General features: G+C 50.9%; 5 protein-coding genes, 1 long non-coding RNA gene and 2 pseudogenes across 6 annotated transcripts; 2 read left to right on the top strand and 6 right to left on the bottom strand.

Moving 5' to 3' along the window:
- Positions 1-60,232: 60,232 nt before the first annotated feature.
- LOC126944715 (heterogeneous nuclear ribonucleoproteins C1/C2-like) lies at positions 60,233-61,244 on the top strand (annotated as a pseudogene).
- A 6,430-nt stretch (positions 61,245-67,674) lies between these two features.
- LOC126944814 (uncharacterized) lies at positions 67,675-138,698 on the top strand. Its single transcript, XR_007722198.1, has 4 exons — positions 67,675-67,703; positions 133,999-134,423; positions 137,355-137,551; positions 138,042-138,698. It is a non-coding gene; the product is annotated as an uncharacterized LOC126944814 (long non-coding RNA).
- On the bottom strand, positions 72,669-74,476 carry SOCS1 (suppressor of cytokine signaling 1). The gene is made up of 2 exons (XM_050774551.1): positions 74,356-74,476; positions 72,669-73,805 (listed from the first exon to the last, which is right to left on the bottom strand). The coding sequence occupies exon 2, from the start codon at positions 73,753-73,755 to the stop codon at positions 73,114-73,116; it is 642 nt and encodes a 213-aa protein (XP_050630508.1). The 5' UTR covers positions 73,756-73,805; positions 74,356-74,476; the 3' UTR covers positions 72,669-73,113.
- TNP2 (transition protein 2) lies at positions 85,502-87,027 on the bottom strand. Its single transcript, XM_050774619.1, has 2 exons — positions 86,546-87,027; positions 85,502-85,675 (listed from the first exon to the last, which is right to left on the bottom strand). Exons 1-2 carry the CDS (start codon positions 86,952-86,954, stop codon positions 85,659-85,661), a joined length of 426 nt encoding a protein of 141 aa, XP_050630576.1. The 5' UTR covers positions 86,955-87,027; the 3' UTR covers positions 85,502-85,658.
- PRM3 (protamine 3) lies at positions 90,896-91,957 on the bottom strand. Its single transcript, XM_050774637.1, has one exon. The coding sequence runs from the start codon at positions 91,302-91,304 to the stop codon at positions 90,981-90,983; it is 324 nt and encodes a 107-aa protein (XP_050630594.1). The 5' UTR covers positions 91,305-91,957; the 3' UTR covers positions 90,896-90,980.
- On the bottom strand, positions 91,829-91,952 carry LOC126945138 (uncharacterized; annotated as a pseudogene).
- Positions 93,376-94,236, bottom strand: PRM2 (protamine 2). Its single transcript, XM_050774638.1, has 2 exons — positions 93,835-94,236; positions 93,376-93,675 (listed from the first exon to the last, which is right to left on the bottom strand). Exons 1-2 carry the CDS (start codon positions 94,106-94,108, stop codon positions 93,638-93,640), a joined length of 312 nt encoding a protein of 103 aa, XP_050630595.1. The 5' UTR covers positions 94,109-94,236; the 3' UTR covers positions 93,376-93,637.
- On the bottom strand, positions 98,897-99,400 carry PRM1 (protamine 1). The gene is made up of 2 exons (XM_050774642.1): positions 99,183-99,400; positions 98,897-99,091 (listed from the first exon to the last, which is right to left on the bottom strand). The coding sequence occupies exons 1-2, from the start codon at positions 99,292-99,294 to the stop codon at positions 99,048-99,050; spliced, it is 156 nt and encodes a 51-aa protein (XP_050630599.1). The 5' UTR covers positions 99,295-99,400; the 3' UTR covers positions 98,897-99,047.
- Positions 138,699-139,477: the final 779 nt, after the last annotated feature.

The raw sequence follows: 139,477 nt of genomic DNA, 5'->3' as shown, positions 1-139,477 counted from the left end.
ATCCTCATCCCATGAGTGAATCACTCCAGTCCCTGCCTCTCCCCACAGCACCTTCTTCCCCGTGTCTGTGTGAAATCCCCCTCTCCTTTCTCTTGTAAGGACAGCAGTCACTGGATTTGGGGCCCGCCCTCATCAACGGTGATCTTAACTCAAGATCCTTCATTTCCTCTGCAAAAACCCTATTTCCAAATAATGTCACATTCACAGGGACCAGGTTCAGGACGTGGACATCTTTTTAGAGGGGCTCAGCATTCGACCCATTACCCTTGCCAGAAATTAAAGATATAAAAACAAATGCAGTACAAGCAAATCCATATCACTAAATTTTTAACCAGGTTCTAGCACCTGCCACAGGCTCTGGGCCCAGCCTTGCCTGCTCCCTGTTAATAGGAGAGGCCCGTTGGCACCTAACCAAGATTTTCTCAGTGATAGGATCAGAAGAGCTAACAGGCCAGGCGCAGTGGCTCACGCCTGTAACCCCAGCACTTTGGGAGGCTGAGGTGGGCAGATCACTTGAGGTTAGGACTTCGAGACCAGCCTGGCCACATGGTGAAACCCCATCTCTACTAAAAATACAAACATTAACCAGGCCTGTGGTCCCAGCTACTCAGGAGGCTGAGGCAGGAGAATCGCTTGAACCCAGGAGGTGGAGGTTGCAGTGAGCTGAGATCGCACCATTGCACACCAGCCTGGGCAACAGAGTGAGACCCTGTCCCAAAAATAAAAAATAAAAAAAATAAAAAATAAAAAAAAAAAACAGAAGAAAAGAACCAGCTCACTCTGGGACTAGGGTATTTATGTCTGAGTCCTTGTACCCCTAAATGTCATCCCAGATCAGAGATGCCACTATGACGCACACAAATCACAGGTCACAGTGTGTTGTGAACTGTGGAACGGTTAATTTATTAATTTTTTCGTAGAGACAAAGTCCCTTGTGCAGGCTGATCTCAAAGTCCTGGGCTCAAGCAATCCTCTCGCCTCAGCCTCCCAAAGCACTAAGACGAGAGATGTGAGCCACAGCGCCCAGCCTTACAATTCTTATTTCAGTTCTCCCTCTCCAATAGACTCACCCACAGGCAAAGACTGTGTCTTATTTTCACCTGTTCTCTGGGAGCTGGGTGCAGGCTCTGGCCCATGAGCTCTCTGTGTATGTATGTTGGATGGATGCATGGATGGATGGATGGATGGAGTCATTCTTGGATACAGTTCCAGATTCTTAAAGCCTGAATTCCATTCAGTTCTTCATGCCCATGACCCTAACCTTCAGCCTCTCCCTGTGTGTGCTCACTCTGGTGTCTTCCAGGTCTTACCAGGACTAGCCAAAGATCAGGAGAATTTGCCAGGGCCAGGTTACCAACGGAAGGAGTGTTTGAGTGCTTTCCTCTGCCGTCATCAGAAATTCTGTGTCCCCCAACCCTCCACAGGTATCTGAGCTGAGACCGAGCTGCTGCTGGTATCTCAGTGACCAGCGAGACCTCAGGCAGGGTGGAGTAGGTGGCAGTGCAGGCTTTGCAGCAGCTGACGAGGTTCAAGTCCCTGCACCAACGCTCCCCATCCCTGTGGCCTTGAGTATGTGGTGAAACTGCACGAGACTCAGTTTACTCATCTGTAAAATGGGAACCTTTCTGGCGGGGTCCTTGCTTGTGTAGATGAAATGGAGGCAGGTAAATCAAGCACCAGGACCCAGCCTGGCGCATGCAATTTCAGCCAGGGAGTCTCACCAACAGCCCAGCCAGAAAAACAGAGGGGCTTCAAGAAATACCTGTAACCCAGGACCCCTCAGGTACATGGAGCCGGCCCCTGTTGGGTACAGCTGAGCCCTGGAATTTTTTTAAGTCCCCAGCTGATCCTCAGGGGCAACTGTGATGGTTCAGTTTATGTGTCGGTCTGACTGGGCTAAGGGGTGCCCAGATAGTGGGCATGACATGATTTCCAAGTGTGACTGGGAGAGTGTTTCTGCAAGAGAGTAGAATTTGAGTCAGGGTGTGGTGGCTCACGCCTGTAATTCCAGCACTTTGGGAGGCTGAGGTGGGTGGATCACTTGAGGTCAGGAGTTCAAGACCAGCCTGGCCAACAACATGGTGAAACCCTGTCTCTACCGAAAATACAAAAATTAGCTGGGCATGGTGGCGGGCACCTGAAGTCCCAGCTAACTCAGGAGGCTGAGGCACGAAAATCATTTGAACCCAGGAGGCAGAGGTCTGCAGTGAGCTGAGATTGGCCACTACACTCCAGCCTGGGTGACAGAGTGAGACCCTATCACAAAAAAAAAAAAGAAAAGAAAAGAAGGCCAGGCATAGTGACTCACGCCTGTAATCCCAGCACTTTGGGAGGCCGAGGTAGGCAGATCACGAGGTCAGGAGATCGAGACCATCATGACTAACATGGCGAAACCCCGTCTCTACTAAAAATACAAAAAATTAGCCGATCATGGTGGCGGGCGCCTGTAGTCCCAGCTACTCAGGAGGTCGAGGCAGGAGAATGGTGTGAACCCGGGAGGTGGAGCTTGCAGTGAGCCAAGATCGTGCCACTGCACTCCAGCCTGCGCAACAGAGCCAGACTCAGTCTCAAAAAAAAAAGGGAGAGAGTAGCATTTGAATGAGTAGACTGAGTGAAACAGATCGCCCTCACCACTGTGGGTGGCCACCATTCAATCCATTGAGGGCCCGAATAAAACAAGGAGGAAAAAGGGCAAATTTGCTTTCTGCTTGATCCAGGACATCCATCTCTTCCTGCCCTTGGACATCAGTGGCCCTGGCTCTCAGGCCTTCCAGCTTGGACTGGAACAACACTGGCTTTCCTGGGCTTCCCAGCTTGCAGACAGCAGACTCTAGGACTCCTCGGCTTCCAGAATTGCATGAGCCAATTCCCATAATACAGATGGTCCCCAACTGTTAAGGGTTCAACTGATGATTTTTCAACTTTGTGACAGGTTTATCGAGGTACTAAAATTGTTTTCAACTTAGGATGGGTTTACTGAGATGTAGTCTCATTGTAAATTGAGGGGCATCTGTAAATCTCATTTTTAATTTCATTTTATTTTAGAAACAGGGTCTCACTCTGTCACCCAGGGTGGAGTGCAGTGTTGCCATCAAAGCTCACTGCAGCCTCGAACTCCCAGGCTCAAGCGATCCTACAGCTTCAGCCTCCCGAGCAGCTGGGACTACAGGCGTGTGCCAGCACACCTGAATTTATTATTATTTTTTTGTCTCACTATGTTGCCCAGGCTGATCTTGAACTCCCGGCCTCAAGTGATCGTCCTGCCTCAGGCCCCCAAAGTGCTGGGATTACAGGCATGAACCACCGTGCCCAGCCTATAAATCTGTATACCTATAGCTACCTACCTATCTACCTATGTGTATCTCCTGTTGGTTCTGTTTCTCTGAAGAATCCTGACTGATACAGCACCCAAAATAAGAAGCCAGCCTGGGCCACCTCTGCAGCCCACCCTGGCCACACCCCACCACTTGCAGCACACAAGCCCTCTGCCCTGTCCTGGACGACCCCTCAACTCATTCCCCTCCCAGGACCTTGGCACCTGCCTTTCCTCCCTCCAGCCCCCTCCCCCACGCCTGCACCTGCACCCATCCTCTGTCCTTATCCTCTGTCCACAGAATCAGTGTTACTTCCAGGGGCTATTCTGATGTCAGACCCCTGCTTTCCTCCATCAGCAGCTGCCACCCATTTCTTTCCTGGCGTTTGTCATACCTCAAAGGATTTTTGTTGCTTTGCCATGAGCAAAATCTCATGGTTTTCGTTTGAGGAACCACTGAGAGCAGAGGCCTGAAAGGAGGACACGGTGCAGCTGGTTTATTTGGGTAGTAGCCCCAGGAAGCTGGAGTGGGAGCTGGGAAAGAAGGGCAGGAGGCCAGTAGACAGGGCACAGCTGGCCTGGTCACCACCAGACACTGCTGGAGGAGCTTGGTACTCAGCCTCTCTGGAGCCCCTCTGCACAGCTGCGTAGATGAGCCTCGGGACTGGTCCTGGGAGGGGCAGGAGGTCAGGCATTTATCCCCCAGCTCTCATACCCTGTTGGCTGAGGACTGTCCCATGCCATGAAGGTCCTGCTTCCTCCCAGCTGTCTCGCCTGGAGCCAAGACAGCTCCTGAGTGAGCTCCTCCTTTGGACAGAAAATTAGAGACTCAACAGGCGCATAAACTGGAAGACTAATGGGGGCCTGAGGACCTGGAGTGGCTGCAGGGAGGTGCTACCAGACCCCAACACAGTAGCCAGACCCCCAAACCAGAGGTTACAAATGGGCAGCCCTAGGCACAGTGCAGCCCCCCACTGTGTTGTGTTTGGCCATCAAAGGCTTTTTAAAGAAACATTGAGCTGAGATTTTAAATGTTGGGAATCTGGTACAAATACCTGGATTCCTGGTTTCTCTTTAAAAATCAGATCTGAGGATCTTGGACCCGTGTCCCCCTGGATAGAAGTACTGACCAGTTTTTGGGCAGGTGTGGGCTCCCCACCCTGTCAGCTCCGCCAGCACCTGGGCCTATGGGCAGACTGGTGATCGGTGGCTGCTGCAGTATTTTCTCCTTACCCTGGCCCCTTCACCTCCAGTAGCCCTTCCCAATCCCTGGGTCAGGTGCAGGTAGCTCAATATTTGATTAGCCCAGCCCCTCTGGGTAAACTGAGGCCACCCTCCTGAGTGCTCCCCACTGCTACCCACATGCCCCCTCCCCAAGGAGGCAGCTAAAATATTCAAGTTGCTGCCCTATGGGCTGAGACCCAGGGCCTCTTCTCTCTCTCTCATTCCACCTCCACCCGTGTGCCTGCCTGGGCTGCATCCTGGGGACACAGACGTGACCTGAACACAGCCATTGCCCTCACAAAGGACAGGATCTAACAACAGGCAGACCATGACTTCCCAGCTATGGCATCTGTACACAGGGCACAGAAACTAACTTCTTAGGCCTCCATTTCCTCATCTGGAAAATGGGTCACTCCCTGGGTTCCCTCTCCCCATTTGCACCCCCCAGGGGAGAGTAGGAACCACCCTGCTTGTTCATTCAATCCTCATGTTTATTCTGTGGCTTCACTCTGCAGCACTAGCTCCTGGGCCAGGCTGGGCATGGCATAGATGGAAGATGGTAAAGAAGCCAGATAGACAGGAATGCAGTGTGACGGTGCCATACCCAGAGGGCCTGCCTGGGCAGCCGCCAGAGGCCTTCAAAGCTGCACTGGAGAGCTTGGCCGAGGGGCCGAGGGCAGTGGCACGCACTGAAGTGTTTTAGGCAAAGAAATGGCATGGCTGGATGTGGCTGGCAAGAAGATGACCAGAGCTACAGGTGAGGAGCGGTCAAGAGGAGCCCATGGCAGTGGGGATGGGTCACAGCTGAAGTGGGTGACCTGCAACATGTTCAGCAGATAAAATTGACAGGTTTGGTTGGATTGGCCACAAGGGAGAGGGGAGGTAAAGGACAGCTCTTGGTCTGTGGCCAGGCTGGCAGCTCAGTAAGTGTCCAAATGAACTATCCATGTGCCCGGTGTGTACCTGAGCTGCTGTCACCTCTTCCTTTGCCGGATTTCATTTTTCTCTTTTGCTATGTTGCTGCCACTGATTGCCAAAAGGACTGCACAGCTCTGCTGGCAATTTGGCAAAGTCTAGAAAAACAGTATTTCCCATAATCTCACCACTAAAGGACAACCCTTGTGGACACCCTGGCAGATTTCTTTCTGGTCTTTTTTCTGTGCATTTTAGAATTGAAATAACGCAGTGGGTGTCATTTCATGTCGTGCTTTTGACCCAGCATGATATGATATGGCTCATCATTTCTCCATGATCCTGAAAACCCCCCTTTTTTTTTTTTGAGATGGAATCTCACTCTGTTGCCTAGGCTGGAGTGTATTGGTGCCATCTAGGCTCACTACAACCTCCGCCTCCTGGGTTCAAGCGATTTTCCTGCCTCAGCGTCCGGAGTAGCTGGGATTACAGGCGCGCGCCTGCATGCCCGGCTAATTTTTGTATTTTTAGTAGAGATGGGGTTTCCACATGTTTCCCAGACTGGTCTCAAACTCCTGGGCTCAAGCAGTTCGCCCACCCCAGCCTCCCAAAGTGCTGAGATTACAGGTAAAAGCCACTGAGCCTGGCCATGGAAACTCCATTTCTGAAGTATGTAATAAGTTCTGCTGCAGATAATGTATCCCTGTGGCTAGCTATGCACCCTCTTGGTCTGTCCACATTTTATTACCTCCCTAGAAGAAGTCCTGAGCATGGGAATTACCAGATCATAGAAAGGTAAACCATATTAAGACTCTGGCCACAAATTGACAGATTGCTTTCCAAAAATATTGGACCACTGACACTCTCACCAGCGATGTACACAAGTGCCCATCTCACCACAGTCTCCCCACCGCCAAATGTTGTGCATGTTAAATCTTTCCCGATTTACAGCCCAGCTCAGAGTTCACCTCCTCTGAGAAGCCTCCTCAGATTTCCCCTCTCAATCCTCGACATTCTCACAGCCAGCGGCCCCGCTCCCTCCACTTGTACCTAGTCCATCCCAGCTAGAAGTCTGATGTTCCAGGGCTGGAGTCTCCTCTGACCCAGGTGAGGCCTCCACCGGCTTCCCAGCCCCAATCAGTCTGCATATTTTGAGTCTCTTGTAGATACTGAGAAGCCTTCTAGTATCATGTTGTTTTACAGAACAGCAACTGAGACCCAGACCAGGGAGGCTGAGTGATCCTGGGTCACACAGCTCTGAGGCACTGTTGCTGCAACTAAAATAGCAACAAAAACTCCCACTTAATGGGCACTTCCTCCAGGCCAGGCTTAGCTAAGAGGTTTCTACGCCTAATCTCAGTTCATCCTCCCAGTAACCTTGCCATGCTGGTACTATTATTATCCCCATTTTACAGATGATGAATCCTTGAACCAGGGCCACCTGGCTCACAAGCGACAGAGCCTGGGACTTGGGTCTAAAATCCCAAGTCGGCAGTGCCTCGAGCAGGAGTCCCCAAGCCTGGTCCAATGCCCTGGGCCTGGCATCCTTTGCGTCTCAGAGAGCAGAGACAGGCAGCCAAAGACAGAAGGAGCCCCACCCCACACCGTGACCAGGGCCAGAGCAGGCCTGTGCCAGCTCCAGGTGGCACAGCAGGGCACCCGCCCCCCCCCACCTTTGGTTGCCCTGCAGATTCGCAGGAACTGCTTGGAGCACACCCAATCTCAGTGTCTTCTCTCGAACCCGCTTATCTCCCACACTTTATTGACTTGGGGCTTTTCCTGCCAATCTGCCCGAGCGGGAACAGCCCTTTCAGGGTAACCGCTGCCAAAATCCATGGGCGCAGCGCACCATCTGCCTGGGCCTTGATGGCATCTGTCACAAGAGGTGGGAACTGGAAAGCCCCATCCTCAGGACCCTCCCCAGGAGGCTTCAGCAGGTGGAGAGGGAAGGCTTGGCTTCCCCCAGGACTTGAATATTTATCCAGCAAAACTTATCTGGGCACAGTGGCTCACGCCTATAATCCCAGCACTTTTGAGAGACTGAGGTGGGAGAATCGCTTGAGCCTAGGAGTTTGAGACCAGCCTGACCAACATGGCAAAAACCCATCTCTACTAAAAATACAAAAATTAGTTGGGTGTGGTGGCATGCACCTGTAGTCCCAGCTATTCAGGTGGCCGAGGCATGAGAATCACCTGAACGCAGGAGGCAGAGGTTGCAGTAAGCTGAGATCATGTCACGGCACTCTAGTTTGAGTAATAGAGTGAACCTTTGTCTGAAAAAAAAGAAAACCTTGACTGAGCACCTACTGTGTACCAGACACTGTGACACTGTGCAGGTCACTAGGGAAGCAGCAACGAATGACTCAGACAAGGGAGGGAAGGACCTCCCAGCAGGGGACATAGGAAACAAAGAAAATTAAAAATAAGTAAATTCTATAAAAATACAGCCAAGGAAGGGGGATCAGCAGGCCAGTAAGTGGAAGAAAGGAGCTACCATTTTAAACCAGGATGTCAGGGAAGGGTGTTCTGAGAAAGGACTTTGAGCAGAGATTGAAGGAGGTGAGTGAGGGAACCTCATGGATGTCTGGGGTGACAGCACCCCAGGCAGAGGGAAAGGCCAGTGCAAAGACCCTGGAGCACCCTGGAGGAGCTGCAAGTGCTGGCATGGCTGGAGAGGAGCTAAGGAGAGTAAGGATAGAGGTGTCAGAGCAATGATAGGGAAGACCTGGGAGGCCACTGAGGATATGCTGGCCTCTCCTTTGAGAAGGATGGGGAGCCTTGGAGGACTGGGAGGAGAGTCCTCCCTAGGTCATGGCACGACCTGGGTTTTAACAGGACCACTCAGACCTCTGCTTGGAGAATACCCTGGGGTAGGGCGAGGGTGGAGGCCAGGAGGTCAGTGAGAAGGTGGCTGCCAAAAGTCCAGCTTACCAGTCTCACAGGGGAGTTCTCCAAGACACATGTACACACACACATGCACACATACACATGTGTGCAATGCACATGTGTACCCATATAAACACACATGTACAGAGAGACCCTGAGACTAGATGAGCATGGTTTTAACTCCTGACTCTACAGCCAACTTTCTGTGTGACCAAGAGCAAGTGACCTGACATCTCTGAACTTCAGTTTCTCCTCCTGCAAGATGGAAGTTCAGACACCTTCTTCCCAGAGTGCCTGTGTGCAAAGTCTGCACATAAGCTTCACCAAGAAGGGTCGTGAGTGGCTGGCCCCCAGCAGGCACTCATACAGTGACCCTTTTCTCCTTGACATGCCACAGGATTGGTGAATAAACCAGTTGCCCTTGTCTCTGGCTTCAGGGAGTGGCTACTGGGAGGTGCCTTGCAGACCCATGAGCCTCTGGGCAGGATTGTCCCAGGCTGGGCAGGGGGCTGCAGAAGCTACCACTGCCTTTAGGGAGCTGCAGTATCTGGACAGGCAGCCCCATGAGCAGCCGCATTGCAGGGTCCAGCCACCCACCTAGGATGCTCCAGGCTCAGTGACTACTCACAGAGCCTTCTCTCGTGCTTTTCAGCTGTGAGAAGGTGATTGTGAGAAACACTTTCTGAAAGCCAAGCCTACCCTTTGTTATTCCACAAGCATAAATCACCATCATCATTTTGTCTTCCCTGGCATCATCTTTATCATCTTTTTTTTTTTTTTTTTTTTTTTTTTTTTTTTTTTTTTTGAGATGGAGTCTGACTCTGTTGGCTAGGCTGGAGTGTAGTGGCATGATTTCGGCTCACTGCAACCTCCACCTCCCAGGTTCAAGTGATTCTCCTGCCTCAGCCTCCTGAGTAGCTGGGATTACAGGCAAGTGCCACCATGACTGGCTAATTTTTTGTATTTTTAGTAGAGATAGGGGTTCATCATGTTGGTCAGGCTGGTCTCAAACTCTTGACCTCAGGTGATCCACCTGCCTCAGTCTCTCAAAGTGCTGGGATTACAGGTGTGAACCATGGTGCCTGGTCCATCTGTATCATAACTTTTCTTTCTCCTCTTCCTCTCTTCCCCTTCCTCTTCATCTTCTTCCTCTTCTTCTTTCTCTTCATCATCTTCATCATCAATCATTATCATCATGATCATCTTTTTCTCCTCCTCATCCTCCTCCTCTTCCTCCTCCTCTTTTCCTTCTTTGCCTCCCTCTTCCTCCTCCTCCTCCTTCTTTTTCTTCTTCTTCTTCCTCCCCTCCTCCTCTTCTTCCTCCTCTTCCTCCTCTTCTCCTCCTCCTCCTCCTCCTTCCTTCTTCCTTCTTCTTCCTCCTCTTCTTTTTGGAGATGCGATCTCACTCTCTCACCAAGACTGGAGTGCAGTGGTGCAATCTCAGCTCACTGTAACCACTGCCTTCCAGGCTCAAGGGATTCTCCCACCTCAGCCTCCCAAGTAGCTGGGACCAGAGGTGCACACCATCACATCTGGCTAGCTTTTGTATTTTTTTTGTACAGACAGGGTCTCACCACGTTATCCAGGCAGGTCTCAAACTCCTGGCCTCAAGCAGTCCTCCCACCTTGGCCTCCCAAAGTGCTGGGATTAGAGGTATGAGTCACCACACTGGCCTTGTTTTATTTTCATTGCATTTATTTAGTTACCTGCTATTTGTGGCAAGCTGGACTGGTGTTCTGCTTGTAGAGTATTCTAGGATGTACTTTTAAGTTGAAATTACCTTTTAAAAGTGTTGCGTTTTAAATAAATTGTTAAATAATGATGCTCAGCCATGGTTAAACCACAGAAGTGATACTTTAAAGACTTGAATTAGAAAAAGGATGGCCTACAAGTTTGACCTGAGCCCATTAGTCTGGCAGTCTAATCACTGGACTGTTGATTTACTTTTCAACTATCTTAGCCTCCAAGAGGCTCTTCATTACCTTGACATTTGCTATTTTGTGCTTCAGAGCCTTTTCAGGTGATTTCTTGGGCCTGGTCAACTCATGCATCCTTCAAAGCCCTGCTCAAGCCTCAGCTCCCCGGGGAAGCAGGTCCAGGCTTCTGTGGGTTGTTGAGAGCCCCTCAGCTCTGCCCCCTGTAGCCCTTTGTTTGTGATTTTTGGGGGCAGTCACCCTCAGTGCCTGTCCAGCAGCCACATGCATGTCTCTGCCCACAGAGCCCCGTTCTATACACCAGGCACTGCGCCCAGCACCAGGGGAGAAATCCTTACTATCCTCTTTTCCTTCCAGTGATTGGTCCAGGGGGTTAGCATGTGACCTTCTTTTACCCAGTGAGATATAAGGAGTAGGGGAATTTTGGATGGAGAGGGGAGAGCTTCCTGAAAAGATTTTCCTCCCTGACAAAGTAAAGATCCTGGAAGAGAAAGATCTTTTCCCCCCTTCAGGATCTATTCTCCTAAGGAGGTGATGTATGGGGCTGAGGCAGCCATGTTAGAACCATGAGGCACAGAAGCCACAGCAAGAATATGGGCTGTCTTGTGCCAAAGCAAGCTCAAGGGGGCAGGTGGAGGGCAGAGGCTTAGAGGGTCAGGAGCCTGGGAGTCAGGCTGGGAGACGGTGATGGGTCGGCAGACCCCAGGCCAAGGGAGGGACAGGACCTGAAGCCTCAAACACAGAGGGCACAACCCATGGCCCCTCCTCCCCCTCACACCATCTCCTCCCTTCTGCCTCCTCTCCTTCCTGTTCTAGCTCATGTTTTTCACTCCCATATCCATTCATGCACTCATACTTTCTTTTTCTTTTTATTCTTTCCTTCCCCCCGCCCTCCCAGACAGAGTTTTGCTCTGTCACCCAGGCTGGAGTGCAGTGGCATGATCTCGGCTCACTGTAGCTTCCACTTCCTGAGTTTAAGCAATTCTCCTGCCTCAGCCTACTGAGTAGCTGGGATTACAAGTGTATACCACCATGCCCGGCAAATTTTTGTATTTTTTAGTAGAGATAGGTTTCACCATGTTTCTCAGGCTGGTCTCAAGCTCCTGACCTCAAGTGATCCACTCGCCTCAGCCTCCCAAAGTGTTCGGATTACAGATGTGAGCCACCATGCCCAGCCCACTTATACTTTCAATAAGCATTCATTATGTACTTACTGTGTTCAAGCCCCTTGGAAGGAGCAAGAGGATTAGCAGTGATGACAACAATCCATGTGGATTCAGCAGCTTGGCGGTTTTATTTTTATTTTTATTTTGAGACAGGATCCCACTCTGTCGCCCAGACTGGAGTGCTGGGGCGCGATCATGGCTCTCTGCAGCCTTGACCTCCTGGGCTCAAATGTTCCTCCCACCATAGCCTCCCGGGTAGCTAGGACTACAGGCATGCACTACCACACCTGGCTAATATTTTTTTTTTTAATTTATTTATTTATTTTTTTATTTTTTTTTGAGTAGAGAAGAGGTCTCGCTATGTTGCCCAGGCTGGTCTCAAACCCCTGAGCTCAAGCAGTCCTCCCACCTCCATCTCCCAAAGTGCTGGGCCTATAGGTGTGGGCCACCACACATGGCCAACTTGGTGGTTTTAAAATACGTCCGCAAATTCTTTGACACTCCTGCCTTCAAAAGATAGAACTTAACTGTCCTTCCTCTATGTGTAGACTGCACCCACTTCTAATGAACAGATGTAGAAGCAATGATGTGTAACACCCAAGATTAGGATATAAAAGGCATTGCAGCCTCCTCTTTGCTCTCTCTCAGGTCATTTTCCCTGGGGGAAGTCAGCTGTCATGTCATGAGGACACTCAAACAGCCCTGGAGGAAGTCCCATGTGACAAGGAACTGAGGCCTCCAGCCAACAGCCAGGTGAGTGAACCATCTCAGAAGCAGAGCTTCCAGCCCCAGCCAAACCTTCAGATGATGCAGCCCCTGCCCATATCCTAACTGCAGCCTCATGGGAGAGGCTGAGCCAGAACCGGCTGGAGAAACCACTCACTGACTTCTGACCCTCAGAAGCAGTGCAAAATCATGAATGTTTATTATTTTAAGCTCTTAAATTTTGGGGGTCATTTGTTATGTGGCAGTAGATAAGCAACACAAGTAAGAGGCACTGCTTTACTAAATGCCTTATGTGTATTAATGTACTGAATTCTCCCAACAATGTTTTATGCCTTCCCAGATGAAGACAATGAGGCACAGAGAGGTTTGTTAACTTGCCCAAGGTCACACAGCTGGTAAGTGGGACAATCCTGGAGGAACATTGAGTCCAGAAAGGAGAACAGACTTGCAGATCTTTTTTTTTTTTTTTTTTTTTTGAGATGGAGTCTCTCTCTGTCACCCAGGCTGGAGTGCAGTGGCATGATCTTGGCTCACTGCAGCCTCTGCCTCCTGGGTTCAAGAGATTCTCCTACCTTAGCCTCCCGAGTAGCTGGGAATAGAGTGCCCGCCACCAAGCCCTGCTAATTTTCGTATTTTTAGTAAGGACGGAGTTTCATCATGTTGGCCAGGCTGGTCTCAAACTCCTGACCGCAGTTGATCTACCCATCTCAGCTTCCCAAATTGCTAGTATTACAGGCTTGAGCCACCGCACTTGGCCAAAGATCATTTTAATACCAGGTAGGGAGTATTGGGAGGTGCCCATTCTGGGGAGGTAAAGAAAGGAAGATAGCAGCCCTGGCTGGACCCTGGGTGTGTGGGCTGTGAAAGCCCACAGAGGATAGGAGTGGGCAGGGGCAGCGGAAATCAGAGGAGCCTGTGAGCTGCTTCTTGGTGGGACTGGGGGCGACCCGTGAACACACAGGCTGAGAGTGGGCCTGAGACTGTGCCCACCCAGTACCCACGGCCTGTGAGAGGCCTGTAGAAAAGACCAGAAGTCCCCCTGAACCCAGGTCCTGGGAATCCCAGAACCAGACGCCTGGGCGTCTGTGTGTCTTGGTTAGGGCAGCCTAGGTTGTGCTGCAGTGTCAAACCTCAACTCAAGTGGCTCAGCACAGCTGGGGTGTGGTTCTGGACCCACCACGTGTCCCACATGGGGTGGCAGGGATCGTGCCCATTATAGTCACTCAGGTTCCCAGGCCGATGGAGGCCTCACACATACTTACAATGCTGCCGCCTCAACATGAGGCCTCAGGGCTTCCCACAGTGGAGGGAGCCTGGAGGGAGCCACCAGCTCTGAAATGACAGCCCAGGAAGACACAGGTTGCTTCTGCTCACATTTCACTCCACAAAGCAAGGCCCAGGACCCCACTGATCTGCAAGGGGTTACACGCCCAGGAGGAGAGAACTGAACGCCTTGGAGGATCTAGCAATGTCTTTTACACTCCAGAAGGCCCCAGACCCGAGAACCATGCTGCCCAGAATGAATGCCACAGTGCGACCAGCCACAGCCAGACAGATTCCACTCCAGGACACCCAAGGTCAGGCACAGCCCCAGAGCCAACCAGAGGCTCAGAAGGCCCCTCCCCCATTAGGACGCCACCCCTCGGGAAAAGGATGGGGTGGGAAGAAAACAAAAACAGGAGCCCTGAATCGAAAGAGTGAACCCAGAAAGAGACTACATGAAAGCATAAGAGACCTTCAAGTGACAAGGGCAGGGTTCCGGCCATTAGCAGGAGTGGGCGTCGGGAGAGAAGAGAAACAATGACGCTGCCCTGCACAGCCCCACGCCGGTGGGCCCTGCTCCATGCATTTCCCACCCATCAGCTCTTTCTGCCCTCTGACCCTAGGAGCAGGCTTTGTTGTTCCCCCACTTCACAAAGGAAGAAGCCAAGACCCAGGCAAGTTAGCATAAGAATATGCCAGACAGGCAGATCACTTGAGCCCAGGAGTTTGAGACCAACCTGGGCAAAAACCCCATCTCTACAAAAAGTACAAAAATTCACCAGGCAGGGTGGCATGTGCCTGTATTCTCAGCTACTGAGCAGGCTGAGGTAGGAGGATTGCTTAAGCCCAGGAATTAGAGGCTGCAGTGAGCTGTGATCGCACTGCTGCACTCCAGCTTGGGCAACAGAGCAAGACCCTGTCTTTTTTTAAAAAAGAAAAGAAGGGAGGAAGGAAGGGAAGGAAAGGAAGGAAGGGAAGGAAGGGAGGAAGGGAGGAAGGGAAGGAGGGAAGGAAAAAGGAAAAGGGAGGGAAGGGAAGGGGAGGGGAAAAAGGAGAGGAGAGGGACCAAGTGCTTTTCCTACAGTTTCTGTCTCTCCCACTGTGCCCCATGAAGTGGGTGCTATCATTGGCTCAGTTGTACAGGTGGTGAAACCGAGGGCCAGAGAGAGAAAGCAAACTGCCCGAGATCCCAGAGATGCTCAGTACTGAGTCCCTCTGACCTCAGAGCTCAGGCTCTCAATCGCTGACCCTCCATCCTCACTGCCCAAACCTGGATGCCTGCACAGCCTGGGCATACAGAGGAGCTCCACAACAGGGTCCCATGTGGGCTTAGGGAGTGCTGACACCAAGCATGGAGCCCTTTGTCTGGCCTGGGGACAGACTGTGACTAGCAGGACCTTGCCCACTTCTGTGAAGGAAACCTCCAGGGAGCTCATTCCTAGAAGGAAGAGTCACACCCAGTATTGACTTGCCAGGCACAGGTGCCAGTGGCTGGGTGTGTCCCACCACGTGTCTGCTTCTGGGGAAGGGAAGGAGTGGTTAGGCAGACTCAGGCAGTGGCTCCTGTGTGTCCCAACCCTCTCGGCTGCAGCAGGCAGCTTGGGGACTGGCACCCAGGGGGGTGGACTGAGCAGGAGGTCTGGATTCTGAGGTCTCCTTTCCCCATCCTGCATCAGACAGGGCTCCTCTGCCCCTCCTCGACATCACCACCTTCTCCATGCCTCAGTTTCCTCATCCACACCTCGGATACAGTAATACTTCCTTCCTGGTATTATGCAAATTAAACAATGAAGTCATGTGTGGGGCCTCTAGGGCTCCAAGGAGCCGGGGTTTGATCCTGAGGGCAGTGGGAAGCCCTGGTGAGGTTTCCAGGGAGCTAGCTAATACAGGATCAATGGAACTGATTTTAAAATATCTATTGATAAATATTTATCAATAGATATTAAAAACAAATGTTTTTAAAAAGCTCAAAAGAGGCGAGGCACAGTGGCTCACACCTGTAATCCCAGCACTTTGGGAGGCTGAGGCTGGTGGATCACCTGAGGTCAGGAGTTCAAAACCAGCATGGCCAACATGGCAAAAACCCATCTCTACTAAAAATACAAAAAATTAGCCAGGCACAGTGGTGCGCATCTGTAATCCCAGCTACTCAGGAGGCTGAAGCATGAGAATCCCTTGAGCCTAGGAGGTGGAGATTGCAGTAAGCCGAGATCGCGCCACTTCACTCCAGCCTGGGTGACAGAGTGAGACTCTGCCTCAAAAATAAAATAAGTAAAAAACAACTCAAAGAAAAGCAAATTTAGGGGTCAATAATAAAAATGGAACTCAAGGTGGAAGGGTGGGGTGGGGAAGGGGAAAGGGACTCAGATTGGACTTGATCCAATCATGACTTTTGTGGGAGCAGGAACAGAAACCCCAGTATGAAGGCAGGACAATGAAGGGTTTCCCCCATCGCATGGGAGGGTACATCACCCTGTGCCTAGCCTAGGAATAGGCCAAGACTGGATAGCGGGAAGTCTAAGAAATTGAAAGTCTAAGCCTGACCTCTGACCTTTTTCTGAGCTGGAGCTACTGGAAGCTGACTCGGGGTGGGCCTCTCCTGCCCTCCCTCCCCTCCCCAGGGCCAAGCCCCCTATCTGTGGTGCTGGGAGGCAGGCCCTGAGCATTACAGGGAGTGTGGGGGTGGGGCAGGGCAGGGGAGACTGAGGTCTGGATTGATTCTGCTCTGAGTTGCTAGAATCTCATGCCAGGAATTCAGTGTGAATACAGGTCCCCAGCTGGTGAAATCCCTGGAGTGTTACTCAAACTCAACGCATCCCTTTTGGGAAACGTCCATCCTGAGGCATGTGGGAGCCCGAACGTGCACAGGCATACACGGCAAATCTCCCTGCTGAAGATGAGCTCACAATAAAGCTTAGAAACCACCAGAAAAATCCACCACGTGGGAGAATCCACAGACAGAGCATCAGGCACAGCAGGTCCATCTGGGTGGTCTGTGCTGGAGTGGCTTATAGATCTGATGTCGATACGAAATCGCAGCTCTGCAGCTGCAAAACCCCCTCGCCGTTTATACCCCCAAATCCTCAGTCACCACCGCTTCTCACAAATGCCTCATGGGAGCATGGGTTTTGTTTTGAAGGATGCAGGGAAGAGCTGACATTTCTGCTGGGGTCCGCGGGACTGAGGAGCAGAGACAGCCCATGTGTAGAGGTGGGACTATCGGAAAACCGGTCCAGTTCTGTGCATTTGGGAGCCTGGAGCTGGAGAGGCTGTGAGGACGTAAGTCCATGGAAATTTTCTGAGATCTGTAGGGGGAAGCTTGGCTTTGCACAGCAGATGGAACTCAGATTTGGGGGCTCTTACGTAGCCTAAATAGACACTCGGCTCTCCCAGGGCATGTGCTGGACCCAGGTGGTGAGCTGAGGTCCCTGCCCTCGTGGGTCAGTCTGGGGTGAGGCTGGCCTGAATAACTTTTACCCGGCCATGTGGCTACAGGAACACAGAAGGGGAGGCACAGCTTTGGGGGACGGTGACTTTTTTTTCTAGAGACAGCAGCGGGCCTGGATTTGAATCCGAACTCCAGCAAAGGGCGTTGCTGAGTTTTCCCATGCCTCAGTTTTCCTCTCCATATAATAGGGGTAATAGCTCTTCCTCCTGGGCACTGAGAGGACTGAATGAGAAAATGCGCTTTGGCCGGCCGCAGTGGCTCAAGCCTGTAATCCCAGCACTTTGGGAGGCCGAGACAGGCGGATCACGAGGTCAGGAGATCGAGACCATCCTGGCTAACACGGTGAAACCCCGTCTCTACTAAAAAAAAACTACAAAAAACTGGCCGGGCAAGGTGGCGGGCGCCTGTAGTCCCAGCTACTCGGGAGGCTGAGGCAGGAGAATGGCGTAAACCTGGGAGGCGGAGCTTGCAGTGAGCCAAGATCCGGCCACTGCAGTCCAGCCTGGGCGACAGAGCGAGACTCCGTCTCAAAAAAAAAAAAAAAAAAAGAAAACGCACTTGACAGGGCAGCTGGCCCTGAGGACAGGCTGGGCGAATGGTCGTGGAGTTTATTACTAATGAATGAAGGGCCGGACCTACAGATTAGTCACACAAGTGAGCCACGAATGATCGATCTGATACGATGAATGGACAAATGAGAGAAATGAATCAATGAATGAAATGCTCAGGGCCTGCCTCCCAGCACCACAGAGAGGGGACCTGGCCCTGGGGAGGGGAGGGAGGACAGGAGAGGCCCACCCCCTGAGTCAGCTTCCAGTAACTCCAGCTCAGAAAAAGGTTAGAGGTCAGGTGACGACACATGGCGCACACCTGTGACGCCCCCCTTAATCACACCCCCACATCGTGCCAAGGGGCTCGAAGGATTCCCCTGAGTCATCTTCCTGCAGGCCTGCCTGCAGCTCCAGCAGCTCCCAGTTCCTCCCCCTGGCTGTGCAGAGGGTGATTAAGGGCTTTTCGGGGGAAATGACAGTTAAAAGACTCAGCAAGGAGTGTCCAGCCTGAAGAGTCAGGGGCTGTGGGCAGGACTCGGGGAGGGCTCCCTGGCACCTTCCTGGCCTCAGAAGAAGCCTTGCCCGAGTGGCAGGACTTGGTGATCCTTGAAGTGGGAGAGGGATAGCCCCATCCACCACAATAAATAATAGGAATGACAATGAAGAGTTTGTTGGGCCAAATTCCGTGCCCAGGGCTGCTCATTCGTTTCTTCATTTAGTCCTCAGCTCCCTACCGGAGGCAGCCATCTGCTGAAACCATAGGAAATTGCTGATTGCCTGTCTCATCTTGACCTGCAAAAATGGCAATCTCGTGTCATTCGATCTAATAGTCCCATTATTCCTATTTTGCAGAAAACCACGGCTCAGAGAGGCTGAGCAGCCTGGAAAGGAGAGCCAGGGATGCTGCCATCCAAGCCTGGGAGAGCCTTGGGGTGTCCAGGCTTGGGGCCGAGGGAGGCTCCTGGTCTGGCAACAGAGGTGCCCAGGGGACGCTAGAGCAAAGCTAGGCTGCATCTGCCCCCCTGGGGAAGGGAGGTGGGGCCAACACTGGGGACGCAGGGCTCCCTCCTGGCGATCCCCAGGCCAGGGGAATTTGGTGCTGGGGATTTTGAGCAGTTGGAGGCTGAGTAGGGGCTTTCTTGCCTTCTGGCTAGGGCCCCAGGGGAGTAGGGGGGTTGGGGCTGCATCCATCTGTCCATCCATCCAGGGAGTCTCTCTCTCCAGTGGTGGCTGTCACTGGGGCCGTCTGCAGAGCTTCTCTGGGGCATTAATTTAACATGCAAGGGGGAACCGGGGCAGAGAGCAGTGCTGAACCCAGAGGAAGGGGGTGGGTGATGGTGGCATTTTGGGCAGACTTCAGTATGGTTTTTTCCCAGACAATATCTTTCTAGAACGTCTTTCTAGACTCCTGGGACACCGGTGTAATTGGCCTGTGAGGTCAACCAGCCCCAGACGGTTCTGGGAATTTGAAGACCTGCCCCCTGCAAGGGACTCAGATGCTTTCTGCGGAAGCGGGCAGGGAGGGGAAGAGGCACCAAGGTCTCACTGAACCCTCGTAGTCACTCTGAACATTCATGCCATTTGGCATGAGCCCTTCACTCTCCGGACTACGAAATCAACACCTGGCCCAAATAGCAACAACAAACAGCAACAATACCCTTTGCCCCATCCACGTGGCACCTCCTGTCGTCTACAGGACTCTGCTTAATTAAGCACCACACACACAAGATCTCAAGGGAGTCTCATGACTAGGCATCTGCAGGGGCTCCTCTGTTTCTCATCTTTCAGGAAACCAAGAAAAAATAGAGAGGTTGAGTAACTTGCCCAGAGTCACATGGCTCTAAGAAGTACAGTCACCTACTCCAGAGGCCGAGATAGGAGGATCAGTTGAGCCCAGGAGTTCGAGGTCAGCCTGGGCAACATAGTGAGATTCCCATCTCTTTAAATACAAAAAAGTGCAGTCAGAAACAAAACCAAAGGACTCTGGACCCTTGTACTCTTGGCTGCACACATCTTACCCTCCTGAAGAAACGTTTGCTGAGATTACAGACTTGATTAAATTCATGACGGTCCATCTATGCCATGGGGCATCCCATCCCCCACCCCCTGCCCCCAGCCATTAAAATGGTGATGTGGAGGCCAGGCGTGGTGGCTCACACCTGTAATCCCGGCGCTTTGGGAGGCCAAGGCGGGCAGATCATCTGAGGTCAGAAGTTGGAGACCAGCATGGCCAACATGGGGAAACCCCATGTCTACTAAACACACAAAAATTAGCTGGGCGTGGTGGCGCACGCCTGTAATCCCAGCTACTCAGGAGGCTGAGGCTGGAGCATCACTTGAACCCGGGAGGCAGAGGTTGCAGTGAGCTGAGATCTTGCCACCACTGCACTCCAGCCCGGGCGACAGAACGAGACTCTGCCTCAAAATAAATAAAATGAAATGGTGATTTGGAGTATTGCTTCCCTGGGAAAATGCTGATGGCATGTGTATCCTTAGCAGAAAAAGCAAGTTGTAAGAGTTTGGAAGCCGTAACCCCATTTTTGTTCATTCAGAAATTATTTGCATAGAAAAATGACCAGAAAACAGTTATAAATTACAGTGTTGGCGACGATGATGCTGAGGAGGAAGAGCAGGGGCCCATGGAGAAGGACAGGGTTCGTACCACCAGGTATGTATCACCACTGCCCTGCTTTTCCTGTGATGCCAGGAAAGGGGGCATCCCCAATGCTAGGGGTCTGAAGACCTGGAGTGAGGGAGAGAATGACTGTGCCCATGACTGGAGGCTCAAGACTCTGAGAGGTGGAGTCAGGGGTCTGTAGGGGAGCAGTGGGTGATCCCTCAAGCACGTGGCTTGTCCTTTCCACACCTGCAGAGAAACATTGGTCGCCCTGCCTTTGCCCAGGCTGGCTAATCTCCTGGGATGCGACATTTCACCTTGGGGGCCAAACCTGTCCATCCTCGACACTAGCTTAGACATCCCCTCCTCCGGGAAGCCTCCTCAGATGTCCCTGGCCAGGCATGTGCCTTCCTCAGCCCTTCTCTGGATCCCTAGTCTAGGACTGAGTGCTTCCTGCCTCCTCACTGCCTCTGACTTCTCTGGGGGGGCTGGTATTTAACACAGCCACGGGGGCTCATTTCCATAACCCCAGCCTCTGCCACAGGAGCTGCTATAGGGTTGAGCTTTACATCCTCTCGGTGGGCTCACGGCCCCCTCATCACGGCACCTTCCGTTTTAGTGGGTCCCTTTCATGCGGTGTCTCACTGACTCTTCACCGTAGCCCTAAGGGATGGGCATCGCTATTCATTCCCATTCTACAGATGCAGAAACTGAGCTTCAGGGAAGCCGAGGAGCTCACCCTGGGTCATACGGCCAGCAAGTGGTACAGCCAAGATCCGAACCCAGGTCAGGCAGTGTCCACAGGGTATCTTGGACAGGGCTGACCTTCTACCACGTTGCCTCTTCATGTAATGTTAAAATCTGGCTTCTCTTTCAATAGCTGCCCCAAAGCGGCCGGAGCATTGCGACTAAGGCAGACGTGAGCGCTAGGATCACAGCCACCAGCACTGCTACAGCACCTTCCCTTTTAGTGCCTCCTTGCCTCTTGTCAACACTGAGAGGTAGTCACAAGTATCCCCATGGCAGATGTGGGAGGACTGAGGCCCAGGAGGTCCAGGGCTCCAGGAGCACCTGGCTCTGATGAGGCTAAACCCAGGCTTGCCCCTTCTCTGCACCCCAAACTCCTGGTTTCTGGACCCAGCTCAGCACGTGGAGCCTTGGGTCACACCCAGCACCCAGTGAACAGCATCTGAGAAACACTTCCTGCTAAAAGCCCAGCTTTCTGGAAGGCAGCCGGGGGAAACTGGGAGAGGATGGAGCGGGGCCAGGTAGCAGATAGGCGCTCTCCTTGCAGGAGGAAGTTCTACACATCACTTCTGGGAACCAGGATAGCTTGGCAGTAACACGGCGCACTTTGACCCTGGTGGAGTACCCAGCTGTCACACTGACAGCCCCCCTTCCTCCCCAGGGGATGCAGCTGAGCTGCTTGGAGCCTTCATGTTGGACATCCAAGTGGGCCTGGGAACAGCCTTGGAGCTCCCAGACCACCTGTCTGGCCACCACAGGATGGAGTGCCCAGATGGAGCTTCTGCCAGCTGTCCAGGAGGCACCCAGGCTGGGACATCCAAGCTGAGCCCTGGGCTGGCCTGGCCTGGCCCAGCCCGCACTGATGAGGCAATGTAAGTCCTGTTTCCTGTTACTGTGGCTATGCAAATGGGGGGAAATCAGGGCCTCTCCTGGGGTAGGCTTCCCGGAATGATGGCATCAATTGTCCCAAGAAACCTGGCCCCAGTGGGGCTGTCACGGGAAGGCAGTTGTCAACGGCTAAGATCCCTTTCCTGGTGCATCTCTCCTAAGCATGCTGGGCCACACACTGCTGGGAAAAGCCTCTTCAGCCCAGACCTAGGTCACCACTGCGTGTCCACTCCTGGATCCACTGCCTGTGAGAGCTGGGCCATGGCTTCCACTTCTTGTCACTGCATCCCCAGCTCCTGGTACATAGTGGGAGTGGGGCGGACAGGAGCAGGAAGTGGGTGGCCTCACTGGCTCTCAGCCCCTGGCCTGGAGATCACTACACCCTTCTATTTACACATAAGGAAACTGAGGACACCCGACTGGGCCAGGGACTTGCCCATATCTCTCTGCCTTGCCCAGACATGCCCCAGCAGCAGTGGCGAACTTCTGCTTGCCACCAGAAGCCAGCTGAGTCTTCCAAGTCGAGTCGCTCTCCTGGTCCCCACGGTCCTGCCACACCCCTGGCTGGTCCCCAGGTCAGGCTCTCCAAGGGGTCATTCTCAGCTCACATCTGACCATGCCACTCCCCTGCCCTGGCACCCAGCTCTCACTCAAAGCCAGGCCCCATAAGCCAGCAGAGATTGGGTACCTTCCACCCTGAGTGGTCTCATCTCTTGACAGCTCTGCCTCACACACTACTCCTGGTGATGCCAGAACTCCTTGGAACTCCCCCTTGCACCTCTGTGGCTTTGCAAAGCTGTTGCCTCTGCCTGGGATGATGTCTCCAACACCTTTCTTTCTTTCTTTCTTTCTTTTCTTTCCTTCCTTCCTTCCTTTCTTTCCTTTCTTTCCCTCCCTCCCTCCTTCTTTTCTTTTCTTTTCCTTCTCTTCTCTTCTCTTCTCTTTTCTTTTTTTTTCTTTTTTTTCTCCATCTGTCTCCCAGGCTGGAGTGCAGTGGCACGATCTCGACTCACTGCAAGTTCTGCCTCCCCAGTTCACGCCATTCTCCTGCCTCTGCCTCCCAAGTAGCTGGGCAGGCCTACAGGTGCCCACCACCACGCCCAGCTAATTTTTTATATTTTTAGTAGAGACAGGGTTTCCCCATGTTAGCCAGGATGGATGGTCTTGATCTGCTGACCTCGTGATCTGCCCGCCTTGGCCTCCCAAAGTGCTGGGATTACAGGCGTGAGCCACCGCACCCAGCCTCCAACACCTTTTTTTCTCTCTCTTCTTTTTTTTTTTTTTTTTTTTTTTTCCTGAGACCAAGTCTCACTCTGTCACCCAGGCTGGAGTGCAGTGGCATGATCTCAGTTCACTGCAGCCTCTGCCTCCCAGGTTCAAGCAATTCTTGTGCTTCAGCTTCCCAAGTAGCTGGGACTACAGGCATGTGACACCATGCCCAACTAATTTTTGTATTTTTAGTAGAGATGGGGTCTCGCCATGTTGGCCAGGTTGGTCTCGAACACCTGACCTCATGATCTGCCCGCCTTGGCCTCCCAGAGTGCTAGGATTACAGATGTGAGCCACTATACCTGGCCTAACACCTTTGTTTCTATAACTCCTATTTATTCTCCAACACTCAGCAGTGCCACCTCCAGGAAGCCTTCCCAGATGCCCCCAGCTGGATCAGGTGCCTCCTCTAGGCTCCCTGCATGTGCCCTTCACAGCATGTATCACACTGGGCTGTCCTCATCATTTCAGTGCCTGTCTCCTCCACTGGATGGGAGGCTTATCAGGGAAGCTTGCAAAGAGAAGGGGGAAGAGATGTGGAAATGCCCATGGGTGCAAGACAAGCACAGGAAGTTGAACCTGTGGACTTGGGGTGCAGCAGAGGGCTGTGTCAAGGACTGAGTCATCAGATATTTGACTGTGCCTCTCTTGAGATGGGGAATGCTGAGGTTTGGGGAGGTACAGAGCCTTAGTCTATGAGCCCCCACTCTCTGAAATCCCACCCCCAGTTAGGAAACTCCTCCCACATAGGACATTGGGCAAGCAGAGCCCACCTTCCATGGGAGGAGCACAAATAGTCCACACCCACTTTTCCTGCCTCCCTTGCAGCTAGGGCATGGCATGTGACTGGACTCTGCCAATCAGAGGCACCTGCTCTGGAGTTTGAGTTAGAGGCTTGTCCTGTCCAGGACTCTTTCTGGAGGGAGCCTGGTCCACATAGAGTTCCTGGTGGCTGTGAAGAAGGAGGACTTCACCAGGTTGGCTCTGTGGTAGGAAGAGGGGTGATGTCTTGCCTCCCCTTTTCCATGGGATCCTCCTGCCTTCCTGGGAGTTTTTATAACCCAATATCTGTTTAATACGTTTTCTTCTGCTTAAGTGAGCCACAGTTGGATTCTGTTGCTTGTCACTAAGAATCCTGGAGACCCCTCTTGGGGACAACCACTGGGACCAACCTTGAAGGAAGAGCTGGTGTTGATGGGAAGGACAGCAAGTGCATTCGGGGTGTGGGAAACAGCTGACCAGGGTCAAGGTCAGGCTTGAGGGACATGAGAGGGAGTGATGGGGATGATGGCTCATCTGGGTCAGAGTGTGGAGTTTGGTGGGGAGGTGTTGGCAGGGGGCAGATCCAAGGCAGCTGATCCTGAATGCCAGGCTGAGAGCAAGCTTGGATACCAGCTTGGCGGCAGTGGGACCCAGTGACATACTCTAAGTGGAGGCGGGACGTGGTCAGATTTGGGTTCTAGAAAGCTCAGTCTGCTGCTAGGGGGAAAAGCTAGACCAGATGGGGCAAGACTGGGAGAGCAGGAGACTAGGCAAGAGACTACTGTAATGGTCCCAGCAGACAGTCCTGGAGGCCAGAAAGAAGATCAAGGCAGCAGCAATGAGCAAGGGCAGAGCTGGGATTTAGTGTGACTGGCCCTGGGGAGCCATTGAAGGCTTGGGTGACCTGCCATGATCATAAGAAAGTGGGGTTGAGCCAAGCATGGTGGTTCATGCCTGTAATCCCGGTACTTCGGGAGGCTGAGGTGGAGGGATCACTTGAGCCCAGGAGTTTGAGACCAGCCTGGGCAACATAATGAGACCCAGTTTCTACAAAAGCTAAAATATTAGCTGGGTGTGGTGGTGTACACACTGGTAGTCCCAGCTACTCAGGAGGCTGAGGCAGTGAATCCCGTGAGCCCAGGAGTTCGAGGCTACAGTGAGCCAAGGCTGTGCTGCTGTGCTCTAGCCTGGGCAACAGAGTGAGATCCTGTCTCAAAAAAAAAAAAAAAAAAAAAAAAAAGAGTAAATGGGGTTGGAATTTTGTGACTGCTTGGACATGCCACTTACCTCACACTCGGACAGCCCTGATTTGTTCTCAGGGTTTCCATGCCAGGGCTGACTTTCTGGCGCCTCCCAGCTAAGCTGACACAGACTTGCATATGTGATTCAGAAATGGAAAACAGGGCTGGGCTCAGTGGCTCACGCCTGCAATCTCAACAATTTGGGAGGTCAAGGCAGGGAGATCACCTGAGGTCAGGAGTTCGAGACCAGCCTGGCCAACATGGTGAAACCCCATCTCTACTAAAAATAGAGTAATTAGCTGGTCTTGGTGGTGGGTGCCTATAATCCCAGCCACTCAGGGTGAGGCAAGAATATTGCTCAAGCCTGGGAGACATAGGTTGCAGTGAGCCAAGGTCACTGCTGCATTCCAGCCTGGGCAACAGAGCAAGACTCATCTCAAAAAAAAAAAAAAAAAAAAATAGAAAGCAGGTCTGTGAACTCCATACCACTGCCAAGCATGCCCCTCGGGCCATGGGTTCCAAAGGAGAGGCACAGCCAGGGCCACCTCTGTCCAGACAGAAAGAAGGGCTCAGATGGGACAGCTGGGGTCTGGAGAAAAAGTCAACAGCTGCCATCTGGAGGACTGGGAAAATGGGGGGAGGAGACATAAGGCACCTGGCCACCTCCTGCCAGCCCAGGAGTTTCCTGGGCAAGGAGCTTGGCCACAGGGAGTGGTGGATGGATGCTGCTTTAGGGGCTCACCCCTGCACCCCAAACAGCACCGGCCTCATCCCTCAGAGTCCCCTGGGCCTCATCCCTCGGGCACAGAAGAATATCCTGAAGCCATCCTGTGGAGTCATTTTAGGGATGAAAACTTGGGACACAGAGTTGCATAGGGTACTTGATTTTCTTCTTCCTCCAAATCACACAATTTAAAAGTCGAGTGGGGGACCCAGGGCTCCAATGGGCTCTGTCTGTGTCTGCTTCCTGGCCTCACCGTGTCTCATCTCCTCCTCCATAAATGGGGAACACAAGCCTGGTGCAGTGGCTCACGCCTGTAATCCCAAAACTTTGGGAGGCCGAGGTGGGTGGATAACTTGAGGTCAGGAGTTCAAGACCAGCCTGGCCAATATGGTGAAACCCCATCTCTACTAAAAATACAAAACTTAGCTGGGTGTAGTGGTGGGCACCTGTAATCCCAGCTACTCAGGAGGCTGAGGCAGGAGTATCACTTGAACCCAGGAGGCAGAGGTTGCAGCGAGCTGAGATCACGCCACTGCACTCCAGCCTGGGCAACAGAGGGAGACTCCATTTCAAAAAAAAAAAAAATGGAGAACACGCACGTCCTTCAGCAGAGAGCCTGGAAGATGATAAGCAGCTCCTTGGGACACCCCCTGCATATTCCTTCCTCCCCTACTGCCAACAACAGCCTGTCTGGGAACCCGCCATCCTCCAGGAAGACAGTTTAGCAACAGAGGAGGCCATTTTGCTTTGAGAATCAGAACCAAACCCTGCAAGGCCAGGACAGGGAAAGTCCCAGGCAAGTCACGACTCTGGCCAGGGCTTGCTGAAGACAGGAGGACAGGGGGCTGGTGATGGGGGCAGGCGGCCTCTGAATGGCTTCAAGAGCAAGAAGAGATGGGGGCATCATGGCTGCACTGGGGATGACACCCTCCCCCTCTAGCTGGGTGGCCTTGGGCAGGGCCTTTCCCTCTCCAAGCTTCTGAGTCCTCAGCCTGCAATGGCGGACTCCAGCCCCCCTCACACCACCTTGCAGGTGAGTGAGCAGACCTGGCACCAGCACCTGGTGTGCAGCGTGGGAGATGTTTTAGGGATTCCACCCCTTCTCAGAGCTTTTCTATTAAAAAAAAAAAAAAAAAAAAAACTTTTAAACTTTTTATAGACATGGGGGTCTCACTATGTTCCCCAGGCTGTTCTTGAACTCCTGGCTTCAAGTGATCTTCCCACCACAGCCTCCCAAAGTGTTAGGATTACAGGCGGGAGCCAATGTGTACAGCCCCTTCTTGGATTGTGCAGTGCTTCCTGGGTCCTTTTCCTCTTTCATCTCCCTTCCCCAGAACTTATGTGGGGCTGATCTGACCTCACGGACAGGGCGGGAGCACGGGTGCCCTTCCTACCCTCCCCAGGGGGCTCTAGGACCCTCCAGGACAGTCTTTGTCCAGGTACCCTGAGGGCTCCTAGAAGCAGCAGTGAGATGCACTCTGGAGTAGATGGCTCCGTTTCTGAACCTCCAGGCTTCCAGTCCACTGAGATGCAGCCACAGCCATTCCTGGCTCCACACCTGGCCCTTCAGCAAAGCCTCCTCACCACATCCTGGGCCTGTTCATCCCCTCCTCCCTAAGGCCACCGCCCAGGTCCACACCATCTCATCTCCCGCCTGGACCATCCGTGGCAGAAACCTCCCACCTGGTCTCCTGGCCCCTCCTCAATGATCCCAACTCTGCCCACACCAGAGGTGATCTCCTGATCTCCTCTGGCGTGAATCACACTGCTATGCCCCCCAACCCACCTGGCTTGCTGTCAGTGCAGGGTCCAGGCCCCTCACCCCCCCTTTACCCCCACCTCCCAACCCCTCCCCAGTGTTCCAGCCCCACTAGCCTTCCTTTGCATCTCCTGTGTTTCTGCCCTGCTTCTGCCCCAGGACCTTCGCACATGCTGTCACTCAGCCCTGCAAGAACCATCTGCTGGAGCCGAGCAGAGGCTGCCTCCTTAGGATGGGACCCGTACCCTTTACTCCTCTATCGCTGTGCCACACCAATCCATCATCACGCTTATATGTCATCTTCTCAGAGGTGAGGCGCATTTCTCAACTGCTGTCTCCATCAAACAGGTATCTGGGGAGGCCTGTGGGTTTGCAGTGGCCACCCTGGGTTCATTCATTCATGGCACCTCCCTGTGCCTGGGGGCAGCTGGGGGAGCCCACCGGAGGGTAGGGGGTTGGAGTGGCTAGACTGGCATTTAGAAAATCAGCTCGATCTAGAAAATTGGCTCAGATAGGCATTTAGAAAGTCCCTCTGCTGCTGGGTGGGCAGTAGTTAGTGGAGCTGCAGGGAGTTTAGTTAGGAGGCTCCTGGGTGTCCTGGTGACAGATAAGGGAGGCTGTGGGAAGGGAAAGAAGCAAATGTTTTCCAGAAATAGAGGTCAAATGGAGAGCATTCAGCTGCTGTCGCACGCGCTGCCCGTGCCCCTCCCAGATTCCTCCCCAGCCCCCTTCTCTTTACCCCTCCCCCCGGGGAACTTTCTCTGCCCGCAGTAGGTACCTACATTTCCTAGTCAGGCGCCATCTGTCGCTGCTGGAATCAGCTTTGCCTGCAACCCCTGGAGAAGCAGAAGCTCCCAGGAATTCATGCACTGCCCAGAGGGCGGAAGTGGGGGGCTCCCTTAACCAATCACATGTGGTGGGCATAAAATTCCAGTTCCCTTTCCCCTGATCAGGACCCCTAAGGGGTGACCCAGCACCATATCAAGGTCACCAAACCCCTGTGTAGGGTCAGCTTCTAGGGAACCCGCACTAAGGACAATGACTTCAGATTTGGGGGCTGAGAGAAGAAGAAAAGAGCACAAGGTTTTGGCTTGTGTAAGGGCGGCCAGTGCTGAGACGGGACGCGTCGGACAGGGATCCCTGACTCAGATCGAGGGAGGCTTCAGGGTGCAGCGTCCTTGAGGACAAGGGTTTCGTGTTGCCAAAAATTACCAGGGCAGTGACCAAGCTGAGCACAGATGCTGTTCACTGTCCAGAAGAAAGGCCCCCAATATCTCAGTCCCGCCCCCATCCCTGCCGTGGGGCGGAGCCGGACAACATTTTCCTGGCCTGGGCAGCTAAGGCTGAGACATCTGCACAGGGCTGAAAGGGCCAGATCAGGCCCTTCCTGGCAAGCGCCTCCCAGGGGACAATGTCAGTCCCAGAAAGCGTGAGTCATGAGCAGAGGACCCCCCACATCCCTGGCCAGGCCAGGAGGTGCCTCCCCAGGGACTGCCCCAGAGAGGCACCGTCTCCAGTCATCCTTAGAGTCAGGCAGGCTTGCTAACCTGTCCTCTCATCTCTGTCTTGCTCCCAGACAACCCGTAAACCTCTCGGGGCCCAGAGGCCACGCCTCACTCGACAGCTCGGGAAAGCCAGGCACAGGGGGAGAAGCAACTTGCCGAGGTCATGCAGTGACATGGAGCCACAGCCTGGCTTCCTGACACCCCTTCTGCCCTACCAGGCTGATGCCCAGGTTTGCCATGTGGGAATTCCCCAGGCCCACCCTGCCACCATGCCCTGGCACCCTATAATCTGGAGGCATGTGGGTGCCTGTCACCCAAGCACCCTTTCTGGCACGGCAGGACGAGAGAGCCAAGCACCCAAGGCAGCGCCCGACCTCAGGGACCCCCAGCTCCTCCTGCACCCCTTGACCCTCCCACTCCTCCAGGTGCTGCCTCATGGTTGGTGGGTCCCTGTCCTGCCCTGTCCTAGCATGGGTCCTTCGTGGAGAGCTGGAACACAGGGCTGTGTGGCACCCAGCACACACCCGGGGCCCTGGGAGAGGGTGTGCCTCTTCCTTCTGGAGTGTGAGCTGCCTCCTGCTCTGCACTCGCCTATCGGGCCAGGCGGTGGGGGAAGGGGCGCAGGTGTGGATTTCCCTGCAGTCAGGGCTGCCCTCCCACCATCTTGCACGGGGAGAGATGAGGGGTAGGGGTGCTAGGTACACAGGTGGAGTCTCCCTTTCTCTCTTTGGTGCCTTCATAACCCCTTGCCCAGCTTCTACCCTGGGAAGCTGCTCCACTTCATAACCCCTTGCCCACCTTCTATCCTGGGAAGCTTTGCTCCCTCGTGGGCCACCTACTCCAGCCCACCTCCTCAGGTGGCGACAGTGGGCTCAGTGTGTTCCTCCCTTCTCCTTGCCCAAGACAGGATCTTTGGCCCTTATTAATAAAACCAGCCAAATCTGGCTGGTGCAGTGGCTCACACCTGTAACCCCAGCACTTTGGGAGGTCAAGGCAGGAGGATCACTTGAGGCTGGGAGTTTGAGAGCAGCCTGGGCAACATGGCGAGACTCTGTCTCTACAAAAAAATTAAAAATTAGCCAATCATGGTGGCATGCTTCCAGCTACTTGGGAGGGTGAGGCAGGAGAGGATTGCTTGCTTGAGCCCAAGAGTTTGAGGGAGCAGTGAGCTATGATTGTGCCACTGCACTCCAGATGAGGGAGACCCTATCTCACAAAAAAAATAAAAATAAAAAAGTAAAATAATAACAGTCAAATCTATTAAGTGTTTACCTCATGTTTGGCCTATAGCTGAACACGTGGCCCATATGACTATGCCCACGATCCCTGTTTTTCAGGTAGGAAATGGAAGCTCAGAGAGGTTAAGTGGCCCACCCCCAGCACACAGCTAGTACGTGGTGGGGCTTCTATGTACCTCTCAGCCCCGGGCCTACCTCATTCTTCATAAACCCATGAAGGTTGCAGGTCTATTCAACATATACACACGAGAAGCTTCTGGCAGCTTGAGAAATATTTGTGACATGAATAATCACAGCTGTTACTTACTAGGGGCTGCCTAAAAACAGCACTTTGGGCCAGGTGCAGTGGTTCACAGGTGTAATCCCAGCACTTTGGGAGGCCAAGGTGGGCAGATCACGAGGTCAGGAGATCGAGACCATCCTGGCTAACACGGTGAAACCCCGTCTCTACTAAAAAATACAAAAAAAAAATTAGCCGGACGTGGTGGCAGGCGCCTGTAGTTCCAGCTACGCAGGAGACTGAAGCAGGAGAACCACTTGAACCCGGGAGGCGGAGCTTGCGGCGAGCCAAAATTGCACCACTGCACTCCGGCCTGGGCAACAGAGTGAGACTCCTTCTCAAAAAAACAAAACAAACAAACAAAAAAATAACAGCACTTTGTTTTTATTTATTGATTTGACATTTAGTTCATTGTTTTTAAAGATGGCTCAAAATGCAAAAGAGATAAGAGGGTCTCTTTCCCCGCTGACTGCTCTCGTCCCCCTGCCACCCCAGTTCCCTTTCTGATGCCAGTTTCTTCTATTTCTTTCCAGAAATACCTTTTATTTTTGAGATGGAGTCTTGCTCTTTCGCTAGGCTGGAGTGCAGTGGCATGATCTCGGCTCACTGCAACGTCCACCTCCTGGGTTCAAGTGATTCTCCTACCTCAGCCTCCCGAGTAGCTGGGACTACAGGCACGTGCCACCACGCCCAGCTGATTTTTGTATTTTTAGTAGAGATGGGGATTCACCATGTTGGCCAGGATGGTCTCGAACTCCTGATCTTGTGATCTGCCCTCCTCAGCTTCCCAAAGTCCTGGGATTACAGGCATGAGCCCCCACGCCCAGCCTTTTTTTTTTAATTTGAGACGGAGTTTTGTTCTTGTCGCCCAGGCTGGAATGTAGTGGCGCGCTCTTGGCTCACTGCAACCTCGAGCTCAAGTGATTGTCCTGCCTTAGCCTCCCAAGTAGCTGGGATTAGAAGTGGCTACCACCATGCCCAGCTAATTTTGTATTTTCAGTAGAGATGGAGTTTCCCCATGTTGAACAGGCTGGTCCCAATCTGCTGACCTCAGGTGATCTGCCTACCTTGGCCTCACAGAGTCCTGGGATTACAGGTATGAGCCACCAGACCCGGCCTCCTTCCAGAAATACTTAATACATTTACTCAAATGTTAGACTACCATACTGATATGATTTGGATCTGTGTCCCCACCCAAATCTCATGTTGAATTGTAACCCCCGATGTTGGAGGTGGGGCCTGGTGGTAGGTGATTGTATCACGGGAGTGGATTTCTCATGAGTGGTTTAGCACCATCCCTGTTAGTACTATCCCTATGATAGCGAGTGAGTTATCATGAGATCTGGTCATTTACAAGTGTATAGCACCTCCTTCATCTCTCTCTTGCTCCTGCTCCAACCATGTGACATGCCTGCCCCCTCTTTGCTTTCTGCCATAATTGGAAGTTTCCTGAGACCTCTCCAGAAGCTGAGTAGAGGCCAGCACCATGCTCCCTGTATAGCCTGCAGAACTGTGAGCCAACTAAACCTCTTTTCTTTATAAATTACTCAGTCTCTGGTATTTCTTTAGAGCAATGTAAGAATGGACGAATCCATGTACATACTGTATTCATTATCTATTGCTGTCGCTGCATAGCAAGTTAGCCCAAAATTTGGCAGCCTGAAATATGAATAAACCTTTTTTATCTCACAGTTTCTGAGGGGCAGGAATTTGGGAGCAACTCAGATAGGTGATTCTGGCTCAGTGTCACATGAGGCTGTGGTCAAGCAGTTGGCCAGGGCTGCTGTCATCTGAAAGCTCAACTGGGGCTGGAGATTCTACTTTCTGGATGGCTCATTATGTGGCTTTTGGCAGGAGGTCTCAGCTCCTCACCACATAGATGTCTCGATAGGGCTACTTGAGTGTCCTCACAACATGGCAGCTGGTTTCTGTCAGGGCAAGTGGTCCAAGATGGAACAGAGTGGAAGCTGCAATATCATTTATGACCTAGCCTTGGAAGACATGTTTCCACTGTATCCTCCTAAGTACGCAGGTCAGCCTTAGTTAATGTGAGAGAGGACCACATTAGGTCCCGGGAGGTGAGAATTATTGTGTGTCATCTGGAGGCTGCCTAGCACACACAATGTCCTGCACCTTGCTTTTTTCACTGCACAGTAGTATTCAGAATGGTTCTGTAACAATATACATGGAATAACCTTGTTTGTTTGTTTGTTTGTTTATTTATTTATTTATTTATGAGACAGGGTCTCACTCTGTCACCCAGGCTGGAGTACAGTGGTACGATCACAACTCACTGCAGCCTCAACCTCCCAGGCTCAAGCGATCCTCCCACCTCAGCCTCCCAAGTAGCTGGGACTACAGGTGCATACCACCATGCCTGGGTAATTATTTTTAAAAAATGTTTTGTGGAGATGGGGCCCCACTACATTGCCCAGGCTGGTCTCGAACTCCTGAGCCCAAGTGCTCCTTCTGTCTCAGCCTCCCAAAAAATATTAGGATTCCAGGCGTAAGCCACTGCACCCAGCCTTTTTTTTTTTTTTAACTGCATAGTATTCCACTGTGTGGAAACATCATGATGTATTTACCCAGCCCACTATTGATGGACCTTTGGGTTATTCCTGATCATTTGCTGTTACCATGAGGGCTGCAGTGACCATCTGATTTGCAGAGGCATTATTTCCCATATCTGATGGGGTGATACTCAGGGGTGGACTGGCTTAGTCAAAAGGGGTGGTACTTTGAAAACACAGCTGTGAAGTCTTTGCCACTTCTTGGATTAAGAAGTGGGGTCTAGGCCAGACGCCATGGATTATGCCTATAATCCCAATACTTTGGGAGGTCGAGGCAGGTGAGTTGCTTGAGCTTAGGAGTTTGAGACTAGCCTGGACCACATGGTGAAACCCCATTTCTACCAAAAATACAAAAATTAGCTGGTTGTGGTGGCACATACCTGTAGTCCTAGCTACTCGGGAGGCTGAGGTGGGAGGATCACTTAAACCCAGGAGGCAGAAGTTGCAGTGAGCTAAGATCATGTCACTGCACTCCAACCTGGGTGACAGAGCCAGACTCTGTCTCAAAAAAAGAAAAAAAAAGAACGAAAGAAAGAAAGAAAAAGAAAAAAGAATTGGAGCCTATATCTCCTCCCCTTTTTTGATGAATTCAACCAAGAGAGTATTACAGAAGTGATGCTGTGTGATGTCTGAGACTTGGTCATAAAAGGTCATACAGTTTCATCTTGTTTGCTGGAAGATTGTTCTTGGAGCCCTTACCTGCAACTTAAGATGTCTAACTCCTTGAGGCTGCCATGCTGGAAGGAAGCCCAAGACACTTGAAGAGACCACATGTCAGCACATCAGTCACTGTTCCCAGTGATGGTGACACCCAACCTTCAAGTCATGCCAACAAAGACACCAGGCATGTGAGTGAAGTAGTCTCCAGACCTTTTGAGTGACCCCCTCCCCAGCTGAGGCCTTAGTCTTCATGGAACAGAAATAAACCATAAAAAACTAGAATAAAGGATATGAACATTTGTTTTAATGTATAGCAAGCATTTATACACTTTAGCTCATTTAATTCTCCCAAGAATCTCTCAGGGCAAGTATTATCAACCCCATTTTACAGAGAAGAAGAGCAGAGCTCAGAGAGGTTCAGCAATTCGCCCAAGGCATCACAGCAGGTGACTGAAAGACCTGGATGCTAACTTCGGTCTTTCTGGCTCCAGACCCACCCTCCTACATGGGTTGCTTGCTGAAAGAGGGAAACAACTCATTGTGTCAAACTTTCAGGCTCAGCCATAAGAAATTTATATACCCAAAGAATACACTGAATTAGATCAGAAGTTCCATGCCTGGGTCCTCTGGGAGCTATTTTTGGCAAAAACTGCTGGAAAATTGTGCATCCATTCTTCCTGCCAATGTTGTGTAGTCAGGGAGGAATGTGTAAACTCTCCACTGTTGGCGAGAATTCTGTTCATTGAGAATCTCAACTGGCCAGATGGTCTTACAGTTAACTATCCTGCTGGTTAACAAACAAATGAAGCTATTATTCCCTTTAGTAAGAGGAGACCTTTCTTTTACATTTAAATTAATTTTTGCTTTCTGATCCAACTGAGGAACAAGTTAGGAGGAAAGCTTTCTAAACACGAAATTCTGCCAGAGCACTTGCCGCCAAATGAGTTTCTCCCTACTGGTGATGAGTGGTATTGCAACTCAGCTCTATTAGACAAAAGAGAGGTGACACATGTACATGGGGCAATCTCTGGAGCTGGAAACAATTTCAAGGGAAGGCTTAACTAAGAGACAATGTCACAGAATGATTACACTTGAGTCTCGGGAGTCACAAGATCTGAGTTCAAATCCCTGCCTTGTTGCATGTCCATTAGGGTCCACTCAGGAAAATAGAAACCACATCAGGTATTTCAAACAGAGGGAAATGGATACATGAATGATGAGACTATCAGAGATGAGCATTAGCAGGAAGCCAGTACCTCCCGGAATGGAAGAGGGAAAACCAGAGGACCCTGTATTACCAGAGCCCAGGAGCTGAGGCCATCTGAAATGCAGGAATGGCAACTGAACTGTTCCAAAAGCTAGACTTTCCCAAGGACGCTGGAGCCACAAAGAAGTCCCTGCTGCTGCAAAGATGCCACTTGAAGCAGAGAGAGGGAGAAACGCCATGCTTCATCCCTTCCTCTCACCCTCCAGCCTCCTGCCAGGCTTCCTCTTTGTTTAATTCAGTAGGGGGCCAGTTGGCAAGGAGGCCTGGGATATGTTGGTTCTCACTATACGGAGTTGAGCAAGAGGACAGATATGAAAGCAAAGAGGCAAATGCAGCCTATCTCTCTAAATGCAACATTGAGCAAGAGTCTTAGGCCAAGTGACTTCCTGCTCTGGGCCTCAACTTCCTCCTCTGCAAAGTGGGGATAACATCCTATCTCATGGACCCATTATGATGACAGTCAAGAGATAATCCAGAAAAGGCTGCCGGTACCCAGGCTGGCACAGGGTAACAAGCACTGCAGACTTGGTGGGGCTGTTGGTGGAACATCCCTAGCCCTCCAAAAGTCACCAGTGCTGCCCACTGGGGGATATTTTCCATAGGTACTTTCTTAGATTTTAGTACAGGAGGGAGCAGGAATGGGGGAATTAGCTTTGAGGTAACGTCCCCTTGCCTGAGTCTTGCTCTGTCACCCTGGCTGGAGTACAGTGACGCGATCTCAGCTCACTGCAACCTCCGCCTCCAAGGTTCAAGCGATTCTCCTGCCTCAGCCTGCTGAATAGCTGGGATAACAGGGCTGCGCCACCATGCCTGGCTAATTTTTGTGTTTTTAGTAGAGATGGGGTTTCACCATGTTGGCCAGGCTGGTCTCAAACTCCTGACCTCAAGTGACCCTCCTAACTCAACCTCCCAAAGTGCTGGGATTACAGGAGTGAGCCACCGCACCCAGCTTGCCACTGCCTTTTGTATAGAGGTGTTCCAGGCTAGTTTGCGTTTTCTAAAGGCTGAGTGTAAGGGAATGTGGGGTGTATGTTCATGGTAGGTGTGTGATAACACATGAATGTATGCGTGCAGGATATGTGTGTGAGTGTGGAAGCGTGTGTGTGAGAATGCATGGCATATGTATATTGTATAAGTGTGTGTGGTGTATGAGATGTATGGTGTGTGTTTTTGCAAGGGTGTGATGTGTTTGGGCGTAGCGTGTGTGTGAATGCATTTGTGAGTGTGCGTGTGCTTGAATGTGTATGGATATGGTGAGTGTGAGAGGGGCTGCAGAGCAAGAGTCGGGTTCTCCATCTATGCTTCTCATATAGTGCTCCAGAAGGTCCTTTTGAGAAATCCCCAAACCACAGCCTGCTGGGCCCTGTGTCAGGGCAGAGTTGGGCCCGGCGGGGCCACATGAGCTGAGGTTCTTCAACTGGAGACTAAGCTCTTTCTCTTTCTTTTTTTTTTTTTTTTTTTTTTGAGATGGAGTCTCGCTCTGTCGCCCAGGCTGGAGTGCAGTGGTGCAATCTCGGCTCACTGCAAGCTCCGCCTCCCGGGTTCACGCCATTCTCCTGCCTCAGCCTCCTGAGTAGCTGGGACTACAGGCGCCCGCCACCACGCCCAGCTAAATTTTTTTGTATTTTTGGTAGAGACAGGATTTCACCATGTTAGCCAGAATGGTCTTGACCTCCTGACCTCGTGATCCGCCCGCCTCGGCCTTCCAAAGTGCTGGGATTACAGGCGTGAGCCACCGCGCCCGGCCGACTAAGCTCTTTCTATTGGGCATGTAACCTTGGCAGCCCATGTGACCTCTTCTTCTGTACTTCAGTTTCTGTTTGGTTTTTTGTTTTATTTTGTTTTGAGACAGGATCTCACTCTGGAGATCAGGCTGGAGTACAGTGGCACAATCATAGCTCACTGCGGCCTCGACCTCCTGGGCTCAAGCCATCCTTTTGCCTTGGCCTCCTGAGTAGCTGGGACTAAGGGTGCACACCAACTAATTTTTAAAATTATTTTTAGCAGAGATGGAGTCTCACTATGTTGCCCAGGCTGGACCTCAGCCTGGGTGGTGGGTCTGTGGACATACAACTTTGTCAAAACTCACCAAGCGGGACACTCAGATGTGTGCATGTAAGTGATTGTGTTTTCCCTTGATAAACACTTTTTTATGACACAGAGCCTCCCTCTGTCACCCAGACTGGAATGCAGTGGCACCATCATAGCCCACTGCAGCCTCAAACTCCTGTGCTCAAACGATCCTTCAACCTCAACCTCCCCGGTAGCTGGGACTACAGGCATGTACCACCATACCCGGTTAATTTTTGTATTTTTAGTAGAGACGGGGTCTTGCTATATTACCCAGGCTGGTCTCAAACTCCTAGACTCAAGTGATCCTCCTGTCTTGGCCTCCCAAAGTGCTGGGATTACAGGCGTGAGCCATTGCACCCAGCCGATAAACACTTTTTGAAATCCCCTTTAAAAAAAAAAAAAAAAAAAGTGATCAACGGATTGTAGGAATCATGGTAATAAAAGACTGATTCATGCTACATAAAGTGGATGAACTTGAAAATATTATGTTGAGTGAAAGAAACCAGACACAAAAGGCCACCTACTGTATGATACGGTATGATTCCATTTATATTAAATGTCCAGAATAGGCAAATCCACAGGGGAAGAAAGTGGATTAGCATTTACCAGGGGCTGGGACAAGGGGGATGGGGGGTGACTGCTATGAATATGGGGTTATATTTTAGGGTGGTGAAAACATTCTAGAACTAGACTGATGGTTATATAACACTGTGAATGTACTAAATGCTACCTAACTGTACTTTAAATTGGTGATTTTTATGTGATGTGTATTTTACCATCTTTTTTTTTTTCTTTCCTTCTCTTTTGGAGACAGAGTCTCGCTCTGTCACGCAGACTGAAGTGCAGTGGCGCGTTCTTAGCTCACTGCAACCTCTGCCTCCCAGGTTCAAGCTATTCTCATGCCTCAGCCTCCCGAGTAGCTGGAATTACAGGTGTGCGCCACCACACCCAGTTAATTTTTGTATTTTTAGTAGAGATGGGGCTTCACCATGTTGACTAGGCTGGTCTCAAACTTCTGACCTGAAGCAATTCTCCCACTTCAGCCTTGCAAAATGTTAGTATTACAGGCATGAGCCGCTGCGCCTAGCTGCCATTTGTTTTAAAGTAATTAATGGAGCTGGGTGCGGCGGCTCACGCCTGTAATCCCAGCACTTTAGGAGGCCAAAGCGGGCGGATCACCTGAGGTCAGGAGTTCGAGACCAGCCTGGCCAACATGGTGAAACCCCATCTCTACTAAAAATACAAAAATTAACCAGGCGCGGTGACATGCACCTGTAATTTCAGCTACTCAGGAGGCTGAGGCAGGAGAATCGTTTGAACCGTGGAGGCGGAGGTTGCAGTGAGCCAAGATGGCACCACTGCACTCTAGCCTGGGCAACAGGTGAGAGTCCATCTCAAAAAAATAAAAAACAGGCCAGGCGCGGTGGCTCAAGCCTGTAATCCCAGCACTTTGGGAGGCCGAGACGGGCGGATCACAAGGTCAGGAGATCGAGACCATCCTGGCTAACACGGCGAAACCCCGTCTCTACTAAAAACACAAAAAATTAGCCGGGCGAGGTGGCGGCGCCTGTGGTCCCAGCTACTCGGGAGGCTGAGGCAGGAGAATGGCGGGAACCCGGGAGGCGGAGCTTGCAGTGAGCTGAGATCTGGCCACTGCACTCCAGCCTGGGCGACAGAGCGAGACTCCGTCTCAAAAAAAAAAAATAAAATAAAAATAAAAATAAAAATAAAAAACAAACAAATAAAGTAATTAATGGTAAAACAAAACAAAAAAAAGCGTTGAACTTTGCTCTGAGTCTTCACAGTATGCCTGCATGTGCTGCCCTGTTTTCTCTGTTTTGAAGGTGGAGAAGCTGAGGCCCAGAGAGGTGAGTGGCATGTCCGAAGCAGCCCAGCGCAGGGTGCGAGGCAGGCAGGGCTGGGCTCCCCGGCCTCCCCTGCGAACCATCTGCCTGCCGGTTGCAGGAGGCGTTCCTGGAAAGCAAGCGTGCTGAGTTCCTCGTAGAGATCAGAAGAGCAACACGATCTCCAGGCCAGGGCAGAGGTCCCCGCCCTGGATGCTGGTGACACTTCCCCTGGGCGGGAGGGGCTGGGAGCACTCAGATCTCAGCCCTGAACAGCCTGTCCTCTCGCCTTGAGGTTCTTGGTAGGCTGGGAACAGCCTGTCCTGCTGAGCTTCCTGTCGCCTCTCTAGCTGCCCGCAGGCTGCACAGCTGCCACCGCCGGCCCTGGCCCGGGAGAGGCGGGTCTCTGGAGCTCTTAGCAGGCCGTGGTGGTGGGGGTGTCTTGGGGCCAGCCTGAGCTGAAAGACCATCACAGCTCGCAAGCCACCTCCCCGCTCTGTTGCCTGCTCTCCTTGAAGACACTTTTTTTTCAATGAACCAAAGCAGTGCATGGCAATGTGATAAGAGAATCAAATACAGAGCAACAGAATCAATGCCCCACACCGGGAAATTGCCGACTTTCTGTTCCCTCCCTCACCCTTTCCTTCCCTCCCCTCCTCCTTCCACCACTCCCTCCATACCACAAACATTTATTGAGCACCGGCTGTGTGCCAGCCACTGTTCTAGGCCCTGAAGACACAGAAGTGAACAAAAAAAGAGTCCCTGTCACATCCTGGAGGGACCTTCCCCGTGTGTATGTGTGTGTGTGGGTGGATGTGTGTGTGTGGGTGGATGTGTGTGTGTCTATACAGTGTATCCAGACAGCGGATAATAAAAGCTGTTTATCAGGCACTTTCTCTGAGCTGTTCCATGTGCTTCACTTATACTCATTCATCTAATTCTCAGGACACCCCCGTGAAGTCAGTGATAATAGTCACAGAGGCCCAGAGAAGTGAAGTGACTTGCCCAAGGTCACACAGCCAGCAAGAGGCCGAGCCCGGATTGAACCCCAGCCACCTGGCTCTGGAGCCTGCAGCATCACCACAGCAGGGAACCACCACCAGAGACAGACATCAACAGCCACTAGGAGATGTTAACCAACAGGCTTGTCTTCACGGCATGGCCCCCACTTCACCGGCTGCACTGTTTGACGAGTTTTGCGGGTCCCAGATCTTATAAGCTCGTGGTAATTGATCCAAGTGATGCGGAGGTCGGCCTAAAGTTAGAAGTAGACCCCTCTCTGCCCCAAGACAGCTCTTCACCCCAATTCCATTCCCATAGTGTGGGCATCCACCCAGGCTGCCAAGCCAAGCCAAGCGGGGGCTGCCCGGGTTAGCAGGGACCTGGCCATGGGCCTCCTCAGCCCCTGGGGCCGCCTCCCTGAGGAATGGGTGCCCCACCCCTCCGTGGGCCGCCTGGTTTCTCTTTCTGGCAGCGTCTGTAGTCCCCTGGCTCTGTCACCCGCAGCTATTCTAGGCCTCTGGTTCCTTTCACTTTCTGCTCTGCGTCTTCCTGCGTTGGTGGTTCCCTGCCGTCCACTGCTCCCCCAGACTGAGACCTCCTCATTGCCCGCCCTGGGTTTCTGTCTGCTCCTCTCCGTGGTGGCTGGCCCTGGCTCTGCCCCAAAGCCATGGAGAAGGCCGAATGCAGGCTATAGAAAGGTCTAGGATCAGATCCCCCAATCCCTCCATGGCCACGTGACCAGGCCCGCCTCTTCCCTCTGAGCCTCACGTCCTCATCTGAAGAGGGAATGCTGCTTGTGCCCACCTTGCAGGGATGTGGGGAGGAGGTGGTGCCCGTGGAGGCTCCAGGAGTCTCATCCTGACTCGAGACTTGGCACATGGTGGGGGCACAGGTCCCCTCTCCCGCCATGGGATTGCCACATCCAGGCTTTCGTGGGTTGAGATGCTGAGGAAAGGAAAGAAGAAAACCTGCTGGGGGAGCGGCCAACATGGCCCTCAGAGGCTGGGTGACCTTGGGCAGGTCACTTCCCCTCTCTGGGTCTCAGTTTCCGTATCTGTGAATGAGGCAGCTGGACTAAAGAATAGAGTCAGAAATCAGAGTGACACAAACTAGGCTACAGGAAACCACGGAGGCCATGGACCTCCAGGTTCTGTGAAGGCTCTTGGGAGAGGGTTGCCTGAGCTGAGTCACCAAAGAGAACAGTGTCCCTAAGTCACGGGAGGTGAGCCAGAGCAGTCTGGAGAGCATGGTCCGCACATGTTAAGGCCCTGGGGCACAGAGTACAGGGTTGAGAAGGGTTCCTCTTGCTCCAGGTGACTTTCATCATCCAGCAGGCTGTGGTGGCGCCTGCCTATATCCCAGCTATCTGGGAGGCTGAGGTGGGAGGATTGCTTGAGTCTGAGAAGTCGGGCTTGTTCTCTTGGTGTTAGCAGAGTCCAGAGGGAGCAAGTGGAAGCCACAGGTGTCTTGAGGCCTAGGCTGAGATCTAGCACATCACTTTGTCACTTCATCCCTTCGTTTCATCCTATTGGCTAAAGCAGCCTGATTCTAGGGATGGGGATCTAGACTCAACTTCTTGATGGGAGAAGTAGCAAAGTCACACTGACAAGGGCAGGGACACAGGGAGGGATGAAGAGTTAGAGATGGTTTTTCTTTTTTCTCTCTCTCTCTCTCTCTTTTTTTTTTTTTTTCTTTTTGAGAGTCTTGCTCTGTCACCCAGGCTGGAGTGCAGTGTCGTAAGCTCACTGCAACCTCCACCTCTCGGGTTCAAACTATTCTCCTGCCTCAGCCTCCCAGGTAGCTGGGACTACAGGCACCTGCCACTATGCCTGGCTAATTTTCATATTTTTAGTAGAGGTAGAGTTTCACCATGTTGGCCAGGCTGGTCTCGAATTCCTGACCTCAAATGATCTGCTCACCACAGCCTCCCAACGTGCTGAGATTATAGGTGTGAGCCACTGCAGACAGTAGGGCTGGTTTTTCAATCACTCTGATCAACTCCCCAACACTCATCCCTTGTCAATTAAGTTCCAGGCCAGTCGAGGCGACTCACACCTGTAATCCCAACACTTTGGGAGGCTGAGACGGGAGGACTGCTTGAGCCCAGGAGTTTGAGACCAGCCTGGGCATCATGGCGAGACCTTGTCTCTACAAAAAATAAAAAATTAACCGGGTGTGGTGGCGCTTGCCTGTATCCCAGCAATCTGGGTGGGAGATTGGCTGAGGTGGGAGGATTGCTTGAGTCTGAGAGGTCGAGGCTGCAGTGAACCGTGATCACTCCACTGCACTCCAGCCTGGGAGACAGAGCAAGACTCTCAAAAAAAAAAAAATTAACTTCCAGTTCCTGGTCAGTGACTTTCAACAATGGGCAGGTAACTTAATTCTAGCCAATGAGACATGAAGAAAGCTTTCCTTGCTCCTAAGGGAAGCCCCAGGGAGACGTGGTTTCTGTTCTTCCTGAGGTGATGCCTGAAATTTCACTGGCCATCTTAGGACTGGCCTCAGATAAAAACAACAGCGAGATATCATCTGAAAGATGGAAGGCAAATGAACTTGGATTTCCAATTGAACAAGATATTACATGTCCAGATTTTTTTTTTCCTGTTAAACAAGATATTACATGTCCAGATTCATTTTTTTTCCTATTGAAGAAGATATTACATGTCCAGATTCTTTTTTTTTTTTTAAGAGATGGAGTCTTGTTCTATCACCCAGGCTGGAGTGCAGTGGTGTGATCATAGCTCACTGTAGCCTCACTCTCCTGTCCTCAAGTAATCCTCCCACTTTGGCCTCCCAAAGCACTAGTATTACAGATGTGAGCCACCACACCTGGCCCATTTCCAGATCCTTTTTTTAAAAAAAATATTTTTAAAAATAGAGACATGGTCTCACTATGTTGCCTAGGCTGGTCTTGAACTCCCGGCCTCAATAATCATCCTGCCTAAACCTCCCCAAGTGCTGGGATTGCAGGTGTGAGCCACACATGCCTGGCCCGTTTCCAGATTCTTCAGGCCGGTTTACATCAGGATTCCTTTTACTTAACCTCAAAGACATCCTTAATGATGCCTCTGGTTATTTTGGTCTTTGTGAGCCTTGTCTGCCTCACTGTGCCAGGTCAGAGCTTGAGAGCTCCAGGCTTTTCTCACAATGATGTTGGAGGTGCAGCCCCCAAGCTTCTGCCCTTCATATACAGGGAACACCCCTCTGCCCGCTGCTTCACGGCCTGTCAGCCCCCACGGCCAAACCAGCAGCCACGATCCTGGATTCAGGAGGCAGACCTGGGTTCTGGTGAGTTGGACTCCACCCTTTATCACTGTGCAACACCAGGTAAGTCTCCTAACCTCTCTTAGCCATAGGTGGCTCTTCCACAAAACGAAGAATTCAAACCTACATTTGCATGGTTAATACTTCATGACAGCACATTGAAAATGTTGAAAAATCTCTGTCCGGCAATTAAAATTTGCATCTCCGTGGGTTTTCATGCTTTCCAATGTGCTTCTTATTCTCTTAATAATAACAGCAGCAACAACAGTAATAGTAACAGCCAGCAGTTAGGGAGCACGTGCTCTGCGCCAGGCACACTGCAGATGGTCTTGCATGCACCATCTCATTTAATCTTCTGTGCTCAGGACACTCCCATCTCACTCTGCATCAAAGCCTCGCTCCTTTCCAGGCTCCATGGTCTCTGTGTGATCTGATTCTACTCCTCACCTCTCAGCCTCGCCTCTGACTCCTCACCCCTCACGCATGCTGCAGCAGCCACACTGACCTTTCTTTGAACACAGTGGGAACAGTCCTAACTCAGGCCCTTGGCACCTGCTCTTCCACTTGCCTGAAAGGCTCTATGTCCAAATGAGTAGCTTGTTCACCCACTCCAGCTCCCAGCTTCTTTTTTCTTTTTCTTTTTTTTTTTTTTTTTTTTTTTTGAGATGGAGTCCGGCTCTGTCACCCAGGCTGGAGTACAGTTGCACGATCTCAACTCACTGCAAACTCCGCCTCCCGGGTTCACGCCATTCTCCTGCCTCAGCCTCCCAAGTAGTTGGGACTACAGGCGCCCGCCACCACACCCGACTAATTTTTTTGTATTTTTAGTAGAGATGGGGTTTCACCATGTTAGCCAGGATGGTCTCGATCTCCTGACATCGTGATCCACCCGCCTCAGCCTCCCAAAGTGCCGGGATTACAGGTGTGAGCCACCGTGCCCGGCCAACCCCCAGCTTCTTGGAGAGGCCTTCCTTAGCCATCCTAATAAAATACCAACCCACACCTGGCACCTCCTAACCCTGCCCCCTGCCACCCACCACTGCCTGCTTTGCTTTACTTCCCTCTGACATACTGATTTTTTGTTTGTTAGTTTTTGTTTTTGAGACAGGGTCTTGCTCTGTCACCCAGGCTGGAGTGCAGTGACATGATCTCGGCTCACGGCAGCCTCAGCCTCTCCAGCTCAAGCAATCCTCCCACCTCAACCTCCAGAGTAGCTGGGACCAGAGGCATGCACCACCACACCCAGCTAACTTTTTTTATATATAATTTTTTGTACAAACAGAGCCTTGCTGTGTTACCCAGGCTGGTCTCAAACTCCTGGACTCAAGCAATCCTCCCACCTCCACCTCCCAAAATGCTGGGATGACGGGGGTGAGCTTCCGCGCCCAGCCCACATACTATTTAACAGGTTTGTTGGCTAGAGTGTGCCTCTCTGCCTGCTGGACCATACATTCCTCAAGGGCAGAGGATCTGGTCTGTTTTGTTCACTGCCAAGAGCCCAGAGCCGGGAAGAATGCCTTTCGTATAATAAGTGTTCAGTAAATGTTTGTTGAATGAATGAACAAATATATACCCCTATAGAGTAAATGCCAGTGTTATTCCCATTTTTCAGCTGTGACGCAAGAGCTCAAGAAGGGAACTGGCTCCCATTTGCACAGCAGAAGGAGCCATGGTGGGACTCTGACGTGGAGCTGGCCTTGGGCTGCAGGGCCTTGAGCTGCACAGCATCTTAAAGGGGCCAACCCTTTAAGGTCTCTGGTCCTGGATCTGCCAAGTAAGGCCTGATTCTGGGCCAGATGCCAGAGGGCCCTTCCCGTTGGCATCTCTGCAAAGCCTCACGTGTTGTCTGATGGCTACATGGTGCTGGGAGAGCCCTGGAGGCCTGGAGCAGGGCCAAGGAACAGTCAAGTGAACAAAGGCCTTTCTGAGGAGGAAGCGGGTGACAGGAGGGAGCCCTGAGTGGCAGGACCAGCCCTGGGGAGGACACTGTCCTTCACAGCTCAGAGGTCAGAGTTGAATCAGGCCCACAAACCCTCCCTGAGCCTCTGCTCTGGGCCTCTCATGCATGGGCCTAAGAGCCAGGGGTGATTTAAACCTAGGTATTAAAGTGGGGGACAGATGCAGGTGGGTCCTTCAAGGGATGCTATTTTAACTTTTATTTACTTACTTATTTGAGACAGAGTCTCGCTCTGTTGCCCAGGCTAGAGTGCAGTGGTGCAACCTCGGCTCACTGCAACCTCTGCCTCCCAGGTTCAAGTGATTCCCCTGCCTCAGCTTCCCAAGTAGCTGGGATTACAGGCACCTGCCGCGATGCCTGGCTAATTTTTGTATTTTTAGTAGAGAAGGGATTTTGCCATGTTAGCCAGGCTGGTCTCGAACTCCTGACCTCAAGTGGTCCATCTGCCTTGGCCTCCCAAAGTGCTGAGATTACAGGCGTGAGCCACCACACCCAGCTGCTATTTTTATTTCATTTCAGCCCTATTCAGATCCTTCCTGGGGATATTTCACAGAAGGGGAAATACAAACTTGAAGAGGTGAAGGAGTTGTCCCAAGGTCACTTGGCTAGAAAGAAGTACATTGAGGTGGATGACAATGATAATATTAACGTGACTCCCAAGGCTAGGTCATAAAAGACATGTGGCTTCTGCCCTTCCCCGTTTTAGATCACTTGCTCTGAGGGAAGCCAGCTGCCATGCTGTGAGGACACTCAAGCAGTCCTGTGGAGAGTCCCTCAAAGTGAGGAACTGAGGCCTCCAGCCAACAGCCGTGTGATTGAGTCCGTGTGGAAGCAGGTCCCTCAACCCCAGTCAACCCGTCAGATAGATAATAGCAGCCCTGGCCAACATCTTGACTGCAACCTCATTAAAGACTCCAAGCCAGGCCAGGCGCGGTGGCTCACGCCTGTAATCCCAGCACTTTGGGAGGCCGAGACGGGCGGATCACGAGGTCAGGAGATCGAGACCATCCTGGCTAACATGGTGAAACCCCATCTCTACTAAAAATACAAAAAATTGGCCAGGCGTGGTGGTGGGCGCCTGTAGTCCCAGCTACTCGGGAGGCTGAGGCAGGAGAATGGCATGAACCTGGGAGGCAGAGCTTGCAGTGAGCCAAGATCATGCCATTGCACTCCAGCCTGGGCGACAGAGTGAAACTCCGTCTCAAAAAAAAAAAAAAAAAAAAAAAAAGACTCCAAGCCAGTGCCACGTAACTGAGTCACTCTCAAATTCCTAACCCACAGAAACTGTGAGAGACAATAAAGGTTCATTGTTTTAAGCTGCTATATTGGTTTTCTATTGCTGCATGACAAATAGCCATACTTTAGTGGCTTAAAATAACACACATGCATTATTATCTCAGAGTTTTTGCAGGTTAGAAATTTGGTATAACATTGAGTTCTGTGTTCAGGGTCTCACTGGGCTACCATCAAGAGGTCAGATGGGGTTGAAGCTCCCAACTGGAGGCTCTGGGAGAAAATCTACTTCCAAGTTCATTCTTAATGTTGGCATAATTGAGTTCCCCTATTGTATTGCTGTAGGGCTAAGGTCCATGGTTCCTTGCCAATGTCAGCTGAGGGCCTCTCTCTATTCTAGATGCCAACTTTTTTTTCCTTCAACTTTTTTTTTTTTTTTTTTTTTTTTGGAAACAGAGACAGACTCTGTCACTCAGGCTGGAGTACAGTGGCATGATCTCTCTTCGTTGCAACCTCTACCTCCCAGATTCAAGCAATTCTCATACCTCAGCCTCCCAAGTAGCTGGGACCACAGGTGCACACCACCACACTTGTCTAATTTGTTGTGTTTTCGTAGAGATGGGGTTTCATCATGTTGCTCAGGATGGCCTCGAACTCCTGAGCTCAGGCAATCCACCCTTCTTGGCCTCCCAAAGTGCTGGGATTACATCCTTCCACTTTCATTCCAGCAATGGTGCAGTGAATCTTTCCTGTGCTTCAAATCTCTGACTTCCTCTCCTGGCACCAACTAGAGAAAATTCCACCCTTTTTTGTTGTTGTTGAGATGGAGTCTCGCTCTGTCGCCCAGGCTGGAGTGCAGCGGCGCGATCTCAGCTCGCTGCAACCTCTGCCTCCCAGGTTCACGCCATTCTCTTGCCTCAGCCTCCCGAGTAGCTGGGACTACAGGTGCCTGCCACCATGCCCGGCTGATTTTTTGTATTTTTAGTAGAGATGGGGTTTCGCCATGTTAGCCAGGATGGTCTCGATCTCCTGACCTCGTGATCCACCCGTCTCGGCCTCCCAAAGTGCTGGGATTACAGGCGTGAGCCACCGTGCCTGGCCAATTCCACCTTTAGGGCTTCCTGTGATTAAATTAGGCCCACTGAAAAATCACCCTTTTATGAAGTCAACTGTGGATTTGGGCTCACTACCACACAACTGTGGATTTGGGCTCGCTACCACACAACTGTGGATTTGGGCTCGCTACCACACAACTGTGGATTTGGGCTCGCTACCACACAACTGTGGATTTGGGCTCGCTACCACACAACTGTGGATTTGGGCTCGCTACCACACAACTGTGGATTTGGGCTCGCTACCACACAACTGTAGTTGCAGCCGCTTAGGAGGGTGAGGCTCAAGTAATCGTCCAGCATCAGCCTCCCAAAGAGTTGGGATTATAGGATTATGGGTGTGAGCCACTGCGCCTAGCTGACGGAATTTTTTTTGTAGACTATCCTTGATCATTTATTCCCTCTGTTGTCTCTTTTCTTTCTACCTTCTTTAAGTTAGAAGTTGTATCTTATGGGATAATCCCTCATTTTCTTATCCTTTCTCTCATATATTCCAGTCTTTTGTCTTTCTGGGAGATTTTCTCAGCTTTCTCTTGCAATACTGATATTGAAGTTTTTATTTCCGCTATCACCTTTCTAGTTTTGTTTTGTCTTGTTTCTGAGATGGAGTCTTGCTCTGTCACCCAGGCTGGAGTGCAGTGGCTCAGTCTCTGCTCATTGCAACCTCCACCTCCCGGGTTCAAGCGATTCTCCTGCCTCAGCCTCCTGAGTAGCTGGGATTACATGCACGTGCCACCACATCCAGCTGATTTTTTTTTTTTTTTTTTTTTGTCTTTTCAGTAGAGATGGAGTTTTGCCATGTTGGCCAGACTGGTCTTGAACTCCTGACCTCAAGAGATTCTCCTGCCTCGGCCTCCCAAAGTGATGGGATTACAGGTGTAAGCCATTGTGCCCAGCCTCTAGTTATTTCTTATTCTCTTATTCTGAGTGTTCCTTTTCACAGCATCTTATTCTTCTTATATGAATGCAATATGTTTTATTTATCTGAAGCTTCCTTATTTTCTTGAAGACTTTTGTTGCTCCCTGCCTGGCTCTGTTTTTTTTTTGTTTTGTTTTTTTTTTTGTTTTTTTTGAGTTCTTTTCCTCTCTTGGCTTCGGTTTTTGACTTTCATTTTACAAGCTACTCTCAAGGGTTCAGTGACCCTCCATTGCACATTCATATTGAAGAGCAGGGAACTGAAAAAGATACTTGAAAGTGAAGACACTTGGAAGCTTCATGCCTGTGGCAGGACATATGGACAGGTGAGGTTTGTTGGGATCTGGCTGTCCTTGTAAGATCTCAAAGTCAGCATTGGAAGTGTCTTCTGAGAGGATCCCTCTGGCCTCCTGACTGCAGAGAAAGCAAGCTATCAGCTTCCAGGGACCAAGCAGCGGGATGGGGCCAGGGGCATCTCCCTGACAGGCATGTGGCCTTTCCCTTCACTCCTTGTTTCATACTGACCCACCTCAATTCACCTTGCTATCCTCAAAACTCTAAGCCTCCAGGACAGGTTTTATTTAGATAGTATATTTATGATGGGTGCTGATAGAGACTGGAGGGTAAATGGACTCCCAAGTTACTCCTTGGCACCCCTAGGATGCCAGGTGATGGGGTATAAAAATGAACCAGAAATGCTGGTTGAAGACCTACTAATTATTGAGCAACTACTATGTGCCGGGTGCTGAATCTAAATCCGGGTTTTTCCACACAAGGAACATCTGGCCATGTCTGGAGACATTTTCAGTGTTACAAATCGTGGTAGGGGTGGGAACTAATGGCATCTAGTAGGTAGAGGACGGGGTCACTGCTAAACGTCCTACAGTGTACAGCGCAGCCTCCCATACCTGGCTCTGAATGTCAGAAACCCTGCTCTAGAAAGATCAGACACGTTCCCTGACTTCACAGGACAGGAGTAAAGAATTTCTGGTTCTGGTTGGGCACAGTGGCTCACACCTATAATCCCAGCACTTTGGGGGGCCAAGGTGGGTGTATCATTTGAGGTCAGGAGTTCAAGACCAGCCTGGTCAACATGATGAAACCCCGTCTCTACTAAAAATGCCCCCCCAAAACCAAAAATATTAGCTGGGTGTGGTGGCACATGCCTGTAATCCCAACTACTTGGGAGGCTGAGGCAGGAGAATCACTTGAACCTGGGAGATGGAGGTGGCAGTGAGCTGAAATCAAGCCACTGAACTCCAGCCTGGGTGACAGAGTGACTCTGCCGAGAGAGAGAGAGAGAGAGAGAGAGAGAGAGGAGAAGAAGGAGAGAAGGAGGAGGAGGAGGAGGAGGAGGAAAAAGAAGAAGCAGAAGAAGGAGAAGAAGAAGGAGAAGACGAGAGGAGAGGAGAGGGGAGGGGAGAGGAGGGAAGAGGAGAGGACAGGAGAGGGAGGATGGGAGGGGAGGGGAGGGAGGGAGGGAGGAAGAAAGAAGAAAGCAAGCAAGAAAAAGAAAGAAAGGGAGAAAGAAAGAATAAAACAAAAGAAAAAAAAACAGACCCTGCTGTGGAAAGAGGAAAGAGACATTCCCTGGTTTCACAGGAAAGGAGGAAATCATTGCTAGTTCTGGCCAGGCACAGTGGCTCACATCTGTAATCCCCGCACTTTGGGAGGATGAGGTGGGAGGATGCCTTGAACCCAGGAGTTTGAGACCAGCCTGGACAACATAGGAAGACCCTGTGTCTACCAAAACAAAGAAAAGAAAGGAGAAAAAAAAGATGTCTAGATCCTCGGTATCTACTATGTTCCAGGGGCAGGAGGAAGCTCTTTCCTCACTTTGACAGCAAGCCTGTGGCCTAGGCATTCTCAGTCAGCTTTGCTGGAGGGGCCATGTGAGGCCTGGCCAGCTCCGCCCGTTTACAAGGAGTGTTACTGGGGTGAAAACAGCCAGCGGGGACCAGTCTGCTTATGCCTGGGATGGGGAAGCAGCAAATGCCCACCTTCCTGCCCAACCCCCTCCTCCCTCTTCACGGGGGGAGTGGAGCCGGGGGTGGCAGCGGCTGCCGGGTGCGAGCAGGCCCAGACCTGTGGCCCTGCCTGACGTTGGTCCCCATCAAGCCATGTGACGAGACCAGGCCACAAGAAAGAGGTTTCAACAAGCGTTATCGTTTCCTGGAACTCCAACTCGGCGACTTCCCCGAAGACCGGCTGTGCCTGGCGGGCGGGCTGCGCACAGCGGGGACAAGGCTGCCCCCTTCCTCCTCCGCTGCCTCCGCGGCCGCGTCTATCTCAGTCTGACTACCTGGAAGCGGCACTCCACCCTGCAGCCCAGCGGCCCTCAGCTTGGCTGCCAGGTCACCGGCATCCCCAGGAGCAGTGGGGCAGGGGCTGCTCCACCAGCCCCTGTGATGTTCAGGCCAGGCTGGACCAGCCCGGGACCCCTGTGTGCCCAGAAACCCACTTCCTCTTCTTTCTGCCCCCGAACAAGCTTCTCAGGGCAGCTGACAATCAGACTTAGCACAGATGTGCCTCAATGTTGCTGTCAGAGAAATGGACACAAGGCTGGGTGTGGTAGCTCACGCCTGTAATCCTAGCACTTTGGGAGGCCGAGGTGGGCAGATCACTTGAGGTCAGGAGTTCCAGACCAGCCTGGTCAATGTGGTGTAACCCTGTCTCTAGTAAAAATACAAAAATTAGCCAGGCGTGGTGGTGGGCGCCTGTAATCCCAGCTACTCAGGAGGTTGAGGCACGAGAATCACTTGAACCGAACCCCCGGAGGCAGAGGTTGCAGTGAGCTGAGAGTGCACCACTGCACTCCAGCCCGGGCAACAGAGCGAGACTCCATCTCAAAAAAAAAAAAAAGAAAGAAAGAAAGAAAAGAAAAGAAATGGAGATAAATCTTCCACCCCATTCATCCTGCCCACCAGACAGGGGCCCCGCTGGAGGCAGACAGATAGTTTCTGTTTCTGGCTGGCTGGGCCTTAGAAATCCAGAGAAGGGGCTAAAACCTCACTTTGGTGGAGGTGTGGTGGCTCAGAACTCAGATTCTAGGGTACCACCATCTCGGTGATGACTTTGGGATAAGTCACTTCCTCAGTTCCCCAGTTCACAGAAACCCCAGTTGTAAATATAGACCTGGCCACAATGGGGCGGGGTGGTGGGCGCGGGGGCAGAGTGAGATGGGGAGTGAGGAGGAAGAACCAAGGACAAAATCTGATTCCCCTGAAAAGGCAGAAGCCTCCAGGCCAGCGGGGTTTTCTTAACCTGGTTTTGGGAAGGAAAGACTGTCAGGCTTGTGGTCCCTCTGGGCCTCAGTTTCCTCCTCTATAAAATGAAATGATATTAGCTTGAGCCATATGAAATTGCCAACACTCTCGTGGTTTCGACCTCCGAAACCAGCAGTTTTCTATGCTGCTCTAACATGACCTATCTGGAAAACTGAAGACTGAAATGAGATCCTGCAAAGTGCTTAGCAGAGTGCTTGCATATCATAGGTGCTCAATAAACAATAGGCCTTATATTATAATACTTTTTCAAATAAAAATACTATTTTTTTGTAGAGACAGGGGTCTCACTAGGTTGCCTAGGCTGGTCTTGAACTCCCGGGCTCAAGCGATCTTTCTGCCTTGGCCTCCCAAAGTGATGGGATAACAGGTGTGAGCCACCGTACTGGCCATAATATATATCTTATATCTCTTATATCTCCTACTAATGATATGTCGCCAATAATAATAATGACAGCGCTCCTAATTCTTTCACCCATCCTCTCCTTGTCAAACCCACAGACGCTTCCACTTACTGAGCACACTGTGCACCCAGGACAGATATAAACGTTCTCCATTCAGTTTTCACCACTTACTGTCACCCACAAGTGTGAGCCTGTGCAGGCATGGTGTCAGAGCTCAGGATTCACGTGTATACAGCACATAAGCCAGCACGGCCTCATTCTATGTCCCTTCTCATTCTGGCTGTCTCACTCCAGAGTGAGACCCAGTCTCTCCTCATTTGGTGCATGCTTGCTGGGGATGGCCCTATTGCTACATTAACTTGTGCAAGCCACACCGTGCTCACGGTTAATCTTGAGTTTTTATCCCACTATAGTGTTAAGATCAGAAGTCACGCTAGGCCAGGTATGGTGGCTCAAGCCTGTAATCCCAGCACTTTGGGAGGCCAAGGCAGGCAGGTCACTTGTGGTTGAGAGTTCGAGACCAGCCTGACCAACATGGTGAAACCCTATCTCTACTAAAAACACAAAAAATTCGCTGGGCATGGTGTAATCCCAGCTACAGGTTGAGGCACGAGAATCACTTGAACCTGGGAGGCAGAGGTTGCAGTGAGCTGAGACGGCGCCACTGCACTCCAGCCTGGGCAACAGAGCGAGACTCTGTCTCAAAAAAAAAAGAGAAGTCACCCTCTATTGGAACAATTGATTTTTTAAAGCCAAATGTAGGACATTTATGTCTTCAAATCTTTGTACCCGCTCAGTGTCCCAGTCCAGGGTTTCTTTGGGATTCTGGCTCTGTTGCCCAGTGAGTTCACTGTCCTTGCAATAAGTAGGTTGCCTGGCTCCTAATGAGGGAATCCAGGAAGAAGGAAGGAAGAGCATTAGCTGAGGCCAGAGCCCTGTGGCATACCACATAAGACAACTCAGCCAGCTGTCACATGTGTGTGCAAGCATGTGGTGTGTGTGTGTGTGTGTATGTGTAGTTAATAATTTACAGAGTTGGCCACCAGGGGCAGTGGCTCATGCCTATAATCCCAACACTTTGGGAGGCTGATGCAGGATCACTTGAGGCCAGGAGTTCGAGACCAGCCTAGGCAACATAGACTCTGTCTCTACAAAAACAAAACAAAACAAAATTAGCCAGGTGTGGTAGCACAGTCTATATAATCCCAGCTACTTGGGAGGCTGAGGCTGGAGGATTGCTTGAGTCCAGGAGTTCAAGGCTGCAGTGAGCTAGGATCATGCCACTGCACTACACTCTGGGCAACAGAGCAAGACCCTGGCTTAAAAAAAAGTAAAACTTATTTATAAAGTTTTCAACCTGGATATTAATGCTTCTGTCTGGCTTCAAACATCACTGAAGGGCCAGGCGCAGTGGCTCACACCTGTAAGCCCAGGACTTTGGGAGGCCGAGGAGGGCGGATCATGAGGTCAGGAGTTCGAGACCAGCCTGACCAACATGGTGAAAACTCATCTCTACTAAAAATACAAAAATCAGCTGGGCGTGGTGGCATGCACCTGTAATCCCAGCTACTCAGGAGTCTGAGGCAGGAGAATCACTTGAACCCAGGAGGTGGAGATTGCAGCAGTGAGCTGAGATCATGCCACTGCACTCTAGCTTGGGAACAAAAGTGAAACTCCATCACAAAAAAAAAAAAAAAAAAAAAAAAAAAAAAAAAAAAAAAAAAAAAAAAAAAACCTCACTGAAGGATAATTTTGGCCTTGCCACATGTTAGCTGTGTGGCCTTGAGCAAGTTGTTTCACCTCTCCGGGCCTCAGTTTTCTCATCTGAGAAGTGGAGATTGTGAGAGTTTTACCCCTATGGGGTGGTAGAAAGAATGACTGAGACAGTGTACGTGGCGCTCCTAGCAGTGTCTGGCATGCCATCGCTGTTTGAGCCAGAGCCATGGAGTATCTCTGTACCAGATGGATCCTGAAAAGTTGAACAGCAGCACGTCCCCAGGGCCAGCAATTTGGCAGAGGCAGGAGGGAGGCAAGGCTGTCCCTCAGGGACTGGAGTGCCATGCCTCCATGCAGGTTCCCTAGGAGGCCAGTCTCCCTCCTCTCACAACACAGCCTCAAAGCCTTTGTTGTGTCTAGTTTCACAGGGACTGACCAGCAGCCCCATCCCACTTGGCCCAGGGCTTTGGGGCTCCCAGCCGGAGTGACTTCCCCAGTCTAAGCCTCAGTTTTCCCATCCATGAAAAGGGAACAAAACTTCAGTGGACAGTTAGGAACGCTTGGTGAAGTAAAGCACATCCTGAGGTCAACACTGGGTCCCTTCCCCATTTTGGCTGGGCCTGGGCTTCTTTACTGCCCAGATGGGGATGACAGTTCCTCCCTAGCCAGCCAATGACCTAGATAGATGCTCATGAAATGCTAAGTGGAAAAAAGGTGTGTTTCAATATGGGTCATAAGGAACGGTATCTTTTCTTTTCTAAAGAGAGAATAGGCTGGGTGCAGTGGCTCACTCCTATAATCCCTACAATTTGGGGGACGAAAGCATGAAGATCACTTGAGGTCAGGAGTTCGAGACCAACTTGGGCAACATAGTGAGCCCTCTGTATCCATAAAACTTTTTTTTTTTAATTAGCCAGATGTGGTGGCACGTGCCTGTAGTCACAGCTGCTCTGAGACTGAGGTGTGAAGATCACTTGAACCCAAGGGATTTGAGGCTGCAGTGAACCGTGATCACACCACTGCACTTCAACCTGGGTGACAGAGCAAGACCCCGTCTCAAAAAAAGAGAAAGAAAAAACTATATATATGTGTGTGTCTGCAGAAATCAGGTTAGAAATACCTACATTACACATACACACACACACATATGTGTGTGTGTGTATATAATTTAATATGTTATTGGTAGGTTCTTTAAACATTTTTTGAAACAAATGTGGAAATTAAAAAAATAATGTGGGCTGGTGGGGAATGTTAATGAGGGGGAGGCTGTGCACGTGGGGGCAGGGAGAACATGGGAACACTATGTACTTTCCATTCCATTTTGATGTAAACCTAAAACTGCTCTAATAAATACTGAGTTATTAAAAGCAACCATGAGGCCAGGTGCGGTGGCTGATGCCTATAATCCCAGCACTTTGGGAGGCCAAGGCAGGCGCATTACTTGAGATCAGGAGTTCGAGACCAGCCTGGCCAACATGATGAAACCCTGTCTCTATAAAAAATACAAAAATTAGCTGGATGTGGTGGTACATGCCTGTAATCCCAACTCCTCGGGAGGCTGAGGCAGGAGAATCGCTTGAATCCAGGAGGCACAGGTTGCAGTGAGCCAAGATCGCGCCACAGCACCCCAGCCTGGGCGACAGCAAGACTCCAACTCAAAACTAACTAACTAAATAAATAAAGCAACCGTTAATCAGGGGGTATGAAAATGTAGAAGCCCTGTGTTCCACTTGCTCTCCCTCAAGCTTTCCTTGACCACAGACATCAGCAAGTGACGGGGGCCACTGTTGGCCCCAGCTCCTGGCAAAACTGGTCTTGGCTCTTTCACACTGGAAGATCATTGTGTCTCTTCTTATGACACATGGCTCCATTTCACTTCATTCCAGCCAAACCTGACCTCTGACCCCTGCTTTTCACCAGACTCCAATTACCTAGGACTCTGGGTTGTAAGTGACAGAACCATGACTCAGGCAGCATAAGTGAAAAAGGAAATGTGGCGCATGGAACAAGGACATCAATGTGGACTTCAGGCATGGCTGGATACAGGCACTCACACATGCACCAGGGCTCTGTCTCGTGTCTTTCTCATCAACTCTCTTGATACATTGGGCACATTGGCTAAACTGGGCCCTAATTTAGAAGACTTTCTGTTAGTTTCAACTGAAAAGGGAGGTGTCTGATTGGTCCAGCTTAGTTCATGTCCCTACCCTGAACTGGGGCATGGGGAACTCTGATTGGCCAGTCTGGTCCACACCCATCTCTGGCCAGGGCGCTGTGATTGACAGCTCCTTCAGGACCGTACAGCATGGGGGCCAGACAGTTCTCTGAGAGCAAAACTCTGGCTCACAGTACTCCACACATGGTTTCTGCTTTCCAGCCCTCCAGCTCCTTAGAATGTGGGACAGAGACCATCGGCTCAGGTCTGTGTTCTTAGGGCTGGGACTCCTCATATAGCAGAAGGAGGAGGGACTTTGGGCTCCAATAGACCTGAGTGTGAATCCAAGCTCTGTAAGTCACTTAACTCTCTAAGCTTTATTTCTACTCCCAAACATGGGATGGTGCCAAGGATTTAAGTTAGTCCCTAAGGGTAAAGTGGGAACCTGGGCCCTGGTCCGGATGTGACAGCCATGATGGGGATCGGGGCACTGCCTGTATCTCATGTGAGAAAAGTTTGGATTTCCACTCAGGCTGTGCAGTCTTGGGCAGATAACACTTCTCTAAACCTCAGTTTCTTCCCTTGCAAAAAATAGAGAAACATGCTGTCGTAGTCCATTTTCTTTTTTTTGTTTTTGAGACAGAGTCTTGCTCTGTCACCCAGGATGGAGTGCAGTGGCACAATCTTGGCTCACAGCAACCTCTGCCTCCTGGGTTCAAGCGACTTTCTCACCTCAGCCTCCTGAGTAGCTGGGATTACAGGTGCCTGCCACCATGCCCTGCTGATTTTTGTATTTTTGTAGAGATGGGGTTTCACCATGTTGGCCACATTGGTCTCGAACTCCTGACCTCAGGTGGTCTGCCTGCCTCAGCCTCCCAAAGTGCTGGGATTACAGGCATGAGCCACTGTGCCTGGCCCTTAGTTCATTTTCTGTTGCTTATCACAGAACACCTGAAACTGGGTAATTTATAAAGAAAACTTCTGGAGGCTGAGAAGTCCAACATCAAGGACTGCATTTGGTGAGGGCCTTCTTGCTAGTGGGGACTCAGTGCAGAGTCCCGAGGCAGCACAGGGCATCCCATGGTGAGGGGGCTGAGTGTGTTTGTTCACATCTCTCTCCCTCTTCTCACAAAGCCACCAGGGCCACACCGATGATAACCCATTCATCTATTACTCATTCATCCACTAAGCCATGGGTCTCTCCTGATCCAGTCACCTCTTAAAGGCCCCATCTCTCAATACTGCCACACTGGGGATTCAGTTTCAACATGAGCTTTGGAGGTGACAAACATTCAAACCATAGCACATGGCTACTACAGGGCCAGTTATTCCAATGATGGTAGATAACACAGGCCCATTGCTAGAGATCACACCTCCAGGCCTTTGCTGATGCTGTCCCCTCTGCCTGAGATGCCTTTCCCACTGAAGCTTCTGGGGTAAACTCCTTCCCACCCATGTTTGAAGACTCAGACAGCAACTCCTCCAGGGAGCCTTCCCTGACTTCACATCTCCTATCATCCTCCCCACAGTTCCTAGACCTGATTAGCCATGCTCCTGCTGAGGCCTGGATCGGGTAGTATTCAAGCCATGTCTAAGTCTGGTTTTTTTTTTGTTTGTTTGGATGGTTGGTTGGTTGGTTTTTTGTTTGTCTGTTTGTTTGTTTTGAGACAGTGTCTTGCTCTGTCACCCAGGCTGGAGTGCAGTGGCGGAATCTCGGCTCACTGCAACCTCTGCCTCCTGGGTTCAAGTGATTCCCCTGCCTCAGCCTCCCGAGTAGATGGGATTACAGGCTCTCACCACCACACCTGCCTAATTTTTGTATTTTTAGTAGAGATGGGGTTTCACTATGTTGGCCAGTCCGGTCTTGAACTTCTGACCTCAAGTGATCTGCCCACCTCAGCCTCCCAAAGTGCTGGGATTACGGGTGTGAGCCAGCACCTATATCCTTTTTATCCTAACTATGAACAGCTCAGATTCCTCTGACTGCTCTGTGCCTGGCATGCAAAGGCACTGAATCAACATTTGCAGGATCGGCAGATGCCTTCCAAGCTTTCTCGGGGTCACCCGACTCCAGCACAGGTCTCCTACTGTGGCTTTGCTGGCAGCATGACACCTTCCTGGAGGAGGGGGCCTTTAGGCAGGAGAGGAAGTCCAGGCTGCACCTGGAAGCCCAGGCGGCTGATTTCTAAGAAACCAGTTGAGGGACAGGAAGGCTGGGGCAAAGGGTGATTAGGACGGCTTTTACTTTCAGTTTTCTGGGGCTGGAGCAAAGCAGGTGCCCAGGGTTCTCAGTGGGGAGGGGACGGTGGTGCAGTCACAGCCTCTTAGAGTCAAGTAATAGCCACCACTTCGGGACGTAGACCAGGCCTGGAGCCCAGAGTGGCTCTGCTTGGCCCCAGCGACACAGGCATGAGGGTGGGTGCAGTGGGCAGCCGTCATTGGGGGCTGCCGGGCAGGACACAGCATCTGAAAGTCTGCGTCCTGGCTCCTAGCCCCTGGCTCGTCCATTTATCCTTTATTTATTTATTTGTTTATTTACTGAGACATGATCTTGCTCTGTCGCCCAGGCTGGAGTGCAGTGGCACAGTCAGCTCACTGCAGCCTCGACTTCCCAGGTCAATCAATTCTCCTGCTTCAGCCTCCCAAGTAGCTGGGACCACAGACATGCACTACCACACCTGGTTAATTTTTGTATTTTTTGTAGAAACAGGGGACTCGCTATGTTGCTCAGGCTGGTCTCAAACTCCTGGGCTCCAACCATCCTCCTGCCTTGGCCTCCCAAAGTGCTGGGATGACAGGTGTGAGCCACTGCAACCGGCCTCGCCGTTTATTTTATACATGCCTTAGATTATTCATTCCTTCACTCACTCATTCGTTCATCCATGTCTCCTTTCTGTTGTCCTTAGGTTCTCTCCCTGTTTTCTCTTTTCTTCCTTCTTTTCCTTCTCATTTTCCCCTTGAATTTCCTTCCCATTTCCCCCCTTCTCTCCTCTCCCTCTCTGTCCGTCCATCTGTATGTGTTGCTTCTTCTCTCTCCATCCTCTCTGGGTGGCTCCATCCCTTTCTCCCTTATCTCCCCAACTCTCTCTTTGTTTCTCTCCCCTTCTGTCTATCTCTCTGTCTCTTTTCCCCCAATATGCCTGTCTCACTTTTCTTTATTCAGCATTCCTCAAACTGCCTCATTCACGTAAGACAATGTTTTTGTTATTATTGTATGTTTGTTATCTGTTGTTTTGTTATTGTTGTCTCACTCTGTCACCCCAGGCTGGAGTGCAGTGGTGTAATCACAGCTTGCTGTAGCCTTGACCTCCCAGGCTTCAGCGATCCTCCCACCTCAGCCTCCTGCTTGTTGGGACTATAGATGTGCACTCCCAGGCCCAGCTAATTTTTGTATTTTTTGTAGAGATGGGGTTTCACCATATTGCCCAGGCTGGTCTTGAGCTTCTGGGCTCAAGCAATCCACCTGTCTTGGCCTCCAAAAGTGCTGGGATTACAGGTGTCAGCCACCACGCCCAAAAACAATTTTTCACCATATTGTTCTAAACAAATGTTCCCCTGAACATTAAAGAAATCTAAATGTCTACTTTAGTGTTGTCTCGGGGAATAATAACCATAACATCTAAGGTTTTATGAGATACATTTTCCCCTAATACACACTGAAATAAATACAACCATTAAGAGAATGTTTGCAGCCAGGTGTGGTGGCTCACCCCTGTAATCCTGGCACTTTGGAAGGCTGAGGCAGGTAGCTTGCTTAAGCCCAGGAGTTCGAGACCAGCCTGGGCAGCATAGGAAGATTCTATTTTTTCTTTTTTTTTTTTTGAGATGGAGTCTCGCTCAGTTGCCCAGGCTGGAGTGCAGTGGCACAATTTTGGCTCACTGCAAGCTCTGCCTCCTGCATTCAGGCCATTCTTCTGCCTCAGTCCCCCGAGTAGCTGGGATTATAGGCACCCGCCACCACTCCCGGCTAATTTTTTTGTATTTTTAGTAGAGACGGGGTTTCACCATGTTAGCCAGGATGGTCTCAATCTCCTGACCTCGTGATCCACCCGTCTCGGCCTCCCAAAGTGCTGGGATTACAGGCGTGAGCCACCGAGCCCAGCCTCTATATTTTTTTTTTAAAGAAAGGGGGTGGGGGTGAAGAGATGAAGATTGAGCGGTTGTGGCCGTGTTGCCGACCTCGAGCAGCAGTTGGCTTCGCCACGTAGAACCCGGGAGTAGGAGACTCAGAATTGAATCTCTTCTCCCTCCCTGCTCCTGTGAGATATTTTTGATCTTCAGCTACGTTTTCGGCTTTGTGAGAAACCTTATCATCAAACACAATGGCCAGCAATGTTACCAACAAGACAGATCCTCGCCCCATGAACGTGTGTTCATTGGGAATCTCAACACTCTTGTGGTAAAGAAATCTGATGTGGAGGCAATCTTTTCAAAGTATGGCAAAAGTGTGGGCTGCGCTGTTCATAAGGGCTTTGCTTTCGTTCAATATGTTAATGAGAGAAATGCCCGGGCTGCTGTAGCAGGAGCGGATGGCAGAATAATCGCTGGCCAGGTTTTAGATATTAACCTGGCTGAAGAGCCAAAAGTGAACCGAGGAAAAGCAGGCGTGAAATGATCAGCAGTGGAGAGTACAGGTCAGAAACAGAACACCCTTCTCCATGCTTCTACTCAGCTCATCTTTTGACTTGGACTATGACTTTTAATGGGACTATTATGATAGGATGTGCAGTTACCCAGCACGTGTACCTCCTCCTCCTTCTATTGCTGGGGCTGTAGTGCCCTTGAAATGTCAGCGTGTATCAGGAAACACTTCGCGAAGGGGCAAAAGTGGCTTCATTTGTAAGAGTGGACAGCAGGGATCTTCCAAGTCCGGAAAGTTGAAAGGAGATGACCTTCAGGTCATTAAGAAGGAGTTGACCCAGATAAAATGAAACGTGGATTCTCTCCTGGAAAACCTGGAAAAAATGGAAAAGAAACAGAGCAAACAAGGAGTAGAGATGAAGAATGATAACTCAGAAGAGGAGCAGAGCAGCAGCTCACATGAGACTCATGTGAAGAGAGAGTCTGAGGGGGGTGCACATGACTCTGCTGAGGAGAGGGACCTGGTGGATGATGAGGATAATGAAGATGGGAGGATGACCAGCTGGAGTTGATCAAGGATGATGAAAAGGAGGCTGAGGAAGGAGAGCATGACAGACAGCGCCAATGGCGAAGATGACTTGTAAGCACATAGAGGGGCTTAGAAATCTTAGCCTGTTATTTCTTTGCCTAGGTGCTTGTCTAAGGTCAAATGTTTCACCAGATCCTCTCTTCTAGTATCTTCAGCATGTGCTCACCGTCCTCCTCATCCTTGTCCTTCCCATGTTCATTAATTCATATTGCCCTGAGCCTAGTCCCATTTTCACTTCCTTTGACACTCCTCGTAGTTTTAAGTCTTACCTTGTAATTTTTGCTTTTAATTTTGACACCTCTTTATGACTTAACAATAAAAAGTGTGTATGGTTTTATCACCTGTCTCCAAAATAATCTCTTGTCATGCAGGGCGTGCAGTTCTTTTCATTCATACCTAAGTTCAGTAGTTGCTTCCCTAACTGCAAAGGCAATCTCATTGAGTTGATGAGCTCCTAAAAGCAGCTTTGAGTTAGAAGTATGTGTGTTACACTCCTACATCAGTGTGCTGTGTAACAATGTAGGATGTAAGAAATGTACAAATGTAACAATGTATTTTTGTGAATGAGTTGGCATGTGTAACAATGTACAATGTAACAAATGTACAAATGTAACAATGTATTTTTGTGAATGAGAGTTGGCACCTCAAACGCAGCCTCTAGAAAAATAATTAGTGTTATAGTCTTAAGATTTGTTTTCTAGGCCAGGCGTAGTGGCTCACATCTGTAAACCCAGCACTTTGGGAGGCCAAGGCGGGCAGATCACGAGGTCAGGAGATTGAGACCATCCTTGCTATCATGGTGAAACCCTGTCTCTACTAAAAAATACAAAAAAAAAAAAAAAATTAGTCGGGCGTGGTGGCAGGCGCCTGTAGTCCCAGCTACTTGGGAGGCTGAGGCAGTAGAATGGCGTGAACCCAGGAGGCGGAGCTTGCAGTGAGCCGAGATTGCGCCACTGCACTCCAGCCTGGGCGACAGAGCGAGACTCTGTCTCAAAAAAACAAACAAACAAAAAAAAAAAAACAAAAGATTTGCTTTCTAACGTTGATACTGTGGGTTATTTTTGTGAACAGCCTGATGTTTGGGACCTTTTTTCCTCAAAACAAACAAGTCTTTATTAAACCAGGAATTTGGAGAAAAGAAAAAAGAAAGAAAATATTCACCAGTTTTATGCCTGACACATGATGGGGCGGGACACCATATCTGCACCTGGGGAGGGGCTGAATTAGTGTCTCCTTCACCCCTGTGCCCTGGTTCCTCCTTCCCTCCGTTGCATCCTTTTTTTTTTTTTTTTTTTTTTTGAGATGGAGTCTTGCTCTGACACCCAGGCTGGAGAACAGTGGTGCAATCTCAACTCACTGTAACCTCCATCTCCTGAGTTCAAGTGATTCTCCTGCCTCAGCCTCCTGAGTAGCTGGGATTACTGGCACACACCACCACACTCGGCTAATTTTTGTATTTTTAGTAGAGACGGGGTTTCGCCATGTTGCCCAGGCTGGTCTCAAACTCCAGATCTAAAGTGATCTGCCCGCCTCAGCCTCCCCACATGCTGGGATTACAGGTGTGAGCCACCGCGCCCCACCCCATTTGCATCCTTGTCGCCATTGCTTCTTGGTTACTTAGCCCATTATCTGCACTTGATGTGGGACTGGTATCTCATCTCTAGAGAAATTTTTTTTTTTTTTCTAGAGAACTTTCTTTGTACCAGGCATGCTTCTAAGCACTTCACGATATTCAAGCATTTACATCCCCTTAACAGTCCTGGGAGATAGTGACAATGATAATTCATGATCAACAAATGGGGAAACTGAGGCACAAAATGGTTTAATCAGTGATTAAGTAAACTTGCTTATGTTACAGAGGTTAAACTCTCTCAGAGAGGTCCCTGCCCTCTTGGCACTCAATCTGTAAGACAGAGCAACCTCTTGGCAGTCCCTCACGTGGACTTTAACAGAGGCAGTGGGACCCAGTGGAAAAAGTCAAGGAGAGCCTCCTAGGGGAGGTATTTGCTGAGTTGGGTTTTGAAGGTTGAGTAGGAGTTTGCCAAGTGAAAAGAAAGCAAGCAAAACAGCAAAGGCTTTCCCTGGGGAGCTAGGAAAGCCTAGGGAACCATGAGAAATTGGGGTAAACGGGAGCAGATGAGGAGTGTGACAGGAACGAGATGTGGTTGGAAATGTACATTGAGGCCAGATGGTGGGGGGGCCTCAAGTTTAATGGAAAAGGGGTCATATTTGACTATCTAGCAGTTGAGAGCTGCTGGAACACTGTGGAGTCACCTTGCTTGGTTCAAATACTGCTTCTTTTACTTCGACTACCTGTGAAATCATGGACAAGAAATATAACCTCTCCTGGCCTCAGTTTCCCCATCTGTAAAAGTAGACAATAATAATACCTAACTGGAATGTGCTAGGTAAGGGTGAGCTGACAGTAATTTTTATTTGCAGTGGGAGCTAAGTATATAACTGGGTTATAAGGTGATCAAATTTGCAATTTGGGTAATCATACCCAATTCCCTCCTAATGCCTGCAAAGGGAGCTGGGCCCACATCTCTGGTCCTCAGTTTCCCCATTGTGAATCCAGTGAACGGGGGCCTGCTTTAAGGCTTGAGTGTGCCTTCCTCCCCTGCCCCCACATCCCTGCCCAGGCTGGACCTGAGGCAGTTTCACTTTGACCCAACTTCTGGCAACTGAGGCCTTTCCTGTCAACAGGCTGGCTATAAGAGGACTCGGCAACAAATGGCAGAAAGATGCCCAGAGCTGGGCAAGCTGGGGGTTTCATTTTCAACAGTACAAGCTGGGGACAGAGCCAGGGTCCCCTGAGTTAGGATCCAGCCTGACCTGGGAATATCATCCCTTTAGTTGAGCACATACGCTGGGGTGCACAGTTTATTATCACTATTTATTTTATTATTATTATTATTTTGGAGACAGGGTCTCACTCTGTCACTCAGGCTGTAGTGCAGTGGCATGACCTTGGCTCATCGCAACATCCACCTTCCATGTTCAAGCGATTCTCGTGCCTCAGCCTCTGGAATAGCTGGGACTACAGGTGAATGCCACCACACCTGGCTTTTTTTTTTTTTTTTTTTTTTTTTTTCTGGGTAGAGATGGGGTTTCAACCATGTTGCCCAAGCTGGCCTCAAACTCCTGAGTTCAAGCAATCTGCCTGCCTTTGCCTTGGCCTCCCAAAGTGCTGGGATTACAGGCATAAGCCACCTTGCCAGGCCTATTACCACTTTCTTTTAATCCTTCACACACTGAGCTCTGGGTGCCTATGCCATTTCACAGGTGAGAAAACTGAGGCTCAGCATCACTGAAGGGGCTACTTGTCAATAACACACAGCTGGCAGTGTTTCTCCAGGCATGGGACGAGTGCCCTGGAGGGTCTCTGGGTGGGAGTTTTAGGCGAAACATGGACATTTTCATAAAACATTGAGGCCTCTTCCTCCTCTGTGAAACCATGATTTCATATTTTCATCCTCTTGTAGTCTTTCTACTTAAGTCAAAATGAAAGTCTCATGTTGGTGCTATTGTGCCATAAACACCTCTCTAATGCTTGCTAATACTCCCCCTTCTCCTTCTCCCTTTTTTTTTTTTTTGAAACAGAGTCTCACTCTGTCACCCAGGCTAGAGTGCAATGGCGCAATCTTGGCTCACTGCAACCTCCACCTCCCGGGTTCAAGCAATTCTCCCGCCTCAATCTCCCAAATAGCTGGGGATTACAGGTACCTGCCATCATGTCCAGCTAATTTTTGTATTTTTGTAGAAATGGGGTTTCACCATGTTGACCAGGCTGGTCTTGAACTCCTGACCTCACGTGATCCACCCACTTCAACCTTCCAAAGTGCTGGGATTACAGGCGTGAGCCACTGCACCCAGCCTCTCCTTCTTCTTCTTCTTTTTTTTTTCTTTTCTTTTCTTTTTTTTTCTTTTCTTTTCTTTTTTTTTTTTTGAGACAGAGTCTCACTCTGTTACCCATGGTGGATTGTAGTGGCAGTGATCTTGGCTCACTGAAACCTCTGCCTCCAAGGTTCAAGTGATTCTCCTGCCTCAGCCTCCCGAGTAGCTGGGATTACAGGTGTGCACCACCATGCCTGGATAATTTTTGTATTTTTAGTAGAGACAGGGTTCCACCATGTTGGCCAGGCTTGTCTCAAACTCCTGACCTGAGGTGATCCGCCCACCTCGGCCTCCCAAAGCGCTGGGATTACAGGCGTGAGCCACTGTGCCTGGCCTCCTTTCTTTTTCTGTCTCTCAACCAAACATGGAGCAGACCTTTTGCTCAGCACACAGCAAATACTTAGAACACAGCAGTATCTACCTAGAACTTACATTGTTTGGATTTCGTTGCATTGCTTAAGGGTTACCTCTTTGTTGCGGGTGATTTTACCTTCCATATATGTAATGAAACATTTCCCTTGAAATAAAATTTACTTAAGGAAATCATGTAACTTAATTTGCAGAAAATATTAATTAAATAACAGAACAGCTGGGGACTTGGACAGATCTGGCAAAAGAAAAAACAAAACAAACAAATAAACAAAAAAAAATACAAGTGAAGCTCCAGTGACTGGTGTGACAGCCTCAGCTTAGAGATGAAAATGAAGGCATGGCTATACAATTAAGCTGCCGGGTGTTAGAACCCACCCCCCACCAGGGCTCTGCTATCTACCTGCAGTGTGACCAAGCCCGTTATTCAACCCTATGCCCCAGTTTCCTCATTGCAAAATGAGGGTAATAATAGTTACACCTGATTCATACAGTTCTTGTGAGGATTAATTGGGATACTACGCATGATTTACTTAGAATCATGCCTGGCGTCTAGTGACATGGGTGAGCTGGCAGCCACTGCTGTTATTAGCAAGAAGCAAGCTGAGAATGGGACCAGGTGGGTCTGACTTCATGGCAATGCTGATTCAAATCCTCTGCACAGCTGGTGTGATGCAAAATAATAATTATTATTATAGTTCTGGCTGGGTGTGGTGGCTCATGCCTGTAATCTTAGCACTTTGGAAAGACAAGGCGGGAGAATCGCTGAGGCCGAGATTTTGAGACCAGCCTGGTCAAGATAGCAGGACCACTGTCTCAAGTAAAAAATTAAAAATAGCCAGGTGTGGTGTTGCACGCCTGTAGTCCCAGCTACTTGGGAGGCTGAGGCAGGAGGACTGCTTGAGCCCGGGATTTTGAGGCTGCAGTGAGCTGTGATTGTGTCATTGCACTCAGCCTGGGCGACAGTGAGACCGTTTTTCGTTTGTTTGTTTTTTTTGTTTTGAGGCGGAGTCTTGCTCTGTCAGCCAGGTTGGAGTGCAGTGGTGCGATCTCGGCTCACTGCAACCTCTGCCTCCCAGGTTCAAGCGATTCTCCTGCCTCAGCATCCCTAGTCGCTGGGACTACAGGTGCACACCATCATGCCCGGCTAATTTTTGTATTTTTAGTAGAGACGGGGTTTCACCATGTTGGCCAGGCTGGTGTCGAACTCCTGGTCTCAAGTGATCCGCCCACCTCGGCCTCCCAAAGCGCTGGGATTACAGGCGTGAGCCACCGCGCCCAGTCAATAAGACAGTTTTCAAACAACAACAACAACAACAACAACAACAACAACAACAAAAAAAAGCAGCAATGAAAGAATCAAGCAGAAGGCCGGGTGCGGTGGCTCACGCCTGTAATCCCAGCACTTTGGGAGGCCGAGACGGGCGGATCACGAGGTCAGGAGATCGAGACCACCCTGGCTAACACAGTGAAACCCCGTCTCTACTAAAAAATACAAAAAACTAGCCGGGCGCGGTGACGGGCACCTGTAGTCCCAGCTACTCGGGGAGGCTGAGGCAGGAGAATGGCGTGAACCCGGGAGGCGGAGCTTGCAGTGAGCTGAGATCTGGCCACTGCACTGCAGCCTGGGCGGCAGAGCGAGACTCGGTCTCAAAAAAAAAAAAAAAAGAAAAAAAGAAAAAATCAAGCAGAGAGGGCTGTTTCCAACGACTGGGCACACATCACGTGTTAAGCACTTTTCAGGGATCCTTTGATTGAACTTCACTCACGAGGTGGGTAGTTCTTAACCTCATTTCCAGGTAGGAAAAGAGGTTCAAGACCTAAGGTCTATGTGAGGCTGGGTAGGCAGGGGTTGCTGTGGACCGGAATGCGGTGGGAGCACACGTTGGTCTCTGAGGACCACAGGGTGTGGGGGAGGGCTCGCTATTCTGGCCTTGACGTGGCATGCCCTTGGGACATGCCCTTCCCGGGCCTGGGGTGTTCCAAGAGCCCTGAGATCCCAGCAGGCAGGACGGACCACGAGGACTGGGAACCACGTGAAGGTCAGAAGGGCTGCGGGGCCAGCAGTGCTTCCGAGAGGCCGAGAGGAAGCCCAGGGAAGACGAGTTTGGCCGAGCCGAGCCAAGTGAAGCCGAGCGTGGCCGAGCCACGCCGAGTGGGCCGGGGCAGCGGTTGGTGGGGAGAGCGGCGCAATGACGTCACTGGCGCGGCACGTGGGGGCCGAGAGTGCAGGAGCCGTGGGGTCTCAGCTGGATAAAAACTGACCAGTTTTCGTTTATCTGCCTCGACCCCGACCCCGGCTGGTAGAGGGCACTCCTGATGCACGGGGCAAAGGCCCTGAAACAGGAGGGAGCGCGGTGAGTGCCTTGCCCAGACCCCTGGGCCGTCGTGGGACGTGGGCCTTCGGTGTGCGCGGGGAGCCACGCAGGGCTGCGGCGTGGGATGCCGGACTCGCCCTGGGTGTCGGGGGAAGGAGGGGATAGGGAAGGTTGTACTGGGGCCGTACAGTCATTGTAGAGCCTGGAAACCGTTTCCCCTGAGGGTCGTCTGTCGGGTCCCAGAGCCAGGACCACGGTTGGGATAATTTGAGCGCCCACCTGGGCACCGCTGTCACTGTGTGAATGTGCTTTGGTGAAAACTGTGCTTCCTTCTCTGGGGGAAACTAGATACCCCCTACCCCCAAATCAGGCCAAGCCCACCGCGTTATTCCTGGTAAGCTCCCAGCCCTGGGGAGGCTCTGAGTGATGGCAGTGGGAGGCCAGGTGAGAGGTACGAAGCTGGCATCCAGGTGGAACAGGCCACACCCACCTTGTCCCAGCATCCACTAGGCAGGTCCTGTGGCCTTCCCTTGCCGTTGGTCTGATTGGCTGGAGCCAAGGGGCCTGGCCAAGAATGAACCGCTCCCTTGTAAATATACATCTGAGGCAGGAAGCCAAAGCCCACCTCCCAGGTCCTCTGCTCAGATCATCTCCAGCCAGCAGCCAGGTCAGATCAGGTCACCTCCACGTCCCCCATCAATCTTGAAATCCACGCTTTCCACCAAGGTCTACAGGGCCCCACGTGCCCGGGCCCCTGCCCATCCCTCCCACTTCACCCCTCCCACTCCGCCAGCCTTCTTGAATGGACGGAACTCCTTCCTGACTGAGCGCCTTTGCGCTAGCTCTTCCCTCTGCGTGGCCTGCTCATCTCATCTCCTGGCTTTGCCTGGCTAGCGCCTTCCTGTCATTCCAGGCACAATAATTTCAGTGTCACCTCCTGACCTTTCTCTCTAAAAGGGCCCTATTCACTGTCCAACTACCCTGTCGAGTTTTATCTGACCACTGTCACTATGTACTTGGAATGTTCCTTTTCCTTTATTTCGTGTTTAGTTATTTACTGTCCAAGGCCCTGAATGTAAACTCCATAAGCAAGGGTCAGACCCCTCTATTTTGTTCATTCCTATATCTTTTTGGCTTAGATTAATGTCTGGCTGGGCGCAGTGGCTCACACCTATAATCCCAGCATCTTGAGAGGCTGAGGTGAGAGGATCGCTTGAGTCCAAGAGTTCAAGACTGGCCTAGGCAACATACGGAGACCCCATCTTGGCAAAAATAAATTAGCCAGGCATGGTGGTGCACGCCTGTGGTCCCAGCTACTCAGGAGGCTGAGGTGGGAGGATCGCTTGAGCCCAGGAGGTCAAGGCTACAGGAGCTGTGATCACACCACTCCACTCCAGCCTGGGTAACAGAGTGAGACCCCATCTCTTAAAAAAAAAAAAAAAAAAGAAGGCCGGGCGCGGTGGCTCAAGCCTGTAATCCCAGTACTTTGGGAGGCCGAGGCAGGTGGATCACGAAGTCAGGAGATCGAGACCATCCTGGCTAACATGGTGAAACCCCGTCTCTACTAAAAATACAAAAAACTAGCCGGGCGTGGTGGCGGGCGCCTGTAGTCCCAGCTACTTGGAGGCTGAGGCAGGAGAATGGCGTAAACCCGGGAGGCGGAGCTTGCAGTGAGCTGAGATCGGGCCACTGCACTCCAGCCTGGGTGACACAGCGAGACTCCATCTCAAAAAAAAAAAAAAAAAAAAAGAAAGAAAGAAAAAAGAAAAAAAGAAAAAAAGAGGAGGAAAAGGATAATGCCTGTAACATAGGAGGCACTCAATCAGTGTTTGCTATATGAACCTCAACTATCATTATTGGCACCTCATCATTCAGAGATGCATTTAGCACCTACTACATGCTAAGTTGTGTGCTAAGCACATTCTACCTATTATGTCATAGAAGAGGCTCAGTTCGCCACTTCCTGGGATAATGACAGTACCTACTCATAAGGTTGGGAGTATCAAGTAGGAGGAGGTGAGGCCTAGGAATATGCATTTTCACCAGAGTCCTCCCTTATCCCATCCCCTCTCCCACTAAGAAACCCATCCTGGGCTGGGCACAATGATTCATGCCTGTAATCCCAACACTCTGGGAGGCTGAGGTGGGAGGATCGCTTGAGCCCAGGAGTTTGAGACCAGCCAGGGCAACATAGTGAGGCCCCATCTCTACCAAAAACAAGAAAACTAGATGGGTGCGGTGGCTCACACCTGTATTCCCAGCTACTCAGTCCCTGGGCTGAGGTGGGAGGATTGCTTGAACCCAGGAGTTTGATTCTGCCACTGCATTCTGCCACTGTGATCTCGCTACTGCATTCCAGCCTAGGTGACATAGCGAGACTCTGTGTTAAAAAAAAAAAAAAAAAAAAAAAAAAAAAAAAAAAGGAAGAAACCCATCTTGTTGTTTAGAGTGGGATAGACTTGGTCCAAGTCCTGGCCATCACTTTTGAGTTGTGTCACCTTGAGTAGGTATCTGCACTTGTCTGAGCCTCCATTTCCTCATATGGAAAATGGGGGCCAGAGTTTTCAGCTCAGGGGTGACTTGGAGGCTGGTCACAGGCTGTCCCCACCCCCACACACAGTCCTCATCATTCCAAAGAGTGCCTCCTTTCTCATGGTGCCTGCCACACTGCCCTGGCTTACCTGCTCAGTGGGGAGGACACCTCCACTGCACCTGGGGCCCCAACTCACTCCCTTGCGCACACAAACCCTCCTCTCACTTTTCATTCTTGTAAATTGACGTCAGCGCTGCTGAATCATGAAGCTGAGGTTTGAGAGAGATCTACACCACCCGGGAAGCCACATGGCGCTAGTGCGCGCACGCGCGTGCGCGCACACACACACACACACACACACAGACACACACACAGCCTTTTCCCCCTTCAGTGGTGCCTGCACACACTTTTAGTCACATGGGACGTGGGGTGCAGCTCCCAGGGCTTTAGGTCACTGTACCTATGTTAGTATAGATTTATTTTAAATGACTCATAAAAGGAGGAAGGGGCCAGCTCTGGGAAGTGTGATCAGAGGGGCCTTTACTCTTAGCTGTTCTGCTTCAAGTTCTACAGGGGGAATGGGTTTGGATACCCAACACTTGTGTAAGGAAAATGTGTTTTTTATACTTTTTTCAAAGAAGGGAAAAAAAAAAACATATTACAAGCTACCTGCTAGTTGACCCCTCCTTTGAGGAGGACCTGTTTTCCCATCTGTAAAATGGGGATGTTCACAGTACCTAAATCGGAAGGCTGGGTGTGAGCTGAATGCTTCACATAGGTGATGTGGGACCTGGGAGAGGCTCCTGCACAGTCAGTGCTACATAGAAATACAAGCAGCTGCTGCTGTTGTTATTACTGCAACAGTTAGGTCCTCGGGTTGCCTAGTGGTACCCAGTCTCTGAAAAAGTCCTGAGTGGGTTTGCAAAATCCGGCTCCACCCCTTGTGGTCCTGCTTTGCCTCTCTGAGCCTGTTTTCCCATCTGTCAAATGGGGCCAGCACAGCCAGCAAGTGGTCACTAAGGGTCTGTATCACTAGTATTACAACCCGATCCCCAAGCATTGCCATCTTGGATTTCTGTTTCTCCAAACACTGCCCACAGGAGGTAACAGACAGAAAAGAACAAGGACAGGACTTAATCCACCTCAGAGAAGGAAGGGCAGGGGCATGGCAAAAGAAAAAAAAAGAAAAAGCAGAGATTCTTTGGAGGTTGAGGTAAGACATCACCTCCTTCCGTTCCACTTCACCTTACTAAGGGATGAAATTGCCAAAGCTCTCTGAGATCCTAAATCTCTTCTGGCCATCCTTAAAGGCCTGGAGCCTATTTAATCCCCAAGACAGGCCTGGGCTGCTCTGGCTCTTTGACCATCAAGTTAATTTTATGCTGTACTTTCAAGTCTGAAAGGTATTATTAAGCATTAGGACACTATTATATGTGTGTCCAAGGCTGAAGAGGGCCACTTTAGCTTCTAAAGATGAAGTGTGACGTGTCCATCAGGTTGCTTAACCCTTAACCTGAAAATGACTCAGTTCACCATGTGTTGAGTTACCAGCATGGTCCATGTGTCAGGCTGGCCAAAGACACGTAAGTTGCCAGAAACCCAGGTCCTGGGCACTTTCTGGTGCTGTGGGCCAGCCCCACAAACGTCCTGGAGCCACCCTGCCCTTACCTGGCTCCTGAAAACATCAGTCTCCTATATGATGCACAGAAAGTTGCCCTTAGAAAGGTGGAGGCCCAGGGAGGCAAGGGGAATTGCCCTAGCCGCCAGCAGCACCCTCGCCACCACAGACCACAGAGCCTCTTTCTGGCTCCAAGTCGTGTGTTCACCAAAAAGTACACAAGACAGAACAGCGTGACAAGAAGGAAGCTAGACCCAGCCCTGTATCCCCCATCTCATCTCAAATGAGTATCCCTTGATGCTGGTTCAGAATGTGCCACTCCTCCTTCCAAAAACTCACTAATCCCCCACCCCCACCCTCTTCCTGGAAGCTGTTGTGGTCATAGAACCAAAGAAGTTTCCTCTCTCTTATCCATTTGAAGCAGATGCTTAGTGGACAGCCAAAAAAACGGCCCAAGTGTTGTCTCTGACAGGAATGGCCATTGGCAGATTTACTCAGTTTTCCCTTCTGTAGAATGGGGATAAGAGCCCGTGCCTCACAGGGTTATGCCTCTCTCTATAGGATTAAGTAAATTTAAGCATGCAAAGCACAGAATTAGGTCTGGCACAGACAAAGTGCTCAAACGGGAGCTGCTGTCTTACTGGACACACGCCAAAACTAGACCAACCGTTTCTCTCCCTGGAGAGTTGTGGGTGGAACCCTGAGGGATGCCCAACCACAGAGCAGGCCCGGTACACCACCTGCAGCCCAGCAGGTCAGCCTTAGGACCCTCTCCCCTGGACCTGTTCAGAACCAAGTTAAACTTTTGGCCAAAGCACACGTTCTAGAAACCTTTTTTTTTTTTTTTTTTTTTAAAAAAAACTTTCATAATAAAGTTTATTACCTAAACTGGCTTTAAAAAATATAAAATAGGATTCTGCACAGCAGAAAAATAAAGCCAGAGACCCTCCCCCAACCCCTGGTTTGTGCAAAGATACTGGGTATATGTAAACATGAAGAGGTAGGAGGTGCGAGTTCAGGTCCTGGCCCCAGATACAGTTAAGTTAAGCTGCTACAACAACCAGGGGGACCCCGAGGGAGCACCAGGAGGGGGAGAACCCCCTCAAGAGGTGAGAAGGGGTCTGCAGCCTCGTCTCCAGGCCTCGTCTCCAGCCGAGGGCGGGAGGCGCCTTGCCCCTACACCTACCCGCTCCCTCCAACCCAGGCAGGGGAAAGGTACCCACCCCGTAGCTCCAGGCAAATAACAGAAAATAACACGGCACCCCAGTTAATGCTGCGTGCACGGCGGGCGCGGCCGGTCAGATCTGGAAGGGGAAGGAGCTCAAATAGTCGCGGAGGACGGGGTTGAGGGGGATGCGCGCCAGGTTCTCGCGGCCCACGGTGGCCACGATGCGCTGGCGGCACAGCTCCTGCAGCGGCCGGACGCGGCGCTGGCGCAGCGGGGTCCCCAGCATGCGACGCGGCGCCGCCACGTAGTGCTCCAGCAACTCGAAGAGGCAGTCGAAGCTCTCGCGGCTGCCGTCCAGGTGGAAGCGGCCGGCCTGGAAGTGCACGCGGATGCTCGTGGGGCCCGAGGCCATCTTCACGCTGAGGGCGAAGAAGCAGTTCCGTTGGCGGCTGTCGCGCACCAGGAAGGTGCCCACGGGCTCGGCGCGCAGCCGCTCGTGTGCTCCGTGCACGCTCAGGGGCCCCCAGTAGAAGCCGCAGGCGTCGAGAAGCGCGCTGGCGCGCGTGATGCGCCGGTAATCGGCGTGCGAACGGAACGTGCGGAAGTGCGTGTCGCCGGGGGCCGGGGCCGGGGCCGGGACCGCCGGGCACGGCCGCGGGCGCGCGGGGGCCGCGGGCGAGGAGGAGGAAGAGGAGGAAGGCTCTGGCCGCCGTCGGGGCTCTGCTGCTGTGGAGACTGCATTGTCGGCTGCCACCTGGTTGTGTGCTACCATCCTACAGGAGGGGCCAGCCGGAGGGGTGGGCCATAGCGTCCGGGGGTGCGCTGCGGGGGAGACAAGGCGGTGAGCTGGGGCGCTGCGGGACCGGGCAGGTGAGCGCCCGCCGGGCAACTAGGGAGGGCGGCGCTCCCGGTGGATCCGGCCCTAGGGGGCGAGCGCGGAGCACCAAGTCCGCGCGGCACCGTTCAGCCTCAGTGGGCACAGCTAGAAAATAGGCTCTGTACTCCGCGGAACTCTTCCCGGCGGGTGGGGGCTCGGTGGAGGCGGAGTCCGGCCTCCAGGCAGCACCGAGAGGGGGGCGTGGAGAGCAGCCGGCTCCGGCTCCAGCCGTCCGGCCCCGGCTCGCCGCCCCGCGCCCGCCGCCTGCTGGCGAGGCTAGGACCCGCGCCTGGTCCGGGAGATTTGGGCTAGGACTAGAGAAAGGCTGTGCTGTGGGAGACCCGCGCGCGGGGGGCTGCCTGGGTGGGGCCGGCGGGGGCAAGGGGCGTGCCAGTCGCGACCCCATCATGCAGCCCCCGAGGCCCGCCCGACTCCTGGCTGCCCTGGACTCCCCTTCCTCCTCCCTCCCGCCTCCTCGCCCAGGGCCCGGCTCACCTGGCGGCGGGGCGCGGGGCGCCGCGGGCGGGGCAGCGGGGGGCTCCGGGACGCTCCGGGGCGGCTCTCGCGCATGCTCCGGGACCAGGAGCCGTGCAGCTGCCACGGCCGCAGCTCACTGTGCTCGGCGCCCGCCCCTGCGCCAGTCTTTTAAACCAGCTGGGAGGCGTGGCTAGCGACGGCGGGAGGCCCCGCCCCCCGCAGGCCCCGCCCCCAGCTCCACTTTCGGTTTCTCTTTGTGCCGTGGCGTCCGGCGGGGACTGCTCCGGCCGTCTGCACCCCTCCTCTGGACCCTCTCGCGGGGCCCTCTGCCCGCCTGTTCGCACCTGCCCCAGCACCCGTCCCTCGAGGGCCCCTGGCCCCGACCCTGCGCCTTCTGGCCACTTCTCGGACGCCTCTTTCGGACTTGGCGACCCCGCTTTTGCCCCGCTACCTCGGGTTCCACTTTCTGCCGCCAGGCCCTATTGGGACGCTCCCTGACACACCCTCCTCCACCCCAGGTGTCTCCACACCCGCCGGGGACAGAGCCCTGTCCTCTCCTCCCTTGCAGCCAGATCCCCCCAGGAGGCCACAGAACCTGTCCCCAACCCTGAGCCTGACCCCACCCCTAGACCCCTTCCTAGCCCCTGCTTCACCCGCCGTCGACTCCCTCAGTCGCCCTCCCTCCTGTCCCGAAGCCCTGCCGGCCGCTGCCTCTGGTCTTGGCTCGGGCTTCCCGGGAAGCAGCGGCCTGACCACAAGCTTCAGAGGAACCCTGGCGGCGCGGGCGCCTCCACCCCGGCCCAGTTCCTCGGAAACTGGGCGGGGCCGGGCAAGGTCCCTGGTGGCCTCGACTGCCCTCCCTGCGCTCCCACTACCCGGCAGCGGAAGAAACTGAGGCCAGGGAGGGGCTGGGATTTGCAATGGCTTGCAGATTGGGAGCTCTGGACCTGGATCCCGCCTTCCCCGTCTTCATTTTGGGGAGAGGAGCAGCTGGACGACATCAGATTGGAACCCAGTGAAGAAATGGTGCATTCTCAGACGTGATGAATCCCAAAACCTGGTTTCCTAGCCCTCATCTCCCTCGACCCCTTCCTCATAGATTTCCCCTTCCTACTGCTCCGTCAAGCATCTGCCCTTCAAAGACTGCGTTCCCACCACACACACACCTGGAGCTTGGGATGGTGAGCGGTCGGTGGTCAGGGCTGTCTTTTGCACGTTTTGGTGATTTAGTGATTCCCATTGTCGTGCGAGGCCATGGAGTAGGTGCCTGGCTGCTCCGTGTATTTTTGAATGAAGGCATGTGGGGAGCCCCAGCATCACAAGGGGCCACACAAAAGCCTGGGTAGGCTGGGGACTTGGTGACTGGTCTCACACTGGGGCACACTGCCCTCTACAGACAGCTCTCAGGTGACAGCCCAGACAGCTTCTCCCCTGGAAGTCCTGGTGCCTGGTCCTTCTTCCCGCCTCCTTGGCCCCAGGATGCCTTCTTCCCCAGGCAGAGCCTAGGTCTTTATTCACCTCCTGAGCACAGGGGGTGACCCAGAATCAGCCTGGCTTAGCACCCCATCAATACCCTGAATCTGCGTTTGGCCAGGGCTAGTGGTGGTCATTGATGTAGCCTCCTAGGTAGTGCGTGTGTAAGAGGTAAGAGAAGATGCAGAGCTTTGCCTGCACCAGAGGTCAGGTGTGTGATCATTCGAGAGATGTCCACTGAACATCTGCTGGGGGCCACACTCTGCGGTGGGTAATGGAATTACAAGGAGACCTAGCTCCAACTCTGCACCTTTCTATTCTTGTGACCTTGAGCGTGTGATTAATCTCTCTGCCATGGTTTCTTTATCTGTGAAATGGGGATAATAATAGTACCTCTAGCAGGGCACAGTAGCTCATGCCTATAATCCCAGCACTTGGGAGGCCAAGACAGGAGGATTGCTTGAGCCCAGGAGTTTGAGAACAAGCCTCGGCAACAAAGTGAGACCCCCTTCTCTACAAAAAAAAAAAAAAAAAAAAAAAAAAAAAGTACAAAAATCAGCCAGGCATAGTGGCTTGTACCTGTAGTCCCAGCTACTTGGGAGGCTGAGGCAGGAGGATTGCTTGAGCCCAAGAGGTCGAGGCTGCAGTAAGCCATAATTTCATCACTGCACTCCAGCCTGGGCAACAGAGTAAGACCCTGTCTCAAAAAGAAAAACACAACACTACCTCCCTCCTGGGGTTGTGTGGGAATTAAATGAGTGAATACGGGGTCAGGTGCTTAAAACAACCCATAGCGTATAATCAGCACTCGGTAGATGTTTGCTGCTGTTGTTCATCCGAGTGTGCCTGTGGGTGTGGCTGTGTGTTGGAGCCCACAGACACATGGCTTCAACCCCTGTGTCCATTTTTTCAAAGAGATGGAGTGTTGCTGTGTTGCTCAGGCTGGAGTGTAGTGATAGGATCGAGGAGGCACTATAGCCTCGACCTCCTGGGCTCAAGAGATTCTCCCATCTCAGCCTCCTGAGTAGCTGAGACTACAGGCACATGCCACCACACCTGGCTAATTTTTTAAATTTTTTGTAGAGATGGGGTCTCACTACATTGCCCAGGCTGGTCTTGAACTCCTATCCTTAAGTGACCCTCCTGCCCTGGCCTCCCAAAGCACTGCCTTATAACCCCTAGTCCAGGGACCACAGGCCCGGGAAGGCACAGCAAGGGAGCAGGGAAGCTTCTAAGGGTACACTCAGCACACGTGGGTTCTCCTCACTGCCACCAGTGACAGACAGCTTTGGTTTCATTTTCTAAGTCCTGTGTTCAAAATGAAACCAAATCCAGATGCTGAAAGAGAAAAAGAAATCTGCTGATTGACAAGCATCCGCCTTGTGGGCTGTTCTCCCTGGAGGGCTGGGCACCAGACTCACAGGAAGCCAGGCAGTGCGAAACCCTGAGGGGACTCAGAGTGCTGGGCAGGATGGGACCAGGCTCTGACCCCAGACCTGCTGCATGACCTTGGGCAAGCAGTCTGCCCTCTTGGTACCTCATTTGCCCCAACTGCAAAGTGAGCTCTGAACATCTCGTACCTCACAGAGCAGCCAGACATGCAGAGCCAAGGGCAAAATGCCAGGCATGGAGTCGATGCTTGGCACAATGACCTCTTGTCACAGGGCGGATAGACCAACCCTATGTCCACAGCTTGCTAAACCACAGCCAGAGCCAGATGTGTGGGAACATTCTCCTCCCTACTTTGGCAGGTCCTCGAACCCCATATGCGAGGGGCCCAGCCAGCATCTAGGGGAAGTCAAGATCCTGATGGCTTATGGCACTCAGCTTTTCAGTTTCTCTTTCTGGCTTTGGTGGCGACTTGCTGGGAAAAGCAGCTCCTGGTCAGGGTGTGTAATCGTGAAACTGGTCTCTGCCCTGAAATTCCTCAGCCCTCCTTTTCCTCTAACCCATGTGTCAGCGAGGTTCCCATGGGAGTCTGTGCCCCTGGGAGCCCCGAGCAGTAGGGCTCACATTGTGGATTCTGCTGACCGCTGGTCTGAATTAAAATGGGTCATTTCATAAGCATGTGGCCTGGGGCCAGCTTCTTAGCTTTTCTGTGCCTCAGTTTCCATATTTGCAAGATGAGGTGATAACATATCTATTTCACTTCTTCAATATTTATTCAGCAGATATTTATTGAGTTCTTACTGTGTGCCAGGCACAGGGGACTCAGAGGTGTTCGGGCAGACCTAGGGGAGTCAGTGAATTCACACCATCATTGCAGATCATACTGGGTGCTATGTGGGAAAGAAACAGAGAGAAAGGGGTGACTGTGTGTGTGTAGGGTGAGATAAGGAAGTTAGGGAAAGCCTCTTGGAGGTGGTGACATTAGCGCTGAGGTCTTTCTAAAAGTGGGATAAATACCGCAGGTGGAGAGAACAGCCAGTGCAAAGGCTCTGTGGTGGGGGTGCTTGAAGATAGGAAAGGAGAGTTGGTATAGCGAGCCAGGGGGTGGTGTGGGGGTGAGGCATAGGGGTTGGCAGGGTCTGATCCATCAAGCAGGGCCTTGCTGGGCTGTGGCAAGGCTTTGGATTTTGGCCTGAGTGCACGGGCCAGCCATCCAGGCCCAGGAGACAGCATAGGACTGAGTGTGGAAAGGGCCTTCTAGCTGCTGACCTTCCCAGCTGCTGGGCTTTCGCCACGAGGAGCTGTGGCAGTGGCCTTGGGACACTTGCCCATGGTCGTGTGAATTGGAAATTATGTTTCCCTTGATCAGATGAGGAGAGCACAACTTGGGGAACTGGTGGAACTTGGTGAAGGTATTTTGGGGAGCCCTGGGGCTTGGCAGAACCTGGCCTGAAGTCCTGTGTCTGGAGTCCTGTGCTTTGATGTACGGAGTAGATCCCTTCTGCTCCCACCGCAGGAACGACTGTGCGTCTCAGTGGCGGGTAAAGGGGTGTGAGCTCAGAGGACCCAAGTCCAAGGAGAAGGTGTGAGAGGCCAGGGAGCAATGGCATGAGCTGGTGGCCGGACTCCAAAGTGGCACCAGTCCTGGAGACTTGGTGAGACTCTTCCAGCAGGCACAGGTAAAGAAAGGAGAGATGAAGTCAGCCGTTACTTGAAGTAGTCAGTAGTCACTGGCTTTCGGAAAGCAGTCAAGATTGTTATGTTAACAGCTGTAAAATAGGAGGGGCAGGAAAGTAGAATTCTAGGAATGCTGGGGGAGGGGTCCAGACACACGTGCCTCCAGTTCCAGCTCCCCTCCCCATCAGCTGTGTGGCTTTAGGCAAATCCAGTGGCCCAGAGAACTGTCACAAAGCCCAAGCCTGGAGAGCACGGTGCCCGTTCCTCAGTAACTCCCTTGGGATCTTTGTCGTGGCCTATTCACTCCATTTTTGTACAGTATTCCAACAAGCCTAACCAGTTTCTACCCACCGCACCCCATCCCATAAGTGACAAATTAGGTGTCAGCAGCTGACAGCAAGGACCAGGAGCAGTGACATGGGGGCAAAGAACGTGCAGAAACTATGAAACTAGGCACAAGAGCTAGCACACAGAGTGTGGGGCAGGAAGATTCCTCGTGTCCGTGGGCCCTCGCTGTGGTGATGCTGTTGAGAATGTCGGGTGTCATGATGACAGGTAGAATTGGGCCCGGTTCTCTCTGAGGAGGCGTCTGGTCTCAGGGTACACAGAGCAGCAGCAGTCTCCTCACGTGCCACAACTTAAGAAGCCCAGCATCTACTGGCCCAGTTGGCAGCGCCCTAGGCAGGCTCAGGGAGGGGTGACCCTCAACTGAGTTGTAAAGAGTGAGCATTACTTGAGTTCAGGAGTTCAAAACCAGCCTGGGCAGCATGACAAAACCCCATGTCTACAAAAATATGAAAAAATTAGCTGGGCGTGGTGGTACACACCTGTGGTCGCTGCTACTTGGGAACCTGAGGTGGATCACTTGAGCTCAGAAGACAGAGATGGCAGTGAGCTGAGATCACACCACTGCACTCCAGCCCGGGTAACATAGGGAGACCCTGTCTCAAAAAAAAAAAAAAAAAAAAGAATGAGATCTCGCCAAGGGAAGGGAGGGAGGACATATTCCGGGCAGAGCATGACAAGAATGTGAGGCCCTGGGCAGCACATGAGGCCAAAGGTAAGCCGGACACCCCAAGGCAACCCTACTGGCTTTTAGGAGGAGACTGGTCTAGAGGAAGAGAGAGGGCTGGGCTGGACCTTTCCCTGCCCTGGGGTGATGGGTCCCTTTGTGGGAGAGCATTCTGGGTCACCTTGCCCAGACCAGCAAGCCCAGAGCAGGGGCTGATGTTATATCCACATGCCTTTACAGCCTCTCCGGATTCAACAGAGCTTCGCTGAGCACCCATTAGACACATTCACTAATGCTCATTCCTTTTTTATCCTCATTTTCCTTCAGTTTTCCTCCCCAAAGGTAACCCAGGCACCAGCTCAGTCTGTTCTTTAGGATCTTTTTTATTTTTATTTTTATTTTTATGTTTTGAGACTGAGTCTCCCTCTGTCACTCAGGCTGGGGTGCAGTGGCGTGAACACAGCTCACTGCAGCCTTGACACCCCCACCCCCACTGTGCTCAAGCAATCCTCCTGATTCAGCCTCTCGTGTAGATGGCGCACACTGCCATGCCTGGCTAATTTTTTCATTTTTAGGGAGACAGAGTCTCACTTTGTTTCCTAGGCTGATCTCAAACTCGTGGCCTCAAGTGATCCTCCCGCCTGGGCCTCCCAAAGCGCTGAGATTATAGGCATAAGCCACTGCTCCCACCCTGAGATCTTTTTCTGTGCATCTACATGCTTGTATTTTGACCCATAAAAATGATGTCCCTTGGGCCGGTATGGTGGCTCATGCCTGTAATCCTAGCACTTTGGGAGGTCGAGCTGGGAGGATCACTTGTGGTCAGTTCGAGACTGCTGTGAGTTGTGATTGTGCCACTGCACTCCAGCCTGGGTGACAGAGCAAGATCCCAATTATTTAAAAAAAAAAAAAAAAAAGTATTCCTTTGTGTAGGACTTTTCCCTCTATCAATGTCATGTCTTTCTCCATCTTGCCCTTTCCCCCCAACAATCTGGCTAGATCTGGCTAGATCATGTATAGATCGACCCCAAGTTCCTTAAGAGCTGCATGGTACTCCTCAGCGTATGTTCATTTAGCCATCCCTAGTGGGCGGACACATAGGTTGTTTTTTTGCTCTTGCAAACAACGTGGCCTGCAGCTCCCTGTACAGCCTCTTGGCACACATGTGATAAACCGTTCTTACTGTTTGAATGTTCATAGGCGCCACCCAGTCGCCTGCCAGCGTGCTGTGCACATTTACCTTCTGGGCAAAAGCGTTCAACAGTGTTTCCCCATGCCTTCGCCATTATCATACTTTTTCCATTTTTGCCTATTTGATGAATTGGTAAGTGATGGCTTCTTGTTGTTGCTTTAATGCCTGCTCCTTCTTTCATCTACTAAACAAATATTTACTGCACACCTAGTATGTGCTAGGCACTGTGCTAAGTCCTAGAGATGCAGCAGTGAACAGCAGGGCCTCCTCGGTTCTCTTTACAAAGTGTGAGATGCACCTGAGACTCAAGAGAGGTTGAGGAATAGTCCTGGGGTCACCCAGCCAGGGAATGGGGGAGCTGGGATTTGAAGCTGGGTCTGTGTGACTACAGGGTTTGAGATATTTTTCCTCTTGAATCATAGCTCACATGGGCATCTCTGCCAGGGTCTGCCCTCTCGTCTGAGCGCTCCGTTCCCCACTCCTTCCTCAACCCGGGACCCCTGCGTTTCCCCTTGGTGATACCTCAGACCCTCAGGAGTGACAGCCCTGCAGGTAACCCCACCACAGGACAGGCTGCACCTCACTGTTCCCCAGACCTCACCTCATTCCCCAGTAGCCCACTGAAATTAAATCTCTGAGTATCAAGATAGATCATCTTCAGAACCCGCATACTATCTTGCTGGCTGGATTTATTGTCTGTCTGTCTCCATTTCCTGAATTTGGGTCTCCAGCAGGCCTGCCCCCAACCTACTGCCAGCCACCCCAAGCCAAGTAAGTGAAAGCGTGAATCTGTGGTTGGATTTTTTTTTCCTGTCATCACCGTGCATCTGACTGTACAAGGGTGGTGTGTATTGTGAGTGCTTGCTTACGTATGTGTTTCCTGTGGGAAGGGTCGGGGGAGGTGACTGAGAGCCTGCATGCATGTGTAGCGGGAGGTGTGTGTGTATTTGGGGTCCACATGTGAATGTGGGTCTCTGTGTCTGAGTGGGTTTGAACGGCCGCTTCTTTGCATACGTGGCCGGGAGTTCGAGATTCCGGTGAGTTGTGACTGTGTATGTGACTATCCGTGTTTGCGCCACTTTTGTGTTGCTCGTGTTGGTGTTGGTTTCAGGGAAATGTGGAGTTAAAGATAGGTCCATAAGCCACACGCGTGAGCCAGTCCATCAGCTTATAATAAAAGATCTGCCTTCAGTAATCATATCATAAAAGGACACTGCCCAGGAAGCAGGGAGGTCCCTTGGTGAGTGGGGCTCAAAGTCCCTGACTTTATGTCTAACCCTGTCTCCAGTTCCTCCTTCAAAATGTGTTCCCCAGAAGGGCCTCCCAAACTCTTGCACTGATGTGTCAGTGACTATCATGGCTTAATGTGGCCTTACATTTTCAGCTGGGAACCAGGAAGTTTTGGACAAAACGTGAATGTCTTATCTCAGACCTGCTTGCCAGGAGTCCTTGACCAAGTTATTTCACCTCTGAGTCTCAGCTTCTTCATCTGTACAGTGGGACCAATAATGTCTCTTGTTGAGGAGTGTGGATTCCGTGGAAACATTTATGTCAAGACATCGGGCATCAAGTAGGTGCTCAATAAATGTAATTCCTGAGCCTATAGAAGTGCTTCCCCGCACCCTCTCCTAATAGAAACAGCCTGGAACCTTTCCCTGCTGTGAGGGGAGGATAAAGGGACCCAAGGAAAGGAGACTGACAATGACATTGAGTGACATTGGTCAGATGGACCAGGCCCTCTGTTGGATGCTTGCAGGTGCATTATCTCAATGAATCCCCACCAGGACCCCTACAGGGAGGCACCGTTAGCCTCCCATTTTACAGAAAAGACCAGGATGCAGATGGGGAACATGACTTGCTCAAGTCCACACAGCTGAGGTCTGAAAGAGGAATTTCCATGTCATGCCGCTGCCTGGGACAGGCTCAGCAAAGCTTGGAATCCTGCAAGGCCTTCTGCAAGACACCTGGGTCCATTTCCCTCCCCTGCAGACACCCCATCACCACTCATTTCTACTCCTGCCCCACCCCGCCTTCACCTGCTCACCCCGTTCCTTCAGCCCAAATGCCAAATGCAGCACAAAAGAAAGCAAAGTGACCATGTGTCTGGTGCTGTGCTGGGCACCTTGTCACACACCAGGCTGCTGGGTACCCCGCCCCCCAGCATGTCAGAGTGGTGAGCCCATTAGACGGAGGAGGTGAGTGAGGCTCAGAGTGGTCTAGTCCCAGCCCCCTCAGCTAGGATAGTGAGAACCAGAGCAAACTTGAGTCTGACCCTAAAACCAAGGCTGGTGGGTATGAAGGTCAGAAGCCAATTTACACAAGACCCTGACCATTCCCCAGTCCTTTAGTCTGGCAGCCGGTGTTCCTTCACGAAAATCTGCCTGGGACTTTTTTTTTTTTTTTTTTTTTGAGACGGAGTCTCGCTCTGTCGCCCAGGCTGGAGTGCAGTGGCCGAATCTCAGCTCACTGCAAGCTCCGCCTCCTGGATTTATGCCATTCTCCTGCCTCAGCCTCCTGAGTAGCTGGGACTATAGGCGCCTGCCACCTCGCCCAGCTAGTTTTTTGTATTTTTTAGTAGAGACGGGGTTTCACCGTGTTAGCCAGGATGGTCTTGATCTCCTGACCTCGTGATCCGCCCGTCTCGGCCTCCCAAAGTGCTGGGATGCCTGGTACTTTTAATGCCATATTAATAGCAGAGGTTTACTGAGTGCCAAGCACTGAGCCCAGACACCATGTCACACGCATGATACACTGACCTCTCCCAGTCCCCCAGCAAGGGTGCCCATTTTGCAGATGAGAGCAGGTTTTCCTAAGATTGATGTCCATAGCTGTCTCCACATCTTCTTGGAAGCAGGGTTCTGTCTGGTTCACCCTTATCTTCCCTCCTTGGCCTTAGCCCAAAGCCCACACAAGTGGGTGCTCAGTAAATGTTTGCACAAGAGGAATGAGGAAGGCAGGACTCTGGGCATTATCTTGGGAGGAACCTCCGGCCCACCTGTTGTGGAAAATCTCTCTGCTAGACCAGGCTGCCATTCTGCCAATTGCTGTACCCTGTCCCATCCCCTGCAATCCAGCCTCCACATAGCAGCCACACCACTTTGAAAACACACCAGGCGGCCGGGCATGGTGGCTCACACCTGTAATCCCAGCACTTTGGGAGGCCAAGGCGGGTGAATCACTTGAGGTCAGGAGTTTGAGACCAGCCTGACCAACATGGTGAAACCTCATCTCCACTAAAAAAATACAAAAATTGGGGTGTGGGGGGAATGGGAAGGGAGAGCATTAGGACAAATGCCTAATGTACGCAGGGCTTAAAACCTAGATGACGGGTTGACAGGTGCAGCAAACCACCAAGGCACATGTATACCTATGTAACACATCTGCACGTTCAGCACATGTATCCCAGAACTTAAAGTAAAATGAAATAAAAATTAAAAGCAGTGACAGAACGCCTGCACAGTGGGGAAAAAAAAACATAAAAATTAGCCAGGTGTGGTGGGCGCCTGTAATCCCAGCTACTCGGGAGGCTGAGGCAGGAGAATCGCTTGAACCCAGGAGGCGGAGGTTACAATGAGCTGAGATGGCGCCACTGCCCTCCAGCCTGGGCGACAGAGCGAGAAGTCAAAAATAGCTAAACATGGTGGTACATGTCATGCTACTCAGGAACCTGAAGCAGGAGAATGGCTTGAGCCTGGGAGATCGAGGCTACAGTGAGCCATGATTGTATCACTAACCCCCAACCTGGGTGACAGAGTGAGATGGTCCCAGCATATGTCCCAGCACCTTCAGATTCTATGCCAGCTCCTCTGGAACACAAGTTCTAACCCAGGCTCATTCCCTCACGGGGACATGACATCACCCTGCTCCCTTGATACAGCTCATTCTGACAAGTCTTGTGTTTGGACTATAAGTTCCATGAGGGCAGGGCCTTGTGTGTTCTCTAGTTCTGTTCCCAGAGCCCAGCACAGCCCCTGAACAGTCTTTGGTCCCTTAGTAAAAGTTGATTGAAATGGCCGCTTTGAGGAACCTTGAGGTTGGTACTATATTGCAGAATCAGCAAGTGAGGCTCAGAGGTTGGTCACAGTTCAAGGTCACATAGCACGTACGAAAGATGAGCCAGGATTCAAACTCAGGATGCTCTGGATTGCAAAAGGCACATTCTGAACCCCTCTTCCTGTCTCCTTGGGCTACATACATGTGGATCACATGAATAGAGTATGGACCTGTGCGCATCTTATGTGTCCACATATGTACACACCCATGTGGAAGTGTACAGGGCAAAATATTGTTATCCAAGCAAAGTGGACTCTGCAGGCTTCTTGGTGTCCCACCCCCATTCATTTCTGCCCCTGTGCAGGCCCCCAAAACACAAAACGCCTTTATTAGTGAAATCAAAATGACTCTAAAATGACTACTCAGGGATAGTCTTCCAGGGTACAAGCTTTAATTAGTGTTGCGTAGAAATCACCATAGTAACATGTTCCTGCAAGAAGATTGACTTCGTCCTAGCATTCTATGCATGATAGCGTTTCTCATTTGGGTGAAACACGCAGGAACAAGCCAAGGAGTGCAGTCTCATTAGTTGGATTTCCGTCCTAAGGGATAAGAGTGAGAAAGGAACTTTTAATAGCTGAGGACTTCATGAAGTCACTGACCTCCTGTGGGTCTTACAGCTACTCATTTGTGATTGAATATGGGGCGTAGATAGAGTTTAGACTACCTTCAGTGTCCTTTTGACCTATGTGAATCCATCTATCCATCCATTTATCCCTTCCATTTGTCATCCATCCATTCATTAGTTCACCCATTCCATTCATTTATTCAACATTTCTTTCCCATTCCATCCCATTAGTCTAGATATCTATTCTTCCATCTATCAGTTCATTCAATTACTCTATATTACTCTATTAAGATAAATTTATCAACATCATCCCTTCATCTAAACTAGCCTACCTAGCCAACCATTATTTAACCAATCAGATCAACCCATCAAAACTTTCACATTTATTTAACTCTATATCCAACCAATTCATGTCCACCAACCATATTCTTCCAACTAATCATCTACCTAACCAATAATGAGTGAACTAGTGCATTCATCCATTTATTCATCCATCCAGCTAATCATATCCAAACTTCCTATCATTCAACCAATGCATTCTTCCAACTATCCTATTACCTATTTATTATTTACCCACCCAGTCATCCACCCAACCTCTCAACCCAATTCATGCTTCCATCTAGCTAATCTTTCCATCCTCCTAATCAACCCATCCAATTTATCCAAAGAACCTGTCCATCAATCAACATATCATACTAGCCAACTGTCATTGTTTCTCTTCTCCCTCTTCACCCTTGCCTGTGGTTCCTCTGTGACCTGGCTGCAGCCTTCCTCTCACTGCCCCCAAGGTCTGCTCCCCATCATCTGTGGGCTCTGTGGCCCTTCCCACCTCCTTAAAGGATACCTGAGCTCCGCTTCTTGGTTTTGTACACCTGCTGGATCCTCTTGGCCATTTTTTTCTTGTTCAGCTTGCCTTCCAAGTTCTTTCTGTTCTTGGGGCAGCTGCTGTGCAGGATGGTGGGCCGCGTGGGAGAGTGGTGGGAGTTCATGGTCTTTTTGTGGCGCTTTGGTGGTGGGCTGGCGTTGGGACTCTGGCTCTGGCAGCCGGATGAGCTGTGGGCTCCGGTTGGGTTCTGGTGGGTAGCCGGGCTCTGGCTGGAACTCCGGCTCCGGCTGCCACGCTGGCTCTGTCTGCAACTCTGGCTGAAGGTCTGGCAGTGGTGGGTGCAGGTGCACTGGCTGCGGCTTTGGGGCCGAGAGTTGCTGTGGAGCTGGGTGTGGGTGATAGGAAGGCTGTGAGTCTTGGTGTCCATAGGAGGCCACGTTTGGAGGGGCAGGGCCTCCTCCTCGTCCTCTCCCAGCAGGCCTAGCTTTACAGAGGCCCTGGCAGCCCCTGGTTATATAGTTGGGGCTGATTATGATGGCACAGGCCACAGCGGTGTGACAGATGTGGCCCAGCCAAGACAAAGCCCCCTACCCCTTACCCTCACCCCCAGGCTGGGGCAGCCCTCAGGGGTACCCTGGGGGTAGTCCCAGCTGCTGGTTCAGGGTAGGAGCCCTTGGGTCAGATTAAGCTGAGTCTGCATCCCAGATCTGCTTTTTCTACATGGTCAGCCCTGGGGATTCACCTGAAGAAGTCCCAGTTTCCCCATCTCTGCAGAATAGAGACAATAATTGTACTGACCTCATTCAGACATTAGAAGAACTATTAATAAAGGAGAGAATTTATATCAAGCAGTTAGCTCAGGCCCAGCCCACAATAAGAGCTCAGTAAACATCACTGACCAGCATCGTCAGGTCTTTTTCTTAACTTCCTGGGCAGCTTGGGTGCCAGGAGTGCAGCCCTGACCCTGGTGATGGCAGCTGAATGGTGGGCAGTTGTTAAGACAGATGATTAGTGCCCAGATGATGGGGAGGTGATGAATTGACCAGATGGCTTGGTGGATGGATGAGTAACCACATGGTCCAAGGGGTGGTCCTGGGGCTCGCCCGGCAAGCCTACCTCCCTAGCCAGATCTAAAGTCAGGAGATTCAGAGCCAGGTTCAAATCCAAGTTTGCACTGATGTTCAATCTTGGGTAGGCCATTGTGGTTTCTGAGGCTTAGTTGCCTTATGTGACAAAGGGGTGTCTTTGCTTGTTTCCTGGTATTCTTGTGAGCCTAAGATGCTTGTGAAGCTACAGGAGGTCCGTGGAAGCCCATCTCTCTCCTTCAGTTTCTGCCTCTTGATTCTCTTCCCGTCCCTGCTAACGAAGCCTCGCCATACCATTTGAATCATGCCGTCCCTGCTCAAACACTCCAGCACCTCTAGAAGAAAGCCCAGACTTGTGTTTGAACACCAGGCCATTTGATCTTCTAGTCTTTGGGTTTCCATCCAGAGCCCTCCACCCGTCCCTGTCTTGGCCGATGCCTTTGAGCTTAGCCCTTGGCCTGTACTTTCCCACTTGTCTCTGCATGGAACTCCCTCTCTCTCTGTCTCCCCTCCCTGAGCAGGCCCCCAGCCCAAGCCAACCTCTCACTCTGCCCACGTGCAACTTTGCCTCTTGCTCTGAGGATTTGCAATCATCTGCTTTTATGGAAGTTTTTTTCTTTTTCTTTTTTGAGAAAGGGTCTTGTTCTGTTGCCCAGGCTAGAGTGCAGTGGCATTATTACAGCTCACTGCAGCCTCCACCTCCTGGACTCAAGCGATCCTCCCACCTCAGCCTCCTGAGTAGCTGTGACTACAGGTGCATGCCACCACACCTGTCTATTTTTTTTTTTTTTTTTTTGTAGAGATGGGGGTCTCACTTTGTTGCTTAGGTGGGTCTTGAACTTATGAACTCAAGATATCCTCCTGCTTTGGCCTCCCAAAGTGCTGGGACTATAGGCCTGAGCCAATATGCCCAGCCTTTGCAGTTTATTTCTGAATAAACATGTCAAATTTCTCACAGTGAGAACTGCTTTCATTTACTGAATGCTTTCTACATGGCTGTGCTCTGGGCCTCACCCTCTCCAGACAGCTTTGCCCTCAAACCTCACAGTGACCCTTTGTAGTGGACTGAATGGCAGCCCCCAAAAATCTATGTCCACGTTTTAACTCCTAGAACCTGTCAGTGTGATATTTGGAAAAGGCGTCTTTGCAGATGTAATTAAGCTAAGAATCTTGAGATAAGTATGTTGGCTTAGCATTGGATTTAGGGTGGGCCCTAAATCCAATGACAGACGTCCTTATGAGAGACAGAAGAGGTGTCACCCAGGGACAGAAGAGGAAACCATGTAAAGATGGAGACAAGCTTGGAGGTCTGTGAGCTAGAGGAGGCAAAGAAGGATTCTCTGCTAAGGCCTTGGGAGGGAGATCAGCCCAGCTGGCACCTCGACTTCGGACTTCCGGCCTCCAGAACTGCAGAGAATACATTTCTGTTGTTTTAGCCACCAAGTTTGTGGCCATTTGGTATGGCAGCCCCAGGAAACTAATGCACCCCGTGAGGCAGGTACAATGATTGCGTTTAGCAAAGAGGGAACAGGCTCAGAGAGGTGGAGTAACCAGCCCAGAGTCCCTTGGCCGATCAGGGACAGAGCCAGTCATATTCGGGTCTGGCTGCCTCTCAGGGTCAGTAAGGGATTCTCGGTGATTAGAGGGACACCTGCAGCAGGGTTCTCAGGGCCCTGCCTCGGGTGGGCTCAGCAGGTCCGGTTGTGGGGTGTGCGCTAGACCAAGCCGTGAAGACTCTCTGGGTCTCTGGACCCCTCTTCCCATGGCCTGCTGCTCCTCCACTGCCAACGCCCCACTTCCCCAACCCTCAAGCACATAGCCTAGAATGGAGACCGTGGCCTGCCATCAACCAGCCTCTCCTCCACACACCTTTCCAGTCCTCCCAGGGAGGGCTGACCTCTCCCAGCAGCAGGTGTGCGGCACGTCACATACCTGCCCTCGCACCTGTGACCGTGAACTCTCTCCCAGGACGACAGGGACTGCGTTTTATTAATACCAGGTCCCCTAGTGACTAGCACCTTGTGGGGCATACAACGGGGGCTCGGCTCATGTTTCCTGGGCAAATGAATGGGCGGGTGGACCTTCGGGCCTTGGACAAAAGGACAAAGCTGACCAACCGAGTCATTTGTGGGGCTGGGAGTATTGGGGTAACAGGGCCTCCTCTGCCGTAGGCCATTGCAGGGCAGAGCAGTGGCCTCTCCTCAGGGTAGCCCAAGGCCCCTTCCTACTCTCAAACATGGACCCCAGAGAAACCGAGGCTTCCCTGAAAATCCCCCAGCCCCCAGCCCCACTGCCACGGTACCAACTAGGATCCCCTCAGGGACAGGGGATCAGCTGATCAGGAGAATTAGCTCAAGGTGGCTGGTGCTTGGAGGACTGTGAGGGAATGTGGCGGAGATCACGTTTGTCGCTTCTTTGGGGTGGAAGGAGTGAGGGAGGAGCCGGCGGTTGGGTGGGCGGCAGACGCGTTCTGAAGCTCCTTGCAGAAAGCGCACCGAGCCCGGAGCGAGAGGATGGGGCCTAGGCTCTGCATCTGTACCCAGTCGCCTCCCTGGGCCTCTTTTGCCTACTGCTCTCATGGGGCACTGTCTCTGCCCCCAGGGCTAGACCCCTTGAAGAAGGCAGGAGTGAGCTTCCAGATAGGGGTGCAGATGGTCGCCAGCAGCACAGACTTGCAGTGGAAGAGTCCGCAGCCAAAAAGGACCCAGAGGGAACCACCATGACCCCAGCAACAATCCCTGTCATCGTTCAGCACTGACTGGTGCCAGGCCTGGTCCCACCCAGCCCTTAAGCTAATTCGCCTGATCAGGTGACCCATGAGTAGCTATTAGCTTCCCCCAAATGCCAGGAGGGGCGGGCTGAGGCTCAAAGACACCCAGTGACTTGCTCAAGGGCACGCAGCTAGCAGAAAAGAAATTTGAACCCAGGTCTGCTGAACTCCCAAGCCAGTGTTCTTAAAGACTGCCCATGGTTGGGGCGGCACCGTGGGGACTGCGATGAAGGCAGTTACCCTGTCCTGCTGGGTGCCCCCGGTTGGGGTGTGCTGGGACTAGGAGAGGAATTTCCCCTGTCCCAGAGACAGGAAGATTCGGCTGAGATGATCTCCCCCTCCCAAAGCCCCTGAACCTCTGGCTGGGGCTTGGGAACAAGGTCACCGAGCCCCGCTCTTCAGCCTTCCTTGGCAGCTGGCCTCCCTCCACGTGCACCCACACACATGCATTCACACACGTGCACACGTGGGACCAGAAGGGATAGGGTGAGGGGAAACCAGAGACAGGGAGGATTCCTCAGAGACTTTTTATTGACTCTTCTCTGAATGCTGTCACCGGAGCAGCAGTGGGTGTCCCTTCCTGGGCCTTCGTCGCGGGTCAGGAGTGTGTCTGCTTGGACTCGGGGCTCTTCTGGGCCTCAGCGTTGTCCTCCTGGCCCTCCTCCTGCCGCTCAGGCTCCATCAGCAGCAGCTTGCCCTGCACTGGCAGCTCTTCTTCCTCCTCCTCTTCCCCTTCCTCCTCCTCTTCCTCCTCTTCCTCACCCTCTGATGACAAGGAGAAGTTATCTTGACTGACGCAGGCCACGAGCTTCTTCATGGAGGATTCGTGGCCCCGGCCATGGCCCATGCTGTGGCCCATACTGTGGCCTGTGCTGTGGCCTGGGCTGTGGCCTGTGTTGAGCTTGGCACAGCGGGAACCCATGGTCCACGTTGCCTGTCTCTCTGGACAAGGAGGTGAGGTGGTTGGTGAAGGGGCTGTGAGTGGGGGCAGGATGCTGACATCACAAAGGGAGCCCGCCCCCCTCGGGAACCTGGGTCTGAGCCAACAGCCAACTCAGGCCTCAGCCACTGGCAGCTGCCAGCCCTCACAGGGAAGGTCTGCAAGGCTGAGCACTGGGGCCAGTGCGGATGCCGACACCATAGACCTCATTTGCCCTGGAGAAAGTTTCGCTTGTAGCTGGGATGGGAGTTAGAGATTGAATTTCTAGAAGCAGGAGGGGCACACACAGACTCCTCCCCACATCCCAGAAATCGCCAGCCAGAGAGAGCTGTCTCTGTCGAGTTTCTTGACTGCTGACCCTTGGAAATAAATCATCAAGCTGTGTGCTTAAAGTGTATGCACTCTGTAAGCTCTGCCTTCATAAAACTCAGGAACCCTTGGAACTCTTCCTTCGGGGGCCTGAAAGTGTGAAATCTTCTTGAAAAGCAACGGCTCCTAAGCTTTTTCTGTTTGTCCAAGGCATGGGCACAGGCCAGAAACCAAGCTGAGATGAACAAGGGGTTGCTTTGTCCCTGACTGATGCAAGATGGACACCACCAACCAGATGCCACTCTGCCCAGGTCAGGGTGGAGTGACAACCTCTTAAGTGTTTTAGGGCCACAGGTCTCTTTGAAGTCTTGGCAAGGTTCCCCATCTATGTGGCACCATTTCAGCATGCGGGGAGCGGTTTTAGGACTTTGTCTTTTATACATTGAAATGAGTCTTTTGTACACTGCAGTGGTATTAAATTTAAATTTTTTCAGGCCAGGCATGGTGGCTCACACCTGTAATCCCAACACTTTGGGAGGTGAGGCAGGTGGGTCATCTGAGGTCAGAAGTTCGAGTGCAGCCCGGCCAATATTGTGAAACCCTGTCTTTACTAAAAATACCCCCAAAATATTTTTTTAAAGCTCCTCCAGCTACTCAGGAGGTTAGGCAGGAGAATCACTTGAACCCAGGAGGTGCAGGTTGCAGTAAGCCAAGATCGCACCACTGCACTCCAGCCTGGGTGACAAGAGCAAAACTCCATCTCAAAAAAAAAATATATATATATATATATTTTTTTTTTAGATAAATATATATTTTTTTATATTTTATATATATATATTTTTTGTATTTTTTTCAGAAACTCATTGCTTCTTAAAAATTGGTCATTTCTGAGCACCAGGAATCCATTTTCCAACATATGGATTGGATCTTGCCAGTTTTATCCCCGCAGTCCTCAGTGGCTGTGGTTGGCTAAATGCCAATCCTGATCCTGGAATCTATGATGTAAGGATTGTGAGATGGGGAGGTTATCCTGGGTTGTCCAGAAAGTCCCTCAGTGCAATCACAAGGATCCTTGATTTCAGACAGGAGTGATGTAGCCACAGGCCGAGGAGAGGAAGCAGCAAGGATCGGATTCTCACTGGGTCTCCAGAGGCGTCAGCCAGCACAGGCTTCACACAGCCCAGCCCATTACTCTGCATTCATCTGCTCCTTGCCTTTTGCCCCCTCTGTGCTGACCGAGTTGTTGCTGGAGCACGCCAGACCTGCTCCCCACCTTGAAGCCATTGCCTGTACTGCTCCTCTGCCCCCACCGTTTACACTTCCTTATACTTCCAACCACCCAACATCTGTGTTTTTAAACTGTGGCACACAGAAAGCCTTTTAAATATGGCCACAAGGTGCCTTGACATCTTTGTGACTTAATTAGGGCTCAATCTGTTCTAACCATTTTCTCCTTTCATGGGGTAGGATCCGGTTTTTCACTGGAGGGGGATCCAGACAGACTAATGTGGCCTTTGACTCCATGGAACGATGTGCGATAGACAGGACAGCATCACAGGGTGGCCTCCCAGGCACAGTAACCCTCTCCTAGGCGCCCTCAGAGCAGCAGAGCTCCTGCCCTACCCGCCCCTGAGGAAGGACTGCAGAGAAGCCTCTACCCACCCTGGGCATGAGGGAATCCAAGTTTGTGTGATTCATGCAAAGGAAATGTGATTCACGCAAAGGAAACCCAACAGGCCAGCAATGTCTTGTCAAGCTTTATTGGGCAGGTGACTTTTGCTCATTTCACTCAGATCTTGTGGACTTCTCAGCGGCAACTCAGGGCTTGAGCATTTGATGTAGGGGAGTTGCTATGGCCTCACTTGGTGTTTCCTGGGCAGGTGACTTTCTCTTCCAGCTGGGGGCTTGAGCATTTGATGGAGGGGAATTGCTATGGCCTCTCTTGGTGTTTCTTGGGCAGGTGACTTTTTCTTAATTTCCAGCCGGGGGTGAGGGGCCCAAGAAGCTTAGTACCTTCTGCATCTTCTCCTCCTGGTTCTGCAGCCTTTTGGGAAAAAGTTCTGGTTGAGGGAGGCACCTAGGGACTCTGGGTGGGGATGGGGGTTGGGGGCTGGAGCCTTTGCCAGGTGGGGTGGGTCCCAACCTCCCTCCTGTGCCTGGGATGGTCAGGGGCATGCAGGGCAAGGCGGGGGTGCAGGCAGACCTCTGCGATGCCTCCTCCGGTGCCTGCAGGAGCGTCTTCTGCGCCTTCTGCAGGAGCGATGCCGCCGTCTGTGGATCCGGTGCAGCCTCCTTCGAGAGCAGCGCCTGCGCCTATGGTGAGAGTGGCCTCGGTGGGTCCTTTCGTAGACCTCGACGTGCTCCGGGTTCAGCCCCTGCTCCTCTTGGCCGTTGTGTCCTTGGTCTTGCCCATGCACCTGCTGCCCGTGCACCTCGTGCGGGCGTTCGCTCAGGCTCCTCATGCGGTATCGGACCATGGTGTTGGGAGAGCTGGTGGCTCCTGGGCTGAGGCTGCAGTGGGCCCTGGGGTGGGGGAGGAGGGCTGAGGCCTGCCCACCTGCCCTTGGTGTTACTGTTGGTCTGGTCTGCGAGGCTCCCCGGAAGCTTGTATATAAAGGGGGCGCCCACTATGACTCGGCGGCCCCGCCCCATCCCCACCCTGCCCAGCCTCCTCTGTGAGGGCAGCACAGGGCCAGGGGTCACAGCTAGCAGGGCCCTGGCACCCAAGCTGCAGAGCTGGAAGGGTGAGAGACCCCCTTGCCTTGCCTGTAAAGCGTGTCCTCTGTCTCTTGCAGCAGGTGCAACCATACAGATGGCAGGTGTTTTCTTGTCTAATGCAAGCCCTCATCCCCCCAAGCCGGTGGGCATGCACACTGTCAGTTGGAAGCTTCCTTGCCAACTCGCTGCTGTGCCATAGCTGCCATGTGGAAGGGACTTACATGCTTGGCTCTCTGTGCACACAGTTTACTGTTAAGATGGTAACAGCAGCAAACAGTTCCCTAATAACTCCTATGTGCCAAGCATTGATACATTTATTTCCCATACATTCACTCATTTTCTCTCTCTCTCTCTCTCTCTCTTTTTTTTTTTTTTGAGACAGTATCTGTTGCCCAGGCTGGAGTGCAGTTGTGCAATCATAGATCACTGCAGCCTCTACCCCTCCGGCTCAGATGATCCTCCCACCTCAGCCTCCCGAGTAGCTGGGACTATAGGCGTGTGCTGCCACTCCTAGCTAATTTTTTGTATTTTTTGTAGAGATAGATAGGGTTTCACCATATTGCCCTGGCTGGTCTCATACTCCTGGCCTCAAGTGAGCCTCCCATGTCAGCCTCCCAGAGTGCTGGGATTACAGGTGTGAGCCACCACCCTGGCATTCCTCACTCTTACAATCCCCATTTTCTGTGGGGTAAATAGGCATGAAGACGTTGAGTTGCTCAAGGCCACTCTGCTGAGAAGGCCAGGCCGGGCCAGCATTCAGATGGAGACAGCCTGGTTTTAGTCATACCCTTGGCTCTCCACCTACTCCCTAGCCCAGGGGATGCTCCCCTCTCTGCCTCTAAAATATGCATCTTCTCCCCTCCTGCTCAGCCTTGCCAGGGCTTCTCATTGAACTTTGATGATCCCATTAAAGTCCAGGATCAGAATCACAGAAACTGCAAAACCAGTTTCCCTTTCGTGGAGGGCAGGGAGAATGTGGGAATATGGCAGATACACACATTTAAGGACCTGAAGATGTAGAGATCATCCTTGATGATCTGGGCTGGCCCAGTACAGTCACAAAGGCCCTTAGAAGAGAGGATAGGGAGGCAGGAAGCTCATAGGAAGAGAAATTCAGAGATGCCACACTGCTGGCTTTGAAGATGGAGGGAGAGGCTACAAGCCAAGGAATGCAGGCAGCCTCTAGAAGCTGGGATGGATAAGGAAATGGGTTATCCTCCCCTGGCGCATCCAGGAGGAACACAGCCCTGCTGACCCCTTGATTTTAGCCCCATGAGACTTCTTTCAGAATTCTGAACTGCAGACCTGTAAGATAATACATTTATGTTGTTAAAGCTACAAAATTTGTGGTGATCTGTCACAGCAGCAATAGGAAACAAATTCAGAAGGCTTAATCTTCAGATCCTTGCAGGAGGTGATGGGTGATATTGCCAGACCCTTGGTGTTTCTGTGCTGCCTCTCTTTGGGGATAAGAAGGTCCTTTATAATGGCCCTCAAGCTCTCTAGGGCACATGTTAAAAATATAAATGCTGAGGCCTTACTACGTCCTGCTAAGTCAAATATTCATGGCCAGAGCTTGCTGATGAAAATAGGAAGGGGTGGAGCAGGGCATGGTGGCTCACACCTATAATCCTAGCACTTTGGGAGGCTGAGGCAGGTGGATCACCTGAGGTCAGAAGTTCAAGACCAGCCTGGTCAACATGGTGAAACCCCATCTCTACTAAATACACAAAAATTAGCCAGGCGTGGTGGCGGGTGCCTGTGATCCCAGCTACTCAGGAGGCTGAGGCAGGAGAATTGCTTGTACCCAGGAGGCAGAGGTTGCAGTGATCTGAGATGGCACCATTGCACTCCTGGGCAACAAGAGCGAAACTTCATCTAAAAAAATAAAATAAAATAAGAAGGGGCTGGGTGTGGTGGCTCACACCTGTAATCCTAGCACTTTGAGAGGCCAAGGTGGGAAGATCATTGAGCCCAGGAGTTTGAGACCAGCCTGGGCAACATAGTGAGGGTCCTGTCTACAAAAAAAAAAAAAAAAAAATAGCCTGGGTCCGTGGTGGCATGTGCCTGTAGTCCCTGCTACTCAGGAGGCTAGGATGGGAGGATTGCTTGAGCATAGGAGGTCAAGGCTGCAGTGAGCCATGTTCCTACTATTGCACTCCAGCCTGGGTGACAGAACAAGACCCTATCTAAAAAAAAAAAAAAAAAAAAAAAGGCACACCCGGGGGTCTGCCTGTCCAGCCAAGCTGCTGTCATGATCCAACTGTGTTATGGGGAGTCATTGCTAAATGATCAGATCAGGGTCATGGTAGTGCTGGGGCTAGCACTGAACTCTCATGTGCTGCTTTGAAAGAACAAGGGTTTTTGTTGTTTTTTTTTTTTTTTTTTTTTGAGACAGAGTCTCACTCCGTTGCCCAGGCTGGAGTGCAGTGGTGCAATCTCGGCTCACTTCAAGCTCTGCCTCCCAGGTTCACGCCATTCTCCTGCCTCAGCTTCCCGAGTAGCTGGGACTACAGGCACCTGCCACCTCGCCCGGCTAGTTTTTTTGTATCTGTAGTAGAGACGGGGTTTCACCGTGTTAGCCAGGATGGTCTCAATCTCCTGACCTCGCGATCCACCCGCCTCGGCCTCCCAAAGTGCTGGGATTACAGGCGTGAGCCACCGCACCTGGCCAAGAACAAGGTTGTTGATACCACCGTAGGAGAATGCAGTGGCTCATGCCTGTAATCACAGCACTCTGGGAGGCCAAGGCAGGAGAAATGCTTGAGCCCAGGAGTTTGAGACCAGCCTGGGCGACAAAGTGAGACCTCATCTCTACAAAAAGATTAGAAAAATTAGCCAGGCGTGGTCGTGCGTATCTGTGGTCCCAGCTACTCAGGAGGCCAGGAGGCTGAGGTAGGGGAATCACTTGAGCCCAGGAGGTTGAGGCTGCAGTGAACTGTGTTTGCGCCACTGCACTCTATTCTAGCCTGGGTGACAGAGAGAGAGCTTGTCTCAAAAAAAAAAAAAAAAGGAAGTGATTTATGCAGAATACCAGGCACACAGTTGGTGCCCCATAAACAGAAGTCATACCGTGACATTTCTGAGGTGCTTGGTGGGCCCTGTCACTTCAGAGAACTGGGTCTCAGAGCCTCTGGTCTCTGCTGAAATGCTTTGGGTTTGCTCTACCATCATGAAATGACTGTGACCCAGGCCCTGTGTCAAGGAATCAGAGAGGTGGGCTTTCCTAGGCTGTGAGTGAGCCAAGTAGACCAGTGCCCATTAGGATTTCTTGTGTCTGGGTGGCTGCTTCACTCCTGATCCTTCCCCAAATCTCACTGGGGTCTTAAACCCTTGCCTTAGAAATTTTAGTATAGTTAGTATATCATACGGCTTGAGTGTGGACTTAGGTCCGATCCGACGGACAAGTTAACCTTTGTTTCCTCAAGTGGACATAAGGCTGTGAAACTGTGCCCCAAAGAGTAAAGAAACCAGTGGTTAACAAAAATGTTTGAGTTTACAGGATCGCAGATAAGAAACTTCCTTAATGGCACTTGATTAAATGTGAAAAGTTCAGGTCCGCTGCTACCTGGACAAGTTATCTCTGTACGCAAATGGGGCTGAAAACTTCTAGCATGGAATGAGGAATAAACAGTTTTGAATTTAATTTTCCTGATGGTGACTGGCTTAATCTATTTAAGTTTTAACCTAAGAGTTCCTTTGTTGAAGAATGGAAATTTCAGCTACCGGGGTGGGCAGCTAGGGGACAGGTCAGATAGGATGAGCTGGTTCAATCTTGAGTTCCAGCTGGTAAATGTTTAACTGGCTTTGGGGTTCCAGGGATGGAGGGAACCCAGATTTGTAGCATTTGCTAATTTCTGTAAATACTCCATGGTCCATTTCAAGCTGCCAAGATGAGGTCACCAAGCAGAGTGCAGAAATGTACACAGTGGGTCCTCAAACTCGAGAGACCTGGCTACAGCACCCCACTGGGTAGGAATCTGTTAAGAGAGTTTGGGAGGCAGGTTCTGGTTGTGAATTGGGAGACTGGTTCTGTTTGTGACTTGGGGAGGCAGATGTTGGTTGTGACTTGTTGGTACTACTAAGAGTTTGGAACAATGGCTGGGCACGGTGGCTCACGCCTGTAATCCCAGCACTTTGGGAGGCTGAGGCAGGTGGATTATGAGGTCAGGAGATCGAGACCATCCTGGCTAACACGGTTAAATCCCGTCTCTACTAAAAATACAAAAAATTAGCTGGGCGTGGTGGCGGCGCCTGTAGTCCCAGCTACTCGGGAGGCTGAGGCAGGAGAATGGCGTGAACCCAGGAGGCGGAGCTTGCAGTGAGCCGAGATCGCGCCACTGCACTCCCGCCTGGGCAGCAGATTGAGACTCCGTCTCAAAAAAAAAAGAGTTTGTAACAAAACCCGGCGTGACAACTGTCTCTCATGTCCCCCCCACCGACATCTTTCCCCTGTCGCATGCCCAGGCCCTTTCCCCCTCTGCTCATCCCTGAGCCCTCCTGCCCCCTGAGCCTACCCTCTCAAGGACAAGGAGACAAGAGTGGGATGACTTTTCAACATTTATTGACAGGCGGCATTGTTCCTTAGCAGGCTCCTGATTTTCATTGGATGGTGGCGTTTTCAAGATGTGGCAAGAGGGTCGTGAAGTCTGGTAAAATTCTCAGGCAGGAGTTTGGTGGACGTGCTATTTTGTGCAATTAGTATCTTCTACACCTCAGCCTGTACCTGCGGCGGCAGCACCCTGGTGAGACCAAGAAAGGTGGTGAGAGGAAGACTGGGCCCCGAGAGCCCCCAGCCCCAGCCCCAGCCCCCCCTCAGCTGGGCCCACTTACTCATGGCTCTCCTCCGTGCCCGGCATCTCCGCCTCCTTCGTCTGCGACATCTTCGTCTCCGGCGGCAGCATCTGCTCCGGCTCTGGCTGCGACAGCATCTGTACCTGGCCATGGTGCGGGATGGGCTTGGCCTGAATGCTCAGAGCAGGGCACCACCTTGGCTGAGCCAGCCAACCTGTGAGCAGGTGGAACTCTGTGGGCTGTGAGTCAGGGGCCAGCTCTGCAGCCTCTTATAGATGCCAGGAGGCTGTTGGTCATTGTGAGGGCAAAGGGGCTGGGACCTCACAAACCATGGCCAGGTGGCCTGCATCATGTCCATATATGGGCATGTGAGGGGCGGGTAGGCCCCCGAGTGTAGGGGCTGCCTATGTCACAGCCGGGGCAATACAAGATGATTCCTCTGTGGGAGCAATCATCTAGTTATTCAATTAACAAAATATTACTGTTAATATTTTGGCCTGCTCCATGCCAGATTTTGGCCTAGGCCCTGGTATATAGTGATAAACAAGACAGACATGCCCTTGTTAAGGAGTATTATTATTTTTTTGTTTTTTAAAATTTCTTTATTATTTATTTATTTTATTTATTTATTTTTGAGACAGAGTCTCATTCTGTTGCCCAGGCTGGAGTGCAATAGCACAATCTTGGCTCACTGCAACCTCTGCCTCCTGGGTTCAAGCACACCTCCGGCCGCAGCCCCCCGAGTAGATGGGACTACAGGCCTGCAACACCACACTCAGCTAATTTTTGTATTTTTAGTAGAGACAGGGTTTCACCATGTTGGCCAGGCTGGTCTCAAACTCCTGACCTCAGGTGATCTGCCCACCTCAGCCTCCCAAAGTGCTGGGATTACAGGCATGAGCCACCCTGCCTGGCCATTATTATTACTATTATTATTATTATTATTATTATTTGTAGAGACGGGCTCTCCCTATGTTGCCCAGGCTGGTCTCAAACTCCTGACCTCAAGCAAACCTCCTGCCTCTGCCTCCCAAAGCACTGGGATGACAGGTGTGAGCCACCACACCCTACCCCTAATAGACTTTATAATCTAACTACAGAAGGCATGAATGAAATAGCCCTGAAGGATAATTGTAATAGTGACAAATGCTGATCATGGAAAGCTCAGGCTTCTGAGGATATGTACTGGGAGAACTTGACCTCAGGTGGGGCTCCAGGGAGAGCCCCAAAGGGGTGCTGGTGAAGTGAACCCTAAAGAGTGCCAGAGTAAGAGGAGGGAGGAGCACCTGGGAAGAAAGAGCTGCTCCTGCAAATGTTCTGAGGTGGCGCTGGATGTGCAGTTCTGTTTCTATGCAGGGTCAGGCAGCAGGGGATCCGTGGAGACAGAAGGTGATCGGGACGACCAGGGCGGGTGAAACAGGGAGCAGCTGTGCCGGGCTTCCTTCTGGGCTGATGCTTTGGAACTTGGTAGAGGCGGTGGTTACACAACATTGTAACTGTACTGAATGCCACTGAATTACACAGTTTATTTATTTATTTATTTATTTATTTATTTATTTATGAATGAATGAATGACAGGGTCTCACTCTGTCGCTCAGGCTGGAGTGCAGTGGCACAATCTCGGCTCACTGCAAACTCCGTGTCTTGCTTCAAGCGATTCTCCTGCCTCAGCCTCCCAAGTAGCTGAGATTACAGATGCCTGCCACCACACCCGGCCAATTTTTGTATTTTTAGTAGAGATTGGGTTTCACCATGTTGGTCAGGCTGGTCTCGAACTCCTGACCTCAAGTGATCTGCCCTCCTCAGGCTCCCAAAGTGCTGGGCCTTGAATTACACATTTTAAAATGATGAATTTTATGTTACGTGGCTTTCAGTTCAATTGCAAACACGAAAAGCTCTGAGGCCAAAAGGTGCTAACAGGTGTGAGGGATTGGAGCAAAGTGTGGTGTGGGGCACTGGGCATGGTGTGGGTCTTTTAGGGGTAAAGAGGGGAGCAGTTAGAATTGGTTTGTCTACTTAAACAGAAAACCGAAATGAGTGAGTTGGGTGGAAGTTTTGTGTTTTTCTTAAGGAGCCAGAGGTGATCTGGGGGGTCATTAGATTGTCCCTGTTTGGGGGATACACATGCTGGAGGATTTAGGGGTGATGACATATGTTTACCAACTACTCTCAAGGATTTACCCATAGCGAAAGAGGGAGAAGGGAGAGAGAGGAGAGAGAGATGGGGGGGGGAGCCGAACAGATGTGATAGAACATTCACAACTGGCTATGCCAGGCACGGTGGCTCACACCTGTAATCCAGCTCTTTGGAAAGATTGGCTGAGCCCAGGAGTTTGAGACAAGCCTCAGCAACATAGAGCCCATCTCTACAAAAATAAAAAACTTATAAAAAAGATATTTTTTAAAAAAACAATTGGCCAATCTGTGTAAAGGGGAGCTCTTTGTCAGGGGTTCTTGCAAATTTTCTGAAATTTTGAAATTATTTCAAAATAGATTATTAAATTTTTTTTTAAAGAACAAAAGAAAACCCAGGGAGGTCAGCCAGGGCTGGTGTGAGGCTCCATCCTTATCAAGGGTCCAGGCTTTTGTCTTTCAGCTCTGCCTTCAGCAAGTACTTTCCATCCTCAAAGTTGCCTCATAGTCCAAGATCAGGGCTGCCGGGGACAGCTGTGCAGTTTGTGTACTGCTCCAAGCTCCCTGCCAAAGGGATTGAGTGGGGACTGAAATGCAGCCCATGGTCTGCTTGCCACCCCAGGCCCTGCACTCAAGGGGATGCTTCAGCCCATGGGAGCTGTCTTTTTCCTAATTTGACTGCGCACAGCAGAAGTCTTGTCCAAATTTGAACAAAGGCACACTAAGGGCTGAACTTGGCCCTGCTGGAGTCCCACCCATATCCACCATGCAAGCAGGAAGGAGAAGGAGGAGGGGTGGCGAAGGGAGTTCTTGTCTCTTTTTTAGAGACAAGGTCTAGCTCTTTTGCGCAGGCTGGAGTGCAGCAGCACAGTCATAGCTCACGGCAGCCTTGATGGAATCCTCGTGATATGAAGAGCTTTCCCAGATGCCCTGTCCAGCAACTTCCCCTTCTGATCATTGGCCTCCCTGCAAAAGCACACTGCCCCCTGGGGTAAAGCAGGGCTCCTAGAAAGGAGAAGGGACTGGTGGATACCAGGTAGACAGTTAGTACTGTCTTCCCCAAAGGGGATGGAGCCCACCCCAGACCCTAGCAAGACGGGGAAACCATGAATTTGAAGCTAAAGTCTACTGTTACTAAGAGGGATACAGTAGCACATAGTAGGTTAGCAGTAACTTTTCATTAATTGATTGAGGTCTAGATTGATGTAAAATTGTTACCCCCAATCCTCTAACACTTACTACTTTTTTTTTTTTAGGTGGAGTTTTGCTGTTGTCACCCAGGCTGGAGTGCAATGGCACCATCTTGGCTCCCTGCAACCTCTACCTCCCAGGTTCAAGCATTTTTCCTGCCTCAGCCTCCCGAGTAGCTGGGATTACAGGAATGTATCACCACGCCTGGCTAATTTTGTATTTATAGTAGAGACGGGGTTTCACTATTTTGGCCAGGCTGGTCTCGAACTCCTGACCTCAAGTAATCCACCTGCCTCAGCATGAGCTACCACACCCAGTCCAGGGTGACTGTCAATCTTTGACATCCCATCAAGTTCCTCTGAGACCATGTGGGTTACCCTGTCTCTACTAAAAAGACAAAAATTAGCTGGGATGGTGGCACTCACCTATAATCCCAGCTACTCAGGAGGCTGAGGCTGGAGAATCCCTTGCTGGGATTACAGGCGTGAGCCACTTTGTCCAGCCACAGAGATTAGTTCTAAGTTCTGGAAAGAGGATGCCCTGGAGCTAGGCGGCGGGGACATTTGGCTTCATCTGGGGTGCTGAATCCTTCAGTGGTCATCTGAAATTTTGGGTTTGTCACAGCAGCTGGCTGTTACTCTAATACAGTACTTGCCACTCACTGATACTGTGTTTATAATTTGTCTCCCCGAGTGGGGTGGAAGTTCATTGAGACTTTCTTTTGTTCAGTGTGGCAATCCTAAGAATAACCTGAACTAAAAGGAACTGAAATATTTGTTGAATGAATAAGTAAATGGCAAATGGATGCTTTGTACAATAAGGTTCTTTTCTTGACTTTTTCCAAATCTAAAATCATGTTATTGTGATTTTTAAAATGACGTTTAGCCTCTCCCTGCCACCCACCCTACTTCTGTTTGGCATGGTCCTTGGCACTGGCGATTAGGAATCACCAAGACTCCTGCCAGTTAAATACGTGCTAAGTCTCAGAAGGGGACATCCAGTACTGTTCCCTGAGGCCCTAATTGGGCAGCCACAGGGCTTGTCCCTCTGCCGACCCCCACATCTGTGTTGTCACAGTGGCCTCGCACCCCACCCTGTTCAAGGAGAGATGTCACCAAAGGAGGAAGGCAGGGGCAGGGGATGTGTGCCCCGCTCTGCCTCTGGGAGGGGTGAATGCAGGCAGTTCATTCCCACAATAATGAGAGGATAATTTGGCAATAAGATGACAGTGTTTTAAACGTGCCATCATACCCACAATTCCGTAGTCAGGGATTTCTCCCGAAGAAATTCTCCTGCGTGTTCACAGAGGTGTGAGATGGAGGGTGTTCATTAAAGCATTGTTTGTGGGGGAAAATTAGAAATAGCTTAATGTTCATCTTAAGGAAATGGTAAATGAATTGTTGCCATGTTGTAGCTCAGGTCACAGGCATTCAGAACCCTGGAGAGTGATGCGATGTGGACATATCAGTCTATGCTATACCGAAACTGAGTGAGTTGCTAAAATGTAGGGTGTCATGTCATGTCTGTAAAAAGTTTAGAAATAGCTGGGCGCGGTGGCTCACGCCTGTAATCCCAGCACTTTGGGAGGCTGAGGCAGGTGGATCACGAGGTTAGAGATCGAGACCATCCTAGCTAACACAGTGAAACTCCATCTCTACTAAAAATACAAAAAACTAGCCGGGTGAGGTGGCAGGAGGCTGTAGTCCCAGCTACTCAGGAGGCTGAGGCAGGAGAATGGCTGAACCCGGGAGGCGGAGCTTGCAGTGAGCCGAGATCGCGCCACTGCACTCCAGCCTGGGCGACACAGCGAGACTCCGTGTCAAAAAAAAAAAAAAAAAAGTTTAGAAATAAACACTCACATACACAGAGGAAAAAGTCTAGACTATAATACATTGACCTGACAGTGGGAAGTGGAATAATGGAAGGCTTCACTTTCTACTTTATTCATTTCTGTATTTTGGGGGGATTTTTTTCTGTAAGGGTAAAGACATGTGACTAAATGTTGAATGAATTATTTCCATGAACAAAAAGAAAAGAATGTCTGTAATCCTAGCACTTTAGGAGGCCGAGGTGGGTGGATCACTTGAGCCTGGGAGTTCAAGACCAGCTCGGGCAACATGGTGAAATTCCATCTCTACAAAATACACAAAAATTAACTGGGCGTGGTGATATGCACCTGTAGTTCCAGCTACGCCAGTGGGAGGACCACCTGAGCTCAAGGAGGCTGAGGTTGCAGTGAGCCATCATCCTGCCACTGCTTGCCAGCCTGGGTAACAGAGTAAGACCCTGTCTCAAAAAGAAAAGAGAAGAATAGTAATACCCATTACCATTTCTAAGCACTTACTGTATGCCATGATTCTATTTAATTGTGAGGCTATTTTTGTTTTTTTAAATAAGCTTTTTCTGGCTGGGCACAGTGGCTCACACCTGTAATCCCAGCACTTTGGGAGGCCAAGGTGGGTGGATCATTTGAGGGCAGGAGGTCAAGACCAGCCTGACCAACATGGTGAAACCCCATCTCTACTAAACTACGAAATTACCCGGACATGGTGGTGTATGCCTGTAATCCCAGCTACTTGGGAGGCTGAGGCAGGAAAGTCGCTTGAACCCAGGATACAGAGGCTGCAGTGAGCCAAGATCGTACCATTGCACTCTAGCCTGGGCAACAAGAGCAAAACTCCAGCTCAAAAGTAAATAAATAAACTTTTTCTTTTGGGAAAAGTTGCAGAGGTAGTAAGGGGATTCCCATATATCTCTCACCCAGTCTCCCCCATTGTTAACATTTTACATCACTGGTGCACATTTGTCACAATTAAAACACCAACTTTGGCACATTAATACTTACCAACCAGGCTCTAGATTTTATTTGAATTTCACCAGCCTTTCTACTAACGCTCGTTTTCTGTTCCAAGATCCAGTTCAGGGTACCATACCCAATTTCTCCTACTATTAACATCTTACGGGAGGATAGTGCATTTCACAATTCTTAAATCACTAGCGGTGCATTATTATTCACTAAAGTCTATAGTTTCTTCAGATTGCCTTAGTTTTTCCTCAATGTTTTTCTGTTCCACGATCCCATCTCCCTTTAGGCTCCTCTGGCTGTGACATTCCTTTGTCTTTGATCACAGTGACAGTTTTTGTTTGTTTGTTTGTTTTGTTTGAGAGGGAGATTTGTTCTTGTCCCCCAGGCTGGAGTGCAGTGGTGCAATCTCGGCTCACTGCAACCTCCGCCTCCTAGGTTCAAACAATTCTCCTATCTCAGCCTCCTGAGTAGCTGGGATTACAGGCGTGCGCCACCATGCCCAGCTAATTTTGTATTTTTAGTAGAGATGGGGTTTCTCCGTGTTGGCCAGGCTGGTTTCCAACTCCTGACCTCAGGTGAACCACCCGCCTTGGCCTCCCAAAGTGCTGGGATTACAGGCATGAGCCACCGCATCCAACCGATCATGCTGACAATTTTAAGTACTGGTCAGATATTTTGTGAATATTCCCTCTTCCTCTATTTTTTGGAATAGTTTGATTGAGTAGGATTGGTAGTTTTTCTTTAAGGGTTCGGTAGAATTTCGCAGTGAAGCCACCAGGTCCTGGGCTTTTCTTTCCTGGGAGACTTTGTATTAAGGCTTCAATCTCATTCCTTGTTATTGGTCTGTTCACGTTTTAGATTTCTTCACGATTCACTTTTAGTAGGTTGTCTTTGTCCATCAGTTGATCTGTTTCTCCTAGATTTTCCAGTTTATTGGCATATAGTTGCTCATAGTAGCCACCAATGGTCCTTTGAATTTCTGTAGTATCAGTTGTAATGCCTTCTTTTTCATCTCTGATTTTGTTTCTTTGGGTCTTCTCTCTTTTTTTCTTAGTTAGTCTGGCTAAAGGTTTGTCAATTTTATCTTTTCAAAAAACCAACTTTTCGTTTTGTTGATCTTTTGTATTATTTTGTTTCAATTTCATTAATTTCTCCTTTGATCTGTATTTCTTTTTTTCTACTGATTTTGGATTTGGATTGCCCTTTTCTAGTTCTTTAGGATGCATCGTTAGGTTGTTTATTTGGTCAGGTATTTTGTAGAGTGTCACTCAATTGAGTTTTTTTTTTTTTTTTTTTTTTTTTGAGATGGAGTCCCGTTCTGTTGCCCAGGCTAGAGCGCAATGGCACGATCTCAGCTCGCTGCAACCTCTGCCTCCCGGGTTCAGGTGATTCTCCTGCCTCAGCCTCCTGAGTAGCTTAGATTACAGGCACATGCCACCATGCTCGGCTAATTTTTTGTATTTTTAGTAGAGACGGGATTTCACCATGTTGGTCAGGCTGTCTCGAACTCCTGACCTCGTCATCTGCCCACCTCGGCCTCCCAAAGTGTTGGGATTACAGGCATGAGCCACTGTCCCTGGCTTCCATTGGGATTTGACTGATATTTTTCTCATGACTAGACTGGGGTTATGTGTTCTGGGAGGAAGAGCTAGGAGGTGAGTGCCCTTCTCCTCACTTCCTACAAAGGGGATGTGCTCTCAGGAGGACTAACTTGATACCTGGCTGAGGCAGTGCTTGTCAGGTTTCTTTACAGCAGAGCTACCGTTTTCCCCTGCGTTTGATACTGTGCTCTTCAGAAGGAGGTCACTCTGTGCAGCCCACGCCTAAGAGATGGGAGTTAAGCTCCACCTCCTTGAGGGCAGGGCATCTTCATCACTTATTGGAATGTTTCTGCACTGCAGATTTGTCTCTTCTCCATTTATTGATTCATTCATTTATATCAGTATGGATCCATGGATCCTGTATACTTTGGGTGTAATCCAATTCTACTGTATTTTGTTGTTCAAATTGTTCCAGCATTGGCCACTGGGTGCCTTTCAGTTGTCTCCCGTGTCCCTGTGACACACTCCATCACTGTGAGATTTTGAGGACTTCCTTAACTTTCTGGCACCACAAGATGCTCCAGGCTCATCTTGTCTATTTCCTATCTTAGACCTAGAATCAGCTGTTTCTCCAAGGAACCCTGGTTCCTTTCATTGGTAAATGGTATTAGAAACCAAGATCTGGGTGCAAGATGTGCTCATGGCTATGGGGTACTGTTGCTTCTTGGCCCTCTTAGTGGACAGAACAGGGAAATCTGTGTGTGTACTAACCTGTATGTACACAAATCTATATTTCTATATGTAACCATCTATGATACTGTTTTAGCTAAACCTGTTTATACTAACATCTCCAACTCTAATCCATGGTCATCACATGGATCATTCTAGATACCTCTCCTTGCTCATCTGTAACAGTGGGAAGCCTGGCTCCTATCATCCTCCATCCATTTACTTAATTGTTCCCTTTCACTCTGCATGTATGGTGGCTTTAGAATTGTTAACCTTTCTAAAGGCTGGGTACAGTGGCTCACACCTGTAGTCCCAGCACTTTGAGAGGCTCAAGCAGGAGGATTACTTGAGCCCAGGAGTTCAAGGGCAGCCTGGGCAACATGGTGAAACCCTACCTCTACAAAAAGCACAAAAATTAGGTGGGCTTGGTGGTGCAGGCTTGTGGTCCCAACTACTAGAGACTGAGGCAAGAGGATTGCTTGAATATGGGAGGTCGAGGTTGCAGTGAGCCATGATCGTGCCACTGCACTCCAGCCTGGGTGACAGAGCTAGACTCTGTCCCCCCAACCAAAACAAAAAACGACAACAACAACAAAGATAACCCCCACCTTACCCCGATATCTTTCCATTCATTTATTTATTTATTTATTTATTTAATGCCCTCTGTGCTGGGCACTATTTTAAACACCATGAACAATACAATCCCTGCCTTTGTGGAGTTATGTTCCAGTGCAGGAGATGAGCAAAACAATAAGAATGATAGATGGATAAATGATACTGTACATTGAAAGGAAAACAGAAAAAGTAGGGCACAGTGAGAACCATCGGGCCTTATGGAGGTAACTGGGATAAGTGGCAATTCAGGGTACTCAGGGCAGGCAGTGCTGAGAAGGTGACATTTAAGCAGATCCTGAAGGCAGTGAGGGAGTCAGTCATGAGGAAACCAGGGAAGAGTGCTCCAGACGAGGGGAACATCATGTGCAAAGGCCCTGGGATGGGGATGCACAGCCATTCTGCTGTGCCCAGGGAACAGCAAGGCCAGCATGGCTGGAGCAGAGAGAGGTGGGAGTTGGTAGGAGATGAAGTCACGGAGGTGGGAGGGGGGTACCACATTATAGGTGGCCTTATCAGCCTCCCTGAGGATTCAACTTTTACACCAAATGAAATGGGGAACACAAGAGTGACACTCTTTGTCTTAAGGACTCCTCTGCTCCTGTGCTAAGAAGAATGTAGGGGCAGAAGTGGAGGCAGGGAGGCTGTGCCTGTCACACAGGCATGACGCCGTGGAGGCTCACACCCAGGTGGTAGAGGAGGATGGTGAGGAGTGGTCAGAATCCAGCTGTGTGTTAAAGATGGGGCCAGCAGGACTCACCAGCAGCCTGGATGAGGGGAGCAATAGGGACAGAAGAGTTAAGGCTGGTTCCGAGACTTTGGGCTCAAGTACCTAGAAGGATAGCATTGCCACCAACTCCAGTGGGTGAAGAAGCCTCGAGAGGAGGGTCCAGAATTCAGACATCTCAGTAGAGGCGTCCAGTAAGTAGGCAGCTGAATATCTGAGTGTGACATTTAGCCTGGAAGTGATACATATGGGCATTGTCAGGGTTTACAATCAGGAGACTGGCCAGGATCACTGATTTAGTTTTTTGCTGCTGCTATAACAAAGTACCATAAACTTTGTAACTTAAAACAACACGAGTTCATTATGGGTTTTTTTTCCCCCTCTGTCACCCAGGCTGGAGTGCAGTGGCATGATCACAGCTCATATTGCAGCCTTTATTTCCTAGGCTCAAGTGATCCTCCTTCTTCAGCCTCCTTGAATAGCTAGAATGGAAGCCTGCCTCCGTGCCCAGCTACTGTTTTTCTTATTTTATATAGAAACAGGTCTCCCTGTGTTGCCCAGGTCGGTCTCGAATTCCTAGGCTCAAGCGATCCTCCCACCTCAGCCTCCAAAACTGCTGGGATTACTGGCATGAGCTGCTATGCCTGTCATATTATCTTGTAGTTCTGCTGGTCAGAATTTCAAAATGGTCTTAAGGGGCTAAAATCAAAGTACCAGCAGGATGGCATTCCTTTCCAGAGCCTCTGGGGGAGAATCCCCTCTCCACCTTTTGTTTTTCCTCATCTTTCTAGAGGCTTCCTGCATTCCTTGGCTCATGACCCCTTCCCTTGTCTTCAAAGCCAGCATGCCTGGTGACAGAGCGAGAGTCCGTGTCAAAAAAAAAAAGGAAAAGAAAAGGAACTCACATGGATGAGCAGAGGCTACATACGAGACAGATGATCACAGCACTGCTGTGACCACAAAGCTAGAGCCAGCCACGCTGTACCCTGGCATGGGGTGGACCTACATGCTGGGGCTTTTTGCTTTTAAAAACACTAAAAGGAAACATTTGTTTTGGTTTAATTCGTTTATTTAAATGATTTTTTTTGTTTTTGTTTTTTGAGACAGGGTCTTACTCTGCCGCCCAGGCTGGAGTGCAGTGGTGCAATCTCAGCTCACTGCAACCTCTGCCTCTGGGTTCAAGCATTCCTCCCACTGGGACTACAAGCGTGCCACACCACACCCAGCTAATTTTGTTTATTTTTTATAGAGATAGGGTTTCATCATGTTGCCCAGACTGGTCTCGAACTCCTGGGCTCCAACGATCTACCCACCTCAACCTCCCATAGTGCTAGGATGACAAGTATGAGCCACTGCACCCAACCTGAATCATTTTTTAGAGAGCATGTGTCCATTAAAAATTATGTTAATGGCCAGGTGCGGTGGCTCACGCCTGTAATCCCAGCACTTTGGGAGGCCGAGACAGGTGGATCATGAGGTCAGGACATCGAGACCATCCTGGCTAACACGGTGAAACCCCGTCTCTACTGAAAATACAAATAATTAGCCGGGCATGTTGGCAGGCGCCTGTCGTCCCAGCTACTCGGGAGGCTGAGTCAGAATGGCGTGAACTGGGGAGGCGGAGTTTGCAGTGAGCCAAGATTGCGCCACTGCACTCCAGCCTGGTGACAGTCTAAAAAAAAAAACAAAAACAAAAACACAAAATTATTTTAATGAAGCTTCTCAGGTATTCAAAGTATCTCATCTCCAATCCCTGGCTTAAATTAGAAAACATTCGCGGCAGATTGATTTGAAGCCTTCATTTACCCCTTCCATCTGTCATTCCTATCCCTCCTCTCCCTGGACACTGGTGTTTATCCATTCCACGTCCATCTTTACATGTGTAAGTATGTGTCCCCAAATGATCAGAATACCGTCTTGAGGTGTTGACAGCTTTGTGTCCCCGAACAGTGAGAACAATTTTGGGGTGTTGAAATCTTGGTCTGGCATCACACTCTATGTCTCACATAATAACTTGCTTTGTTGCTGAGGGGTACATCATAAACATGTGGATGAAGAGAGGGGCCTTGAGCTTCTATTTGCCTTGTTGCATAGTAGTAAGTTGCATATTGTTACATAGTAATCCTTATGTGCCTACCTTGTAATGTCTTAATTGCCTCATTTTTTGTGAGTTTTATTGAGGCAACCTCTCACTCTGTTGCCCAGGCTGGAGTGCAGTGGCACAGTCTCGGCTCACTGAAACCTCCAACTCCCGGGCTCAAGCGATTCTCATGCCTCAGCCTCCCGAGTTGCTGGGACTATAGACACGCACCACCACGCCTGGCTAATTTTTGTATTTTTAGTAGAGATGGGTTTTCGCCATGTTGGCCAGGCTGGTCTCGAATTCCTGACCTCAAGCGATCCACCCACATCAGCTTCTCAAAGTGCTGGGATTACAGATGTGAGCCACCGCGCCTGGCCTTTATACCCTCTTGATGGACACTTGGGCTGTTTCCAATTTTCTGCCATTATAAACAGTGTTGCTGTGGCTAGAATTTCTCTGGAATATATTTAGTGGACTAGCGGTTCTCAAATTTTAGCATGCACCAGAATCACCTAGAGGGCTGGTAAAGACACAAGGTTTAATCTAGAATCCCACATTGCATTTACGCTATTACTTTTTTTCTATTTTTTTTTTCCTCTTAAAAAACAAAAAATAGAAACAGGTTCTCACCATGTTGCCCAGGCTGGTCTCAAACTCCTGGGCTCAAATGATCCTTCCACCTCAGCCTCCCAAAGTGCTGGGATTATAGGCGTGGGCCACCATGACCAGCCCTATTCCTTTTTCAATTAACAATAACAATGGGCAAACCTGGAAAAGACCCCACATGGCCAGAGGTGTTCAGGTGAGGAGTCGGGGAAGGGCTATGAGACAGAGTCAGCATCTTGACCTAGCCTTGCTTGGGCCCTGCAAGGACCTGTGGGACCTCTGGGCCCCTCTCACCTCCAGACAGGACAGCTCCTCCCCACACCCAGCCGGGTGGAGTGGGTGACCTGTCTATACCGCCGGCCCTGTGGGCCCTGTAATTAGAGAGATCAACTGGAGTTCAGCATCTGTATGACCTAGGAGAGTCCCTACAGAGAGTCTCAGGCTTCCCCTCTGTGGAGGAGTCTGGGGTGGGGGTGAGAGGCTCTGAGGGGCTGCACTCAGAACCTGGGTTTTTCACTTATTTGGCAAGTCTTAAATGTCCCAAGTGTTCACCAGGACTTGTGCTGGTGCTGGGGGGACAGCAGAGAGCCTGACACTCCCAGGGGGCTCCTCATCAAAGGGAGGCCTACAGTAAACAAAGAACTACACAAATAAATATGGAAAGTGAACTGTCACTTGGGGAGGCGTGGGCCTTGGAGTGGGGTTTTGAGGGGTGAATAGGAGTTCACAAACCCTCAGAGGAAGGGGAAGGACTACGTTATTCATAAAAATCTCACTGGAAATGAAAAACACTTTGGGGGTTCCACTGTCTCTTGTCAGACTACCCAAATAACATTGCCGGGAAATTCCAGCAGGCCACACAGCAAAGCGTTCACTCGGGGCCAAATAACTTCAAAAAGCAAAATCAGAAAAGCCTCTCTGAAGAGTAGTTTTACACCTAAAATCTATGTTTAACATGGCCCATGGATGTGTTTTGTAGATTTGCTCTGATGTGGAGTGGGGCCCCCAAAGCAGTTGTACCAGTCACACCTCTGAGCTCATAAAACAGCTCTGGTAGCCAGGCAGGAAAACCATGGGCAGCTTCTTATAAAGTTAAACATTCATCTACACTGAGACACTGCAGTCCCACTCTCAGGTATTTACCCAAGAGCAAAGAAAGCATGTGCCCATCAAGATCTGTGTACAGATATTCATAGGAGCTCTGCTCCTAATAATCCCAAACTGGGAAACATCCCAAATATCCATCAACAATGAGAATGGGCCGGGCACGGTGGCTCACACCTGTAATCCCAGCACTTTGGGAGGCTGAGGTGGGGGATCATGAGGTCAGGAGATCGAGATTATGGCTAACACAGTGAAACCCCGTCTCTACTAAAAAAGACATAAAAATTAGCTGTGTGTGGTGGTGGGTGCCTGTAGTCCCAGCTATTCGGGAGGCTGAGGCAGGAGAATGGCGTGAACCCAGGAGGTGGAGCTTGCAGTGAGCCGAGATCGCACCACTGCACTCCAGCCTGGGCAACAGAGTGAGACTCCATCTCAAAAAAAAAAAAAAAAAAAAAAAAAAAAAAAAACCAATGAGAATGGATAAACAAATTGAAGTGCCTCCATACAACGGGACGCGGCTCCCCAAGAAAACATTGCAAACCATTGCACACGCCACGTCATGCACAGCTCTCCCACGTCTTGTGTTGTGTGAAACAGACCAGATGAGAAAGGACGCATCCCAAGTGACTGATTGGTTTATGTGCAGTTTAAGAACAGGCAAATTTCACTGCTATTTATAGACGGCACAACAGTGGTTACCTCTGCCAGCGGGGCAGGGGTTTGCTTGTGGACTGGGAAGGGGCCCCAGGGAATCTTCTGGAGGCTGAGGGTGCCCTTGATTCTGATTTGAGTAGTGACTATATAGGTATAAAAAATGATCAAGCCGGACACTTAAAGGCAACATAGTTTATGCATTTTCACGTGTAAACATTATCCCTCAAGAAAATAAAAACAGCCCCAGTGGCTCCCCCCTTTCCTGCAGACTCCCCCAACACTACCACCCCCTTCTTTGCCTTGCACCAGTATGATAAGGCACTTGCTTGACGGGAAGAGAAACTCAGCCGCCAGCTGGGGTTCATTTGCACTTTCCCCGCCTGGTCTGCGGTCTGGCTCTGCAGCTAGCCGTTCCGACGGGGAGGAGGGGCCCAAAGCCACTGCCTGCCGCCTGGGCAGGGGAGAGGGGCACGTGAGGCCATGGCAGAGGCACAGCCAGCTTCTTGCATGTGCCCTCCCCGGGGAATGGCAGCAGAGCCTAAGACTGCCACGCCATGGGCACGGCCCTGGCAACAAACGGCCGCTTACCCAGTCAGCACGCTGTGCTTCTCAGCTGCAGCGCCACTGCCCGGACTCACTTCAGGCTGGGGCCTTGGTTTCCCCACCTGGAAAAGTGGTGAAAAGCCCCATCTTTCCAGCGTAGCAGTCTCGAGGCATTTGCAGCACGTGTTTGTGCTCAGTGTATCGACATAGGAGGCTGTCAAAACGGATGCAGAAAACATGGATGGTTATGAGCCCTGTTTTAATAAAATTAGAATAAAAAATAAAAGCCAGGCAAGGTATTGTGCGCCTGTAATCCCAGCTACTGATGAGGCTGAGGTGGGAGGATCACTAGAGCCCAGTTCAAGCCCAGCCTGGGCAGCACGATGAAACCTAATCTCTACACAAAATACAAAACATTGCTGAGCGTACTTCCCAGCTACTGGGGAAGCTGAGGTGGGAGGATCGCTTGAGCCCAGGAGTTTGAGGCTGCAGTAAGCTATGATCACACAACTGCACTCTAGCCTGGGTTACAAAAAATAAAATAGGCCAGGCACAGTGGCTCACAGCTATAATCCCAGCCCTTTGTGAGGCTGAGGTGGGAGGATCACTTAAGCTCAGGAGTTTGAGACCAGTCTGGGCAACACAGCAAGACCCCATCTCTACAAAAAATAAAAAAGTAAAAAATAGCCAGGCATGGTGGCATGTGCCTGTAGTCCCAGATTCTTAGGAGCTTGAGGTGGAAGGATCACTGGAGCCGGGGAGTTCAAGGCGGCAGTGAGCTATGATTGTACCACTGCACTCCAGCCTGGGTGACAGAGAAAGACCCTCCCTTTAAAAAGCAAAGAAACAAACAAGCAAAAAGAGTGAAAGATAAACAAATAATTAAATTTAAAAATAAAACTAGAAGAGGAAACCCGAACTATTTCTGAATGTGTTCATGTGAGAAGAGGGCAAAATGTAAAATATACACCAATTGTTTCACCATTGTTTTTCCCTGAAGATTGGATTAAAGAAAGGGAGGGGATTAGCGCTTGAACACACCTCCCTTTGTCCTGGGTGTTGTGCTTCAGCGTGTGTGGATGGTAGCTTCGTGGTTAAAAAAAAAATAAGAAATGAGAGCAAAAAGTACTTTGAGAACTCTTTGTAGCTGTCACATCCCCAGACCCTGTGGTGAGAACCTCCAGGGACACTTGTGAACATGCATGTTTCCAGGCCCAGCCTCAGGGTGCAAGTTTAAGAAATTGATGTACTTGTCTAACGATGCCGGACACTGCCCACATGTCTGATCTCCAGGACAAGCCCTTGAGACAAGCATCATTATCCCCAGGTTAAACATGAGGAAACTGGCAGGGTGTGGTGGCTCACTCCTGTAATCCCAGCACTTTGGGAGGCCGAGGCGGGTGGATCACCTGAGGTCAGGAGTTCAAGATCAGCCTGGCCAACATGGTGAAACCTTGTCTCTAGTAAAAATACAAAGATTAGCCAGGCGTGGTGGTGCGCGCCTCTAATTCCAGCTACTCAGGAGGCTGAGGCAGGAGAATCACTTGATTTCAGAAGCCAGAGGTTGCAGTGAGCTGAGATCGTGCCACTGCACTCCAGCCTGGGCCACAGCATAACTGCCTCTCAAAAAAAAAAAAAATAATAAATAACAAAAAATAATAAAGATGAGGAGACTGAGGCCAGCATGGCTTTGATTCTGGCGTGAGGGTCCACAGTCAGGAAGTATGGAATTTGTAACTCCTGTCTCCAAAGGCCCCACTTTACAGGTGGACCAACTGAGGCTGAGGGAGATGACCAGACTTATCCAAGGTGAGGGCCAATGAGGGGCACTCAGGTCTGAGGTTCCCTTCATTTCCCCCAGGGGAACCTGGTGAAAGGAAGGCATGGATTCACCCCCAGACCCTTCTCTTGTGCCCTGAAACCTGATTTCCCTAAGACCCACAGCCTAGGAAGGCTGGGCCAGGGTGAGCCTGGACAGCTGTCCCCCCTGCCCACCCACGCCGCCCACCCCAGGCCAGCAGGCAGCCATTTATTGTTTTCTGCCACCGCTGGGTGATCTGCTCGGACGAGGAGGCCCCAGGTAAACACTAAGGCTGCCTGGTCATGCGCTGCTGGCTCGACCCTCTCCAGGTCCCCCAGCCACAAGCCCTGGGCCCCTCCCTGAAACCTCCAAACACAAACCCCGGTTTTGCATCAACTGAGTCTGCGGAGGGAGGGAAAGGAAGCTGCCTGTGGAGTCAGGTGGAAGCTGGTCAGGTGCGTTTGTGTCTCTGAGCCTCCGTTTCCTCATTTGGACACAGAGCTGGTATGATCAGCCTTGTAGATTCTGTGTAAGGATTAGAAACATCACCAGGGTAGGGCCTGGCCCATGTGCTGAGGCCGGAGGGTGGTGGTTCTAGCAGGGGGTCTGGAGCCCAGTGCTTGGTTTACGTCCCAGCACAGGACTTAACTTCCCTCTATTCACCCAGGTCACACTCAGAGGATATCTACTGAGCACCTATGGTATACCAGGCACCGTGCAGGGGTGCTCTTAGCCTCAGTTTCCCCATCTGTCCAATGACAACTCTCACGGCCCTTGCCTAATAGGGCTGTTGGGAGGATTAAATACCTTAGCAGTGCCTGTCACAGCAAGCAACTGAGTTTGCTGTTTCGGGGGCAGTGCCCCTCACGGGATGATGGTGACTTGGTGACAGGTAGGGCAGAGAGAGCAGGCTGGGCCAGGACTGCTCTCCAAATTGGGCCTCTCTGTTCCCTTGCTGGCCTGGATTTTGAAATGCCTTGCTCAGGCTGGCCAAGCGTTCTTGGTCCTCAGCATCCATCTCTCTCCTGGTGGCCTGTCCAGGGATGCATGGTGCTTTCCGTGGACACCTCCTTCCATAAAAAAGAGAAAATGAAATTATACTTATGACCACATTGGTATAACGACAAATGTAATGCAGGATGGATTTGCTATTACATTGTCATCATGATCCCATTTGTTCTCCTCTTTTCTTTTAAAAGAACTTTCAATGAAAACATTTCTGTAGGCCCCTGAAGTGTCATAGCTCCAGGAGCTGTGCCTGCTGAGCCCAGAAGGGGTCCACCCTGGTGCTGTGCCTGCTGAGCCCAGAAAGGGTCCACACTGGTTGGGCTTTGTCAGATCGTAAATCCCCCCATTACCTCTTCTTAGCAGGTCATCCTTGGCCCGGCGTGGTGGCTCATGCCTGTAATCCCAGCACTTTGAGAGGCCAAGACGGGAGGATCACTTGAGCCCAGTAGTTCAAGACCAGCCTGGGCAATGTAGTGAGACCCCATCTCTAATTTTAAAAACAAACAAAAAGCAAGCTAAGGTGATGTACCGGTGTGTTTAAAAAAATAACAAAAAATTGGGCCAGGCACCACGGCTCACGCCTGTAATCTCAGCACTTTGGGAGGCCGAGGCGGGTGGATCACGAGGTCAGGAGATCGAGACCGTCCTGGCTAACATGGTAAAACCCCATCTCTACTAAAAATACAAAAAATTAGCCAGGCGTGGTGGCGGGGTGCCTGTAGTCCCAGCTACTCAGGAGGCTGAGGCAGGAGAATGGCTGAACCTGGGAGGCGGAGCTTGCAGTGAGCCAAGATCACACCACTGCACTCCAGCCTGGGTGACAGAGCAAGACTCCATCTGAAAAGAAAAAAAAAGAAAAAAGAAAAAAATAACAAAAAATTGGCCAGGCACAGTGGCTAACATCTGTAATCCCAGCACTTTGGGAGGCCAAGGCAGGCGGATCACGAGGTCAGGAGTTCGAGACCAACCTGGTCAATATGGTGAAACTCTGTCTCTACTAAAAAAGTACAAAGAATTAGCCAGGCATGGTGGTGCGCACCTGTAGTCCCAGCTACTCAGGAGGCTGAGGAAGGAGAATTGCTTGAACCTGGGAGGTAGAAGTTGCAGTGAGCCGAGATCATGCCACTGCACTCCAGCCTGGGTGACAGAGTGAGACTCCATCTCAAAAAATAAGTAAATAAATAAATAAATAAATAAAATAACAAAAGCAAAAAAAAAAAAAAAAAAAAAAAAAAGCAACCTTGTTGTATTAGAAACTTGGAACTTTCCAAGGAATTACGTTCCCCATCTAGACCTCACTGTCCTGAAACTTACTCCTCCTGCGCCTTTCCTTTCCTAGTTTCCCATTTAAAGTAGGGTGCAGAGGACCCTGCCTGCCAGAGCCATTTGACTGACTGTGAGATGGTAGCCAGGACCGTGGAAATCACAGCTGTTAGCAGTGGTGGAGTATTTCACATATTTCATGTAAACCACTGGTCTCTCCAGTAGACAGAAGCCCAGGGAAGCCACAGAACATGTCCAAAGTTATGCAGTAAGTGGTAGAATCAAGATCAGCCAGGGGTCCCCTGAAGTGTCTGATCTTCTTCCCCACAATATCTTATAAAATATCAGCAAGACCTTCGGTGGTGGATGCGAACTTATTAATTATATACATTGTATTCATTACCCAACATTGTGGTAACAAATTCCCACAGACTGGGTGGCTTAAAACAGTAGAAATATATTATCTCATGGTTCTGGAGGCCAGAAGTTCAAAGTCAAGGTGTTGGCAGGCAGGGCTGGTTCCTCCCGGAGGCTCTAGGGGAGAATCTGTTCCATGCCTCTCCCCAGCTGCTGACGACCCCCAGTGTTCCTGGGTGTGGAGATACACTAGTCACTCCAGTCTCTGCCTCCCTCTTCACGAGGCCTCCTTTCCATTGTCTTCTGCCCTTCTAAGTACACTTGTCATTGGATTTAGGGCCCACCCTAATCCACAATGATCTCATCTCTAGATCCTTCACTTAATCATGTTTGCAAAGATCCTATTTCCAAACAAAGTCACCTCCATAAGGCTTTGAAGGGGGTTAAGATGTGAACTTATCTTTTTGGGGCCACTACACACAGGACACAGATAAGTGCCAAAAGGAATCCCAGGAAGCTGTCAAAAGCAACAGTAAGGATGTGAATGAAAGTAATAGCTTAAGCTGGGTATGGCGGCTCACACCTGTAATCCCAGTGCTTTAGGAGGCCAAGGCAGGAGGATCACTTGGGCCCAAGAATCTGAGACCAGCCTGGGCAACATAGTGAGACCCCATCTCTACAAATATTTTTAAAAATTAGCCAGAGGTGGTGGCACAAGCCTGTAATCCCAGCTGCTTGGGAGGGTGAGGCAGGAGGATCATTTGAGACCAGGAGTTCAAGACCTGCCTGGGCAACATAGCAAGACCCCATCTCTACAAAAAATAAAACATAAAAATTAAATAATAATATATTGGCATATGGCCTAGCACCTGGCATATGACAAGTACATATATATGTATATATGTATGTGTGTATATATATACACATACATGTATACATACACACATACATAGTTTTCTTGTATCTATACAGTTTTCAATCTCAGAGAAAATGTTTGAATGCACTGGTTTTGCTCAGTTTCAATGTTTTCCCAAACACTAGCAGGTTTCCTCCATCTCTCATGACTTTGTTGAAACACTTTTAGTCTCGTTTTCTGTTTGGCAGATGGCCAGTGTTCCTGCAGCTGCTTCCGGTCTGTGCAAGCCCCACTTGTGACACTTTATCTGCACAGGGGCCCATGATTTTTCCAGCCTTGGGCCTTTTCTCCTGTCTCCATTGGCCCAGGATGCCTCCACCCTCCCCCTTTCACCTGTGGAGATGCATTTTGTAAAATGACTTTGCCCTCTGTCTGCCCTTGTTACAGTAGGCAGTCAGACATAAGCAGGGCAGGAGAGGGTGCCCCCCCAACCAGGAATGTCAGGCCACCATCAGGTGATGGTCAGGTGATAAACTGTCTCTCCAAAATAATAATTGGTTGTAGCCAGCACCAGGGAAAGGCAGGCTCCCCGTAGATAAAAAAACACCAGAAATGTGATCAGCAGCTTTGCGATAAGCTCTCAGGAGTTGGGCGAGTGGGCTCAAGCATGCATACTAAGAGGCAAAATGGCAGAGTGTAACTGGTCTGTGACCTGCTTCTAGGAACGCTGGACTGGTAAGGGAATAGCGCCTCAAGTGAGCATGCAGACAACTTCAGTAAACACGCTGCGCATGTTCCCCTCGCAAGTGCCGGCAGGCCACGGCAAAGGGGACAGCCTACCCCAAGGGAAGAATTGGGAGAAGTAATGCAACCCTGGAAGCATGCCAGCATATAAGACCCCCAAGTCAAATGGCAAACTGGGCACTTGACTCTTTCAAGTTGCCCGCCTGGCCCTCTTCCCGGCGAACTTTACTTCCTTGCATTCCTGCCCTAAAACTTTTTAACAAACGTTCACTCCTGCTCTAGAACTTGCCTCCCTTTGCCTTAGGCCCCCTTGGTCGAATTCTTTCTTCGGAGGAGGCAAGAATTGAGGTTGCTGCAGACTCGTATGGACTCACTGCCGCTAACACACTCTGGTGTCCTGTGACTCAGATACGTTCCCCAGTGCTAACACTCCCAGCTCCAAAAGAACTGGGTCAAGTCTGTCCTGTTCACATTGCTGGGTCCTTGTGCTGCAAAAGGAGTCCTTACCCGCCCCTCACTCCCCAAAACCATTTCCAATAGCCTTGAGACTTCTCACCCTGCCCCAACCCACCTTTCTGACTCCATCTCCCCCACCCCTCCTCATCCGATATGTTTCAGTTCCCGGAATTGAAATGACATTGCCGTTCCCTCTGCCTGGAATGCTCTTCTGCATCAGGGCATGGCTGATGCCTTCCTACCTTCCAGATCTCAGCAAAGTGTCCTGGGGCTGCTGTGCCTGGAAGGGACACATTTTGGGTGCCTGCTTACATTATCTGCCCATACCACCGGATAATCGGGTGCTCTGTCTTGCCTCTCTGTGTGCTAGCTGCTTTACTCCACCAGATCACAATATCCTTAAGAACAAGGACGTCGTTTCGCTCACGGCTGCAGTCCCAGCACCTAGCAAGTCGTAAGTGCTTAGAAAATAATGTGTTCAGGCCGGGCAGTGGCTCATGCCTGTAGTCCTTTGTAGCACTTTGGGTTGGGAGGTCAAGGCAGGTGGATCACCTGAGATCAGGAGTTCTGGCCGGGCACGGTGGCTCACGCCTGTAATCCCAGCACTTTGGGGGGCCGAGGCGGGTGGATCACAAGGTCAGGAGATCAAGACCATCCTGGCTAACACGGTGAAACCCCACCTCTATTAAAAAATACAAAAAATTAGCCGGGCGTGGTGGCAGGCGCCTGTAGTCCCAGCTACTCAGGAGGCTGAGGCAGGAGAATGGCATGAACCTGGGAGGCGGAGCTTATAGTGAGCTGAGATCGCGCCACGGCACTCCAGCCTGAGAGACAGCGAGACTCTGTCTCAAAAAACAAAAAAGAGATCAGGAGTTCAAGACCAGCCTGGGCAGTATGGTAAAACCCATCTCTACTAAAAATACAAAAATTAGCTGGGTGTGGTGACATGTGCCTGTAATCCCAGCTACTTGGGAAGCTGAGGCACAAGAATCACTTGAACCCGGGAGGGGGACATTGCAGTGAGCCAAGATCGCGCCACTGCACTCCAGCCTGGGTGGCAGAGACAGACCTTGTCTCAAAACAATAATAATAACAATAATAATAATAGTGATCAGTGTATGAATTACATCATTCTCTCTCTCTGAAACAAGGACTTCGCCTTGTGGGCCATGGGTAGGTTTCAATGGTAGAGAATCCCCTAAAATTGTGGCAAAATATGGGCCCTGTGGAAGTGTTTTTCTCGCTGTGTCCATTTTAGGGGTCAGCATTTCCCGAAGACAGAACTATCGCTTTACCTAAGTAAGACTGCCCACCCCTGCAGTCGCCCTCTCCTTCCATTCTCGTTTCATTCTGCTTGTGATTAAACATACACCAGGCCTCCCATGCCGGTCGTTAAGGACACCAAACCATATGAGGGAAAGTCTCCGTCTTGGTCATTTGGGTCTCACAGTGCCATGCATACAGTCAGCATCTCATTCGTGCTGCCAAATGGAGGAAGGAAGTCAGATTCCACTTCAGCTGCGGGACCCTGGGCTGAAACGTTGCCTGTAATATCTACCCTGGAATCCACGAGCAGAGAAAGCAGCGTGAGTCTCAGCCTGGGAAGCAGATGGAACCACCTGGAGGTTTCTACAGATCGTGGTGCCCCACCTCAGGCTACTTGGATCAGTGTGTCCCGGTTGAGGCACCAGCATCAGTATGTTTTAAAAGCTCCCGAGACATGGCTGGGCGTGCTCTCTCCCGCCTGTAATCCCAGCACTTTGGCAGGCCGAGGTGGGCGGATCACAAGGTCAGGAGATCGAGACCATCCTGGCTAACATGGTGAAACCCCGTCTCTATTAAAAATACAAAAAATTAGCCAGGTGTGGTCCCAGCTACTTGGGAGGCTGAGGCAGGAGAATGGCGTGAACCCGGGAGGCAGAGCTTACAGTGAGCCGAGATTGCACCACTGCACTCTAGCCTGGGTGACAGAGTGAAACTCCATCTCAAAAAAAAAAAAAAAATGTTCCCGAGGCATGCGATTCAACAACAACAACAAAAGGAATGAAGTTCTGAGAATTGATTTTAAACCACAATACTACATTCAAACTACAGCATGAGTGAACCTGGAAAACATGTTGTGTGGAAGAAGGCAGGCACAGAAGACCGCTTATTATATGGTTCCATCTATAGGAAATGTCCAGAATAGGCGAATTCGTGGAGACAAAATTAGATTAAGCCTGGGCAGCATAGCAAAACTCCATTTCCATAAAAAACAAAAAAATCTGGCCAGGTGCAGTGGCTCACACCTGTAATCCCAGCGATTTGGGAGGCCGAGGCAGGCAGATCACTTGAGGTCAGGAGTTCGAAACCAGCCTTGTCAACATGGCAAAATGATGTCTTTACTAAAAATACAAAAATTAGCCGGGCGTGGTGGCACATGCCTGTAATTCCAGCTACCCAGGAGGCTGAAGCAGGAGAATCGTTTGAACCCAGAAGGCAGAGGCTACAGTGAGCTGAGATCACGCCACTATACTCCAGCCTGGGTAACAGAGAGAGACTATCTCAAAAAACAAAAAACAAAACAAAAAACAAACATTTTTAAAGGAAAGAAAAAAATAAATAAAACCTTTTGTACACCCATGTTCATAGCAGCACTAGCAGCACTATTCACAATAGCCAAAATGTGGAAGCAACCCAAATGTCCATCAATGGGTGAATGGATGAACATGATGTGGTTTATATTAGGTTGGTGCAAAAGTAATTGCGGTGTTTGCCATTGAAAGTAATGACAAAAAACGCAATTACTTTTGCACCAACCTAATACATATGCTGCAGTCTAAATGCTTGGGCCCTCCGGCAATGCATATGATGAAATTCTAACCTCTACTGTGATGGTGCATTAGAAGGCGGGGCCTTTGGAAGGTAATTAGGTCATGAGGGCAGAGCCCTCACGAGTGGGATTAGCACCCTTACAAAACAATCCCCTGAGAACAGGTTCACACCTTTTGCCATTAAAGATCCAACAAGAATTCTCCTTTCCAGTCTGTGAAACAAGAAATAGGCCCCAGCAGACTCTGGATCTGCCAGCACCTTCATCTTGGACTTCTCAACCTCCAGAACTGTAAGAAATAAATTTTTGCTGGGCGCAGTGGGTCACGCCTGTAATCCCAGCACTTTGGGAGATCCGCGGTGGACAGATCACCTGAGGGAAGGAGTTCAAGACCAGCCTGGTCAACATGATGAAACTCCATCTCTCCTAAAAGTACAAACATGGGCCAGGTGTGGTGGTGGGTGCCTGTAATCCCAGCTACTCGGGAGGCTAAGGCAGGAGAATCACTTGAACCCGGAGGCAGAGGTTGCCGTGAGCTGAGATTGCACTACTGTACTCCAGCCTGGGCAACAGGGTGAGACTCTCTCTTAAAAAGAAAAAAAAAAAGAAAGAAGAAGCAGAAGAAAGAAATTTCTGTTGCTGATAAACTCCCTACTTTATGGTAGTTTGTTATAGCAGCCTGGATGGATTAAGATAACATACAGTGAAATATAATTCAGCCCTAAAAAGGAAGAGAACTCTGACACATGCGACAGCATGGATGTGCCTCAAGGACATTATGAAAAGTGAAATAAGCCAGACGTCAAAGGACACAGGCCGTTTGATTCCACTCATAGGTGGTACCTGGAGAAGTCAGGTTCAGAGAAACAGAAAGTGGAATCGTGGTTGCTGGGGCAGGAGGGAGGGGAAATGGGAGTTGCTTAATGGGTGGAAAGGTTCAGTTTTGTAACATGAAAAGAGTTCTGGAGCTGCATGGCAGTTATGGTTGCACAACAATATAAAAATGTACTTAACACTCCTGAACTGTGACCTTCAAATGGTTCAGGTGGTAAGTCATATGTGTATTTTATTACAATTAAAAATTTTCTTAGGCTGGGTGTGGTGGCTCACACCTATAATCTTGTTGCATGATCCTTGGGGTTGCTTTTATGACCAGAAACCTCCGTGGCTGGTGGCATCTTTTGTCCAAGTTTTGCTTGGGCCCGCCGGGCTAGTTCTGCCCACAGCCTGGCAGGCTGTGCTCAGCTCACACTACCAGCCTGGATCCCACATTGCTTGGGCAAGCCGGGTGTAGCCTAGTGAGGGGTATGTGAGTAAGTGCACATGGGGTCTGGCCACTGTGCACAGTCAGGCACACTGGCGGCTACAACGGGGCAGGGACCAGGTGCCGGCACAGGCGCCAGCTCTCTGCGAGGTTGCTGCTGGACCAGGTGCACCACAGGCAGCCTCCACGGCTGCCACCAGGGAATGCAGTGGTGCCTGGAAGCTGGGAGGCTCCAGGAACCACAGGGCCCCAAAGAGGGAGTCCCAGCCCTGGCTTTGGCTCCCAGGTCTGGGCTGCCTGAAGGACCGCAGATCTTCTCTACTTCTCTTCACCTACAACATGGCAAGCAAGGGGCGTGTTTCAGCCCTGTTTGTGTTACAGTTCCTTCAGGCCTGCCATTCGGCAGTTCCTGAGTTCTTGTCCTGCTTCCAAGAAGAATGAGGTACGCAGACAAGTGTAGGGCGAGCAAGGTGAAGAGGAACTTTATTGAGTGACGGAATTGCTCAGAGGAGGCCTTGGAGTTGGTAGCTCCTCTCTGCAGCTGGTCGACCTGACATCTGCTCAGCTCTGGCTAAGTCTGGTGCTTTTACGGGTCTTAGAGAGGAGGAAATGCACACTGAATGGTCCATGGGTGGCTGTGAGTGGGCCCAGAAAAGGCACCACAAGGTCCCACTCTGGTCTGTGGGACTGGCAGCCCGGCCCACAGCCTTCAGGTCCTCCCTGGCCTGAAGGTGGGGCCTCACCAGTGACCCATCCCCCTCCACCAAGGAACCTGTCTGCCTTTTGCTGCCATTCATGGGCCCAGGCTGTAGGTGCCAAGGGGTGCCTTCAAGTCAGCACCCAGCTACCCTCAGCTCCCCTTCAGCTTCCCTTCTATGCTTGTCAGTGCCCAAAGTCCAGAGGGGCCTGAGGCGGCAGGGGACTGGCATGTCAGCACTGCCCTGGGTGTTCACACCTGGCCGGGCTGTGACAGTGCCTGGGCTCAGCCCCAGCTTTGCTCCAAGATCAGAGTGGGCACCAACAGCAGGGAGAAGTCAGGCAGTGGGAGCAGGCACTTCTGAGCCTGTGAGGCAGGGGTGCCTTCCTGGGCCGCCAAGAGTGCAGGGATGCCTGGGTCCACAGCTGCAATTTGGGCAGCTGCAGGTATGCTGGAGACAGGGAGCGCAGGGCTTCCGCCTGCTCTGTGGGGTGGGAGACCTGAGTCTGTAGCTGTGGTTTGGGTGGCTGCAGCTGTACCCAGGAGGGGGCAGGGCTCCTGCCTGCTCCATGGAGTGGGACGCCCAGGTCTGCAGGCACGACTTGGGCAGTTGTCGCTGCATCTGGGAAGCTCCCACCCCACCAACTCAAAAGGGGCGGGGCTCCCAGTTGTCCCCACCTCCTGCCACCTCCTGCCACCTCCAGAGAATGTGCAGCCCCAGCCACACCTCCCTGCTGCAGCTGGTGTGATGGCAGAGGCCGCTTCAGATGGGCCACCACTGCCATCAATCCTAGTACTTTGGGAGGCTGAGGCAGGAGAATTGCTTAAGCCCAGGAGTTCAAGACCAGCCTGGGCAACAGAGTAAGACCCTATCTCTACAAAAAATAAAAAATTAGCCAGGCATGGTGGCACATACCTGTGGTCCCATCTATTTGGGAGGCTGAGGTGGGAGGATCCCTTGAGCCCAGGAGTTTGAGGCTACAGTGAGCCAGTCCACCCCAGCCACTGCACTCCAGCCTGGGCAACAGAGCCAGACCCTGTCTCTAAAAAATAAAAAAATAAACAAAAAGTTTTAAAAATTATTGGCAGGATGCGGCAGCTCACGCATGTAATCCCAGCAGTTTGAGAGATCTAGGCAGGCAGATCACTTGAGGTCAGGAGTTCGAGACCAGCCTGGCTAACATGGTGAAACCCCATCCTTACTGAAAATTCAAAAATTATCTGGGCGTGGTGGCAGGCGCCTGTAATCCCAGCGACTCAGGAGGCTGAGGCAGGATAATCACTTGAACCTGGGAGGTGGAGATTGCAGTGAGCCGAGTTTGTACCACTGCACTCCAGCCTAGGCAACAGAGTGAGACCCTGTCTTTAAAAAAAAATTATTATGGTATGCAGTAAGGTCCACAAATCTTCAAAGGAATTGTACATGAGCACACACTCGTGTGGTGACCACCCAGACCAAGATAGAGAACAGTGCCAGCTTCCTGCCTATGCAGTCCCTGTCCTCCCTCCGCCCAGCTCCCTGGGGATCAGACTCTATCACCAGAGTCTGTTTCTGTGACCAAACATTATATAAACAGAATCACATGGTGTGTGCTTCTCTGTGCCTGGCTTCCTCCTCTGAACATGATGTCCATGTGCTTCACCGTGTTGATGTGTGCAATTGTTTCTTTGTTTTGTTTTGTAAGACTGGGTTTCACTCTGTTGCCTAGGCTGGAGTACAGTGGTGTGATCATAGTGCACTGCAGCCCCGACTTCCTGGGCTCAAGTGATCCTTGCACCTCAGCCTCTCCAGTTGCTGGGACTACAGACACAGGCCACCACAGTGGCTGATTTTTTTTTTTTTTTTTTTTTTTTTTTTTTGAGACGGAGTCTCGCTCTGTCACCCAGGCTGGAGTGCAGTGGCCGGATCTCAGCTCACTGCAGGCTCCACCTCCTGGGTTCACGCCATTCTCCTGCCTCAGCCTCCCGAGTAGCCGGGACTACAGGCGCCCGCCACCTTGCCTGGCTAGTTTTTTGTATTTTTTAGTAGAGACGGGGTTTCACCGTGTTAGCTAGGATGGTCTTGATCTCCTGACCTCGTGATCCGCCCGTCTCAGCCTCCCAAAGTGCTGGGATTACAGGCTTGAGCCACCATGCCCGGACGATTTTTTTTATCTTTTTGTAGAGATGTGGTTTCACCATGTTGCCCAGGTTGGTCTTGAACTCCTGGGCTCCAGTGATCTGCCCACCTTGGCCTCCCAAATTGCTAGGATTACAAAATTGAGCCGCTGAGCTCAGCCTGATGTGTGCAGTTGTATCCATTCCTTTTCACTGCTGTGTAATATTCCACTGTCTGAATAGACCATAGGTTTATCTGACCTGATGTCAATAAGCTCTGCTGTTCCCAGTTTGGAGCTGTCATGAATAGCGCTGATATGTGTGTGCTTGAACGTGTCTTTTGGAGAATGTACCACCACATTTCTCTTGGGCATATCCTTGGAAGTGGGCTGTGTACGTGCCCAGCCTCGGGAAATCTGTGGCAAGCAGATTTCTGAAACATTGCACCAACTTACGTTCACAGCAGCAGTCAGTGGGGGTTCCAGTTGCTCCCCATCGTCAGCACTCTTGGTTTTGTCATTTTCACTGTGCACCTTCTGGTGGGTCTGTTGTGTGTGGGCAGCTCCTTATTTCAAAGTGATTAAGGTTAGAGGTCACTGGTGAGCCCAGGCCACAGGCTCTGGGATGTGTGTGGGCATCATGAGACCTTCCCTGAAGAATGCTTGGCTGGAGGGCCTTGAAGATCAGCTCTTGTCCAGTAAAGGCTCCTATGGAATGCATAGAATTACCTGGCGCTAGTTAGGAATGCAGACTCTTGGCTGGGCACAGTGGCCCATGCCTGTAATCCCCGCACTTTGGGAGGACAAGGCAGGAGGATCGCTTGAGCCCAGGAGTTCAAGATAACCTGGGCAACATGGTGAAACTGAAACTGACCCCATAGTCCCATAAATAGTTTTTTGGATAAACAAAGAAATTGACCCCTCTGGTCTGAAAACTTGAAGCTTTTATTTGTTTACCTGAATTCCTTATCAGGAAAGGACCTTCAGGCCTCTCAAAAAAGTATCAAAGAACTGAAACTAACCACCACATCCAGACAATGAGATGTTGGTGGGGGGGGGGCTCCAGGGAGGGGCCCTCATTCATCAGGATTGTTTCCTTGCCCCTCCTAGTTCCTGTTTTCTTGCACATCGTTACATTTCTTGCCTGCTATATAAACCCCTAGTTTTATTTGTTCAGGGAGATGGGTTTGTGGCTGACCTGTCATCTCCTCGGCTTAAAGCCTTCTCCTTTCCTTGGTAATACTAATCATCTCAGTCATTGGCTTTCTGTGTGGCAAGCAGCAGGACCTAGACTGAACCCCTGGTGTCTTGGTTACAAAACCCATCTCTACAAAAAAATATATATATATATACACATATATACACACACACGTATATACACACACACACATATGTATATGCACATATATACACACATATATATACACACAAACATACAAATATACACATATAGATATATAAAAAACTAGCTGGGTGTGGCGATGCGTGCCTGTAGTCCCAGATACTCTGGAGGCTGAGGTGGGGGGATGGATTGAGCCCAGGAGTTCGAGGCTGCAGTAAGTCATTATTGCACCACTGCCCTCCAGCCTGGGCAACAGAGCAAGACCCTGTGTCAAAACAAAAACAAAAACAAACCAAAAAACAGACTCTCCGGCCCACCTCCCACTCACAGGGTAAGGAACCAGAGGGGCCCAGCACGAAGTATTTTCACAGACCTGCCTGTGAGAGCCTCTGCCCAGAGCTCAGTGGTGAGGACAAGGGCTCTGCCTTTCCATAGCCTCATGGCCATGGACTCAGGGCTTAGCCTGCCTGGCCTCAGTTTTCTCGTTTGTAAAATGAGCATAATAACAGTACCCACTTCACAGGATGTTTTGGGAATTGGAGGGACTCATGTTTGTACTATGCTTGAAACAGTCATTGGCACCTAGCTAGCACTCAATAAATGGCTGTAAAATTTAAAGTTAAGGCCCTGGCCAGGCACGGTGGCTCACGCCTGTAATCCCAGCACTTTGGGAGGCCGAGGCCGGTGGATCACCTGAGGTCAGGAGTTCGAGACCAGCTCATCCAACATGGCAAAAGCCCGTCTCTACTAATAATACAAAAATTAGCCAGGCGTGGTGGTGCATACCTGTAATCCCAGCTACTTGGGAGGCTGAGGCAAGAGAATCGCTTGAACCCAGGAGGCAGAGGTTACAGTGAGCCAAGATCGCACCATTTCACTCCAGCCTGTGCAACAGGAGTAAAACTCCATCTCAAAAAATTTAAGTAAATAAAGTTAAGGCCCTGTCTGGCCCAAGGGAAGTTGGCACTAGCATGACCTGACAAATTGGTGCCATATAACTGTTGATTCCAGTTGGGACACTTTTGCCACCTGCCAGGCCCTGGCCCAGTGTAAAGCTCAAGTCCAGAGGGCTGGGGGTTGTGGGAGACAGAACTGTCACCTCAGGACTATCAGAGAGAGGGGCGCCTGGCTCTTATTTCTGCAGAAGCAGCTACAGACACAGGTCCCTCACTCCAAGGAGCCTCCAGCACATGCCCACACCTTTCTCTGGTTTCACTTTCAGTTTCTTGGAAAGGTTGTCCTTCCCTACTCCAGGCTCCTCCCCTCACTCCCCACCCAGGATCTGGGCACTGGAGGCGCCAGACATCTTGTGCCCTGTCCAAGGCTGGCAGATAAGAAATGCCCCTTGTATCTGCCAAGGTCAAAATCATACACACCCAGGTGGGGCAGTACCACCTCTGGGAGGTGTCCTGCAGAAGCCCTCCCAGGAGTGTGAGATGACTTGGCTCCACGGTGCTTGTGGTCAGAAACAACGGGAAAGAAGCTGTGTGCTCAGCAGCATGGGGTGGTGAGGAGGCTGCGGGGCATCCCACGCCATAACCCACGAGGCAGCCTCTGTGAGCTGATGGGGGATCGGTGCAGGGCGGTAAGGGCCACGGCCAGGTCTGAAGGGAGAGCGGGCTCCCATTCACGTGAGTGGGAAAAGCAGTGTATGTGTCCAGGTGCACCAGGTTGTGCAGAGCATATCTTGAAAAGGCACACAAGGGATTGATCAAAGAGTTTGCCTCAGGCAGGATAACTCAGATCTGGAAATGGTGTGGGAGGGGAACCAGTTTTTTTCTGTGAAGTCCTTGGATGCTTTGAATTTTTGTTTAAATCATGTGCATGCATGATTATTGTTTATTCCCAGCCCCCACCCCACCTCAAGTACAGAAGAAAAGAAAGACACTTGCTTTCTTTAAACTAGTTTGCTGGAGGGCAGGTCATCCTTTGTTGCTCATTTTCCGGGAGATGTAGGTCAAAATTAATTAGGGCTTTGGAGTCAGACTGTCTGGGTTCAAGTCCTGGCTGCCCCACTTTGTAGCTTCTTAGGCAAGTCGCTTAACTTCTCTGAACTTTTATTTTCTCTCCTGTAAAATGCCACAATATTATTGATATGATGGGGTTTCGTTCGTTTGTTTTGAGATGGAGTCTCGCTGTTTCACCCAGGCTGGAGTGCAGTGGCGCGATCTCGGCTCACTGCAAGCTCTGCCTCCTGGGTTCATGCCATTCTCCTGCCTCAGCCTCCCAAGTAGCTGGGACTACAGGTGTCCGCCACTGCGCCTGGCTAATTTTTTGTATTTTTAGTAGAGATGGGGTTTCACCGTGTTAGCCAGGATAGTCTTGATCTCCTGACCTCGTGATTCACCCACCTCGGCCTCCCAAAGTGCTGGGATTACAGGTGTGAGCCACCGTGCCCGGCCTTTTTTTTTTTTTTTGAGACAGGCTCTCCATCTCTTACCGAGGTTGGAGTGCAGTGGTGTAATCAAAGCTCACTGCAGCTTCGACCCCCTGGGCTCAAGCAATCTTCCCACCTCAGCCTCCTGAATAGCTGAGACTACAGGCATGCACTATCATGCCCAGCTAATTTTTTGTAGAGACAGAAGTCTTGCTTTGTTGGCCAGGCTGGTCTTGAACTTCTGGGCTCAAGCAATCTTCCTGCCTGGGCCCCCCAAAGTGTGGGGATTACTAGCATGAGACAGCTCGCCTGGCCTGATGTTAATATGTTGATATTAGTGTGACACTAACAGTTCCTGCCTTATAGGCTTGTTACGTTGCTTCAATGAGACAGGGCAGGGACATGCCTGAGAAAGTAGCAGGCACCCCTACCACATGACGGCAAGAGTCAGTGTCTACAGTATACTCCCATTGCTATGGGCGGCGGATTGGGTGGAGATCTTCATGCCTATGTGCAGATGGGCAGGCTGAGGTACAAAGTATGAAAGTCCCCGGGGGGCCGGGCGCGGTGGCTCAAGCCTGTAATCCCAGCACTTTGGGAGTCCCCACAGGAAACCCCGTACTAAAAATACAAAAAATTAGCCGGGCCTGGTCGGGGCCGCTACTCAGTGAGGCCCTGCAGTGAGCCGATCTATTCAAAAAAAAAAAAAAAGACCCCGGGTAAGCTGGTGGGACCTGGGAGACCTGCTGTGGGACCTTGGGGTGGTCCCTTCCCCTTGTCAGTGAATTGATGGGGTTGGAAAGCCTCTCCTGGGAATCATGAAATGCAGGTTCTCCAAGCGCTGGTGACAAGTGAGGTGGCAGCACCTCAGATCCTGTTCCAGGCCCCGGGACCAGGCATCCCTCAGGCTTAGGAGTCTCCGTCTGTGTCCTCTGTCAGCACACCCACTTTACCAAGCACACGACTTTCCCGGGGTCTTGTACAGCAGAATGCAGATTCTGACCCAGAAGGTGCTGGCAGGGCCTGCAGTTCTGCATTTCCAGCAGGCTTCCGAGAGAGGCCAGTGCTGCAGGTCCGAGGACCACACTTTGAGTAGCCAAGGTCTGAATTTGATGTGGGTCATGGTATACACCTATGTAAAAAGCTATCAAGGCCAGGCACGGTGGCTCACGCCTGTAATCCCAACACTTTGGGAAGCCAAGGTGGGAGGATCACCTGAGGTCAGGAGTTTGAGACCAGCCTGGCCAACATGGTGAAACCCCATCTCTGCTACAAATACAAAAACTAGCCCAGCATGGTGGCACATAGTCTGTAGTCCCAGCCCTTTGGGAGGCTGAAACGGGAAAATTGCTTAAGCCCAGGAGGTCGAGGCTGCAGTGAGCCATGATTGTGCCACTGCACTCCAGCCTGGGTAACAGAGTGAGACCCTGGCTCTTAAAAAAAAAAGAAAAAGCCATAAAGCTGCACATTTAAGATGAGTGCACTTGGCTGGTCCGAAGGGAGTAAGTTATCTCAGCCAGTTGTTCACAGGCAGTTACAGATCCAACTCCTCATTCTACTCTTTCCCCTTTCTCACTACTGCACTTGACTAGTCTAAAAGCCAAAAAGGGCCGGTGCAGTGGCTCATGCCTGTGATGTCAGCACTTTGGGAGGCTGAGGTGGGTGGATCATTTGAGGTCAGGAGTTCGAGACCAGCCTGGCCAACACGGCAAAACCCCATCTCTACTAAAAATAAAAAGTAATTAGCCAGGCCTCGGGGCACGCGCCTGTAATCTCAGCTACTGGGGAGGCTGAGGGAGGAGAATTGCTTGAACCCGGTGGCAGAGGCTGACTGAGCCAAGATTGTGGCACTGCACTCCAGCCTGGGTGACAAAGCAAGACTCCACCTCAAAAAAAATAAAAATAAAAATAAAAAGAACAAAAAAGATGAGTGCACCTTACTGTGTAGGTTATGCCTCCGTGAAAAAAATTCTAAACACACGCGCACACACACACACACACACACACACACACACACAGATGATTCTGGGTGCTCCATTGACAAGAGAGTTGAACATAAAATAACATTGGTTTAAAAAAAAATCCAGCCTAAGAAGGGTCGCAGGATGAACTCAGAATGGTTAATGAACCATGAGCCAAGTGGGGAGTACTGGCCACCCACAGTGCCCCTTAACCCTCCCCCACCACCCCATCTCCTCTGTACAGTCACCCTCCAACACACCCTCCCCATCCAGGTGCTAGGGCGGGATGCAGGCGCCTCACATTCCCGCAGCCTTGCCTGTCTCAGGAAATGCGTGTGGTCTCCAGCTCTGGCCGCCAGGAGACAAAGCCACCCGCTTGGTTCCTTGGCCCCCGGCAGGAGGGGGAAGGGGAGAATTTCCTTAGGAGAGGTTCCAAGAAGAGGGATTACTGCTTCAAAGGGAGTGCACCATTTCAGGCGGCTGAGATCTGCTGCGCCACCTTCCAGAAGGGGCCCGGTACCCCTTCTTGTGCCCAGCATGTGGGTCCCGGCTGGGTCTGCCTTAGGGCCCACTCTCCTCCTGTCCCCTGCTCCCTCTCTTGCAGTTGGTGATCCCTGGGGTCTCCTCTGAGTGGCCGCTGCCCTCGGTCGCCCACCCCCCCTGCCACCATCCTTGCTGTCCCCTGTCTTTGCTGTCCCCTTGGTGGGGATGGATAGCCCCTTCCTTTCCCCTCCCCCACTGCCCCACTGCCTCACTCTAGTCATTTATTTCCTCACTGAGGTCCTTGTCCCTGAAGGGCCATGGAGCTGATTGACCCAGCGTGCTTCTCTGGGTCCCGCGTGTGTGGTGGGAATCCTCACATTGCCTTGTTGTGACCGTGGGCCATTGCATTACCTCCCTGTGCCTTGGTTTCCTTGCCTCTAAAGACTAACCTCATGGGGTTGTTTGTAAGGATGAATGCACAAATGCAAGCTGAGTCCTTAGAATTCTTGGCACATAGCAAGTACTCAATAAACCGCCTGGCTGCTGTGCACTGGGGATATAGTCCTTTGCTCTCCGGAAGTCTGACCGTGCCCTGTCCCTACCTTACAGGGCCATCCATCAATGCTGGTGAGCTGAGCTCAGCTGACAAGCCAGCCTTGCACAGAGCGCTGCCCCTCCTGCTGGTCCAGATCCCTTCTGTCCGGAGGAGGATTTCTTATCCCCAGATGATGCCTGGCCTTGTTGGGAGCCTCCTCACCCACCCGCGCACCAACCCTCTGACTCCCTCCACCTCACCGCCTGGGGACAGGAAGAGAGCAGGACAGCAGCGGAAAGGGTGCTGCTTATGTGGCTCTTCTCAGAAGCAGGAGGCTCCCAGGCCAGGAATGTGAAACCATTTTGCAGATGAAGAAGATGAAGTCCGAGAGTTTATGAAACAGACCCAATGGGCTTGCTCTTCACTCTTGGCATCAGGAATCTGGAACCTGGGCCGGTGTCTGGAACTGCTGTGCTCAGGCAGCTTGCCTGGAAATCAGGTAGCGTGGCGGGACCCCAAAATCCCACTGTGGCCGACCATGAATCTGCCGTGGTTGTGTACCTCTGTTTTGCTTCCCAGAAACGAAACTTTGGCAACTGGAGGGGGATGGAGTGGGGCGGGTGAGGTACAGCAAGATCAGGAAACAGAACCGTCATCAAATGCCTGCAGAACGTGAGAGAACCAGCAAGCGTGATTAAGCACCTGTGTGCTTCACAGCCATTACGGTGGCTAAATCTCACAAGCACATGGTGAGGAAGGGTTTCTGTTTTCATTTTTTAGATAAGCAAACTGAGGCTCAGAGAAGTAAAGTCACTTGCCCAGGAGACTCACAGCTGGAAGGAGGCAGGGCTGGAATTCATCACTGTTTTTGAATGTTCAAAAGATACTTTTTATTTGCCTGTTTTCAAAAAATATTTCTCCCTTGCTTTAGACAATTAGTAAAAGTTACAGGAGCCAACAAAAAGGGTGAGGGAGACAGCTATCATTCAAGGCCTTTTCCAAAGAGTTATCAATCTGAAGAATGATAAAAAGACAGATGATGGAATTCAAAATTTTTAAAACTCCTTGCATTAAAAATAAGTCAATATTTGTAATAAAATCTTGTTTCTGGCTGGGCGTGGTGGCTCATGCCTGTAATCCCAGCACTTTGGGAGGCCAAGGCGGGCAGATCACTTGAGGTCAGGAGTTTGAGACCAGCCTGGCCAACATGGAGAAACCCCATTTCTACTAAAAATACAAAAATTAGGCCAGGCGCCGTGGTTCAAGCCTGTAATCCCAGCACTTTGGGAGCCTGAGGCAGGCGGATCATCAGGTCAGGAGATCTAGACCATCCTGGCTAACACGGTGAAACCCCGTCTCTACTAAAAAATACAAAAAACTAGCCGGGCGAGGTGGCGGGCACCTGTAGTCCCAGCTACTCGGGAGGCTGAGGCAGGAGAATGGCATAAACCGGGGAGGCGGAGCTTGCAGTGAGCTGAGACTGTGTCACTGCATTCCAGCCTGGGCGACAGAGCAAGACTGTCTAAAAAAAAAAACAAAAAACAAAAATTAGCTTGAGCATGGTCGCACATGCCTATAATCCCAGCTACTCAAGAGGCTGAGGCAGGAGAATCACTTGAACCTGGGAGGCTGAGGTTTCAGTGAGCTGAGATTGTGTCACTGCATTCCAGCTTGGGTGACAGAGCAAGACTCCATCTAAAAAAATAAAAAAAAAAATTGGCTGGGCGCGGTGGCTCACACCTGTAATCCCAGCACTGTGGGAGGCCGAGGCGGGCGGACCACGAGGTCAGGAGATCAAGACCATCCTGGCTAACACGGTGAAACCCTGTCTCTACTAAAAATGCAAAAAATTAGCCGGGCATGGTGGTGGGCACCTGTAGTCCCAGCTACTCGGGAGGCTGAGGCAGGAGAATGGCGTGAACCTGGGAGGTGGAGCTTGCAGTGAGCTGAGATCGTGCCACTGCACTCCAGCCTGAGCAACAGAGCAAGACTCTGTCTCAAAAAATAAATAAGTAAATAAAATAAATTTAACAAATTAAAAAAAATTTTTTAAATCTTGTTTTAAGCAATTATTTAGTTTTGTATTAGTGTATTTTTTAATATTAAAGATGCATCTCTAGAAAGATTATTATAATTTCTTTTTAATTATAGCCAGCTGGATTATACATCTCCTTTAAAAATTCCTTTTACTAACTTTCTTACGACTTACATAGACCATTCACAACGTAATTTTTTTTTTTTTTTTTTTTGAGACAGGGTCTCACGCTGTCACTCAGGCTGGAGTACAGTGGCATGATCATAGCTCACTACAGCCTCAACCTCCCTGACTCAAGCAATCTTCCCACCTCAGCCTCCTGAGTAGCTGAGACTACAGGCATGCACCACCACACCTGGCTAATTTTTTATTTTATGTAGAGTCAGAGCTCACTATGTTTCCCAGCCTGGTCTCTGACTCCTGGACTCAAATGATCCTCCTGCCTCAGCCTCTCAAAGTGCTGGGATTACAGGTGTGAGCCACTGCGCCTGGCCCAGGGCTGGAATTCAGACCCAAGCCCTCATCTCACAGGCTGCAGAACTGAGCTCACATTCCATTGCAGGGGGAGACAAGTGATGAACAAATAGATAAGATTAATTTAGGCAGAATGATGTTTTGGAGGAAGTTAAAGGATGAGATAATAACAGGATGATAGCAAAGGGGTGGAATCTAGACCAGCCAGATGGTTGGGGGTGGGGGGGGGGCTCTCGATAGAAGCCGTGTTTGAACTAAGATGCGGAGGAAGGGGAGGAAGAGCCAGGTGTGTGAATGTCAGATGAAACAGTGTCCTGGGTGCAGCAACAGCACGTGCAAAGGTCCCGGGGTGAACTGAGCCTGGCGTGCGGAGGAACAGAAAGGCCTGCATGGCCGGAGCTCTGTGAGTGACAAGAAGGGATGAGCTGGGGCTGGAGAAGTAGGCAGGGGCCTGGCAGGTCACGTGGGGAGGAGTTTGGGTTTATTCTGAGGTTGGCAGGAAGCCACCAGGAAGGACTGAAGCAGGAGGTTAACGAGATTTTTGGGAGCCACAGCCTTACCTCTCCTCAGCCCTGGTTAGGTCGCGGGTAGGGGGTGCCTTGGAGGATGGTTATGGGAGTACCCTGAGGCCCTGAACCCTGGAACTGTTCCAGACTTTGACGTCCCCCATACCTGGGATCGGTTTCTTGCTCTGCCTCTTAATGGCTTTGTGATCTTGGGCCCATAGCTTCAGTTCTCTGAGCCTTAGTTTCCTCTGCTATAAAAATGAGGATGTCAGCCAGGGGTGGTGGCTCACCCCTGTTATTCCAGCACTTTGGGAGACTGAGGCCGGAGGAATGCTTGAGCCCCGGAGTTCGAGACCAGCCTGGGGAACATAGCCCTGACTCTACTATATATATACTTTTTTTTTTTTTTAATTAGGCAGGAGTGGTGGGACATGCCTGTAGTCCCAGCTACTCTAGAGGCCGAGGTGGGAGGATCGCCTGAGCCTGGGAGGTCGAGGCTGCCGTGAGCTGTGGTGGTGCCATCCTCCCTTTGCAGAGCAGGCCTTGAATACCAAGCCCTTGGCACAGAGCCAACAAGCATGAATGGTGCCCGGTATTCCTGCAGTTGTTGCTGTGAGTATCCCAGCAGCACCTTTTCAGACCCAAGGCCGGTCGTGTTCTGGCTCCCTGGCAGTCCCCACTGTGCAGGGGAGGCTCTGAGGAATTGCAGGAGCCTGGGGATGGCCCAGGTCCCAGAGCACCCCATTCCTATTTCCTTGCCAGGGCCAGCTCAGCAATATTTCCGTGGACATCAAGGGTTCTTTCCTGTGGGGGCAGTGCAAGGAGGGTCCAAAGAGCAAGCTCCTGTGCCTCCGGGGGTGGGGGTGGGTCAGGGAGCCTCAGCTTACCCACTTGTGACAGAGCCATAGTAACCTCAGATCTGTTCAGCACTGGTTCCCTGCTTTGAGGATTTCAAAGATCAGCAGACTTAAAAATATAAACATGGAGGCAGGGGTTCCCAAACCCCCGGTCACAGACCAGTACTCATCTGTGGCCTGTTAGTAACCGGGCTGCACAGCAGGAGGTGAGCAGGTAAGTGAGTGAAGCTTCATCTGTGTTATAGCCACTTCCCATGACTCACATCACCGCCTGAGCTCCGCCTTCTGTCAGATTGGCGGCAGCAGTAGAGTCTCATATGAATGCAAACCCTACTGTGAACTGCGCATGCGAGGGATCTAGGTTGTGTGTGCTCCTTATGAGAATCTAATGACTGCCGATCTGTCACTGTCTCCCATCGCCCCCAGAAGGGACCGTCTAGTTGCAGGAAAACAAGCTCAGGGCTCCCGGTGATTCTAAATGATGGTGAGTTGTATCATTATTTCATTATATATTACAATGTAATAACAGAAATAAAGTGCACAGTAAGTGTAATATGCTTGAATCATCCTGAAACCATCCCCTACCCACCAGCCCATGGAAAAATTGTCTTCTACAAAGCTGGTCCCTGGGCCAGGTGCAGTGGCTCACACCCGTAATCCCAGCACTTTGGGAGGCCGAAGTGGGTGGATTACCTGAGGTCAGGAGTTTGAGACCATCTGGCCAACATGGTGAAACCCTGTCTCTACTAAAAATACAAAAATTAGCTGGGCGTGATGGCGGGCACCTGTAATCCCAGCTACTCCAGAGGCTGAGGCAGGAGAATCACTTGAACCTGGGTGGTGGAGGTTGCAGTGAGCCAAGATCGTGCCACTGCACTCCAGCCTGGATGACAGAGGGAGACTCCATCTAAAAAAAAAAAAAAAAAAAAAAAAAAAAAAAAAAAAAAAAGAAAAGAAACTGGTCCCTGGTGCCAAAAAGGTTGGGGGCTGCTGTATGGAGGGATTGATTGATAGAGTTAACTACCAATTTTAAAAATTTACAAGCCGGGCGCAGTGGCTCACGCCTGTAATCCCAGCACTTTGGGAGGCCAAGACGGGCAGATCACGAGGTCAGGAGATCGAGACCATCCTGGCTAACACGGTGAAACCCCGTCTCTACTAAAAATACAAAAAAACTAGCCGGGCGCAGTGGCGGGCGCCTGTAGTCCCAGCTACTGGGGAGGCTGAAATTTGCCAAACATGGAGTTGCAAAGGAACCAAATATTATCTATGGTTTTCATCCCTTCCTTGAAGGAAAGATAATTAGCTGGTGCACATGTGTCAGCTGCTATCATCAGATGGAAGCTGGTCCCTGAAATGCCAAATGCGGCTCTGGATGCTTAAGAACTCATTGAGAGATGCAGGCCCGGGGACAAGAAGTAGCCATGCACCTGTGAGGTGGCAGATCTGGGGTTCAAGTCCTCAGGGGCTGGCTCCCCCGTCTGTACTTTGCACCCCCAAGACCAGTGGTCCTCAAGCATCCATAGGCACCAGTGTCACCTGGAGCTCCAGTAGCCAGGTGGACCTGAGAATGGGCATTCCTCACCTGTCCCCAGGGGGTGCCAGTGCTGCTGGCCCCAGGCCACCCTTCAAGAACGGCTCCTAATGGGGGCTGAGCAGGATGGGTCTGCTTGTAATCCCA

The sequence above is a fragment of the Macaca thibetana genome, chromosome 20 (genome assembly GCF_024542745.1).
Source record: "Macaca thibetana thibetana isolate TM-01 chromosome 20, ASM2454274v1, whole genome shotgun sequence".
In the NCBI taxonomy this organism is placed as follows: domain Eukaryota; kingdom Metazoa; phylum Chordata; class Mammalia; order Primates; family Cercopithecidae; genus Macaca; species Macaca thibetana.
This window is presented reverse-complemented; position numbering and strand designations above follow the sequence as displayed.

Coding starts and splice junctions, on each gene's coding strand:
- PRM2 (XM_050774638.1), bottom strand. CDS start 94,108: ATGGTCCGATACCGCATGAGGAGCCTGAGCGAACGCCCGCACGAGGTG. Junction 93,676..93,834: donor CCGGAGGAGGCATCGCAGAG/GTCTGCCTGCAC, acceptor TTTTCCCAAAAG/GCTGCAGAACCAGGAGGAGA.
- TNP2 (XM_050774619.1), bottom strand. CDS start 86,954: ATGGACACCAAGACTCACAGCCTTCCTATCACCCACACCCAGCTCCAC.
- SOCS1 (XM_050774551.1), bottom strand. CDS start 73,755: ATGGTAGCACACAACCAGGTGGCAGCCGACAATGCAGTCTCCACAGCA.
- PRM1 (XM_050774642.1), bottom strand. CDS start 99,294: ATGGCCAGGTACAGATGCTGTCGCAGCCAGAGCCGGAGCAGATGCTGC. Junction 99,092..99,182: donor GGCACGGAGGAGAGCCATGA/GTAAGTGGGCCC, acceptor TGGTCTCACCAG/GGTGCTGCCGCCGCAGGTAC.
- PRM3 (XM_050774637.1), bottom strand. CDS start 91,304: ATGGGTTCCCGCTGTGCCAAGCTCAACACAGGCCACAGCCCAGGCCAC.